This window comes from Salvia splendens, chromosome 9, assembly GCF_004379255.2.
Source record: "Salvia splendens isolate huo1 chromosome 9, SspV2, whole genome shotgun sequence".
In the NCBI taxonomy this organism is placed as follows: domain Eukaryota; kingdom Viridiplantae; phylum Streptophyta; class Magnoliopsida; order Lamiales; family Lamiaceae; genus Salvia; species Salvia splendens.
The window spans coordinates 18,862,728-19,006,145 of record NC_056040.1 but is presented as its reverse complement, the minus strand read 5'-3'; the positions used below and the strand labels follow the sequence as shown (position 1 = coordinate 19,006,145).

The 143,418-nt window shown below is 38.6% G+C and overlaps 11 protein-coding genes and 4 pseudogenes across 15 annotated transcripts; 6 read left to right on the top strand and 9 right to left on the bottom strand.

Annotated features, from left to right (window-relative positions):
• The window catches only part of LOC121747874, a 4,118-nt pseudogene extending 1,448 nt beyond the window's left edge, over positions 1–2,670 (top strand).
• A 40-nt stretch (positions 2,671–2,710) lies between these two features.
• Positions 2,711–6,038, bottom strand: LOC121747875 (probable E3 ubiquitin-protein ligase HIP1). Of its 2 annotated transcripts, none has more exons than XM_042142016.1 (5): positions 5,238–6,038; positions 4,394–4,549; positions 3,600–3,698; positions 3,362–3,517; positions 2,711–3,187 (listed from the first exon to the last, which is right to left on the bottom strand). In XM_042142016.1, the coding sequence occupies exons 1-5, from the start codon at positions 5,763–5,765 to the stop codon at positions 3,038–3,040; spliced, it is 1,089 nt and encodes a 362-aa protein (XP_041997950.1). In that variant the 5' UTR covers positions 5,766–6,038; the 3' UTR covers positions 2,711–3,037. The 2 variants fall into 2 exon arrangements, with proteins under 2 accessions (XP_041997950.1, XP_041997949.1); XM_042142015.1 differs by having other exon boundaries at positions 3,600–3,725; positions 5,238–6,033.
• A 3,738-nt stretch (positions 6,039–9,776) lies between these two features.
• On the top strand, positions 9,777–12,538 carry LOC121747369 (lipid phosphate phosphatase 2-like). Of its 2 annotated transcripts, none has more exons than XM_042141403.1 (9): positions 9,777–9,827; positions 10,439–10,498; positions 10,584–10,835; positions 10,921–11,008; positions 11,109–11,218; positions 11,549–11,642; positions 11,725–11,913; positions 11,995–12,054; positions 12,257–12,538. In XM_042141403.1, the coding sequence occupies exons 3-9, from the start codon at positions 10,611–10,613 to the stop codon at positions 12,454–12,456; spliced, it is 966 nt and encodes a 321-aa protein (XP_041997337.1). In that variant the 5' UTR covers positions 9,777–9,827; positions 10,439–10,498; positions 10,584–10,610; the 3' UTR covers positions 12,457–12,538. The 2 variants fall into 2 exon arrangements, with proteins under 2 accessions (XP_041997337.1, XP_041997338.1); XM_042141404.1 differs by having other exon boundaries at positions 9,800–9,827; positions 10,603–10,835.
• Positions 12,539–14,732: 2,194 nt separating this feature from the next.
• LOC121746672 lies at positions 14,733–23,778 on the bottom strand (annotated as a pseudogene).
• A 6,171-nt stretch (positions 23,779–29,949) lies between these two features.
• Positions 29,950–34,356, top strand: LOC121748936 (probable protein phosphatase 2C 8). Its single transcript, XM_042143521.1, has 10 exons — positions 29,950–30,245; positions 30,401–30,509; positions 30,647–30,683; positions 30,773–30,817; positions 31,230–31,282; positions 31,982–32,143; positions 33,040–33,123; positions 33,595–33,684; positions 33,795–33,842; positions 34,086–34,356. Exons 1-10 carry the CDS (start codon positions 29,974–29,976, stop codon positions 34,194–34,196), a joined length of 1,011 nt encoding a protein of 336 aa, XP_041999455.1. The 5' UTR covers positions 29,950–29,973; the 3' UTR covers positions 34,197–34,356.
• Positions 34,357–46,593: 12,237 nt separating this feature from the next.
• Positions 46,594–51,381, top strand: LOC121749579 (annotated as a pseudogene).
• A 145-nt stretch (positions 51,382–51,526) lies between these two features.
• LOC121749577 (T-complex protein 1 subunit delta-like) lies at positions 51,527–53,413 on the bottom strand. Its single transcript, XM_042144148.1, has one exon. It carries the CDS (start codon positions 53,295–53,297, stop codon positions 51,693–51,695), a length of 1,605 nt encoding a protein of 534 aa, XP_042000082.1. The 5' UTR covers positions 53,298–53,413; the 3' UTR covers positions 51,527–51,692.
• A 2,112-nt stretch (positions 53,414–55,525) lies between these two features.
• On the top strand, positions 55,526–65,404 carry LOC121749576 (DExH-box ATP-dependent RNA helicase DExH3-like). 3 transcript variants are annotated; one of them, XR_006039643.1, is made up of 20 exons: positions 55,526–55,956; positions 56,248–56,402; positions 56,831–56,918; positions 57,128–57,349; positions 58,505–58,600; positions 59,915–60,103; positions 60,269–60,377; positions 60,494–60,624; positions 60,895–61,062; positions 61,161–61,433; positions 61,733–61,927; positions 62,033–62,236; positions 62,368–62,437; positions 62,535–62,683; positions 63,261–63,566; positions 63,711–63,770; positions 63,859–64,011; positions 64,096–64,206; positions 64,311–64,919; positions 65,000–65,404. XR_006039643.1 is itself a non-coding variant. In XM_042144147.1 (19 exons), exons 1-19 carry the CDS (start codon positions 55,609–55,611, stop codon positions 64,776–64,778), a joined length of 3,546 nt encoding a protein of 1,181 aa, XP_042000081.1. In that variant the 5' UTR covers positions 55,526–55,608; the 3' UTR covers positions 64,779–65,404. The 3 variants fall into 3 exon arrangements, 1 of the variants encoding a protein (XP_042000081.1); XR_006039642.1 differs by having other exon boundaries at positions 60,269–60,428; XM_042144147.1 differs by having other exon boundaries at positions 60,269–60,428; positions 64,311–65,404.
• A 644-nt stretch (positions 65,405–66,048) lies between these two features.
• On the bottom strand, positions 66,049–68,487 carry LOC121749256 (annotated as a pseudogene).
• Positions 68,488–72,758: 4,271 nt separating this feature from the next.
• Positions 72,759–86,052, bottom strand: LOC121749255 (protein DETOXIFICATION 16-like). The gene is made up of 10 exons (XM_042143842.1): positions 86,043–86,052; positions 85,728–85,948; positions 84,730–85,274; positions 84,559–84,645; positions 84,458–84,485; positions 73,719–73,747; positions 73,328–73,566; positions 73,124–73,242; positions 72,943–73,029; positions 72,759–72,818 (listed from the first exon to the last, which is right to left on the bottom strand). Exons 1-10 carry the CDS (start codon positions 86,050–86,052, stop codon positions 72,759–72,761), a joined length of 1,425 nt encoding a protein of 474 aa, XP_041999776.1.
• A 5,462-nt stretch (positions 86,053–91,514) lies between these two features.
• On the bottom strand, positions 91,515–94,512 carry LOC121747145 (protein DETOXIFICATION 16-like). The gene is made up of 9 exons (XM_042141140.1): positions 94,149–94,512; positions 93,153–93,697; positions 92,979–93,065; positions 92,852–92,908; positions 92,499–92,737; positions 92,299–92,417; positions 92,118–92,204; positions 91,950–92,047; positions 91,515–91,830 (listed from the first exon to the last, which is right to left on the bottom strand). The coding sequence occupies exons 1-8, from the start codon at positions 94,401–94,403 to the stop codon at positions 91,988–91,990; spliced, it is 1,449 nt and encodes a 482-aa protein (XP_041997074.1). The 5' UTR covers positions 94,404–94,512; the 3' UTR covers positions 91,515–91,830; positions 91,950–91,987.
• Positions 94,513–97,544: 3,032 nt separating this feature from the next.
• LOC121749641 lies at positions 97,545–99,978 on the bottom strand. Its single transcript, XM_042144224.1, has 4 exons — positions 99,729–99,978; positions 98,537–98,719; positions 98,374–98,433; positions 97,545–97,950 (listed from the first exon to the last, which is right to left on the bottom strand). The coding sequence occupies exons 1-4, from the start codon at positions 99,948–99,950 to the stop codon at positions 97,666–97,668; spliced, it is 750 nt and encodes a 249-aa protein (XP_042000158.1). The 5' UTR covers positions 99,951–99,978; the 3' UTR covers positions 97,545–97,665.
• A 586-nt stretch (positions 99,979–100,564) lies between these two features.
• Positions 100,565–105,829, top strand: LOC121749640 (peroxisome biogenesis protein 3-1-like). Its single transcript, XM_042144223.1, has 7 exons — positions 100,565–100,905; positions 101,198–101,359; positions 101,453–101,652; positions 101,747–101,877; positions 103,090–103,217; positions 104,833–105,060; positions 105,411–105,829. Exons 1-7 carry the CDS (start codon positions 100,901–100,903, stop codon positions 105,661–105,663), a joined length of 1,107 nt encoding a protein of 368 aa, XP_042000157.1. The 5' UTR covers positions 100,565–100,900; the 3' UTR covers positions 105,664–105,829.
• An 11,257-nt stretch (positions 105,830–117,086) lies between these two features.
• LOC121746949 (guanine nucleotide-binding protein subunit beta-like protein) lies at positions 117,087–118,739 on the bottom strand. Its single transcript, XM_042140915.1, has 2 exons — positions 117,777–118,739; positions 117,087–117,416 (listed from the first exon to the last, which is right to left on the bottom strand). Exons 1-2 carry the CDS (start codon positions 118,659–118,661, stop codon positions 117,315–117,317), a joined length of 987 nt encoding a protein of 328 aa, XP_041996849.1. The 5' UTR covers positions 118,662–118,739; the 3' UTR covers positions 117,087–117,314.
• A 1,529-nt stretch (positions 118,740–120,268) lies between these two features.
• LOC121748532 lies at positions 120,269–127,753 on the bottom strand. Its single transcript, XM_042142950.1, has 11 exons — positions 127,024–127,753; positions 126,288–126,796; positions 125,779–125,978; positions 124,546–124,713; positions 123,621–123,935; positions 122,843–123,001; positions 122,576–122,725; positions 121,790–121,996; positions 121,672–121,716; positions 121,357–121,569; positions 120,269–121,280 (listed from the first exon to the last, which is right to left on the bottom strand). The coding sequence occupies exons 1-11, from the start codon at positions 127,394–127,396 to the stop codon at positions 120,476–120,478; spliced, it is 3,144 nt and encodes a 1,047-aa protein (XP_041998884.1). The 5' UTR covers positions 127,397–127,753; the 3' UTR covers positions 120,269–120,475.
• Between the last annotated feature and the right edge of the window lie 15,665 nt (positions 127,754–143,418).

Below are 143,418 nucleotides of genomic sequence, written 5' to 3'. Positions count from 1 at the left end.
ACCTTACTTTCTTGATATAGATACTGGGAATGACTTAACATGGGTTCAGTGTGATGCCCCATGCACTAGTTGTGCCAAGGTACTTCTGATTGCTTCATTAAATGTAGGAGAATGAGTGATTAAGGATGGTATCTATGGATAGAAGTAGTTGTCTTCCAACCCAATTCTGTAACATTGTATAATGGAACATACTCACATAGAGATAAATGCTTTGCAGGGAGCTCATCCTTTCTACAAGCCAGGGAAAGATAACATCATACTACCTAAGGATTCTACTACCATGAACTCAAAAAAAACCAAATGAGCAAACACTGTGACTCTTGCCTCCAGTGTGATTATGAAATAGAGTATGCAGATCACAGCTCCTCCATGGGAGTGCTTGCTAGGGATGAGGTTTCTCTGAACATTGCAAATGGTTCTTTAGTCAAGTCGAAAGTTGTTTTCGGGTAACATTTTCTAGTTCTATGTGAACACTGCTTACAATATTGCAACTCTTTATTTATGATCTGTGGTTGCATGTCAGTTGCGCATACGACCAGCAAGGTTTACTTTTGAACACACTGGGAAAGACAGAAGGAATTCTCTGTCTTAGGAGCTAAAATCAGTCTGCCTTCTCAGTTAGCAAGTGAAGGAATCACTAAAAATATCATTGGACACTGCCTTGCTACTGACACCCTCAGCGGTGGTTACTTGTTCTTTGGTGATGACTTTGTGCCCCACTCACAAATGGCATGGGTACCTATGCTTCAGAGCCTTGATTCGTGAGTGCAGATAAGTTTCAAGAGAATCTTCTACCAAATGTTTAAGATGTAACCATGTTTAGCGATAAAACATGAACAGAAAATGAGTGAGTGCAAGTTCTATGCACTAGTCACAGGCTCACATCTTATTATCGGCCTTGGGTTCAAAGTGGTAGTATCTTTCAGTGGAGCTGAGAATGCAATAATTTTCAATTATTCTCACTGATATTACTTTTAATCATGCATCCATGTGACTTTAATTGTGGATTTGTTCCCCTTTTTCTTGAGATTGCTTGTTGCTGTCTCTCTCGATGATGCATTCATTAATGAGGACTATTTTAATCTATGTCCAGGAACTCTTATCAGGCAGAAATTATGGAAGTGAACTACGGGAGCAGACAAATTGATTTGGGTGCTGTTAAACCTAGACAAAGAAATATAATTTTTGATACTGGCAGCTCCTATTCATACTTCCCAGAAGAAGCGTATAACAATCTTGTCACTTTAGTAAATTTTTAGAGTGTCTTGTTAAAGGTCTTTAGACGACATAATTATCTCATTCGTATGCATTTATCCATGAATTTTTTGGTTTCAGCTTAACGACATTTCCAATGAAAGCATTGTCCTTGATACATCAGATACGTCGTTACCTATTTGCTGGCGTTCCAAATCCCCTTTAAGGTACAATATTTTTGGGTTTTCTGGTAGAAAACAACGTGTATCTTAACTGTCAGCAACTGGAGACTCATTTTTCTCATACGGAATATTGGTCATTTACTGTTTTCATAGTTCTTCACATAAAGAGTCGCAACAGAATTCATATTGCTTAAGTGACATATTCTATCACCTAGTATATAAAAATCAAAGATGTCAGCAACTGCAAGTTCATTGAGACTTCCTTACCTGGACTAAAAAATAATTCTGTTGTGCGCGCACACAGCTCTCTATTCGAAGCTCGTGATGTTTATAAGTATCCAGGGAAGCATTTTCAAGCTGTTTGTCTCTATGCATTTCAGTTGTGTCACAGTTTGCTAAGTTTTTAGATGCATGAGTTACATCATACCGTTTCCCTAATAAGTTCGGAGTAAGACAAGCTTTACTAATTTATCTTTGTAGGTCCGTGAAGGATGTCAAAATGTTATTCAAACCATTAAACCTTCATTTTAGAAGCAAGTGGTGGATCCTTTCCAGAAAGCTCCAAATACCTCCAGAGGGGTACTTGGTGATCAATGTATGTATTATCTTTATAGTATGTTTCTTCTACTAGATTTACCACTGTAGAATCAATGTAAAACAGTGCTTGAACTGCTACAGAGAAAGGGCAACGTGTGCTTGGGCATCCTTAATGGAAATAAAGTACACGATGGATCCACTTTTATACTTGGAGGTATGGATAATCAACTAGAATGCTTCGATGAATTTGACAGCAACGTCGCATATATTGTTGAAATAACTAGTTTCTATCTGTCCATCCGTTATAACCTTCATTTTGTTTGTTTTTGGTATCTATCGGCATTCACTCAGATATATCGCTACAAGGTCTACTGTTCGTGTACGACAATGTAAACAAGAAAATTGGGTGGGTCTGAACTATCAGATTGTGCCAAGCCAAGAAGATTTGAGAGCAATTTCCCTAATCCAGGCATCGGATTATGACAAAACACCAGCATCAAGGGCATTTCTGTCCTCTGTAGGTAAGATTATTTTCCTGCTACTTCTACACAGTTTTCTTTGTGTAACATAATTTAAGAAAATGTTTGATTGTTGTAAGTTTTGTTTATGTGCTTTTGTTCCTTTGCAGGTGTAGCAGTAGGATATGTCTTGTAATAGTGAACAATTTATCGAAGTATGACTGTATGAATATAAATGAAAACCAGCACCAGAAATGATCATTCAAAAAAGGTAAAGTAAAAAATCATTATTACAACTACTGCATTTGCACACAAAACTAGTATAAAAAAATACATAAATAACGACAGAAAAAGGCTTTGTTTCCAATACAACTTTAATAGTAGCATAATTCATCAACCTTCTCACTCAGCGGCCAATACATAGACAGATTCGTACATAAACAAGTAAAGAATAGATTATGATGATTTGAATTTTACAGTTCAATCAAACACCAAATTTGCCAACGACCAAAATTGGAAAAAAAAAATTAGCATCCTAGACATGTAGAAACCAAATCTCCACATGAAAAAACGAAGAAAAAAGAATGCCCTCAGTTTTCAAAGATTTCAGAATCTATACAGAAAGATTCGAAAGCAGCAACAGCAGCAAGTTCTTAAAGGCCAAACCTATTTAGCTTCTTCTTCAGTTAGCGACGCCACCAGTGTTTTGCAAATCGGGCAGCTACTCTTCTGCCGGAGCCACTGCTTTATGCAGTAGATGTGATAGAAGTGTCCACAGTATAGCTTTCCCGTCTCGTCGTCTGCTTCGTATTCCTCCTGCAATATACCGAAACAAACCATCAAAAAAACACGAGGGAGTGTGTGCGAGTAGGCTTAGCCATAGAGTGGCTGCCTGAGGTGAGACTAGGTCAGAGGTCTTAGGTTTGAATCCACTGTGGGACACGAGAGCATAAAAAGACGTGCCTACTGCAGCAGGGGAGAGAAACTAACCTGGCAGATACTGCATTTCCTCTCCATCTCCGAGGCAAACTGCAACGATAAATCAGTCGAGGTTGCAAGCTTGGCTGTCCCCAAACAACGAGCTATCTCGTCGTCTTTCAATCCGGTGCTCACATACCCGATCCTATCACCGAGCTCCAGCAATTCCTGTTTGCAAGATGATAACAGACTTCAAGAACACAAATATCAATAGCAAGCCTAGCTAGACACTGTCGTGTTACAAACAAACCTCGTACGACATGCTGTCCGTGTCGAGTCTGAGGTCCCTGTACCGGTCGAGCCCGTCTGGTCTCCCAGCCATCAAGAGACTGTTTTGGAGCATTACAGTCTGCAGCCGTAAGCACGTCGTAAGCGACTGGAAAGATTGCCACCAAAAAACAGACTATCAAAATTCAAAATAACACAATCTGATCATGAAATGATAATTTAGCTTTTCTGAGCAATTGAGGTAAAGATAACCCTTATTGTCTAGTATACTTCTTATTCTAAGGTTATGGTCCAAAACTCCTCAGCACTATTTCAACATACAAATTCGGATGGGATGGTCTGCCCAGCTCTATGTCCTATCATCCATGTCCCACTATCAATTTTACTCGTATAATAAATAAAAAAATTCGTTAGACAAGACTAGTCTTACATATCGTTGTCCAGAAACAAAGTAGTTATGGGCCAGTTCAATCCAACCGAATGACATATCATAAGACTAGATGTTGTCTAATCCACCAAATCGAACATACACTGATCTCTCTGTAGAATGATATCCATAGTAACTAAAATAGCTTTCACAATAACTCATTATAGGAAGAAAAAAAAAATAGTAGTACTAGTATTTTGGAAACTAACGACCAAATAAGATTTTGCTAGGGTACAGTTCAGGGCAAACTCATCTTACAGAGTAAAATACTATCTGAAAAACTCTGAATTACATTTTGTCATGAGCATTGGAAAGTAATAGGAGCCGAAACATCATTATCATCAGAGAAAGAGAACACTACACCCTACAATAAGGAAGACGAAACTAACCTCACCAAGTCCTTCGCGGAAGCCATGCCTGACATGACGATGAAGAGGCCTAGATCCAGTAACATCAGAACGAATACGAGCTAGTCCAACGGAAGAATCAGATTCAAGGAAAGGGTTGTCTTCAGGGGTAACCATTCTCCTCACGTTGTACGAACGCTGGCAATCAACATCAGAAAGTTGAGCCCATTGTATAACATAACCGATGAGCAACATGATCAAATACAGCACAGGAATGACAAAAGCATTAGAACTAGAACAATTAACACAAACAAACTTGGTCATATGGCTAGAAATTGCAAACAATACCAAAACAGTATAAACAGGAAACTAAATGCATAGACAACTCATCAAGTTAGTGACGATAAAAACACAAAAAGGGATAACTACGTATACATACATAAACTTTCACCAAATCATAGTTTTGAACATGAATGAAAAATAAAATTGGTTAGAAATACACCAACTTTCAATTGTTCTGATTTTCACACGTTTGTCAAATGCCTTCAAACTAACGTTGAAGTGGACACCTGAAATGTATTTAAAAAAATAGTTGGATGTCTCCGCCAATTCAACAAGTCATGATGGCATAAATTTGTCAATTCAAGTTAGTCATGATGACATTAATTAGCTTGAAAGTGAAAATATTGAAAAAACTGGAAGCTACGTTTATTTGATTGCAAGATTTTTAGATCACCTTCACACCCAGAAACTGATTGAACAAGTACCAGAACATCACAGAATTTTGACACAAAAATAGAATAAAGTTTCAATCTTTAGCATCAATTAACAACACAATGTTCAAATTAAGCTCTAAATTTATAGGTAAAGGAAGGAAACAAGTTACCTCTCTGGGAGCAATAGCGTTGATTCTGTCATTACCATCAACTTTCCCTCTCGAGGGCCTCCTCGAAACGACGCAATCGACGGAGGCAGCGTCGGTGCTGAGGCCGATTCCGGCGCCGCACCAGACATCAGGTGCGCCCACACAGCTAGAAGACAGCGCCAGCGAGAGCGAAGACGATGAGGATTGCAGCGGCGTATTAATGGCAGTGGGGTTTCCGGGAATGGGAAGCTGATCATTGGCGGTCTTCTTAGTCTTGAGCCTCTTCTTCTTGAGCTTCTTGGCTTCCCAATTGGCGGAGGTCCTTATGACCTCGGGGACTGAGACCTGCGGCGAGGCGGCGCAGCCGAGGCCGCGGAATGTGGCGGAGGAGAAGTTCTTTTTCTTGGAGGCGGCGTCGGAATTGGGACTGGAGGAGAGGAGGATTGAGGATATGGTGGTTTTGGGGCGGCTGGAATTGGGATCTGTGTCGGGATTTCTGGGCTTCCTGTGGCGAATTTGCTCCGCCGTTTCCGCCGCCGCTGTAGGCATGGCTTCTCTGAGAGAGAGAGAGATGGAAATTTGGAATTGCGTGTGATGGAAGGAGTGGAGGAAGAATGGGGAGAGGTGGGCAAGTGGGGAATTATTATGGAATTTGAAGAAACTAATTTTTTTTTCTCAAGAGTACTAGAAAAGAAGCTCTATGCCTGTGTCTGATAGAGAGAGAAACAAGAATTTGGCGTGTGAGAGTGAGGACTGAAGGTGAGGTTGTTTATGTAAATTCCACTATGGAATTCTGTGTAGAAGAATAAATTAGAAAAAAAAGTGGAAATTATTATGGAAATATGATAAATGAGTGATTACAAATTCCACGAAATTAGCTATTTATTGGTTTTGAGATGTATCAGAAAAGCTAGTTAGTTATACACTAGAGTCTTTGACCACTAGGAAGACAAAAAAGAAAAAAAAAAGTGAGGAATGCTCCAATATTTTATACACTTGATACACATAATATAAAGACCACTAAAAGGGGGTGTGGCTAAGAAAGAACAAAACTTTTGCTTAATTGGTGGGGAGTGGAGTAGATAATATTAGAGGCTCCCTATCTTTAATTGAGTGACTTTGTGTCATGGTCATTGCTTACTTTTCTAGGATGGTTAGGTGGGCCACTCTATTGTTCCCCCCTCTCCCTCTTCTTATAACTGCCGAATTACAATATATCTTCCATAAAAAACAAATAGATCATTTGCTATTGACATGATTTTTAATGTATAATTAGTAGGGTAGAAGAGAAGAGAAAAAGTACTCCCTCCGTCCCATTCAAGATGACCATATTTTTATGTGACACGGAATTTTAGAAAGTGTTGTTAGGTGGAATAAAGTTAAGAGGAAAAATATAATAGTGGAATATTTTAATGAGGAGAAAGGAGAGAGAATGTTATTTCTAAAATTGGAAAGTGACCATCTTGATTGGGATAAAAAAAAAAGGAAATACGACCATCTTGAATTGGACGGAGGGAGTAGTTGTAATTGTGTAGTTATGGTGAAGCCCATAAATGATAGAGTAAAAGAGAAGGAGAAAAATAATATCATAAATAGATATAGACTATTTGTATGAGACGACGAAAAAGGTTACAGAGTCTATTTCTGTGGGTCGGAGGGAGTATTATTTATTATTCTTTCACTTAAAATGAATTATTTCTCTTTTTAATAAAAATTAATAATATATTATTTTCTTCTCTTACTTATATTATTATTCTCTTTCATTCTTTTAATTTTTTTATCTTTATGCTTTATTTTATCTTCACTCAACTTTTTACATACTCCTATTAATTTTTAAAATTATGTGTTAAAAAAAGTGTCTTGCTCGTGACAGAATGGAGGCAGTATTTTATTTATTGGCATTTTTGTTCCTCTTGAAATAAGAGTATTCAATATTCTAGTTTGGCCATTAAAAAATAGCACCTTCCAACAATTATTACTTTTTTGTTATTATTGATGGGACAAATTTAGAGTGACCAATGATCTTTACATTTCCAACTACTTTTGTTATTATTGTTTTTTAGTGTTTTATAATTAATTACTTCCTCCGTCACACAAAGTTTGTTCCATTTGACTCGGCGCGGGTTTTAAGAAATTGTTTAACTTTATGGATAGATGTGTGTAGTGGAATAAAGGTCTCACTTTGGGGAAATTGAGGGGTATATTTAATGTCTATTTTTAAAAAAACTCCAATTGAGATAAACTTTGTGGGACCAACAAAAATGGTAAAATGAAACCACTTTTGTGGGACGGATGAAGTATATTATTATATTGAAAATAACCTACTCTTCAAAAATAAATATGAAACCTAACTTGACACTAAATTCCCGAATAGTTGGTCGTCCGCAATATATCCCTTGCATTATTTGGTTCGTCTTGTCTATGAATTCGTAATTACGGGTTCAATTTAACTCTCAATTAATTTCAGTTGGTTCTCAAAGTTTTTCGTAATATAAAATTCACGCACGTGCATTTTTGGGTATACAATGAAAGATTGGGGTTAATGGTCCATAAAAAAACAAATTTTAGCTGAACTTTGATATTTTTCATAAACATAAACTTATCACAAAAATCATAAACTTGTACCTTATGGTGAATTTTCCAAGATTCAAAATTTCTGAAAAAATTGGGAGACATTTTTAATGTTAAACGACATGCAAATGGATTCCAATCACGCCCATCAATAAAGAGGTAATTCCGTGTATTAACACCGGTCTGTCCACATACATAATTCGACATGTGATATGAAACCAAATTAAGGGGAAATCAAACTTGTGGAAATTTTGGTACTAAGTTGTAAGTTCATTATACTAAGTTGTTTAAGTTCGTAGAAAATACCAAATTTCACCAAAAGTTTAGGACCATTACCCCTATTCTCATAATTCTAACGATGAGTCAATTAAAGTTGGGTCATATGATAAAATTAATCCTATTTAAAAGTGTATTTTAATTAAAATAAATAGTTTTAATTGATCAATATTCTACATGCATTTTTAAGCTTGGAAGCTCAATTATACTGATTAATTCGTCTTGCATATTGCAATACTCTGACTAGATTAATTGTACCCCAAATGCTCATAATTCCATCATCAACATTAATACTCTCACCAACATTAATATATCTACAAAAATGATTATGTGTACTAAACGATTAGTACAAAATGTAGCATTGTAACGCTATCAATGTTCACATTAATATGACCATTAATAGAGTTATATATAGGTCAAGATTACTCATTAATTGTTTGAGCATATTTGGGCATATTTATAATAAATGTGATGCCCTATTGGGCTTAGCCCAATAAAATCTGCTAACAGAGGCCTGTTCACTGCCACCTGGCAGCAACATAAGTACAGTAATTAATAACCTTGTGAAATACAATTGCATTTGTAATTGAAAAATTAATTCGTTGTAGATATTTGCTTATTGTAAGTTGTGATAGATGACAGATATTGATATTCGAGTTTTATCAGTATTTAATTATTATAACTATGGTTTCCTGTAAACTATACAAAGTATTAAAAATGTTATGTCGAATAGCTTTTATATCCTCCAAGTCTATGGCAAATTTTAACAATTTATTAACCACACGGAAATTAAATATAATAATCATGAACTCTACCACAACTTGTGTAAAAAAGACAGAAATTGAACAAAAAAGGAAAAGAAAATTGATATCACGCCTCTTGCTTTACCGAGACTATGATAATTTGTAAAATGAACAGAAAAGGAAAAGTCATAATTACTTCCTAACTCAAAGAGTTTTTTGAATATTTACTTTTTGTTTCCAACTCAAAAAATAACTTACATTTTACTATAACTATATTTTCCAACAATAATTTTGTACGACTAAATTTTATTTCAATTAAATATTTTATAGTATAAACTAGTGTTACTACTATTTTTCATTGACATACTTAAAGTTTAACTAAATTCTCGGTAATTACAAAAAATATCTAACTGGTAAATAATAATAAAAAATGGCAAGTAGAAAATAAGGGTTAAGATAGAACCAATAGAAAGAAATAGAAAGACCAACCGAAGTGAAAAGAAGAAAAAGAAAAGAAAAAATTAAAGAAACCCTTATTGATTAATAAAACACAAATTTCAATAAAAATAAAAAATAAAGCGAGTGTAAAAATGATTTTTGTACTCTTTTAAGACTTAGAGGTAAAAAAGATTTTAAAAAATGACTTCAAATAATGAGTTCAATAAGGTTGTAAATGTGGTCCGATATGAAGTAGACTTAGATTCATTGAATTTATGTTTAAAAAGTCTATTTAGTACGATCTTGTTGTGGATAAAAATAGAGCTAGATCAATGGATACATTGCAATGTTTTACTCAAATTCGATTCTCATACCTAAATCATTTCATTAAAAAGTGTTAAAAATACATCCAATGAGAATGGTGGATAAAGATCGGTGAGTTATGCATCAATATTTTCTTATCACTCATTTTCATATGATATAAATTTATAGAAAATGTTTTTTCTTATAAATTGGCGAGGCCTTATACACGAGACATCCGAGTGATTTTCCTGTTTATTTTTAGTTTTTTCCTTTGTCGACGGTACGTCCTTAATTTCAACAACATATTTTAAATGCAAATTCCATTTGATCACGAACTTCCATTTCTGGAAATTTGAATTCGATTATGATATGGTTTTGTTCTCATGCATGCATCCCTGGAGAATTGTGCTTCGTTGTATTTGCTATTCCAAAAAGTCAAATAATTCCAAACATTTTGAATCCATTAGGAAAACTTTTTTGAGACGAAATGTTTATAATAGTTGTTATGATAGCCATTACAGAATAGTACTGTATTTTTTTGTGTGGGTAGAAATGGGTCATTCACCCCCTTAAAAACCTTAAAAGGGAAAAGGGTTATCCAAGAATATATAGATAATGAAACATGCAAGAATGACACGCCCCAGCACACGCAACGAATCATTATTGTCCCACATCGACTGAATGATGAAAATGTCTTACCTATGTATTCTTGGATAACCCTCGTCTTTTAAGGAGGTGACCGGTCTATTTCTAATGTATATATGTGATTGAATACGTAAGTGATTAAGAGTTATTTATGGTGTGATTTTTTTGGTATATTTAATGGAAATATTTGAACAATGTTTTGGGGTTGAAATGTCGTTTAATCATTGACTACTTGGAACGGAACAGAACACGCAAATGCATGTGTTCGTTGCAATCAAGATCACACATCAAATTTCAAAGTTTAAGGTAGAATGTGTTCCATTCAAATACAACTAATTGCTTATTCTATTAATTAGTATTGCTATATATGTTTGGTTTAAAATTAGTATAGTTTTGTTTTGTTAAATGAGATTGTGCGATGAGTCCGGGGGAGGGCAATATTGTGAGGCACACGGTGCAGTCGCATGGAGCAAGGCTGGTAAGGCTGCATATGCAGGATTGGGTTATTCTGCTCCTCCTTGCCGGAATTGATGGCTGCCTCAACATCATCGAGCCCTTCCATCGCTACATAAGCTCCGACCTCATGACTGACCTCAAATACCCTCTCAAAATACCAGACACCGTCCCTATGTGGGCTGTCCCTGTATGTCTATATATATATACATAATAATTTGAGGTGTTTATGATTAATTAAGTGATTGAATTGGTTGTGGGAATATATATAATAGGTGTATGCTGTGATCTTGCCATGCTTGGTGTTTTTGATTTATTACCACCGCAGAAAGGATGTTTATGATCTGCACCATGCTATTCTTGGTATGTTTTTGCATGTATGTGTAATGGAACAAGAAAAAGGAGTACTTATTAATTTGTGTTGTTGTATATATATAGTAACTCATTAATTGTGATATGTTAGGGCTTGCTTATTCTGTTCTGATCACGGCAGTCATAACCGATTCCATAAAAGATGCTGTGGGACGACCTCGCCCCAACTTCTACTTTCGCTGCTTCCCCGATGGAATCGCGGTATGTATATGGAGTAATTGTTAGACCATTTTACGTGTGAATATTTGTAAGACTGGCATAACAAATCAAATTGGTCATGAGACGTTTTACGAATATAGAACTTGGAAAGAGGAAAATTTAAATAGTGGTCATGCGAATTGAGCGATTTCGCATGATAGTGAAAATCATTCAATTTGCGTGACCACACATACCTCTGATTTTTGCATGAATTTGCACAACCACGCAAAACCGCTCAATTCGCGGGATCATGTGAACATTCAATTTTCGCATAATATGGATTTTAGTTTTATGCACAAATGGACATGCTTAACAAGATGGTTGTGTGACTAGATATTTAACCCTAACAACGGGGACGTTATGTGCACCGGAGATCGGAAGCTTATAAAAGAGGGATACAAAAGCTTTCCGAGTGGCCATTCTGCATGTTGGTAGCAACAACATTACTCAAGAATTATAGAAAAATTATGTATAATGGAAATTGAATTAGATAAATGAAAATGGTGCAGGGTCATTCGCGGGGTTAGGGTTTCTGGCATGGTATCTATCTGGGAAAATAAAAGTGTTTGATAAAAGAGGGCATGCGGCCAAGATTTGCATTGTGCTTATTCCTTATTTGTTTGCTGCACTTGTTGCTATTTCTCGTGTCGACGACTATTGGCATCACTGGACCGATGTGTTTACTGGATCCATGTTAGGTCAGTCACCTTGCTTCTAATTACACCAACTTTTAATTATTCTATTTTACTACTAATCCATCGCCATTGCACTTAATGTAGGAATTGTTGTTTCTTCGATTTGCTATCTCCAGTTTTTCCCATTCCCGAATTGCAATAATGGTGAGTATATATGACTAGCATCAAACTATAATTAATATGCTATAGAATTTAATTGACAACAAGATATAAATGATTATATGTGAAAATGTCTTTGTTAGTTGTGTTATACTTTTAATTACTAAACATAACAATTAAATTTCAATTTTGAGGTCTGATCATAATAAAATCAGCCTAAATATGAGTGAATTAATCTGGGGCGTAGGTTGGGCAACACATGCATTTATTAGAATGATGGAAGAAAACAGTTTCGAATGTGATATTGAAGAAATAGAAACCACTCAGTTTCGGCATGAGGATCGCAGAGATCGACCGACGCCTGTAGAGGAGATCAATGGGAGGGATCGTGATCGTGATCGTGATCGTGATCGTGATCGTGAGCCGTGCAGGATAATTGCATTTTAATTTTACCCAAATCGATATACTACATGCCAATTATTCAAGATCATCCATATTGGGGTGTATATTTATATTGTAAGTAAGAGCTGGTTTTATGCTTTTATACACGTATCTAAGTTTTAATACTACTTATTAGTATGTTATAGTATATGTGAATGGTTTACTTCCTTCCACTTGTACTATATGATATATTAGATCGTGAGATATTTATGATTTACTTAAATATCATAAATATCTTCCTTCCACTAATAACAAAATTGAAAACGAATAAATTATGATTTAAAAAAATTAAAATGAAGATATTTATTAGATAAAAGTTGCAAAGGTGAAAAGCGCATTATTTGAATAAATTTGCCAGTTCAAGTTTAGGATTTTTTTTCTTTCTTTAAAATAGGATTAATAATAAATTTACATTTATCACTTAAACTTCCAATCTATTAAATGAAATAGTGTCTTATCAACTAAGTTGCACTTTATCGTTTAATTTTTTTCTTTCTAATTGCATGGTATCCATTAACTTAGGTTTTTTCTTTCTGATTGCATGGTATCCATTAACTTAGGTTTCTCTACATAACTCTGCAAAATTTATGTTCCACTGCACATAATAAGGTGACGGAATGATGAGTCAACTTAGCTTGTTGAATTATAAGATGGATTAAAAAATCACATCAAGTTGTAAATTGCAATTTACTGATAATTCAATGAGATGACTCGTCGTATGTCAACCTGAACATAATTCACAAAACCTTTCAAATAGTTGTATTTTTTAAAATAAAAAACATGATCACTGCTAACTATCTATTTTTATAGTATAATTTTGTCCCTATATCTTAGTATAAATTAATTTGCCTTATTTTGGTACTGTATTTGCAGTTCGGTTGGAAAAATTAAAGAATGTGATATTGAATTAGTATCATATTTTGGTATATATATGAGTTAGCAATGGATCACACACCTCTATGAGTATATATATATATGATGAAAAATAGCATAAATTAGATTTATACTGAATCGAAAATACGAAGAGGCAACAGAAATGGTCTGTTAACATAAACTATTAATGATCGAATAAGCTAAACTGGATATTAGTCAATATACAGAATCATTGAATTAGTTCGTATAATCATGACTAGCTATATTGTCAATTTAAATTTAGAGTGGATCATTTTAGGCATGGATGAGACAATTGAGAAAAATTGAAACTTCATGGTTTAATATTCTAATTTCAAAGTTCATGAGACATATCAAAATTTGACTATATTTTGTGATTTAAATGGTTATTATCCCTTCTGCTTATTTATTTTGTCCTGCACATGCATCTATTATACAAAGGCGTGAAAGAAGAACAATTGTGCAGTCTAGTGGAACATCTCTTCTACTTTCTTTTTGTCTTTTTTTTAATGTTTTAATATGTTTCCTTGTATTCGAGATCAAAAATATAAATTTTTAGAAAAAAAAACATACATGTATGTACTATCTAGTTGGCTGTTGAGTATGCATGTCTGAAGATGTGAAGTGATATTCATTTCATCTCAAATTAATTCATCAATTTACACCTAAGCGCAAAATTTGTAAATAATGGGATTCTTTCGTGCTCATTTTCATCTATTTACACAATATACTTATTTAATTATTTTCATTTCTGACATTGGTGAATATGGGTTTAACCCATGTAATTCATTGTTATCTTGAAGGAAGAAGCGGTATTTTTTTCTATCAACAGCGTTTTCATTTGTTGGATTTTGTGTTTATTTAATATTCCTTATAACGTTTTGTCTCATTGTAGTATTACAGCTTTAACTATAATGTCACAATCTAAACACAATTACATATAGATACTCAACATATTGATTATCGTAGGGTTAATAAAATAAATAAATATCAACCACCAAATTTTGACGTGTCCCCCACCAGACTGTGACAAAATCTAAATTCTAAACTGATGGGAATTGAAATAGACCACTTCAATTAAAAAATATTTAGCATATAAGTTTAAATATTTTATCGAATAGACAATCGAAATCAACATCAAGTCTGGGCAAAAAAGTAAGACTATGTGCCATTTCAAAATTGATGCAAAGTTTATGTTTTAATTAATTATTAAATCTATTCCCGATTTTTTTTTATCAATTTATTCTTAGAATTCAATGTGAATATTCTTATTTAATTATTTTATAAATTAGTAAGTAGTAGTACTTGATAATAAAGTACTAGGCTAGGAGTACTATACTATTAATCCCAAATTTTGTCAAATACAAAATCATGGTTGTCAATCTATGAACTGTGAAACTGCCATTTCTTATTCAAGATCTTTAAACTTGACTAATCTAACATGAAATACATAACAACTCTATGTCATCAACCCTTTCTCACCATTGAAAACCACATTAACCAAATCTTGCAAACTCTCTCACCAAATCAAAGAGATGAAACAACACAACACAACACAACCGAAATCAAGCAGGCTGAACAGCAGCAGACTCCAAGTCCTCACCACCATTCACAGATTGACTATACAAATCCCTCGTAAAATTGGTTGCCGTGTCAAGAAAATAGAGTATACACGACATCACGCAGCAGCACACAAACATGGGAATGTGGCCGAAAACCCAGACGAAGAGAGGGAAGGAGAGGTAGAATGCCCTTAGGCCAAGCGACCAGAAGAGGCCGCCCCGGTTGAGGTTGGTCGCAACGTACTCAATGGTGTCCTTGCGGTCCCTGTAGGTGGGGACAGTCACGAGGAAGCTGGTGTGCGCGTAGTACCTTATGGAGAGCACGTTGCAGAGGAAGGCCGCGAGGAAGCAGACGAGGACCGCGAAGAATTTGACAGAGGAGACAGGTAGTGATGTTCAAGCCTTCGCAGGAGCTCGATTGGTTGCTGACATAGACGCTTATTAGGGAGCTGAGAGTGATGGCGATTGTGGCTAAGAGTGTTGATGCCATTATGTTGTTGCGTATGGTTTGGATCGCTAATACACCGTTTTTTATTGGATCCTGTTGTTTTTTTTACATCAACATCACATTCAATGATTTAAACAACACTCTTGTAATAAGATGAAGACCAAATAGTATAACAGAGAATAAGGTTCCCTACTGCTGTTTGCAAGGCTAATTATGTCTATATATATGAACTTTCACTTAACTCTGATTTTGTCACATGTACTAAATATTAGATATGTCATGTATCTAACGCTTGACAACAAAACAAAAAGCACCAAAGAATGTTTTCACGAGGAAAATGAGGATACTGTATGAAATGTTGCTAATAGTATGTAAGAAAAACATGTGGGAAATTAGAAGGGTCTCAAAACCTTTCCTTTTCCTAAGTCTTTTGGCTTTTCAACCTCCAAGTGTTTATGAGGTGCCTTAATGCCGAGACCTCTCATGTGGCCACTCCTATCCTATAAATAGGCGTGGATTTGAGAGATAGATATACAAACACCAACAATCATTCTCCCTTTCTCTAGTCTCAAGCATTCTAGTGTGCATCTCAGGAGCATTGTCTAGCTCGATTCTCGGAACTCCATCAAGTTCGCCGGTGCCTAGCGGGTTTGAGGTGTTTCTTCACGCTAGGAGGAAGTCGTTTTATCTTTGGGGGCAATACGTCATTCCGTGAGCACTAGCGGGGCGTAATTTGTCTTGCAGAAAGAGGGCTTTCCTCGACTCGACTTATAAATTTGGTTTGCTTTATTTCCGTTGTAATTTTCATTCCTCTTTTTGTTGCAAGTTTCCTTTTGATTGTAATAGTTAGAGTACCGCTTGTACACGGCTTGAGAATTTCTTCCCACTATTTCTAACAATCGCAAGACAAAATTAGTGTACTCTTCTAAGACAGTGTTATATCAATCGAAGTTGGAGAAAATATGAGCTTCAAAGCTGGAATGAAGAAACGAACAATACCAATGTTCATGGGCTACGAAATGGTTAATTCCTTGAGATCTACTCTCTTGAGAATTGTGTTTATCGTTTGTCATTTGACAAGCAAGACCAATTTAGACTTGGTAGTAGTAATTGGGATGCATGGGTTGTTGAATATACCAATGCACATATGGTTCAATATAATTGTGTACTTATTGGTGGAGACAATATTGTGCAAATTATTTGAACGTGTTGTTATAAACTACAATGATCACGAGGTGGTCACAATGGTCTCTGATGTGAACCATGGTAACAATCCAAATGAATGGTTTGTTGATACAGGTGCCACATGTCATGTGTGCTCTGAAAGAAGCATTTTTTTACCTACAAATCTGTTGGAGGTAGAAAAGTACGTATGGGAAACCAAGCCTCTTCTAAGGTGGTTGGTGTAGGTAATGTGTTCCTAAAATTAGGATCTGGAAAAATTCTTACCCTTAGGGATGTACTGCATGTCCCAGACATCCGAAATAATTTGGTGTCAGGCTCACTTCTAGTAAATCATGGATTTTCACTAGAATTTGAGTGTGAAAAGGTTATATTGACCAAGTATGAAAAGTTCATAGGTGAAGGTCACCTAGTGAATGGACTTTTTGAGCTGAATGTTACGGTCATTCACCGTGGAAAAGGAATAAGCAATAAGGATATGACACGTCCTCTTATTTGCTTGAAAGCTCTGATTTATGGCATAATAGATTGGGACATGTTTATCTAAATGCTATAAAAAGATTAGTAAATCTTAATTTACTAAAAGTAGATAAGTTTAACTCACAAGAAAGATGTGAAGTGTGTGTTGAAGCCAAAATGGCTAAACTGCAGTTCCATTCGGTAGAGCGAAGCACAAAACCTCTTGAATTGATCCATACAGACGTATGTGATTTGAAATTTGTGCAAACAAGAGGTGGTAAAAAGTATTTAATCACGTTTATAGATGATTGCACAATGTATTGTTTCCTTTACTTATTAAAAAGTAAAGATGAGGCAATTGAAGCGTTCAAAGACTTCAAAAATGAAGCTGAAAATCAACTTAATTGTCGAATTAAGTGTGTTCGAAGTGATAGAGGTGGTGAGTATGTAGCGCCGTTTGCAGAATTATGTCATGCAAGTGGAATAATTCACCAAACCACAGCTCCATACTCTCCTCAATCAAATGGTATTGCTGAACGCAAAAATCGAACACTAAAAGAGATGATGAATGCTTTGTTGATTAATTCAGGATTACCCCAGAACATGTGGGGGAGGCTTTGTTAACAACGAATCATATCCTGAACAAAATTCCACAAAAAAATAGGGATGTGACTCCTTATGAGTTGTGGAAAGGCAAGAAACCTTCGTATTCATACCTCAAAGTGTGGGGGTGCTTAGCAAGGTAGAAGTGCCTCCTCCGAAACAAGTTGCAATAGGCCCTAAAACAGTCGATTGCATCTTTATTGGACATGCACTTAATAGTAGTGCATATCGTTTCCTAGTCCATAGGTCAGATGTGCCTGGCGTGTGCAGGAACAACAATTGAGTCAAGAAATGCTATATTCTTTGAGAATGTGTACCCTTGCAAGAAGCAGGAGGATCGTTCTAGTGAAAGAATGATGGATGAATCCACTAGTTCTAATCCTCCAAAAAGGACGAGTTCAAGTCCTGAGGATTTAGAACCAAGATGTGGTAAAAGAGTTAAAATTGCTAAGACTTTTGGTCCATACTTCATAACTTTCATGTTGGATGGTGAACCAAAGTCATTGGCGGAAGCTTTGTCTGGCCCAGACACAACGTGGTGGCAAGAAGCTATCAACAGTGAAATTGAATCCATCATGAGAAATAACACTTGGGTGTTAGTAGACTTCCCTAAAGGCTGTAAGGCTTTAGGGTCCAAGTGGATTCTGAAAAGGAAATATAAGCCTGATGGTACTATAGAAAAGTACAAAGCTCGCCTAGTTGTCCAAGGCTTTAAGCAGAAAGAAGGGTATGACTTTTTTATACCTATTCACCTGTTACGTGAATCACTTCCATTCGGGTGCTTCTTGCGATTGCTGCTTTGCACAATCTTGAGATTCACCAAATGGATGTGAAAACTGTGTTTCTGAATGGTGATCTGGAAGAAGAAATATATATGGAACAACCCGAAGGGTTTGTTGTGCCTGGGCAAGAGCGTAAAGTATGCAAACTGATAAAGTCATTATATGGGTTGAAGCAAGCACCATTACAATGGCATTTAAAATTTGACAACGTGATGTTGGCAAATGGATTCACTATCAATGAGTGCGATAAGTGTGTTTACATTAAGAACATAGATAACGGTTTTGTTATTGTGTGTCTTTATGTAGATGATATGTTGATTATGGGCAGAAACAGTGCCATTATCAACGAAACCAAAAATATGTTGAAGAGAAATTTTGACATGAAAGATATGGGTTTAGCTGATGTGATTCTCGGAATCAAAATTAAAAGAAATCATGAGGGAATTGCTCTGACACAATCTCATTATATTGAGAAAGTGCTAAAGAAATTTCACTCGTTCGATTGTGAGCCAGCTAAGACTACATTGGAACCCAACGTGCATTTGAGTAAGCACACGGGTGAGCCTGTAGCTCAAGAAGAATATGCAAGGATCATAGGTAGTTTGATGTTTATCACAAACTGCACCCGACCAGATCTTGCGTGTATGGTGAATAAACTGAGCCGATTTACGAGCAACCCAAGCAAGGAATATTGGAAAGCTCTGCGTAGGGTTTTGAGATATTTGAAGTATACTCTTAACTTTGAGCTGCAGTACACAAGATATCCCCAAGTACTTGAAGGGTACTGTGATGCAAATTGGATCTCTGATTCAAAAGACTCGTTCTCGACGAGTGGTTATGTGTTAACTGTGGGGGGTGGTGTTGTCTCGTGGAAATCAACGAAACAGACGTGTATTGCTCGTTCCACCATGGAATCTGAGTTTATCGCATTGGATAAAGTAGGGGAAGAAGCCAAGTGGCTCAGAAATTTCCTAGAATGTATTCCATGTTGGAAGAAGCCAGTGCCGACAATAGTGATATACTGTGATAGCCAAGCAGCTATAGGGTGGGCACATAGTTGCTTATACAACGGTAAGTCTCGACATATTCGTCGGCGACATAATACCGTCAGACAATTGATCACAAGTGGTGGTCAGTTGATAACTTAGCGGATCCGTTAACAAAAGGCTTAAACCGTGATCAAATGCATAAATTGCTAAAAGGAATGGGACTGAAAACCACATCTTAAAAGATGAGTATAGTGGTAACCCAACCATACGATTGGAGATCCCATGGGATTGGTTCAATGGGAAAACGAAGCTATACAAATCTAGCTGTAACACTCAGAAGATTTTAATCTTCGCCCATTCTTTAGAAAGCATTGAGTGTTGTAACATGCATGTGATAAGAGGCTAAGTTTTGACTTTTAATGATTCTTAGAAACCTCGAGGAGGTGGGTATTGCACGATACCTGGAAAAGAATCACCTATGTAAGTGAAGAAGTGTGGGCCGCTTCAACATGTGAATCACTTATGAATCCAAAGTGGTGTTCCATGGCCAGTAATGGACACAAACGTGAGAACTGATGAGTTTATAAATAATATTGTGTCAATATTATTGTCTCGGTATACACCAAGGAGGAATGGTTCAAGGCATCACGTCCACCAGGTCGCCGGTATGCCCGATAGTGTTGACTATGGAAAGTTCAAAGCCCCAAGCTACTATTCCAAATGCAATATTATTTCTCGAGAATTGAGCAAAAGAGTCTGCATACATGCATTTGTGTCTGGTGTTGGTTTGAGTTTGCATCGCTCTAACCAATGTGGGGGATTGTAAGAAAACATGTGGGAAATTAGAAGGGTCTCAAAACCTTTCCTTTTCCTAAGTCTTTTGGCTTTTCAACCTCCAAGTGTTTATGAGGTGCCTTAATGCCGAGACCTCTCATGTGGCCACTCCTATCCTATAAATAGGTGTGGATTTGAGAGATAGATATACAAACACCAACAATCATTCTCCCTTTCTCTAGTCTCAAGCATTCTAGTGTGCATCTCAGGAGCATTGTCTAGCTCGATTCTCGGAACTCCATCAAGTTCGTCGGTGCCTAGCGGGTTTGAGGTGCTTCTACACGCTAGGAGGAAGTCGTTTTATCTTTGGGGGCAATACGTTATTCCGTGAGCACTAGCCGGGGCGTAATTTGTCTTGCGGAAAGAGGGCTTTCCTCGACTCGACTTATAAATTTGGTTTGCTTTATTTCCGTTGTAATTTTCATTCATCTTTTTGTTGCAAGTTTCCTTTTGATTGTAATAGTTAGAGTACCGCCTGTACACGGCTTGGGAATTTCTTCCCACTATTACACATTCCATAAGAGCATCAGCAATGGCGGATGTCCATGCGGAATTCCCACCGGCGTGCTGGAATTCCATGGCGGACGTCCGCCATTGTGCGCCCCTTCCACGGATACGGAATTCCGCGAAGGAATTCGCAGTTCCGCAGCGTTCCGCGGAATTCCCGTTTAATGCATTAAATGTTTTTTTGCAGTTTCTATATATACATCCCGTTGAACTTCATTTCATTCGCACCACTTGTATTAACAAGTTTCTCTCTCTCTAAATTTCTTTTATATATCCGTAATGGTCAGTAGTGGTAGTGGTAATTGTAGTGGTGGTGGTGGGCATTATGAACACATGATGCAGATGATACACGCACGTGTGAGGGAGGCCGTGGAGAGGGAGGAACAAGCGGCCTCAGTGCCGGCGGTGCCTCAATCCATCCATCGTCGCACTATAGTGCCCCGGGATCACCTCGCTGCCCACAAGCGGTTGTACGAGGATTACTTTGCGTCGGATCCACGGTTTGGGGAGAACCTATTCCAGCGACGATACGGGTATTTTAGGGCGCGGGATGATGCGTATGCGTATCGTGGGCGCTTTGGAGCGTCGATACGGGTATTTTAGGGCGCGGGATGATGCTGCTGGTAAACCCGGCCACACGCTGATTCAGAAGTGCACTGCCGCAATTAGGCAGTTGGCATACTGAGGTTCGGCCGACATGTTCGACGAGTACCTCCACATCGGCGAGACGACTGCGCGTGACTGCCTGAAGTATTTTTGTCAGGACGTTAGAGAGATATTCGGGGAAAGGTATCTTCGGAAGCCTACCCCTAAAGATTGTCAGGCTCTGCTGGATATGCACGAGAATCAGCACGGGTTTTCGGAGATGTTAGGCAGCATAGATTATATGCACTGGGAATGGAAGAACTGTCCCGCTGCCTGGAAATGGATGTACACTACTGGTTTCAAGGCCAAGAATCCCACGATGATCCTTGAAGCGGTAGCTGACTACTGGCTGTGGATTTGGCATGCCTATTTTGGAGTAGCCGGGTCGAACAACGACATCAACGTCCTCCAGTCGTCGCCCCTTTTCAACGACCAGTGCATGGGCGTTGGTCCAGCCGTCAACTTCGTCGCCAACGGCAACCAGCACAACATGGGCTATTATTTGGCAGATGGGATATTCCCTATGTGGCCCGTCTTTGTGAAGACGATCAGGTGCCCAACAGATGAAAAGAAGATATATTTTGCGGGTCGCAAGGAGGCAGCGCGCAAGGATGTGGAGCGGGCATTCGGGGTGCTACAGGCTCGATGGGCGGCAGTGAAAGGTCCCGCACAGCTGTCGTATGTTGACAGCATCGCCGACATCATGTAAGCATGTATTATCATGCACAACATGATTGTCGAAGATTAAGGTCCAGCACTGACTGATTGGACCAACGATGACGCGGATGTTGCGGGTCCAAGCCACGGCGTGGCCACTGGCAATGTCCGCATGGGGATACCCCACGACGATGTCGATCGAGTCCATGCATTCGCCGACATGCGCCAAAAACAAGTCCATGTTCAACTCCAGAACGATATTATTGAAGAAGTATGGCAAGGAGGGGTCGTCGTTGATGTGGGGGTGGGCTTTATTGAAATGGATTTTTTAATTTGGTGAAATGTACTTTTTTATTAATGGAATATTTTTCCCTATTTGTGTCGACGATTTAATTCCGTGAATTTCTTACTTCCGAAAATTATTTAATTTGTGAATTTGTGATTTTTTTTTATTATGGGAATTCCGCGGGGAATTCCGCCACTGTGCAGTGAGAATTCCGTATGACGTGGTGGGAGGTGTTTTTGGGAATTACGCGGGGAATTCCGCCGGGAATTCCGCACCACTGCTGATGCTCTAATAGATTCATCCAAGAAAATGATGACACCTTACACTAAACATTTAAGTTACTTTTGGAATTAGCTTTTTCTTTTGAGCTCATAATAAATCATACTACTAGACCCAATAACTATTTCTCATGTTGATTTGTACTCCCTCCGTCCCCTAATAGGAGTCGTTGTTTGACCGGGCACGAGTTTTAAGAAATGTAAAGAAAAATTGGTTGAAAAAGTTAGTGAAATGTGGGACCCACTTTTTATATTGGTTTTATAATAAAATATGAGTGGAGTGGGTTAGTGGAATGTGGGACCTACTACCATTTATGGTAAAAATGAAGAGCGACTTTTAATGGGGGACGGCCTAAAAAGGAAATTAGCGACTCTTATTCGGGGACGAATGGAGTAGTATATATCAATTGGCTCAAGAATTTTAAGATTGTTCCATACACCATGACTATTCTCTATGCTAAATTTTAGATATCTCGAAAGGTGGGACAAGTGATTTGAGATTGTTCCATACCCAAAGGCAGAAATTGAATTCTTGTGATGAACGAGTCTCGAGTCATTTGACCAAATTCCTTGAATTTGTAGTAGGCGCATTCTGTTTGTTGAAAAAGAGTGGGAACATATATTTTAACCATTATGCCTAAAATAAATTACCCAACAGTCCAACATATAATAAAAATAAAACTCATAATAATTTCCGTTTTCGAAAAGTGAAACTCTAAAAAGTCATACTAGTAACATTTTCCCACCATTTCTTATCCATCAAAATTTGTGTTCACGATTTAAAAGAATTCATAATCGACATGGAAGAAGGAGCTTGGAGCAAAGGTAAAAGGGAAATTGGTTGAGGAAGAAATGAAGACTTACAGACATCATACAGGAAACCCAGATGCGGCGGCTCTCGGCATTGAGACCAATCACAGTTCTTCTCGGGTTGCGTTTGATTGTAATCATCAGCCACAGATGGTAGGCCAGCAGCACTCCGATTCCAAGAGGCACCACCACTATTGCTATCTGTGTATCCTCACACAATCTTAATTTCTTCACCAATTTCCACACTTTCCCCAAATTTGCCACCTCGTCTTCTTCCCCAATCATTTTGATTTCATCAAACATCCTTGTATCCTTGTATCAGAGAGAGAGAGAGAGAAATTCGTGCGATTCTGGGGCAAAAGGGACATGGAAATGGGACAAAAATATATGAGTATGAACTTATTTGTCCTTATTCAATCATTTGTGGAAGTTTATTTATTTATTTATTAGTATGCTGATGAGGTCTATGGGCCATTTGGGGGATGTCACTTTGATACAGCACACAGCCATCAAAGGAATCTATAACTGTAAAAATATAGATTCTCAACATATTTTATTCACTACCACAAATTAAATCTATTTAATCTACGATTTGAGATTGTTCCACACCTGCATTGTCATTCACGCCTGAGCGTTATCAAAACTCCAACCACTATTATTTAAAAATAACTTCACAAAATTATGATATCTTAAATCATTGCAATAGTTGTGAAATGGGAAAAGTTCAGCAAGTTGAATTAGTGAAATATACTTCTTAATAAACATTGATTTATTTGAAAATGATGCTGCGGTAGTCAATTGTGTTTTTATGCTCCCAACTCGGCCCTTCATATGACCCAAGCATTTTCGTGTCCACTTTATTATTGTGCTTTGTTAATCCCACGGAGGAGGGAAAATGATCAATATAAAAATTGATCTTAATATAAAAGATTGATTATGAGATTTGGCAATCTAATGATCAATAATTAAATAAAAACATGAATATATTATGAAGTAATTTTAGGTCATATTATAAAATTCTGATTTGAGGATATGTTAAGCTCATTTTATGTCATCCTTATTATAATGACCTAAAAATAAGCTTACGATGACCTAAAAATGACCTTCATATGCTCGATTTTGCATTTTGTTTATATTAAAAATGAATTTTGCATAGATCAAAACCATAAGGTAGCTAACGTCACCATAAAGATACTTTTCTTATATGAATCTGAATTCGAATGTTTAAATATGATCTAGTTGATAAATTATAGGCAACAATACTAATTCAAAGATTTGGAGATGTACAAGAGGCGCACTTCTAAGAATCGGAATACATGGTGCTTTTATCTGAATTACTTTATAGTTATGACGATTAATCAAATCAAATTAAAGATTATTTACTACTCACTCAGTTCATTATGATATGCACCAAAAACATAAAGTCAAATAGTACAAAAATATCAACAACCACAATCAGCATTTTTATATACTCTCTCAATCAAGTTTATAAAATGATTTCAATATTCGAATTCTATCTCAACATGAAGAGTAAAGTAAACACTAACTTAACAATATTAAAGAGTATGTAATATGTATCATTACTTTGAGCACATCCTAAAAATAAACGAAAAAAATCCAATAATTACAACATTGTATCTCTTTGTCAAGCCTAATAAACAAGAAAAAGGGAGAGATCCTCATCATCGAGATTGTATCTAATGTGTACTTTCAATACCTTCTCAACCTCCGTACAAGCCTCCCCCAAGGTTTCTCATACATTTTCTAGGTCTGACATTGTGGACATCTCCAATGATAGCTGACTGAATTTGGCTTCTTGGATTCCTTCACCTTGTCGACTCTCTCAACTAAACTCTAACCATAATTACACATTTAACCAAATATGTGGTCAAGAAGTTGATGATCAGTTGAGATGAGGGAAGGTTCCAAAGAATGGAGGTGGTTGCAACGGGGGAAGGGTTTGAAGAATGGAGGTGTGGACGACGTATCAACCAACAAATGGGATATGTCCAGGTAAGCCACTGTTGCCATCAGTTATCGTGGTGGGGATGGTGTGCACCGCGTGGTTTGGACAATCCATGACTCAAGATCCTAGTACATCAGGACTCCAAATCATATGATTTTATTCAATCCGTCAACTTAGCATTTTCTCTAACATAAACTTTGAAAACAAGTGCCTCCTCCAAGTTTATAGGAGAAATGAAGGGGTTCAAAATTAGAGGTATGACATCTTCACTTAGGATATACAGAAAATAGAAAGTGAAACACCTTCTTGGAATAAAATTGTTGCTATATTAATTTCTAATGCTTGTAGACTACAGAATAAAAATTATTACTGAAATTCATATTTATATTTTGGGATTTGCCATACTCAAAGAAATTAGTATATGTGAATAATCATACATAAAAACAGTTATTGATGATGATGATGATGATGATAATGATAAATGTCACGCCTTAACCCCCTAACGTATATTCTTATAGTAAATAAATTCATAAATTTAAAATCTTTAACCCATATGTCAAAAAAACACTAATATCAAATACATTCAAAAAATAACATTTATCTATATCATTGATATCTTGCTCTTGAAAAATACTAGTGGTTTATATGAGCCACATCTCAGTGTATAAATTTCACCTTTAATTTCACATTAAAATTATTAAACGAATTCTATAACCAACACATATGACCATAAGCATTAAATATCATAAATAATTTCACATCACATCCATATGTATATGCCTCTCTGTCCAGTTTATTATCTTGTGACAATTCAAGTCTGGTATCTGATGCCCGGGATTTTCAATATGTCAATATGATTTGACCTGAATGTCCCACTGTGATTGACCCGTAGATCCCAATATGTATTGACCCGTAGGTCCCAATATGAATTGACCCGAAGGTCCCACTGTGATTTGACCCGTAGGTCCCAATATGAATTGACTCGAAGGTCCCACTGTGATTGACCCGAAGGTTTCAATATATCCATTGTGATTTCAGATCCAGAGCAAGACCGTCACAGATCCTCTTTACTCCAATGATTCAAATAATTCTAATGCAATATAAAAGCATATCAATTGCACCACTCACATATCTATTGCATCAATCACATATTCATATCATATTCTACGACATAATTCCAAATAACACATAATTATATTAAGTTCACATCATAAAATCCAAATATTCACTTCAATCTAACATATAACAATCAACTGCATAACATATGTAAAAAATTAAAAATATTATTAGTACACACCTTAATTAAGGGAGTGAATGTATCCCATAACTTAGATTGTGTTTTACGATCCATAACCTTTCACCATATTAAATGAAATAGTTGGACACTTGCTCTCTTGTACCCGTTGATTATTGGCAGTACCATATGCAGTATATTCGCCAATCTACCTCGCATATAATTATATATAGATTTTTTTTCTATTGTTGAACTAATTCATCGATTATATATATATTTAGTCTCTTTATAAGGTTGGAATTTGATTTAGAGGACACGTAGAACTTTTACATAATAGGTGGAGTTTTGGTACATAATTTTGGACACGTAGTTCAGCCGATTATTTAATTTGGGAACGCTGCTACTACTATTAACAAATGGGACATCAATTTAAATTAAATTCTTTTGTTAATATTGTACTTTTATTACTTCAGTCCCTCCATTTGTACACGTGACACCATTTTCCAATTATAAAAATAATACTGACAAAGTTTTGAACATATCACACACTAGTAAATATATAATAGTAACAATAATCATTGTATAAGCATATAATTCACTCTCTCTCGATTTCCATAATAGACTACATTTACTTATTTTCAAAATGAACATCTAAAATCAAACACATGTTAAGAATATTAGATTACCTATTCTTAATTATAAGATTCAATTTGTGATCATCATTAATAACTCTTAATTAATTATAAGTATTCTTAATAACTCTAAATAATGAACTTCAATATTTAATATGATATGCCCATAAACTTACAAGATTTAAATATATATCTATATTTTGCACGTACATATATATGTATAGGATTCTTCATGTTTAATTTTATTTTTATTTAAAAAAACACCCCTACATTTCCAGTTAATATATTTATAATTTGAAAGAGATAAAAATATATACAAAATATAATATAACGCTGGCTTTGGATCATGGATGTTATAATAATAATAATAATAATAATAATAATAATAATAATAATAATAAATTATTATTATTATTATTATTATTATTATTATTATTATAAATACTCCATCTGTTCAAGAATATGAGTCCTGTTTTTTCATTTTAGTCCATCCTCGAATAGGAGTCCCGGTTTACTTTTACCATAAATGATAATAGGGTCTCACCTTCCACTAACTCATCCTAATCACATTTCATTTAAAACTAATATATACAAGTGGGACCCCTATCAACGAATTTTTTTCCACCCACTTTTCTTAACATTTCTAAAAACTCGTGCCGCCCATAAATGGATCTCCTAAGAGCATCAGCAATGGCGCCCGTCCCGGCGGAATTCCGACCGGCGTGCCGGAATTCCGCGGCGGACGTCTGCCATTGTGCATGGTATGCACGGATACGAAATTCCGCCGAGGACACCGCAGTCCCGCGGCGTTACGCGGAATTCCGTCGCGACGGCCGTGCGGACGTCCGCCATTGCGTTGACTCCCAGATACGTCTGCGCGGTATTCCCGTTTATTGCATTAATTTTTTTAAGATTTCTATATATACGGCTCGTTGAACAGCATTTCATTCACACCACTTATTTTAACAAGTTTCTCTCTCTACATTTCTTTTATATATCCGGAATGGCTGTAGTGGTAGTGGTAGTGGTAGTGGTAGTGGTTGGCATTATGAACACATGATGCGTCTGATTCATGCACGTATGCGGGAATCAGTGGAGAGGGAGGAACAAGCGGCCTTGGCACCGGCGGTACCTCGACCCATCCATAGTCGAACTATAATACCCCGGGACCACCTCGCTGCCCACGCTCGGTTGTATGAGGATTACTTTGCGCCGGAGCCACGGTTTGGGGAGAACCTATTTCGGCGACGGTTTAGGATGCATCGTCCGCTCTTTCTGCGTATCGTGGGCGCTTTGGAGCGTTGATACGGGTATTTCAGAGTGCGGGAGGATGCGGCTGGTAAACCCGGCCACACGCCGATTCAGAAGTGCATTGTCGCAATCAGGCAGTTGGCATACGGAGGCGCGGCCGACATGTTGGACGAGTACCTCCACATCGGCGAGACGACTGCCCGCGATTGCCTGAAGTATTTTTGTCAGGGCGTTAGGGAGATATTCGGGGATAGATATCTTCGGAGGCCTACCCCCGAAGATTGTCAGGCTCTGCTGGATATGCACGGGAATCAGCACGGGTTTCTGGGGATGTTAGGCAGCATAGATTGTATGCACTTGTAATGGAAGAACTGCCCCGCTGCTTGGAAAGGGACGCACACTACTAGTTTCAAGGCCAAGCATCCCACGATGATCCTTGAAGCGGTAGCTGACTACCGACGCTGGATTTGGCATGCCTATTTTGGAGTAGCCGGGTCTAACAACGACATCAACGTCCTCCAGTCGTTGCCCCTTTTCAACGAGCAGTGCATGGGCGTTGGTCCGGCCGTCAACTTCGTCGCCAACGGCAACCAGCACAATATGGGCTATTATTTGGCGGATGAGATATACCCTATGTGGCCCGTCTTTGTGAGGACGATCAGATGCCCAGCAGATGAAAATAAGATATATTTTGCGGGTCGCCAAGAGGCAGCACGCAAAGATGTGGAGCGAGCATTTGGTGTGCTCCAGGCTCGATGGGCGGCAGTGAAGGGTCCAACACGGCTGTGGTATGTTGACAGCATCGCCGATATCATGTACGCGTGTATTATCATGCACAACATGATATTCGAAGATGAAGGTCCAGCACTGACTGATTGGACCAATGATGATGCTGGTGCTGCGGGTCCAAGCCACGGCGTGGCCACTAGCAATGTACGCATGGGGATACCCAATGACGATGTCGATCGAGTCCGTGCATTTGCCGACATGCGCCAAAGACAAGCCCATGTTCGGCTCTAGAACGATATTATTGAAGAAGTATGGCAGCGGAGGGGTCGTCGTTGATGTAGTTTTTAATTATTGAAATGTTTTTTTTTTAATTTGGTGAAATGTACTTTTCTTTTTTTTATTTAATGGAATTTTTTTTTCCAATTTGTGTCGAAATTTTAATTTCGTAAATTGTTTAATTTATGAATTTGTGGTTTTTTTAATTGTGGAAAGTCTTTCGAGAAGTCCTTGGGGATATCCGCCACTGTGCAGTGGGAAGTCCTTATGACGTGGCAGTGCAGTGGGAAGTCCGTATGACGTGGCAGGAGGTGTTTTTGGGAATTCCCCGGGAAATTTCGCCGGGAATTCCGCGCCACTGTTGACGGCTGACGGAGGGAGTAATAATAATAATAATAATAATAATAATAATAATAATAATAATAATAATAATAATAATAATAATAATATAGAGCCAGAGAGAATATCAGTGGCCCCTTTTCCATTCGATTCCATCACGGAAATGGCTACACCAGAATCCAATTCCGTCGCCGCAATGGCAGCGCTCAAACGCCCCAACGTGCTTAGCGACTCCAACTCCTCACCAGACAACAAAAGGTTGAAACCGGAGGAACAATCCGAGACTCAGAGTACTACCATCGCTGCTTCCAGTACAACCAAGGCTTTATTCGCGTTAGAGGCCGGTGCAGCTGAAGACAAAGGGTTACGCCACTCCATGGAAGATGCCTGGGTGGTACTTGAAGACGCCTCCTCCGATTCCCCGGGAAATTTGAGGTTCCTTGATCATTAATTTTCCATTTCCCCCAATTGCAACTGTTCGTATCTGTTCATGTTACTAATATTCTCTTCTATTGTTTAATGCAATTGCTCTTTTGTTTGCTTTGTTCATTTTTGTTTTTCTTTCTTCTGAATCTCTTATGCTATCGCAGATGTGCGCATTTTGCAATTTATGATGGACATGGAGGCCGGCTAGCTGCAGAGTATGCGCAGAAGCATTTGCACAAGAGTGTGCTTTCAGCAGGCTTACCACGTGAGTTGGTCTGTCTATCTATGCATTCAGTTGATTGTTCCAATTTTGAGTTTTCTACTGATAATATTGGATTTCTGTTCAACCTATTTGGGTATTTTCTTACTCCATTAATAATGTTACTCTCTTGTTCTTGTGAAAACTTCAGATGGATGTTAAGACTGCGAAGAAGGCTATACTAAATGGTATGCCCCTTTGAACTTCTCTTGCTCATCTACCTTTTGTAAGTGTGATTCAAGATGTTGATTGGATAACATGTTTCTTCTTTGGGTAGGATTTAGGAAGATGGATGAGGCTCTACTTCAGGAAAGTGTTGCAGGTTCCTATATTTATTGTTTGTTCTTCGTTTCCCTTGCTGCTCCTAAAATGAAAAATGAGTGGCAGAGGAATGCTTATGTTGATGTAAAGCATGTCACTATTTCTAGCAGGCTTTTTACTATTTGATAAATTCAAAATTTGAAGGTATGGTGCTTGATGCATTTCTATAGGTTGAATCCTCTGGTAAAATGCGAGTTTATCCCTATATTTTTCTTCACTTACAAAATTTTGACCATGTATCCAAGGGGTTACCCTTATATTTTTCTTCTCTGACAAAATTTCACCATGGATCCAAATGATTTCTCTCATCCATGTGAACCTGACATGTGTGAAATTGTGGATGTAGATATAGTTTTTTGTGTTTTGTTTTAGTCAAGTATCTTTATATGCGTTTCACTTTGGCTTGTTGATAGGGGGATGGCAAGATGGTGCCACAGCTGTATGTGTTTGGGTATTGGGACAAACAGTAAGCTTTCCTTCACTAAATATGTTGTGCAATATATGCTAAAACAGTATCAATAGGATAAGATGTAGCTTGAATATGAAGTATTTGGCATTCTTGGCATTGGTCGATATAGTTAGGAGCTGGTTGTTTGTTTGTGATCCCTTGTTTGCAACTGGATTGAGCAAACGAACAAAATTGGAATCAATTATAAACAGAATATTCAACTGGAGAGAATTTATTTGAATGTTGTAAGAATCACAGTTCAGCTTGGTAGTTCATTTTGTGCCTCATATTCTTGTTCCTTTGCAGTAACTGCTTTTCAATGAAATCAATGAAGTTTTTTTCTAATGACTTCCCATTATGGTGCATATAAGAACTATGCATCCAAGTTTGGCATTAGATGAAAAGCAGGAGGAACAAAATAAATATATGCATCCAACTTCCAAGATTTTCATTGAATGAAAAGAGGAATAACAGAATAAATCTTGCCACCAACCATAAGACATTTTTAATAATTCTTTAAAAACTATGTCCATGTATAGGACAGTTTCATGATAGTTTTAGATACAGATTAGTTGTGTTTTGATAGTTCAAGTGATGAATGTATACTTTTTCCATTAGAGATAATAGTTTGAACCATTATTTGGCTGGGAATGCACCATTTGTCTAACTAATTCCCTTTATTTTTCTGCTCTGGATCTGTAATGATTTTGTTTTTAGGTGTTTGTTGCAAATATTGGTGATGCCAAGGCAGTAGTAGCAAGATCATCTGTTGTAGATGGCTCACAGAGTTGTTTGGACGGATCAAATCCACTAAAGGCTATTGTTTTGACTCGAGAACACAAAGCCATCTATCCACAAGAGAGAGCACGGATTCATAAGGTTTGCTTTGGGTGCTAGGATAAGATTTACTCACCATGATTGTATCATTTTATGTTCTACTCATCATGATTGGGTGCTAGTAAATGGTACATGCCTCCAGATAAAGAGGAGTCCTTTCTTTTTAGAGCATTATTGTGTGTTTACTTCTTGAAACTAAAGCTGGTAGTCTCATAGTTCCATGTTATCAAGTCTGGGTCTGACATAAATTCATCATGGTTTGCTAAACTTTTCTTCATAAGTGATGGTATGGTAACCTTTAGGTTGGGTTTTCGCACTTGGCCCTTTATTGGTGGACTATTTTCTTGTGAATGTTACACAACTACACACACACACATAATGCAAATTACAAGATTTGAAGACCTTTATATTGAGGCAGGCGAACTTGTATGGTTCACTATTTTATTGGAACTGAACAACTTCTCTGATAGCTGGGATTCTGAAATTATTTGTCCATTTTAAATTTCTCCCTATTAGTACTACTCCCTCCGTCCCTCTGTAGTAGAGGCGTTTCTTTTCGGCACGGAATTTAAGAAAAAGTTGCGTTAAGTGAGTTAAGTAAATGAATAATAAAATAGAAAAGGAAAAAGGTAGAGAGATGAAGAGAGAATAAAGTAAGTGAGAGTAAAGTAAGAGAGATGAAAAGTTGTTGCTTTTTGCCAAAAAAGGAAACGACTCAGCTACAGTGGGACAACCCAAAAAGGAATATGACTCAGCTTCAGAGGGACGGAGGGTGTACTTTTTAGTCCCATTATGCCTCATTGTTGTTCTCAAGTTGTATATACATATGTTATATAAATTTTAATTTGCTGGAATGTTGTGTAGCTGCCTAACTTGTCCTTCCTTGCGCTTTCTACTTGGATGATTAAGTACACTGCTGAATATATTTACATGAATAGGCTGGTGGATCTATCGATTCAAATGGACGATTGCAGGGGCGTCTAGTAGTTTCTAGAGCCTTTGGAGATAGGCAATTCAAGAAGGTTCTGTTTTTTTATCTCCTTGCTCTTTCCAACATCCTTGACAGTCATGTCATGTTGTCTATAACATGCAACTTAGCATGTCTTTCACTTTTATGTTTTAATTTCACTTTTCATCTTTATAACTCTCAATGGGGGTAGGAAACTCCATCTGGTAGTCAAGTTACTTAACCTCATAGGGCTGCCAGGAAAGACATGTATGCCCGCATGTTTTGGATGAAAATTGCACACGTGCCAATTTATATATCGATTAAGACCAAATAAGTAGATGTCCAACATCCTCAGAACATATACACATTATTCTCATTTCCTTGTCATTTACTTTGTGTGTTGTGTGTTGGAAACGTTGGAGGAATAAAATTTACCAGGTCACATTTCTGACTTTGTTAATATACTTGATAGCATTGCATACATCTTGAAGTTCTAGCATACTTTCTGTTCTTGTCTAAACTGACAAAATTAAATGGTTTTCAGGTAGGCGTCACCGCAATTCCTGATGTTCATTCATTTGACCTTACAGAGAGAGACTACTTTATGATTCTTGGCTGTGATGGCTTGTGGGGGGTATATCTCCATCTCTGTGAACTATTTCATGATTTGTATTATTTCACAGAGATCTCAATTATGTTTTACTGAATATTGACCACATGAATGATTTTTTATCCAAATTCTAGGTCTTTGGAGCTGGTGATGCTGTTGAATTTGTTCATAAGCTGTTAAAGGTTCGTTTTGCTTTATGCTTACTGAGAATGTATGAGGATTGGTAGATAAGAATAGCTTACAAAAGCTTTGAGGGGGCGATTTATTATGACCGAGTATTTGAAGGATTAGATGACCAACAAAGCTTAAAATGTTCAAAATTCATTTTAGTGTGTGCTGGATTAGCTTATATTATGTTTATTTATCTAAACTGTCATCCAAAGTAAACACCCCCTAATAAATAGTATACGTATCATCTATGACAGGAAGGTTTATCAGTAACAGCCGTGAGCCGCCGGCTTGTCAGAGAAGCTGTCCGGGAACGCTTGTGTAAGGATAACTGCACTGCAATTGTCATTGTATTCAGACATCCATAGCGAACCAACTCTATTTTGGGCTTCAGTGGCCAGGATCAATGGAACTCTCTTTCTGTTGTTTTTCCAATTTCTGTGTTACTGAGCTGAGAGTGAGGGCTCTAAGTTTGATGTGCTCAAGATATCTTTTGGTTAACTATATTCAATTTTGAGATTATGATTATGAGAATAGTAGTACTCCCTCCGTCCCGCACTACTCGCACGTTTCATTTTTGGCACGGAGATTAAGGAATGAGTGTATAGCAAAGTCAAATATTATGGCTGTAGGTGAAAATTTTTACTAAAAATGGAAATAGTGCAAATAACTTGGAATGCTCAGAAAGGAAATAAGTGCAAGTAGTCCGGGACGGAGGGAGTACCATATACGGCACTCCTCTCAGATTTTATTATATAAGATTCCCAAATGATAAGAGGCATGTGCTTCCACTTCAACAAATAATCTCCTTATTCACTTAATTATACATTTATATTAAAACCACACAAAGCAGTAGCTAAATCGTAATATTGTCTTTATTATGTTTGTTGATTTCCCATTGCTTTTTCTTTAATCTACTTTACCAATGAACCACATAAATAGATCTAGCTGTCCATGGATGCAAAATAAAGATCAAACATTACAATTGAAATCCTTGCTTAGGTTGAAATTCTTGCTTTCATAGTGTCAAACTGTATCAACGGAGACATCCACGGAAGGAAAAGATTGCAAGAATAATTGATAGGAAAGATTTATGGAATTAATGTAAAACATATTATGTCCTAGAATAGATTGGTATATTTTCCATAGATAGTGGTGGCAAATCCTCCCTATATAATGAGAGCTGTAATTCATCATAAAACATAACGAAATATACAATCACCTTCTCTACTCCTAAATCCTTTGTGTTCCAAATGCCTAGCAAGAGGAGTTCCGCCTCTCTCGATTACCATTGTTAAGATGGTATCAGAGCAGGAAATCAACAAAAAGCCTTAAATGGAGGTCAATCAAATACACACTCTCGAGCTATTGATCGAGTCTATCTCAAATCTAATTGATTTGTACAAAGCCAACACAAATCAAAACCAAAAATCCTACAACCCGAAGAACTTCGGCGTAAAGTCCATTCCTACTGCAGGAACACCCGCGAGCCCCTGGCTTCCCAAGAAATCCCAAAATCTAAATCGAGTCCCTACTCCGAAGAAAACCAGCGGCGAATCTGCCACTACTCCGAAGAAGACCAGCAGTGGCGCTGCCTCCTGCTCGCGTAACCACCGCAACGGTTAGCAGCCGGCGGCGCCGACGCTAGAGCTCTTAGAGGGTGAAGGAGCGTCGGCGGCTTTGCGGTGGGAAACGGGGAAGAAGCAGAGGAGGTGCGGGGCCAACGCACCGACGGACAACGCCTATCCACCGTCCTCGGCGGAGCCGCCGGACTCCCGCCGCCTCTGCTGCCGGCCAGCTAGTCCTCCACCGTCCTCAGCCTCGGAAGCATGTCGGCCATACCTCCAGCCTCGGAAGCATGTCGTCCTCAGCATCCATATCGCTTAGTGACGACGTCTTCTCCGACAAGCGCCTATCCATCGAAGAGCATCGACGGCGGCGGCAGCTTTGCGATGAGAAACGAGGAAGAAGTGAAGAAGAATGAAGGGGAGGCGGCTGGGGTTTCTGAGAATGGGGGGGATCTTCAATCAAATACCCAGACTCTTACAAAACCCAAATTCAACCCCTCTAATTTCCCTATACTACAAAATCCACCCACGAAAAATAAAAACCCCAAAACCGACCCCATTCATCCCAAATATACCAAAAACCACCCCAAACCTTTCCTAAACCTCACAATGCCCCACGAATTTTACCCAAAACTCACAATGACCCCAAAACTGCCAAAACATTGCAGATTGCTCCTCAAATTCAGCCATTTATTCTGTGTAAAAATTCTTTTGAATCCCTGGCATGTTCTTCAACCTCACAATCACATACCAAAGACACCCAATGGATATTTGATTGCGGGGCTACCGACACAATGTCATTTGATGCCTCATATTTTTTATCCATTTCAAAATCAGAAAAAACCTATGTCCAAACTGCCAGTGGAGACCTAGCGCAAGTCTGGGGGGCTGGAACAATTAATATTTCTCCTACTATACGCCTGTCTAACTGCCTTTATGTTCTGTCATTATCACATAAGCTCTTATCCATTAGCCATGTGACTAAGGAACTGAACTGCAAATTACTGATGCAACCGGAATTTTGTATGCTGCAGGATATCAAGACGGGGACGATAGTTGGGCGTGGCACTGAACGGTGCGGACTGTACTATGTGGATGAGATAGCCCAACAGAGTACTGCGATGCTGACTCACGGACTGACAGACAGGCAGGCTTGGCTTTGGCATCGTCGGTTAGGACACCCATCTATAGGATATCTTCGTCTACTTTATCCTAAATTAACTACTTCTATGCAGTCTTTTCATTGTGAAACTTGTCTGTTGGCCAAAAGCCATAGACACTCGTTTAAGTTGAATAATACTAGAATGAACAAACCTTTTGCGTTGATTCACTCTGATGTGTGGGGCCCTGCACCTGTTACCGGGGGTCAATGATTTCGTTATTTTGTGTTGTTTGTGGATGATTATTCTCGTATGACCTGGGTTTATTTTCTGAAAAATAAGTCTGAAGTTTTTGAAAAATTCACAGATTTCTATACACTTATCCAAACCCAATACAATCCGAACATCCAAATCATTAGGTCAGATAATGGGGGAGAGTTTGTGAATGGGAGAATGCAAGACTTTTTTCAAGAAAGGGGTTTAGTCTAGGGCTGGGTAAAAATACCGAAATACCGAAATACCGCCCTTATCGTACCGAAAAATTACCGAAAATACCGGATTTTCGGTATACCGCAATTTTCGGTAAGGTATGATACCTTATCGATTTATTTCGGTACGGTAAAGGTATGAATTTTCATATACCGGGGTATACCGAAAATACGGTATATACCGTAATTTTAGGTATATACCGAAAATATGGTATATACCGATATCAATATATATGCCAAATTATATCAAGTAAATATATATTTTTACCAAACAAATAAATATTTACATGTAGAAATCAAATCTTGTGTCATTAGAGTTGACGGCTAATTATGTAAATATAAAATCAAATAAACTCAATTAGGAAAACTTGATATGTTTGAATCAATTAGTTTTAAACAAATATATGATTTTAGTTAAATATAAGTAGTACGCATATTATATTCACAACCATTAAACCCTAATCTACCATCTTCCTCCTACAATCACATATTCACATTCAAGCTACAAGAGAGCTTTGCTCCTTTCGTTCTTCGGAGTTCGGACCTTCCATCATGGATCCATCTTCACAACTCGCTATTGCCGACCCTTCCCGCTCTTGTCAGTCAAGGTCTCATATCTTTTCTTTTAAAGATTGTAGCTTATTTATTTAAATTTTTATGTATTTGCATAAACTGCCCATAATTGAGACTATTTTCTCTTCGTAGCAGTTGCCTAATCTGCATTCTTCAATACATGGATTATATGAATATGAATCATAGCTGCGAATAAAAAGAGAAATATAAATTGTATTCAAAATTTAATATTAATAGTTGGCGCTACAATAGAAACATGGAGTAATTATTATACTTTTTTCTTATTCCAACTTTTAGTGGTGACATTGGATTTATATTATATGTTCTGTGGATAATAAAATACGTTTCTTTTTTGTATTTATTTCTATCAACACAAACATCTCATTATCATTCTTTCTCTTCTGCTAATATGAAGAATAGAATAAATAGTAGAAATTTTTTTATTAATGAATGATACATGTATTTCATGTATCAAAAATTGCATCAGTGGGTCATATTGTTCATATTTCTCATCATTTAATTTTGGAAATTATTTCTCGTAGTTAAGTTTAGTTACCGATCATAGTTTAATTAAAACTTTATTGTGTTGCTGTTATTTTATCAGGATGGAATTCGAATCTTCCCATCCGCTTTCAAATTCACCTGCTTCTGAACCACCAAAGACACTCGATAATCCAAAAAATGATGATGGTACAAGTCGAAAGCGAGCAATAGAAGATTCGATAGAAAAACCTCCTCTGCCTCCTAAAAGAAAAGGCGGAAGCCCATATTGGGATCACTGCGTAAAAGTAACAAGGAAATTGAGTAATGGCACGACACAACAAATAGGGATATGCATCTATTGCAAAACCGAAATACCAGCTGTTAGTGGGAGTACTAGTGGATTGAAAAATCATTTAGTGAAGAGGTGTAAGAAGTGTCCACTATATGATGGCTCTTGTGAGAAAGGTCAAACTATGTTGACGAATGAGACTATGGGGCAACGGAGTCAAATAGTTGCTCACACTTTTAATCAGAAAAAGTGTGAACTGAAGCTCACTGAATATGTTATTATAGATGAAGTATCATTTCGAGCTGTTGAGGGGAAGGGATTTGTTGCTCTGCTGCATGAAGCACAACCGAGATTTCGAATTCCTGACCGAAAGAAAGTTGCAGGTATGGTTTATACCCTCTGCTGCATGAAGCACAACCGAGATTTCGAATTCCTGACCGAAAGAAAGTTGCAGGTATGGTTTATACCTTATTTTTAGAGGAGAAGAAGAAGATTCAAAATGTGCTTAATGGATTAAGGGTGAGTATTACCACTGATACTTGGACTTCGATTCAAAACATAAATTATATGGTTATTACAGCTCACTATTTAGATAGTGATTGGATGTTGCACAAGAGAATAATTAACTTTACAAAAATCACAAGTCATGTAGGGGAAGAAATTGGCAAGATGATTGAGATTTGTTTGAGAGAATGGGGATAGAAAAAGTATTTTCGATTGTAGTTGATAATGCATCTTCCAATGACAGTGCGATTGATTACTTGAAAAGAAGAATGAGAATTGAAAAAACTTTGATGTTTGATGGGAAATATTTGCACTTGAGATGTACTTGTCATATACTGAACTTGATTGTTAAGGATGGCTTGAAAGAGCTCAATCATTCAATCAAGTCTATTAGGAATGCAGTTGTGTTTCTTCATTCTTCTCCTTCTAGATTGAGCAAATTTAGGGAGTTTTCAATATTAGCCAAGTTTTCTAGTGTGTCAACGGTACCCATGGATGTGAAAACTAGGTGGAATTCAACCTATAAAATGCTTGACAGTGCATTGAAGTACAGAAGGGTATTTGAAAGGATGGCCGAAGAATGGGTTCCATTTATGAAATACTTTCGCGAGAAAGATGAAAAGGGTAAAGAAAGGATGGGGCCTCCAATTGCAGAGGATTGGGAGAATGCAAAAGCATTTGTACACTTCCTCAAAAATTTCTATGATGCTACTTTAGAGTTAAGTGCATAAAAAACTCCCACATCTCATTTGATTTCAATTTCAATGTTTGCTCTACAAATTGAGATCGAGAAAAAGTGTCATGATGATTCGGATCCGACTCTTTCAAAGGTTGCAAAAGCAATGAAGGTCAAATTTGACAAATACTGGGGGGATTGGAATAAAATGAATCCATTGATTTTTATTGCCAATGTCCTAGATCCGAGGAACAAGCTTAGAACGCTAAAAGTTAGCGTTAAGAAATTAAGAGTCAAGAGCAGAGTGGATGAACAAGAGCTTCAAGAGTTATGTGGCCAATTCAAAAATGATTTGATAACTTTGTGGGTAGAGTATAAAGGAGTGAATGATACGTTGTCCACCCAGAGGCCGCTCCATGAAAATGCGGACGATAATGACACCATTGGCCAATGTGGTTTGCATCTTTTTGATGACATTTATAATGGAGTGCAAGAAGAAGTTTCTCAAGATAAACTTAAACAAATATCCAACGAAGTAGATAAGTACCTTGCCGATGAGATGGAGCAGCGGTCTAATCTTTCTTTTAATCTTTTGGACTGGTGGAAAGTAAATGGAACTAAGTATCCAATCCTTTCACTCATCGCAAAGGATATCTTTGCAATTCCAAGCTCAACAGTTGCTAGTGAATCTGCTTTTAGCTTGGGTAAAAGGGTTGTGGATCCTTTTAGAACCAGTTTGAGTCCAAAAATGGTGGAGGCATTGGTGTGTACCAATGATTGGCTCAAGGCAGATGATTTCAGCTTATATAAGGATCCAACTGACGATGATCTTGATTTGTACAGAGAAATTGAAGATATTGAAAAGAGTAAGTGTTTCTTTAATATACTATATTAATTTTTTTGTCATATATATATATATATATATATATATATATATATATATAACACATTGATGTTTTTTTGTAGATGCAAACTTGAGCCAAGAAGATGAACAGTTGCTAGGGGATCCACTTTTATCTTCTAATTGATGAACTTGAGCCAAGAAGATGAACGGAGGTCAGAGTTTTATATTTACTAAATACGTATACATGTTAAAGCTCTTTAACTTGTCATTTCTTAAATTGGATCTATGTAATTTTATTCGCTATAGTTAAAAATTGTGAATCATGATTTTAATGTTCATTTTAAAAAAAGAGTTGTGCCTATGTGGTTTGTTTATTATTTACGCATCCAAGTCTATTTAGATTGTGGCAAGTAGTATATATATGCATTATTTCATATGGTTTATTGAGTTAATAATTTAGTTTCCTGAAAATTGTTTAAAACTTCACAAATGCAGGTTTATGATGATAAATTGAAGGACAGTGGAGGCTGCAAGAACTGAAGATGATATTAAGATATTATTACTTAATGTTCGTGATATGATATTGAACATTGTTTAATTGCATGGAGTTTAATTATTGCAGTTTTTTTAACATTATTTGAATGTTTGAGTTTTATGAAATTGGATTTTTTTTAAGTATTTTGAAATATTATTTTCATTGTTTTTGTATTTAGAATTATATGCAAAATAATGAGATTTTGGTATGTCATATCGTAGTCCGATATACCGTAAAACTCAGGTATACCGAAAAAGTACGGTATACCGAATTTAGGTATGATATACCGAAAATGAAGTATGGTATCGGTATTGAACTTTGTCATACCGAAAATAAGGTATACCGAAATTCGGTATACCGAAAATTTTGGTAAGGTAAAGGTATGATTTTTTCTCATACCGAATTTTCGGTAAGGTATACGGTATGATGGTTTCGGTAAGGTATACCGTACCTACCCACCCCTAGTTTAGTCCACCAAACTTCTTGTGCGTATACTCCAAAACAAAATGGGGTAGCAGAACGGAAAAATAGATACATCCTTGAAGTCACCAGAGCCCTCCTAATCGAGTCCAAAATACCTAAAACTTTCTGGCCTGAAGCCGTAGCCACCGCTGTCTATCTCATGAACCGCCTACCTACTGGAATCCTACAATTCAAAACTCCCCTTGATACTTTCTCCAAACATTTTGAATTACCATCTTCACTGTCGCTTGAACCTAGAGTTTTCGGCTGCTCAGTCTTCGTCCATATTCCTAAACATGAGCGTACTAAGTTTTCACCTTGTGCCCTCAAATGTGTTTTCTTAGGGTATGGAAAAAATCAAAAAGGTTATAGATGCTATGATCCGGCTACAAGCCGTATGCACACGATAATGAATTGTGACTTTGTGGAAGGAGAATACTTCTATAGCCAATCTAGTAGTCAGGGGGAGATTCAACCGGAAAATAATCCTACTAGTGACCTAATAAATTGGCTCCCTACACCTATGCCTTACCAGGGGAGAAACCAGTCAGGGGGGGAAGACGAGCCTAAGCCAAGTCCTGTCACAGACGTTGGTCCAACAGAGGAAAGTAGTGGTACCGCCGGGCAGTCAAATCCCATTGAACAGGACGAGGAGTTAGGTGCCATTGCTCAACCGCCAACCCCTTCTTTGAATCCAGAGGTAAACAATTCTGATCCGGATAATATATGGTTAGAAAGTACTAATGATGACAAGGACGGTGGAAATGACACGCAAACCAGTAGTGGAGACCAAGATATAGGGCAACCATATGAATTACCACCCAGAAGTACACGAGGGGTACCACCACGGAGATACTCTCTAGACTGGAAAGGAAGAAAGACCAGATATGCAGTGGCGAACATAGCTCAAGGACAACTTTCTGAAATGGCCCGTGCGTTTGAAGCTGCCCTATATGAAGAAGAGGAGATACCACAGTCATTTGAGGAGGCCTCAAGACACAAACATTGGAGAGAGACCATGAAGAAAGAAATAGATTCACTAATAAAGAATGAGACATGGGAGAAGTGTACACTACCGACAGGGAAGAAGCCAGTCGGATGCCGATGGATATTCATTATAAAACGGCGTGCAGATGGTTCAATCGAGAGATATAAGGCGAGACTCGTGGCCAAGGGATACACACAGGTGTATGGAGTAGATTATGAGGAGACCTTCTCACCAGTTGCAAAATTGGACACTGTTCGAGCCTTACTTTCCGTGGCAACATGCAAAGATTGGCCTCTACACCAATTTGATGTGACAAATGCATTTCTACATGGAGAATTGGTGAAAGACAAAGAAGTATATATGGAAGTACCCTCCGGATGTTCAGCAGAATTTGGAGCCGGACAAGTATGTCGCCTCAGGAAGACATTGTATGGATTAAAACAGTCTCCAAGAATCTGGTTTGGTAGGTTCTGTCAAGCGATGTTTAAACACGAGTTTAAGCAAAGCCATTCGGATCACACACTCTTCACAAAGAGAAGGGACGACAAGATGACGTGTCTGATCATCTATGTAGATGACATGATCATTACCGGAGACGACACTGAGGAAATCCAGAATTTGAGGGAGAATTTGTTCAAAGAGTTTGAGATGAAAGATCTAGGAGCACTAAAGTACTTTCTTGGAATTGAGGTGTTGAGATCCAGACACGGAATATTCCTAAGGCAGAAAAAGTATGTTTTGGATCTACTCACCGAAACAGGGTTGTTGGATTGTAAGCCTGCAGAAACTCCAATGATTCCCAGCCATGGATTGAAGATCGAAGAGGGAGCTGATCTGGCAGACAGAGAGAGATACCAACGGTTAGTAGGGAAACTCATATACCTCTCACATACTAGACCCGATATCACGTATGCAGTCGGCATTATCAGCCAATTCATGCACCGACCGCAAGTCAACCACATGGATGCTGCCTTGAGGATCGTGAGATACCTAAAAGGAACCATTGGCTATGGAGTGTTCCTAGCTAAGAGAAATGATCTGGAAATCGATGGATATACTGATGCTGACTGGGCAAGCAATCCTGTCGACAGAAAATCCACAGGGGGATACTTCACCTTTATAGGAGGAAACTTGGTCACTTGGAGAAGTAAGAAGCAGAAGGTGGTCGCTCTCTCCAGTGCAGAGGCAGAGTTTCGAGGAATTAAAAGTGGACTGATGGAAATCATGTGGCTAAGAAGGTTGTTGACAGATATTGGCTTTCCACCTACACGAAAGAGCAAATTATTCTGCGACAACAAAGCAGCGATCAGTATTGCAGAAAATCCAGTGCAGCACGACCGAACCAAACATGTTGAAGTTGATCGTCACTTCATCAAGGAGAAGCTCGAAGGCGGAATCATAGAGTTTCCATTTGTTCGGTCAGAAGAACAACTTGCAGACATTCTAACTAAAGCAGTTCATCCGAAAGTCTTCAAGGAAATTCTGGACAAGTTGAGTATCGGAGATACCGTCGCTTAACTTGAGGGGAAGTGTCAAACTGTATCAACGGAGACATCCACGGAAGGAAAAGATTGCAAGAATAATTGATAGGCAAGATTTAAGGAATTAATGTAAAACATATTATGTCCTAGAATAGATTGGTATATTTTCCATAGATAGTGGTGGCAAATCCTCCCTATATAATGAGGGTTCTAATTCATCATAAAACATAACGAAATATACAATCACCTTCTCTACTCCTAAATCCTTTGTGTTCCAAATGCCTAGCAAGAGGAGTTCTCTCGATTACCATTGGTGAACCTTGGAGGGGTTGGACTTTTTTTTCTAATCGATTGGACAATCGGCCCAATTTTTTTCGATCGGTTGGACCACTTGGCCCAAATTTTAGCCTAGTTATACTGCTGGTTCAGTCATTTTTTTCGGTTTCAGCCCAGATATATTGCTGGGTCAGTTAAATATGACCAACAGTCGGTGACCCGCTCTGATACCATGATAGAAATCCATGAGTTCCATCCTAAAACCAATTAGTGATAGGAGGAGGGGCCCATGAGACTTATATATTAGTTTCATTTTTCTCTTGACACTGATGTGGGACAATTATATGTTATATTTTTAGTTTCAATTGCCAACACATAGCTTCTTCATATGGCCCTTTTCCAAGTTAAGACTATATAGAAAGATGTAAAATATGATGATAAATCCAAAATTTTGAAGTTAAAACACGTGTTTGTATGATAAGGTTGGGGCTTCGCACAGGCGTCTGTCTTGGATGACTCTTTCACTGTAATTGAGACACTGTCTAGTCTCTCAAAATTTCTTACACATGGATTCTCTCTCACCTCAATCAGGGTTTCGTACCAAAACTTGTGACAATTGTACGAAACGTTTTTCATCTCTTTATCTCTTTGTTAAGTGATTTTTTTATAGACTAATAAAGTCTAAATTTGGTCATTTATATTTATTCTAAAAAACTTTGAGGTCCTTTTACATTAAGTTATAACCGTTTGGTCCCAACAAAATAAATTTTAATATTATTAAATTTTTAAATATTTGATAAATTTCAATTCAATTTTATTTTTATTATAAGTACAAAAAATATTTTATAAATTTTAATTGTTATATGTATTAAAATATTTTATGAATATTATTTTGATATAGGTAAAAAATATTTTATAAATTTTCATACTGAATTAGATAGGTTAATCTGTTAATTAGATTTATAACTACGTCACTAATTTGGTCAAATCAAGTTTGACAGTTAAATTTAACGGAAAAAATATTAACTTTGGACCAAAACATATTATTTGAGATCAAAAGGTAACAAATAATTGATAGAAAATTAAATAAAAGCATGCTTAAATATTTCAAAAGACAAAATATAATCAAATTTATCATATATTCCATATTAATATATGTGTGATCAGTTCAAATAAGAACTCTTAACTACTTGATTCCAAAACGAATGTTATCATGACTATAAATGTTCTCTTTAGGAGTCCTTTTTTTTTACCACAGGTGTACAGAACACGCTTTTTGGCAAAATACGACTAATCATGCTCGACCAAATTTATGAATTAAGACAGAAAGTCTCAATCCCTTTTGTATTTTAGTTCTCGTGATATTTGTAATTTTGATAGAAGTTGATAATTGTGGTAATAAAATATGATATTGAAATGAGGAAAAAACGAGATCCAAAACGATAATGCGATATCTTCTTGAAAAAAATACTCTGAAAAGAGTGAAAATATCAGTATATACTTGCACTGATTATCACAGACAATGAAAATCAAGATATAGATTTGCTTCTATTAAATCCCCGTTGGAACTTGAAACATGTGAAGAAGTAAACCATATGCTTATCAACTCCTCCATGATTTTCACTCTTTCTTTCGGGAGTAATTGTACGTTTTTTTGTTTTTCATCAAAAACACCAGTGTGAGCGGAGGTTAGGCTGATCTCCAACCCGTAAATAAGATAAAAAAAGGGTTAATAGTATGTTCATATTGTATCATATGTACCAACTATGAACATATTTCCTAAAATATCGCTATACTAAAATCTCTATCTCAATACATAAAACGATTTTGTTAACCAAAAATAAGAAAGAGTTTTAACATTTTGGGTCCCCAATTTTTATTTTTCTTAAAATTAGGGATACTTTTCAAAAAATTGGAGATACTTTTAAAAATTGAAAAAATAGTTGAATACACAACACAACACATTTAACATGTCTTTTTTTGAACAACTATGTTCAGCGGTAAAAGAAATTCACCTCAGACTACAACGAGATGAATCTGATATCTATCACATATATAACGAGATGTTTTATTGAGATCGTCCAAGTTTTGAGACATGATGAATTACGCTGAAAGTTTGCAACATAAAACACTATTAAGCCTCAAATAAAATACAAAATCCCGACTGCAATTGCTGGACAAATTGAGCTCCCGACAAAGTTGAAATATTTGCAAAATGATTGATCAAATACTAGTATCAATAATTTGCAGACAAAATATTCAAACCAAATTCTAGTATCAATGATTTGCAAAAACCCAATATTGATCTTTTTCCCTTCACTACCTGCCCAACATGGGCAACAGACTCTTTGTCTCCCTAACAAATTTCAATTTCAAGTCAACATATCAAATTAGATTTAGATAAACTCATTATCATTGCACTAATAATTCACATACATTTGCTCATAATCATCTTCAATCATTATTCTCCAATTTGCTAACCACCATCTTCTCTATCAAATAATACATGCCACACTAAAAAAATTCATGCCCCTGCATATTTGTCTATGTATATATACATAGGCACAGCATATAGACAAAGACAACACACGAGCACAAACGACGATATGGCACAGGGAATCATCATCTCTGAACGAGCTAAGCTCGTGGCATCGTTGATAGTTCTGCAGCTATGCTTTGCCGGGTTTCACATAGTCTCAAGGGTTGCTCTCAACATTGGTGTTAGCAAGATTGTGTACCCTATTTACAGAAACATTATTGCATTGATATTGATAGGGCATTTTGCCTACTTCATGGAAAAGTGAGTTTCTTAAATATTCTAAATGTATGATTATTATCTACACAAAACGTTCCCTAAATATCTTACACTATCTTCATCTACAGGAAGGAGAGAACACCTCTCACATTCTCATTGTTGGCTGAGTTCTTCCTACTTGCATTAGTGGGGTGAGTTCGACTAACCATCGACACAAACAACCTCGTTGTTCAACTACTTCTCTCTCTCATCTTCCTATTAACAAAAAAATTGGTGTTTTCTCATTTCCAGAATCACACCAAACCAGGTGTTCTACATACTAGGTTTGTACTATGCATCACCAACCTTTGTATCAGCACTGCAGAACACAGTACCGGCACTGACCTTTATCATGGCGTCTGTTTTGAGGTAACGACAGAACTCAAATTCTAGTAAAATTCAAATCTAGAGAGAGAGAGAGATCAGATAGGATGAGACTGAGAGCTTAACATTGTGTGATGGTTTCAGGATTGAGCAAGTGAATGTTGCGAGGATGGATGGTTTAGTGAAAGTTATAGAGACTTTGGTGAGCATCGGAGGCGCTATGGTTATCACCTTGTACAAAGGGCCACTAATTTTGAATGGAACTAATCCATCAACAGAGGAGAGTTCAAACAAAATGCAAAGCTGGGCATTGGGTTGTATATTTACCTTTGCCACTGCTTATCCTGGGCTGGATGGATGGTCCTTCAGGTAGGATAGTCTAACAATACAACAAATTCAAATTCCATATCATATAGTACTTGTAAATTAATTATTATGTTACTAATATGTACCACAAGAGAACCTAAATAGCAACGAAGACCTAACTGACATTCAAAAAACACAAAAAAGAATGATGTTTTAATATGACATCGTTATTGGCAGGCAGGCAGGCACAGTGATGATTCAAAATTCTTAACAAATCAACTGTGGAAAACTTATAATGCATCAATTTGAATGTAACATCTAACTAAGCTTCTTCATGTGTAGGCTCCTATAGTGAAGAAGTACCCTGCCAAACTCTCACTTGCATCATTCACACTCTTCTTCAGATTGATTCAATTCCTATGCATAGCTGCATTCACAGAAAGGGATCCAACGCACTGGAAAATAGTGTCAGGGGGAAAAAAATTTACCATCTTATATGCTGTAAGACTTCACACCACTTTATTTTATTGTCTACATGCTATGATAATCATCTCATATATCTCAACTGTCACGCCCGCATTTCCTAAGGATAGGAAGTACGGTGGACCGCGACTAGGGGAGGAATAAAGAAGCGGGGAAGAAAGGGGAGAACAAGAATACTTGACCCGAAACGTTTAATTAGAGGAAGTTCACTTCAAAACAAAGTACTGTAGCGACATTTCTAAAGTTAAAGTAAACAGAGTTTAAATGAAAACATTGTATCGGATTACAAAGCAGCGGAACAGACCAAGAGATAGATAATGCCGGGTATGACGACACGACACCATCCAAAAGGCAAAGTAAAAACACAATTTTGACTTTAATTGCTCAACATCCGTCATCCCCATCGTCGCTCAACCTGCACATTAAGAAAACAACATGCAGGGCTGAGTACTTATTGCACTCAGTGGACACACGCCAAAGTCATAGTTTGTCATGCCATAACAGTGTAACCTTGGGGTTTTAAGTGTAAAGAAAATAACCCAAGTACACTAAAACATATTTCATAAATTCGACTGCGCAGTCATTTTCAGATATTGCCACTCTTATTCCCACCATCATACACTATCTGATCCAACGGGTGACAAGGGGCGTGGCCACACCCCAGGTCAACTAGACCGGCCAACTTGCTCTCAGATGGCTCCCGATCTCGTGTACACTAGCCTGAGGGTTCGCAGCCCAACAGACCCGAATTCGATTAAACATATGTGGTAAACCACTTCAGATAGGTTTCAAAACAAAACAGTTGGCAAGACAAACAGTTCATCTCCATAAACATTTCCGGAACAGCGTCCGTATTAAAGATAACCCACAAAATAGTAGGGTAGAAAAGCCCACCTCAATTGCTTAGCTTTTAAATAGTTCCCTTCTTCAACCACAATTTCCTCGTAAAAGATCACCCTTTTGAAAGATAAATAGATATCATAATTAGAGTCAGGAAAGACGAGGTTTAAACGACAATGCATGATTCCTACGTGGATGACTTCAACATCTAGCACATTACACGTACACACACTTAACAACATCTTATAAGTCAATCACACAAAAACACACGTCCGAAACACACCACGCACGCACCCGACACGCATACCACGCACCCACGACGCGCACACGACACACACCCGAAACACCCATACTCCCGGTATACCCTCCTTGTGCAAACGGCTCACTTGGCTCGGAAAAGGTTCGGAAAAGGCTCGGTGTCTCGGCCTGGCTCGGCACCTCGGCCGACCGTCTCGGCCGCCTGGCTCGGCACATGTCTCGGCGTCTGGCTCGGCCCTGGCTCGGCACCCGTCTCGGCACCTCTCTCGGCACTGGCTCGGCACCCGTCTCGGCATCTGGCTCGGCATCTGGCTCGGCGCCCGTCTCGGCACCTCTCTCGGCACTGGCTCGGCACCTGTCTCGGCATCTAGCTCGGCATCTGGCTCGGCGCCCGTCTCGGCACCTCTCTCGGCACTGGCTCGGCATCTGGCTCGGCGTCTCGGCCGCTGGCCCGATCAAGTGCACACCAGTTTTCCCCCAACCAACGATTCTCAAACCTTATACGACATTCACAACACACATTCTACATCCCAAAACACACCCGAAAACAAGAGATCAACCCTCCAAAACTCTCCACAACACCCCCCTAGGCCAAACCCTAAAACTCTCGGCCAACACACACAAAACACTCGAACCAAACACTGATTCCTCCGAGCCATCCCTTGGCCAAACACACCCACATACATCATAATATCAAAACACCCAGATTCACACCCATTGCACAAAAACACATCACCCAGAAACGTACATCTCGCAGAACTGCGCAGTTTACTTACAAAAATCATTATAAAATCATCCGACGTCCAATGAAGCTGAAATTTACACACCACACAGAAGACACACCCAAGTTTACACAGTTAAAATTTCGTACCAAAAGGAGATCGTTTGCTCAGTCAAAAAGGGGTCGGAACCCACTGTCAGTCACCACCGAAGACATACCCCACACAAACACATAATCACAAAGCCTATTCAGCATCTAAAACATTCAAAACGTCCTAAATGCATGTGTTTTCGAAATTATCAAGAGTTAGGGTCTTGGGTTACCTTTCTCGGATAGTTCAAACGCTTTACTTCCTCTTCCGACTCCGATTCACAACGAGAGAGAGTAACACCTTGATGAACCAAGAAATCGATGAGAGGGAGTGAAAGGAAAAAGGTGAGAACCGAGGGGGAGAAAGAGGGAGACCTTACCGTGATGATGAGAACGATTGCGAGAGAGAAAAGAGAGAAGCCGATGTGGGGGAGAGATTGGAAGGGAGAAAGTGTATCGGTTATGTGGGAGTGGGGAGAGGTTGAGAAAGTAGTGGGGAGAGGGAGAGAAACCGAGAGAGAGAGGGAGAGAGAGAGATTTAATTTATTAATTAGGATTTTATTTTGTTTTTCAATTAACCATAAAAATCTAAATATTCACATACATAAATAATATAAATCAATTAAGACCACCAAACCATATCTTAAACAAGATATTCACAAAATTCAAACCTTAATTAAAAGAGTAAAAATTCTTATTTATTTATTTTATTTTCGGATATTACATCAACTAACTACCAATCATATAGATCTTGCAGGGAATAATATCATCAGGACTTGTAATAGTTCTACAGACCTGGTGCATTCAAAAGGGTGGTCCAGTGTTCGTGTCCAGCTTCCAGCCAGTTCAAACGGTATTAGTTGCCGGAATGGCATCCATAGTTCTTGGTGATCAATTATACTCTGGAGGGTATGTCCTCAATTTTAATGTCAAAATATTTCAAGTAAGGGAAAAAGGTGAATCAAATAAACAATCTGACACTTTCCCCACTCTTGCAGAGTCATTAGAGCTACACTAATCATGATTGGCCTCTATCTAGTTTTATGGGGTAAAACAGCAGAAGCAAGATATCAAAGTCAAGACAAGGAAGAGACTCTCACAAAACATCTATTAGATGGCGACAACACTAGTCAAGAGTGCTGCCCTACTAGGGTTGACATTCTGTAAAAAAATCTGCCAGCATAAATAGAGCCTTCACATGCTGAAAGGCTCACAAGTTATAGGTCATTTCCTGTAAGTCCAAAACAGACTCAGCATATAAAATATTAACATGTAGATCTTCACTCGACTTGTACAATTTTCCTTGATCATCAACACATCAAATATAGAAAAATAAGCACCAAGTGGAAGCAGACAAAACAATACCATAAACTGAAAAAAGGCACAATATGTTCAAAGTTTAAAACATCTTTGAGATCTATTATAAACGGTTACAAGTATGGGCCTGAAAAGGAAGTGCTTTTGTTTTCAACAAACAAGAAAAGTAAAGGAGGCCTAGAAAGATATTGCTCAAAAAACAGAATAGAGAGCATCCAGCAATCTCATAGCAGCATAAGGGAATGCATTAACATGATATCTGCCCATTTTACGAAACCCGAATTGAAAGGCAGTGAAATAGTGCATAACAAATCGTAACATCATTCACTAGAAAAACCAATGAGTCAACTTGGAAACAGCCAAACAGTCACAAAACTGAGTAAAACTAACACAAAATACAGCAAAAGATAATAAGTGAAAACAAACCCTCCAGCAGCCAATAACTTTAACATATGACCACAGCTCTACCTCACGGTAACTATGTCATCAATCTTCAAGATCATCCGGACACACTCTGAAGCCAAGGAAATTGCACTTGTGCTCACTAGCAGGGGCTGCACTACATTCTCCTCCAAAATGTTGGTGATTTGTCCTTTCCTCACATTGATCCCTGCATTGATTTCACCTTGTGCGTGCCTGTTCCTCAGCTCGGTGACAATGGCAATTGGATTCAACCCTGCGTTCTCAGCCAACGTGTAAGGAATCACCTCAAGAGCTTCAGCAAAAGCTTTGATACAATACCCTTCCATTCCCTGGAGTACCTTCGCCCAAGCACCCAGCTGCCTCGAAAGCTCTATCTCAGGTGCTCCACCACCAGCAATCAGAAATTTCTTGTTAACCAAACACCTTATCACACACAAAGCATCGTGCAAACTCCTTTCAGCCTCATCAAGCACCAGATGATTTGAACCACGGACCAGCACACTCGTTGTCCTCCCCATGTCCTTAATTCCCATAATCTTTACAATCTTCCCACCATCTCCCAGTGGCACCTCCTCCACAATATCAGCAAATCCCATCTTCTCAGCACGGAAGTGCTCGATGTTAGAGATTGGCAGGCAGTTCAATGTCTTGGTGATGAACTCAATCTCATCTCTCTCAATGTCTTTAATGACTAGAATCTTAGCCTTAGCCAAGTAATGCAACGACAAGTCCGTGACAGCATCCCTCAAGATACTCTTCTGAATCAACAACACATTGCACCCTGTAGCTTTTATCTTCTTAATCATCCCCAAAATATAATTTCTCTCCTCTTTCAAAATCCTATCCATCTGTGAATAGTCTGACACCACAATGCTCTGCTCTATATCAGTTTTAGGTGGGGAAATCTGAAACTGTATCACACCTATCTTAGCATTTTCCACTCTAGTCGGGCCACCTGCAGCATGACTCACCTTCTTATCAAAAACAAGCCCATTCACCAATTCAGTATCATCAACAGTCCCCCCTAATTTCTTCACTATCTTAATATCTTTCAAATCAACTAAATCAGGCTTCTCAGGATCCACAACAGAAAGCACAGCATCAACAGCTAAAGGCGCCAAAAGAGTAGAGTACTGAGAGACAACCTTAGAGTTCAGCGACGTAGATGCAGATTTCACGAGCGAATCACGATCCGAGAGCTCCACGGGAACGGCTACAGCGGACAAAATCTCGACAGCCTTAATCGAAGCCTTGTGAAGCGAATCGGATACAACGGAGGGGTGAATACCGGAGCTCAATAGAGTAAGCGAGGCTTTGAGCAGCGCGCCGGAAATGACCACGACCGTGGTGGTTCCGTCTCCGGCGACGACGTCCTGAGATTTGGAGAGCTCGACGAGGAATTTGGCGGCGGGCTGGAGGACCTCCATTTTGTTGAGGATCGTGGCGCCGTCGTTGGTGATAATGACCTCGCCAGAAGCGGTGGAGATCATCTTGTCCATTCCCTTGGGACCGAGGCTAGTCCGCACGGCGTTGGCCACCGCCTCCGCCGCCGTGATGTTGGCCATCCGGATGTCATCTTTACGCTTGTTGTCAACGAAGGTCTCTGTGGGCTTCGCCTTCGCCACAGCCACAGCCGCAGACGCCATTGTAAGGGTGTTGAGAGAGAGCGAGATTTGATGCGTAAAACCCTAGAGAGACAGAGCGAGATTGAGGGTGAGACTGAGAGTGAAAGAGGGTTTTCTAGTGCAATTCAAAATGGAGTGAAAAGGATCTTTGCTCTTTTTCGAATTTTGTCTACTAGTACTATTATTTTTTAATGTAGATTTTGTCGGGGAAATTACACAATACATACAAAAAGTTTTCTCAATATTTCAATTCAGTATAAAAAGTTTTAAGTTAACATAAATAATACAAGATGTTTGACGAAGGTACAAATTAATACATTTTGTTACATTCTCATTATCACCATTACTTTTTCTAATATTTTTTCAAATCTATCATCCTACTTTATACTCCATTTTATATCACACAGGCTTGCTATTCATATAATAGCAAATGATATTCAAAATATTCAAAAGGCAAGGCATTTTCTTTTCACATGTGGAACAGAAATGAGGATGCCGACGATTCCTCCAAGAGGATGCAGGAAATGATGGAGGCGGATGTGAGAAGCTACGGCGTCGTGGTGAAAGCTTCTGCGAGCTCGAGCTCGACTAGGCTGATCATTACAGGAGGGAAAATGGCTTGGAACATAGGCCCTCTTTTGCTCTGCATTACAGTGTTGATGGGGAGAGAGAGGAAAGAATGAATGACGAAGTTTTGTGGCGTATGTGTGTTTTGGGAGCAGGGCCAAGTTCAGTACGACTCAGCTGGAGAAGATTGCATTTGGCCTCGACGCTGCGGGACTTGATTTCGTCTGGGTCGTGAGGGATTGCGGGGAGGAGGAATACTGGAAGTTGTGATCTTGATGGTGGGGGCTCTTGACGCATTGTGGATGAAATTTGATTCTTGAAGGGGTGCGCAGCAGGGGAATCAGCGGCGGAGATGAGGTGGAGAGAGACTGAGTATAGAGAAATTGCCATAGAAAATTGTTGTATGCTAACTTTTTCCTTAAATAATACCCCATGTTTTATGGAAATTGTAGGTGGAGGGGGAGAGCGGCTGAGCATATAGAATGCAGTAGGATGATAGATTTGAGAGAAAATTAATGGGGTTAATGAGAATGTAACATAATGTATTAAATTGAAACATTTGCCAAACATTTTGTATGATTTTTGTTAACTTAAAATTTTCTGTACTAAATTGAAATATTGAGGAAACATTTTATATGTATGGTGCAATTTCCCCTAATTTTGCTACTTATAAACAATAATTATACAACATCTTTCTAAACTATAATCAAATGGAGTATAATTTATTAATTTATGTTGAACTCATTTTTATTAATAATAATTAATTATATTTTATCTCATCTCTATTTATTTTGTGAACAAATCACATCATTAGAGTATATTTTATGAACTCATTTTGTGAACAAATTCACACCATGAATTTGCCTCTTTGAATATGCTCCAGCCACTAATTCTACTACTCCGTATGCAGCATCATTGAGGATGTTAAGGAGTGTACAAAATTAGATTTAGGGTTTGTTAGATTGTTTGATTTTATTGTTTATTCTTAAATTGAGTTATTTGTGCACGAGGCTCGAGGATCATATTCTTCACTAACTTCCAATTCAATGTCATTCGAAATAATTATGGTTCTCAGTCATAATCCTATGGAAAATTATTGTTTCGATATCAACTACACTTGTTATTGTTACAAAGACATGAAGCAGATGCAGAAGGGGAAGAAGGTCGTAGAATTTGCTTTGATATGGATTGAGAAGATCATCATGAACCACCGACGTATATGTGTATTACTCTACTACTCAATCGAACCCCAAATTGCATTAAATATTGGATACAAACAATACCATTTTCTCTTATGTTGTATAATAGTTTCACGTTTGTCCAATTCTTACCGAATAGTATCGTAATCCATTCAACATCATTCTCTAGAGTCTAAATCATATTATAACATTTTCTTCTTTAGCAGTGTCAAGTAATCACAAATGCGATATCATTTTTTTATAGCATATTGAGCTTTACTTTTATTATTTTTTAAATTTTAATTGTTAATAATTATTTTTAATGTATTAGAATTAAATTAAATATATTAAATAAAATAAACAAAATTAAACAATATTTCAATCTTACTTTTTATATCTATTTTTTTATTAATTATGTACTATTAAAAAATATGCCAAAATTTTATTTTATGTTTTCTATTAATTCAAGTGATCGACAAGAAATCACCTCTTTAAACCCTAACCACAACTGCAACACACCATCAACGCCATGTCTTCTCACACACATCACACACTGCTCATCACTTATTAGCAAGCCCTTCTCCTCAATGTTCGCCCAAAATCTCTTCAAGCCCAAGCTCAGAGCCATGTCTCTGGCTCATCTTACATGTCCCACAAAATCCTGGTCCTCCGCCGTCACGGCGTACCGCAGGCTTCACAATTTGTACCCGAGAACTCAAACTAGGAATCTTCTGGCAGGCTTCTCCTTTTGCTGCTATGCTTCATCATCATCTTCATCCAAGTCTTCTGTTGTGGTGAGGCGCAGCAGAAACGCTGCTTCTACGTTTTCTTCTCCGCACTTTTATCAGCTCAATTTGAGCTACGGGAGATTTGCTTACGACGAGTATGCGTCGGAGGAGTCCGACTGCGAAGTCCAGTCTTCGCCCACGCAATTGGTAATTTTGTCTCTGATTCGGATTATGAATTTCTTTTGTTCATCAATGTGGAAATGCTATAATTTCACTCTTATTGTGTGTTTTCCCCTTTTACTTTTCTTTATCGGAAATTTGTAATTTAATTGGAGTAGTTCAAATGAAATTTTCTGCATGACAAATTTGATAATTAATTTTTGGAGAAGTCGAGTCAGACTTGATAATGGAGCTCCAATTTGGTAGTGGAATTTTAATAAATTGGCTGATGCATTCTGTATCTATAAGTTTGTGATTCTTTTTGTGTATCATTGCCAGGGTGCTTCCACTCTTGATAATGTCGAAGATTGGCAATGGAAGTTGACTACGATTTTGCGCCGTAAAGATGAGCAAGAGATTGTTTCGCGAGAGAAAAAAGACCGGCGTGATTTTGAGCAGCTCTCAGCTCTTGCAACCAGAATGGGGTTGCATTGGTACTTGAAGGATATCTTAGTCTATATATGTGCAAGCTCGCACTTATTATATATGCATTGATGTTTGTTTGAGATAGTGTCTAATATGAATATGCACAAAATAGGTCCTTGAGCTTTCATAGTCTTTGTCATAGGGGTCCTTAATTCTCACATGGCTCAGTTATGTTTATTGAACTTTGGGTCCTCACACTCTTAGGCTTTAGCGTTCTCAAATGACTGCCATAGTTAGACCCAATTATGCAAAATAACAAAATTAAAAAACCTTTATGAACTAAATAAAAGTATGAAGACCTAATCACATGAAAGATGAAAGTTTCAGAATCTAGTTATGCTTGATTCTTTTCTAATGGTCTAATCACAGAAACGATGAAAGTTTAAGAATCTAGTTATGCATGATTCTTTCTAAAGGTCTCCTTTTATATTTGCAGTCGTCAGTATGACAGAGTAGTTGTATTCAGTAAAGTCCCGCTGCCAAATTATAGATCTGATTTGGATACAAAGCGTCCTCAAAGGGAGGTATACCTTATTATATTAAAAAAACTTTCTATTGATCATTTCTTTTGTTTCTTATTTCTATTCTAAAAACACTGATGGTCTCCAAGCACCTCTTCTGAGAATAGTTTGGTTATGAGCGGCTTCTGCAACATCTCAACCTAATTTTTGACTGAAGCTGGAAACTACATGATTTGTAGTTAACAACTTTACATATGTGTTTCTTTTGTCAGGTGCTGTTACCATTTGGGTTGCAAAAGGAAGTAAATTCTCATCTCAGGGCACACCTTGCTAAAAAGGCTGTAAACAAAGAAAGCCTTCACAATGCTTGTCAGGGTCAGTTAATTGATGAAGGACTGGAGGAGCAGGAGGTGTCCTCGACCAAAAGTGTTATAGCCGAGAGGGTTCTTCAGCGAAGGAGCTTGCAGATATTCAATAAACAACAAGATTGGCAAGTTAGTGTGATCTAGATTTCTGTTATTTTCTTGTTATATCTGCGTTACCATACCTATTGCCAACTTGCTAAATCTATCTTCTGTTCACTTTTTGATAGTTGCTCTCTAATAGTTGAATTCCTATTCCAATATTCCATAGGTCTGATTGCTTCGCACTGAATTTGTTGCTGGCACTTTGTTTTAAGATAGTCAAGCGAAATGTTTGTAAGCCTTCCAGGTTCTTGTGAACAAAAAGAAACCACTCTCAAAAGATAAACCTTTTTATAATTGAATATGTCTAAGTGCCGAGTCAGTTGCTTTTTTGCTAAGCACAATAAGAGATTGATAGAATGGTCAAGTTACCCCTAAATTGAGGTTCTGCATTGAAACATTGAATAAGCTGTACAAATATGTAGGTAAATGATAAAATTGATTCATAGTAGCGATGTCTTACTGCTCTCTCATTTTATGCTTGTTCACTATGAATGTAAGAGTTTTGTAGCTGGATCTTTCAAATGGGCCAGTAGGCCCTGAATTATATGAAAATCTGTACACAAGTATTGTGTGTAAGCTATGTAGTTAATGGAAAATAAATAACTTATTGCAAATCTATATTATTATTTGTTGGTTATAACTTACGAATATGAAAAATATCACACTATTCCTTAATATATCCATGACTATTACCAGCGTACTAATTTTTTTTCAGTAGCCAGGACCTAAATATATTATTAAAATCAAAATTACTATTTATCTGGTAAAAAGAATTAAAAAATACATAAATACACAATTATAATTTTTTGATTTTCCATAATACTCCTTTCGTCCCATAAAAATTTTCTTTTTTCCCATTTTGGTCCGTCCCACAAAATTAGCCCACTTCATTTTTAAGTAAGTTTTTCTCTTTTATGAGGTGGGCTCCATTCTCCATTAATAATACTTCAACCATTATTTCCTTCTATCTATCTCCTTATTTGCCAATTACACATTAAAACCCGTTCCATCCCCCAAAGCCTCCAATTTTATGGGACAGAGAGAGTATATTAATACAAGACGACGTATATAATTATAAACATATATGGCTCTGGTCGTATTCTGACATTTATGATTCTGGTCGGTTGCTGACAAAAGTATGTGTATTTGATGGACTTGATTTACTCTGGTTGCATGGTACAGGAATCTTCAGATGGTCAAAAGATGCTGGAGTTCCGGAAAAGTCTTCCATCTCATGAAGCCAGAGAAACATTATTGCGCACTATTTCTCAAAATCAGGTACTGGATTGAATTGATTAGTCTTGTTATGTGGCAATTCATATTTGGTTCGTGTAGTTGTGCTCTTCGATGGGTTTCAACCCTGTGCATTTTGAGTTTCTCTTACTGACTCACCTCCTCCAACACCTCTCAAGCTACCAAATGAGCATATATATAACCCTTAGGTAATCATAAAATAGATCTTAGTATATTATTTAACATTGATTTGTGAATTGATATTGATCTTTGGTAAAGTAACAACAGTTAGACTATTGTTCCGAGGCCAATCTACCATGTTCATATTATATTTTTCAGAAAAGTAATTTCATCAGGTAGTTTGGTAATTTCTCTGTTGCAGTGTACTTAGTAAAATAAGTGGTAAGTTCTGCTTAATACTAGTTTTAGGCTCCACAGTGGGAAAAAGGGTGGTATGTTGGTAGAGGACTAAAAAGAAATAAGGTAATATGAGCTTGATCTGGGGCATGGGGTAGGGCACTGTTTAGGATGGTGAAAATTTTCAGTTTATGGTGCCATTGCTAGGACTTTGGTGCTTCACTCTGTGCTGTTCCTGGTCTCTCCGTTGCTTGAATCAATTCTGTAGGAATTTAGTGGATTTATAGTAGAAGCGCTCAGTTATATAGCTGTTGGCCAGTTAAAAAATGCCCTATTACCGTTTTGGCTTGTACAAAGACCTTACTAGTTACTACCCCTACTGATACAAACTGCTGATCCCGCCTAATTTATAGGGTTACTTGAGCCCAGTGATACTCAATTCTCACTGGAATAGTTGTTTGAGTCATTGTGACTTGAGGTTACTGGACAATACCTTGAGCTTCAACTGTTCGAGGGACAGTGACAGAGTAACTTGAGAAGTTGAGCTTCAGGTAGCGCTAGCAACTTAAGCCAACCTTGACCTGAGTGACTTAAATCATGGTACCAGAGTCCGGATTTACTATTAAACGTTGCTGTATTATCTAAATACATATTTCCATTAAACCTTTTGCTTTCATCCAGTATGCATTGTTTGATTTTTTTTTGTTTTATTTTTATTATATTAATTTAATAAATATGCAGATAAATTGCAAGTATTATCTAACAATAGTAATCTGCCTTCATAACGACTAACATGTTTTGCCCAATAAAAAATATATGACTACCACTTCTTTCTATATATATAAACCTTCATATATGCCCTCGATAGATCCTCGACACGTGTCCTTGCCAAGTCTTCTCACGGGAAACTGTGTCTATGTTCTGTTTCTTCTTGAGCGCAGAACAGCAGAAGAGATCTACATGAATTTGCTTACTGAACTTGGTTGCAATTTGCTTTTGTAGGTTGTTGTTGTCTCTGGTGAAACTGGCTGTGGGAAAACTACCCAATTACCACAATACGTCTTGGAGTCAGAAATTGATGCCTCTCGAGGAGCTGCATGTAGTATTATCTGCACCCAACCTAGACGAATTTCCGCTATAGCTGTTGCTGAGAGAGTTGCTGCTGAGCGTGGTGAAGAAATAGGAGAATCTGTAAGCCTCTTGCATATTTCTGATTGAAAATGTTCTCTTATGGTTGTAGCATATATATATTTACTTTAAAGGTTTAATGCAAGAGTTCTCAGTATGAATATTTATTTGAATCGCACGCTATAAAAAATGTACAAATGATTTTCTATTGCATGATTGCATCTGAAGGTTGGTTATAAAGTTCGCCTTGAGGGAATGAAAGGAAGAGATACTCGTCTCCTTTTCTGTACTACTGGCATCCTTTTAAGGAGATTATTGGTGGACAGAAACTTGAAAGGTGTAACTCATGTTTTCATTGATGAAATTCATGAGCGTGGGATGAATGAAGGTATTTCTTGATTGCAATTTCTCTGTATTAACGAATTTCCTTAAATGTTGTCCATTTCATTGCAGATTTTCTTCTAATTGTACTGAAGGATCTTCTTCCCCGCCGACCAGAACTAAAATTGATTTTGATGAGTGCTACCCTAAATGCTGAACTTTTTGCTTCTTATTTTGGTGGAGCTCCAGCAATACATGTTCCGGTGAGTGGGAATTGTTTGACTTACTTCAAATTCCTAATTTTCATGCTGCTTAAATGTACTCTAATGCCCAAAGTGGTACGCTAAAATTTCTTAATTTCACGAAAGGGACTTTCTGCTCTATTCTAGGTATAAAGTTGCTGTGCTCTCTTGTTACTTCTACTCATTGTTGCTTCCCTATATAATTGCATCCTATTTGATAAATACTACCCACACGCCTGCCCCACCCCCTTCTGATCCAATGGCTGATTCAGTATTTTGGTCTATTATCAGGGATTTACATACCCTGTTCGGAATTACTTTTTGGAAAACATTCTAGAAACGACTGGGTACAGATTGACACCGTATAATCAAATTGATAACTATGGTCAAGACAAATTGTGGAAAATGCAGAAGCAGGGTCTCAGGAAAAGGAAGACGCAGATAGCTTCATCTGTTGAGGTATATTATTTTCGTAAAATTAAAATCAAATTATGATTGTATGTCGCCTAATCTTTTTACTGATTCTGTTATGAGTTGTCTTTGAATTTTTGAAACAGGAAGCTCTTATGGCTGCTGATTTTAGGGAGTACAGCCCCAGAGTTCGGGAGTCACTCTCTTGTTGGAATCCTGATTCAATTGGATTTAATCTAATTGAGAATGTGCTTTGTCACATTTGCCGCAAAGAAAGGCCTGGTGCTGTATTAGTATTTATGACTGGTTGGGATGACATAAATTCTTTGAAACAGCAGCTTGAAGCTCATCCACTATTGGGAGATCCAAGCAAAGTTTTGTTGCTTGCATGCCATGGTTCCATGTCTAGTGCAGAACAGGTTACTTCATGGATCCTTACTGTGTAATAGTTGTTAAATTATGTGTGCAGATCATCACTCACACGTTGCATATTTTTATGACTAATAATTTATGCTTAGTGTGGGCACTTTACTGAAGGGTAGATCTAGGTCAAAGAATTATGGCTCTCTCTCTCTCTCTCTCTCACACAGTGAGGTGGCTTGCCAGGGGATTGACGGAGGATGTTATGCAGCTGTTATGAATAGCTTAGTTATCTTAAACAGTGGCAGTTCATTTTTATTCTTTATATAACATTAATTTTGCTCTTTTTGGAGAACAGAAATTAATTTTTAATACACCTGAAGATGGAGTCAGGAAGATTGTTCTGGCAACCAATATGGCTGAAACAAGTATCACAATTAATGATGTCGTTTTTGTGGTTGATTGTGGGAAAGCAAAAGAGACATCTTATGATGCTCTGAATAACACTCCTTGTTTGCTTCCATCCTGGATCTCGAAGGCTTCTGCTCGCCAGGTATATGCATTACTCAAGATTTTGAATTAGCTCTTTAATATAAGCTGTTTAAAGAAATATATGCATTTAGATAGCAACATGGATGATTTTAATTTCATGTATCAGAGGAAAGGTAGAGCAGGCCGTGTACAACCAGGAGAGTGTTACCATCTATATCCTAGATGTGTGCATGATGCCTTTGCAGACTATCAATTGCCAGAACTTTTGAGGACACCTTTACAGTCTTTATGTTTGCAAATCAAGAGCTTGCAACTTGGAAGCATATCAGAGTTCTTAGCCAAGGCCTTACAAGCACCTGAACCGCTCTCAGTAAGCTTAATTGTCCACCCTCCTTTATTTGCATCTCATCCTTTAATCCTTGGCTGTGCATTTTCACCCAAGGTTTGTTACTGCCTTATGAGGTTATGTCTTTTATACTTGTATATTTATTTGTTTCTCAGGTTCAAAATGCTGTTGAGTACTTAAAGATGATTGGGGCTTTAGATGAAAAAGAAAATCTGACAGTTCTTGGTATATATCAATTATTACTAATTATGTACATTGTGTTTCTGATAAGAGCTTGCAAATATCCATTGCTTTGTGATGATGATATATTTTCTTATTCCAGGACGCCACTTGTCGATGCTTCCAGTCGAGCCAAAGCTCGGTAAAATGCTCATATATGGTGCTATTTTCAATTGCTTGGATCCAATCATGACAATTGTAGCTGGCCTAAGCGTGAGAGATCCATTCTTGATGCCATTCGACAAAAAAGATGTAAGTAGCATAATAGTTTAAGACGTATGCTTTAGTCGCTTTGTTAGTAGGGTTAAGCATTGTGCACTGTTAGAGCAAAATAGTACAAGTCCACTCAGTGCAACTGGTTTTGCGATTTCTATTGAAAAATGTTTGATGCTCTTCCAATTTTATAAGAATCCTTCTTCACTTTAGGGACCAGTTACTCGATATTTCTTACTCTTATTCAATATAGATCTCCTAGTTTTGAGTTACTTGATGGCTGTTAACTGTGAAGTGTGAACAATGTCTACTAAGATGTTCTCCATATGCAGGTTCGTAGTAGTATTTCTCTAACTTCTTCCAGAAGAATATCTCTAAAAATTGACTGTCGATATGTATAGGCTACTTAAGTACACACTACACAGTTTTATGCTCTGTTTGGTGTGTGCTATGTCTCGTCTCTCAATAAATGTTGGACCTTTAGCTTCAAGATTGTAGAAAATCAAGTTAGGATTGATTGATTTTTCAATTCTGAAGGGATATGTTCAGGATGCATTGAGTTAACCTCTGTTCCAAGCACAATGAATAACTTGGTAATCTCTTTTGACTCTTGCAGCTTGCTGAGTCTGCAAAGGCCCAGTTTTCTGCTCGTGGCTTCAGTGACCATCTTGCACTGGTCCGGGCCTTTGACGGTTGGAAACATGCTGAAAGGGAGCAGTTTGGCTATGAATATTGTTGGAGAAATTTTCTATCTATGCAAACTCTGAGAGCCATTGATTCTCTAAAGAAGCAGTTCTCGTATCTGCTCAAAGATATTGGACTAGTTGAAAATTTTGAGAGTTGTAACATGTGCAGTCACGATGAACATCTTGCTCGTTCTGTTATATGTGCGGGTCTGTTTCCTGGTATATGCTCCGTTGTGGTGAGTGAATCATCATTTTTTGAGTTTACATTTCTCATAACCATTTTGTATACTTAAGTGAGGACACTGAGAATGTGAGTTCACTTGGGTTTTATCTGGTACTAATGTTGTGTGTTAGAACTAATTTAAAGTATATTGATCCAGAACAAGGAGAGGTCAATATCATTAAAAACAATGGAGGATGGTTCAGCACTGTTGCATTCGGTGAGATAATTCATCACATGTCATTTAAGTAACGCTGTATTTTCACATTTGTCGTGTATTAATGATTCCATCATATGTTCTTGTTCAGAATTCCGTGAATGCCCAGGAAGCCAAAATTCCATTCCCATGGCTTGTTTTCAATGAAAAAATCAAAGTCAATTCAGTATTCCTTCGAGATTCAACTGGTGTATCTGATTCAGTGGTTCTCTTATTTGGAGGGAATGTTTCTAGCGGCGGACTAGTAAATCTATGCTTTCCCTATTTCTCATGATTGTGTTTTTCTCATGATTGCCACTTTCTCATGCTATTTGCATTATCTTTGTAGGATGGTCACATGAAAATGCTGGGTGGATACATGGAGTTCTTCATGAAGCCAGAGTTGGCTACTATGTATCTTAGCATAAAGAAAGAGCTTGGCGAACTTGTTCAAAAGAAGGTATATATCCGTCTGTTATGTGTCTTGCTTATTCTTGGCATGTCTAATTATCTTTTCCTTGTTGTTTTCCTTCTTCGTTTAATCTCATGCTTATACGACTGCAGCTCTCGAACCCAAAGTTGGACATAAAGAGTCATAACGAGCTTCTAACAGCAGTGAGATTGCTGGTGTCAGAGGACCGATGTGAAGGCAGATTTGTTTTTGGGCGGCAGCTTCCAACAGCCTCGAAAAAATTCGAAAAGGAGATTCAATTAGGTTCAGCCAACGTTGGGGGTAGTAATGCAAAATCTCACCTCCAAACCTTGCTCGCTAGGGCAGGACATCAGCCGCCTTCCTATAAGACGAAAGAATTAAAAAACAACAAGTTCAGATCTACTGTTATGTTCAATGGTCTAGATTTTGTTGGCCAGCCTCGTGGTAGTAAAAAAGAGGCAGAGAAAGACGCAGCTGCAGAGGCTCTGACGTGGTTGACTGGTGATAGCCAATCGTCTCAAAAAACTGTAGAGTACATGTCCGCCATTCTGAAGAAAAGCAAGAAAAACCAAGATTATTCCTCTACAAGGTGGCGGTAGTTAGTTCCTTGTAGGAAGCATATATTGATCGAATTGGCTCGGCACACCACCATGAACAGATGGTCCCCATAGTTTTATTGGTTCAAAGCAATATTGTGCCTTGGTTTCATGCAATTACAGGAAGTAGTCGACGTTTTGCTGGTACAGAAGCTTTTGATTCTTTCTGGGTGGCTGCTCTATAACACAGCCAGACAGCTGATTCTCTAACATTTTTGATGCAGCAATCTTCCCCCATTATCTGTATATATTACTTGAAGTGGATACAACGACACCACAAGTGAATTCTTCCATTCCCAGGAAAAGTCCTCTCTCTCGCCTGCTTGAACGCTCACGAGGTTGGTGATTAAATTTACATTTCCTTAGGATTTGAACACTTAGATTATTCGATCAAGGAAGGTGAAGTTACGGCTATCCCAGTGGTCAGCTGTATTATGTAGGATTTCTGTAGTATGAAAAGATTAAGAGGTGAATAAGGCAGCATATTTATTATCATTTAGTTGATTCATTCCTTTCAGTAAATGAGCAGTATAGTATGTAATGATTTTGACATTCGGTATTGCCAACGTTAGCGTCATTATCAGAGTTATGCCCTAAACACCGGTGGCCATGACCGGTTTTCCTGTTTATATTCTCTGCAATATTAATGTTGAAGAGTTATACTAATAGTGATGATTCGTATTCATTTTTAGAAGTCTTTGACGGCCTCTTAGAGTTTTGATGAAGCACTTTTTTGTAGATCTGCATTCTTTGGTCTTTTAGAATGATTTTAATTTGTCTAGTTAAATGGTTTTAAATTTTCAGGTGTAGATTTGGGGTGATTATCTAGTGACAAATAAGAGCTTCTAGGAATATAAAATTTCAATATATTTATTAGGCTGCGTTTGCTTTTAGGCACTGAGAAAATGAGGAATAAGAAAAGTGTAATTTAATTATTGGAACATCATACTCCTTCCGTCCCCGAATAAGAGTCGCTAATTTCTATTTTGGGCCGTCCCCCATTAAGAGTCACTCTTCATTTTTACAATAAATGATAGTAGGCCCCACATTCCACTTCACTCACTTCACTTACATTTTATTATAAAACTAATATAAAAATGTGGGTCCCACATTCCACTAACTTTTTCAACAAACTTTTCTCTACATTTCCTAAAACTCGTGCCCGGTCAAAGAGCGACTCCTATTAGGGGACGGAGGGAGTACATTTCAATTTAATTTACACATTCCTATCCACCAAGAAAAACCCTAACTAACTATTACAAATAGAGTTGAATTAAACCTAAACAAATCAACACTAACATCTTGTTCATCCAAATAAACCGAACGATATATAAACTTTGAAGATCAAACACCTCACTCCCAACCCCATATTTCTCAACCAACGAGCTCTCCCTCACTTCCACCTTATACCCCAAATATCTCAATTCATATCTCTCGACGAGTTTTCGAAGCAATCCTTCGCATTAAACTTCACTCCAAACGGCACAATCTGCACCACAGTCGCATTTTCGGAAAGAAATACCATGTTGGTCATCCCGGCACCATGCACCGCCACCATAACGTCAAAGTCGTTCACAAATCTCGCCACCGACTAAACATCCCCTCCCATTTCCCTCACGCTCGCGTCGAATCCAACGCTCCGTGCCAGCTCAGCCACATCGTATTCGTTCCTTCGGCGCCCTCTGCCTCGAGAGGATGAGCAGGCGAGGGCGCCGGCTCTTGTTCTTGCAACCACCGACAAACCTTCTCTCCAATGACCAATGAGTATGTGGCTTTGAGAAATTTGGTGAAGTGAGTGACTGAATAGTTCGGCGAAATCGATTTATCTATGCTTAACACTTTGTGAGATTTGAGCCCTGCGATAATTCTTGGGAAACATAAGACCTCATTTTGGCTGGCCTTGTCAATAATTTCGTATTTTGACAACATGTTTAGGATTGGTTTGTATTTGGAAATCCACCATGGATTCATGTCAACTACGAGGAAGATTACCGTCGTGTTGAATTGCCGAGAGGTCAAGTAGAGTGGGGTGAGCACGTCGGTGAAGTCGTGGAAGGGGTTTCCGAGGTAGCCTCCGGTGGAGAAGACGACGGCCGGGGCCGTGAATCGCCGGGTGCAAGGTGGTTGTGTTGAGTTGTTGATATTTTTGATCCTTTTGCATTATGCTTTGCTCGAAATTTCGGGCGTAGGGTTTGAGGTTCCAAAAGGAGGTTGTGTTGAGTTGTGGGTATGAATATGGTGGATGAGTTGCCATGGACCCTAATCTCACCATTTATTTCGTACACTTGTGATCTTGAATTGGTTAGGTTTTGAGTGATTGGTGGTGTTACACTCTTCACATGACTATCTGAAATAAGAAAAGATATTATATGTTACCTAGAAGCAGTCCAGAACCATATAGATTCATTATTTCAATAATACTCGTTTCAAAATTATAATTTATTACTATGATATGAGATAATAACTAGTAACATTTATAATCAATATATAAAATTTACTAAAAGAAATAAAAATAAAAATTTGACCTAGCTAGCCTTTTGTGATAAAAGAAGAATCTGGCATATATGCCTTTTGTGTAGTAGACAATACGACAACTTAGATAGGGACATTTGGAGTGCATTAAATGGCCTAATCTAGTGTGTAATTTGTTGGTTAAATTTTCTGTGTGGCCCGTTCAATGGGAAATGGCCTGTTGAATTAAGGCTGCAAATGGCTGTTTTATCTATGCTATCTATGCAACACACTATTTCAATCTTAAATTGTCTAGAATTACTAATATAACCCTCAGTCTTGGAAATGTAGAACAAGTCAGAGGATAGTTTTTGTTTTTCCTACATAATATGGCTTTAAATAATAAACCAAACATGTGTTATTAAGGACTATAGAAAACATATCATCAATTTAAACACCACATATAAAAATAGGAAACCAAGAAAAGTATTATTGCAAATTGGTTGTATTCTTATCCGAATGAAAGATAAACTTCAATTCAAATACATCCTAATTAGCAAAAGTTGCCATGATCGATGCTCAGTCCACAAAAGAAAATTATCCATTTTCACTTTTATAATAATAAGGTTCGCACGACTCATAATATATATAGTCACATATTTGAAGTGACACCACTAAAATCACAATATCCACTACACAATTAATTATTTTATTAAAATTTGTGTTGTCTATAATATGATAAAATTTTCGTTGACCAGATGGAGTACATATATACTCCATAATCTAAATCCGATTCGAGTTATTCTCACAATTGACATTTGTATAATTGTTAGCTCTCTGGTCAAAGGTTTTTTTTTTTGTGAAAAGAGACAAAATTGTTTTAATGATGTGGTTTGAGTCGTTTGACTATAAAGATGTGAGGTGCCGGCTACCATTCTTTTGAATTAAGTGGAGAAGATGATTAATACTTGTCAAACAAAATCCTCTTATTTAGAGTATTTTCAATAATTGGACACATTAAATTGGTTGAGATCGACAATGAGGCCAATTTATTAGGTAAATCACACTCACACATACAAACAAAATGGTTAGTTTATATCAACAGAAAAAAATCACTTACAAGCAATTAATCACAACTTCAAATATAAACAATTTACGAAATAATCATCTTAAACAATGAACTAATTATTGAAGTCTTACATGGTTGTGGTGGTTCGCTTATTTCTTGTGTGCTCATCAATATCTTGAGACCAGATGCCATTGATATCTCAAAATCCTCTGCAGAAAAACTTATAGAAATGTTATTCTAGCTCTTCATAATCATGCAAATTTAATTATGAAGATAGCCGAGTAAAAGTAGCAAAATTTAGACCCAACTATGAATTTATTAGAGTTCAATAAGTTAAGTGCAAGATTCGTACTTTCAAGAAAAAATGAGATTTTAATTTGATCATAATTCTTAAAATGGAAAAGGGTTCTATGTATATAGAAAAGAATCAGTTGAAGTGGATGCTTATGCATAAAGAAACATGTAGTAAGTACATTTTTGCGAAAGAACAATCCATCAATTGAGAAGGAAATAATGAAAAATTTGACATTGAAGTGAAAAATGTACTTACTAATTAGGGGTAAGTTGGCAATAAAAGGTTTGAAAAGAGTGAATGCCATAAAAAAGCAACAAATGAGAGCTCACAATCCCATCCTTTTCCCTTCATACTGACTGAAACTTCTTCCTAATATTGCCTTTTGCATCCATTCTATTTATTCACACTTAAACTTCTCTTTTTTCAAAATTCATACGATTTACAACTAGTGGTGTCTCTCTATTGGAATCATTTGCTTGCAAATGTTTTGTTTTTGTATATTAATTCATGAATAATGACAATGACAATGTCAATGGCCCCAACGATTGTTTATTAGTACTTGTTTGTATTACTACATTTGCATTATGTTTTACATACATTGTTGTTTAATTTATTTCTCTCTCTCTCTTGCGGGTAGATAAGAAAAGGGCATTGGAGTTGACAAATGGGAAAGTTATTAGAGCATCCGCAGCGGTGACGGAGACACGTCCGTCCGTGCCAGCGGCGCGACACCGCCTGCTCGCTTCTGCGCTCTTGCCGCTGGCGCGGCGCTGCTCGATGCATCGAGCACGTCCATACCAGCGAGCAACTAACGTGACATGTTCCGATTGGCCATTTTTAAATAAAAAATAATACCAAAAATTAAAAAAATATATATTTTCATATTCTCAAAAATATGGTCGTTTTTTTACCGTTTTTCTGAATTTTTTTTTAAATTTTTTTATCCCCAAAATCATCTATAAATACACACATTCATCATCCATTTTTTACATCAAATCATCTTCCATTCATCTCTCATTCATATTTTTTCATACAACTTATCTATATCTTCCTCTCTCACTCAAACCCTCTCAAATGGATTTCACCAAGCTCATTGCGGAAGCGGAGCGCGAAGAACAAGAATACTATGAACAATATCGTGCCGCCTATGAAGCCTATGTCACCGCGAATACCCCCGCCCCTCCTCCTCGACTAACTAGATCAACTCGCTGCTACATCCATCGTGACCGGGAGGGAGCCAACAAAAGGCTCGTTGCCGACTATTTTTCCGACCAGCCGCGATCTCCGGAAGATTACTTTCGACTCCGTTTTCGCATGTCAAAACGCTTGTTTATGCATATTGTCAACACATTATCCGCTCATGTTGAATACTTTCAAACAAGTACAGACGCAACCGGTCGGCAAAGTCTCTCGGTGTTGCATAAGTGTACGTGTGCCATCCGACAACTTGCTATCGGGCAAACGGCTGACCTCTTCGACGAGTATTTGCATGTTAGTGAGTCAACTGGAATCCTTTGCCTTAAAAATTTTTGTGACGACGTTCGTTCAGCTTTTGGTGAGGAATTCCTTCGGGCACCCACCACCGATGATTGCCAACGGTTGCTTCGTATTCACGAAACAGTCCATGGTTTTCCTGGTATGCTTGGCAGCATTGACTGCATGCATTGAAGGTGGAAGAATTGCCCGACTGCTTGGAGGGGACAACACTTAAGCGGCCACAAAGGCGGCGGCCCAACACTTATCCTTGAAGAGGCCGCCGACTACTGTCTATGGATTTGGCATGCATATTTTGGTATTGCCGGATCCAACAACGACTTGAACGTGCTCTATTTTTCACCACTCTTCAATGATGTTTTGAATGGTGTAGCACCGGCGATCGACTTCACCGTCAACGGAAAGGCATACCACATGGGTTACTATCTCGCCGATGGTATCTACCCAAGGTGGTCGACTTTCGTGAAGACGCTCAACAACCCGCAAGACCCGAGACGGGTTCTTTTTGCGCAGCATCTAGAGTCCGCTCGGAAAGACGTCGAAATAGCTTTTGGGGTCCTTCAAGCCCGATTCAACATTGTGAAGGCCCCGTCTCGGCTGTGGTACGTGAAAAATATCGTTGACATCATGTACACGTGTATTATCTTGCACAACATGATTATAGCTGACGAAGGACCGATGGCGGCTAGCTTTTACGACGAGGATGAAGCCGGAAGCTCAACCGCGAGGTCTCCCCCACGCCGAGGATGAAGCCGGAAGCTCAACCGCGAGGTCTCCCCCACGCCGAGGTGTGCATACGACGGTGGGCGAGAGGATCGAAACCAGGAACACAATGCGCGATACCCGAGCCCACATTGAGCTACAAGAAGACCTAATCAAACACATTTGGGCGAAATTCGGCCACGAGTAATGGATTTTTTTAATTTTATGAATTTAATTATGTAATTTTTAATTTTTAGGATTTTAATTATGTACTTTTTAATTTTTAGGATTTTAATTATGTAATTTTTATTTTTTTTAATATGTAATAGTATTCCGGACATTTTTAATGCATTTTAATTTTGTGCAAATGTTTTTATTTAAATTGAATAATAGAATGGTGGGACCCTTGAGCTTGTCCTTGCGGAAGAGTACGGATGTGGGTGTTGTGCTCTTGCCTAAGAGCAGGGAGTAAAAGTGGGTCCGGGCCCACATCCATGCTCGTTGGCAAGGGCACGGATAGGGATGCTTTTAGTAATTACTTAAATAATTAATTATTGAACTCAATTGGATTCGTCCATAATTAATTATTTAATTATGAATTAGTTTACTTTGAGTTTTAGGTGTAGTATGACTTTCAATGCAGTTGGGCTGCCCCCTTCAAAATATGTAAGGAAGGGGAATTAGTTCAAAAAAGATTTAAAAATAAATAAAATTGGAATCTTAAAGGTTTTTGTATAATGGTTTCATGGGATGTAATCAAATGTAAACTCTAAATATTGTATAAACTTTAAACTAGAATCTATATCATTAAAAATATTAATAGATGACAAAATAGTAGCAACATAAAAATATCAACACTGTGTCAACGGTTGATGTTGTGTTGACAGTGTGTTGACATTTTTTGTTGCTACTATTTTGTCATATGTTGACATTTTCTAAAGGTCTAGATCATAGTTTGGAGATTGTACAATATATAGAGTTTGCATTTTATCACTACCTATAGTTTCATTCTACCAATTAAATAACACATTCTTTGATATTAATAAATACTCCCTCCGTTCCATAGTAGTGAAGAAATTTTTTTTCGACATGAAGATTAAGAAAAATTGTGTAATGTGAGTTAAGTAAAGAAATAATAAAGTAGAAAATGAAAAAAAGGTAGAGAGATGAAAAGAGAATAAAGTAAGAGAGAGTAAAGTAAGTGAGAAGAAATGTGTTAACTTTTACTAAAAAGGGAAATAACTTTACTACTATGGAACGTACCAAAATAGCAAAATGACTCCACTACTATGGGACAGAGGGAGTATGAAAAATAACATGTCCACCGTTGCTTATTAAGTAGTGCTTCGTCCGTCCGCTATTAAATGTTTCATTTTCTTTTTGATCTTTCTACCAATAAATGTTCCATTTCTTTTTTTTTGTCCGTCCACCAATAAATGTCCTAATTTCTCTTTTTTTATTGTTCGCCAATAAATGTCCCATTTCATTTTTACTATTTTTAGGAAGTGGACCTTATGCTTTGTTATAAAAAAAAGTTGCCACAAACTTTTTCTATCACTTTTTTTTTCATAAAGTCACTTCTTAAAACCCAATCCTGTAAAAAAATGGGACATCTATTGACAGACGGAGGGACTTCGTTCTATGTGAGCATGAAGATTTGTCATTTCTTAGTGCGGCTTGCTCTTTCGAAGGTAGGGCACAAGGGACTGCCGAGACTTGGTCTAGTATAAGGAGATGATTACGACAATTGACGGATATTATTACTGTCGTCCAAGAACGCGACCTTAACGACGAAAAATCTAATATGTATTTTTTACTTGCCAGACTAATATTGGAGGAGGCGAATGGGTATATTTTAACTTGATAGGAGACACGCAAGCTAAAAAAAAGATGGGTGATGAAACGCAAGTTGGGGTGCCCGGTGTAGCCCGCTGCGTTGCGAGAGTAGCCGAGTAGCGGTCCGGCATCATCGTCACCGTAATGCCTCCACTGGAATGGTGGAGCTATAGACTCTTTCTCTGGCCTTGTTTGTCTACACAAACAAACAACACAAATTAAAGAATAAACAAAACATCACTCTTAGCGCATGTTTGGTAGGGTAGATAACCTATCTAGGGATGAAATTCTATAAACAAAAATATCTAAATTCATCTTACTTGAAGTTCCCAGTTAGTCCGAAACATGATGATCGAAAAACAAACGACTTGCACCAACAGCGCGCATATAATCCCCTTCCACAGACCCTAAAATGCACCAAACAAACAATCCAATATTTCATGAGTCACAATACTCAACCTTATATGATAGTATATCCATACCCATCTTTCAAATCCACACCTTTCCTCCTACATGCGCAACGAACGCTAGCAAGATGGATACAGGGATGCCCACAAGATAATACGATCTGAGGTTGATGCACGCCCTAATTTTCTGCCATCCGCATCCTCTAACGGCCCCTGCACACACCAACAACACCAGCACCCTCAATTTTGGCACCACCATTTTCATATTTCATTACTTCCGTGGTAGAGTGGTTGATACCTGATAGAACTGACTGGAGGCTATCTATCAAGTCGGAGGTAGCAAGAATAGGCATCATTGTAGCTACATATGTCACAACTTCTGCCTCATTGCTGTAAGCATATCCCCACACATTGCGTATTAAAACAAGAACCAGCCATAGTACAACGCCCTCCGTGAGTGCCATTACTAGCACCACGTGCAGAGCTAGACGAGCTGCTTGTGGCTTCTCGGCACCAAGCTCGTTTGATATCCGTGTGCTGCCATTCATCAGAAAAGATCGAAAGACTTGAACTATGGTCGAGAGTGAACATTAAAAAGAGATGAACATATGTTGGAATGTGATAGCCAACATATTCTTGAAATTTCATTCTTAACATACAATCTTCAACAATGGATCATATTTGATTACCTTACAACACAACTGAGCCCAAAAGGTATTGATGGTTTGGCGAATTTTTGATAGTGATGAATGCAGGAAAATACAGATCACGACACAGAGATTTACGTGGTTCGATTTACTGAGGTAAATCTACGTCCACGGGAAGAAAAGAGGGCAGAGTTGTATTGCTTGATCTGTTTTCTACAGCTTACAATACAAACTTGCTATATGATCTTTTATGTCTAGAGAGCTTAACTTTTCCTTCTGATCTAAGTTCAATTTATACATTGAACTAAGATCGTGGCTTGCATCACCACTAACTAGGTCGTGGCTTACATCACCACTAACTAGGTCGTGGCTTACATCACCACTAAGTATGTCGTGGATGTCGTGGATGTCGTGGAGGTCCTGCATGGGTCCACTATCTCCCAGTTCGGTCGAACTATCCTGCATGTGATCCTGCATGAGTTGACTATCTTCCAGTTCGGTCGAATACTGAGACCGAACTGCTGAACTATTGCCGAGCAGCTTTAGCCGATCTGAGAGTAGAGCTTGACTGGTCGGCTTTTACCGAGCTGTAGGCTAGGGCCGAAATCTTTGGTAATGCCGAACTGATACTCTTCCTTGGGCTTTGGGCTGATGGGCCGTCACTGCTGTTGGGCTTGTTTAGTCCGTACCCCATCACTACCCCCCCCGAAAAGCGAAGTGAATCACTTCGGCGAAGCGAGTCACTTCGGCATTCTGGATAAAGGTACGGGGAAGGCTGACGTTAGGGGACGTGCCTTGCGCGTGACTGCATTAAATGCGACAGTAAAATCCGGCCGTTGAATCCTGAAAAGGTGGGATTCGAAACGGTGCGATGATTTTGAAATCTTCTCCGAATCTGATAAATACGTCCTTTCTTCATCAGTTGAACACTTTTGCTATAGCTTCTTCTGCACTCTATCTTCTTCGCGTAAAAATCTTCTTCTGCTTTCAAGAATTTTTTGAGAATTTCTTCAGACTTTCGAAGAGTAAGAACTATGTCTTCTTCTTCTTCTTCTGAGTTAGGTAGCGGTAGGAAAGGGGGCAAGGGGTCTTCTAGCCGGAAAGAGTCCGGGGAGAAGACTGTAGAATACTTTCACAGCGTCTTGAGTAAGGACACCGTGATATCTCTACACGAAAAATATCTTCTTCCCGGGGGGAAGGCGGTGGTTCCCGACGATGATCATAGGGCTAACGACCCGCCGGAGGGTTATGCCACCGTTTACGAAGCCTGCTTAGAATGCGGGCTTCGTTTCCCTCTTCCCCCACCTTTTGTAGAGCTTCTTGATTTTTTTCAACTCCCTTTAGGTCAGGTGACTCCGAATTCTTGGAGGCACTTGTCGGCTTTTGCTGCCGAACTCCGTAGGCTAGATAAGGATCTGTCTCTGCGGGCAATCCTTAATTTTTTCCAGTTTAAGAGGAAGGGATCTTGGTTTTACCTGATCCCTTTACAGCCTTTTAGGGCCTTCTGCAAAACCAAGTGGCCGAAATGGCAAAACCGTTTCTTTTTTTATAATAGGACTTCGGCTCCGGGCTTTCCTTGGAGAGGGCCGAAGTCCGTGATTCCCCATCCTCGGTTAGAACCGTTGGCCGAGCTCGAGGGCGAGCTCAATAAGATTCCTATGATTAGGAAACAATACTCGGAAACTGAGCTCGTCAAGGGCGACCTTGTGTTCAATATCTCGTCTTCGGACGAAGAGACTGAGGGTGAGGATTTATTTTTTATGCCTTACTGCTTTAGCGGCGAAAACTAACCTTGTTTCCTTGTTTTTCGGTAGTGAACATATTGAATAAGCTGAGCCGCAAATCTTCGGAGTCCAAGGAGCCGGAGAGGCCGAAAACCACTAGCTCGGCGTCTGATGCCGAGAGGACTCCGAAGAGGCAAAAAACCTCTTCGGATCCGAAGAAGCCGGAGTCGACTTCGGCAAAGGGGAAGGGGAAGGCCCAGAAGCCGCCAAGAGCGCCAGAGAAAGACGTGGTCTTGGCGCCTCCTTCGGAGCATATCTGTGAGCCATTTTTATGGCCCACGGACTTCGCCGAGGTGAACTTTCTTCTTGATTTTCTGGCCTTGCTTTTTTTCTCTGTATTTTTTGTAGCCCTTCTGTTGACTTTTTTCTTTTTTCCATTTTCAGAGGAACGATATGCTCTCCAAGCTCGTCGCCGTCGAACTCTCCAAAGCGTCCAACGACTATGCTGAGATGCAGAGGAAGTTGGCGGCTGCTTGTCACCGGGCCGAGCAGGCTGAGGCAAACTTTGAGAAAGCTAGAGCTGCTAGGATTTCGGCCCAGGATGAAGCTCAGTTTGCCAAAAACCAGCTCGTCATTCAGCGAGAGCAGACAAAACGGAGGGATGCTGCCGCCGTGGTTGCCCAAGGGGAGGTTCTCCGTGCTTTCGCGGAGAAACTCTTTCTGAGCAACCAATTTTCAGCCTTTGTCGGTGATCTGCTGAAACTGATGACCGATAAAGCCGAGCAGGGTCCCGAAGTCATCCTGCCGCTGTACGGCCGAGAGATAGCAGCTCGGCTTCAGAGTCTGCCGGTGCTTGAGGAGCTTGCTTCGTCCTCGGTCCTGCTTTCTGCAGACCAAGTTCGTAGTTGCCGAGCTGACCGCGATGAGAACATGGAGGCTATCTTTGCCTCCATAGGGTCAGTTTCACCCGCTCCAATTTTCCATGGAGAGGGTGAGACCGAGCAGCATGAGCGGCAGACCGGCAATGAGCAGGCCGAGCAGGAGGCGCAGCAGATCGGCTACGGTGGCGCCGAACAGGCTGGGGAGAGCAGGGAGGCCGAGGCTGAAGCTGAAGCAGATAAGGAGAAGGAAGCTGAACCTCACCGAGAAGGCGGAGACGAAGCTGGCGGAGTATGATTTCGTCTCCCTTCTCTTAGTTTAGTTTCTTCCTTCTTGTAAAACGGCCTTGAAGCCCTTGTGTAGAAAAAATTTTTTCTTATGAATGAAAAAATTCTTCTTTCTGCTCTTGTGTCTTCGTATAGCCTTTCGTACTCTCTTTTACTCCTGTTGTGGTTTACTACCTGCTCAGTAATCTGAAATGCCGAACTGACATAGCTGCTCTATATTCTGAACTCTTAAGGAGCTGGAGGTACTTCACTGGAAGCGGCTGTACTCTTCGGCTTTAGACGAAGCTGAGAAAAGAGCCATAGCTGACCAGGTGAAGAATGACGAACTCTTGGCTCGTTCAGTGAAGCTGGAGGCCGACAATAAGGACTTAGAGTCCGAAAAGAAAGATCTGGAGGCCGAGCTGAATACCGCCGTCGCTGAGAGGACTGCGTATGAGGATTTCATCTGCAGGCGCGGGGGAATGACCATCTCTGAAGTTCAGGAACGAGTTGACGAACTGTGGGAGGAATATAATGTACTCCGGAGGAACAATGCGCTGGAGAGCTCGGCTTGCCAACAAGTCGTGAAATCATTGCGGCGCTGGGCTTCTCGGTACGACATAGTTCTTTCCCGGCGTCCCTCAATTGAGAGATTCCTCAGGCATTTCCCGCCAACAGATGCTAGTACTCCAACTCAAGCCTCTGATTCACTTGCTCAAAACCCTACTCCAAGTCAGCAACGAACTCAGGGACAACCAGAGACGTCAAGTCGAGGACGGACTGAAGTTCGCAGAGGAGCTGTGGTTATGAGTGAGCAAGATCAACAAATGCTTCGTGAAGAGACTCTTCGCCGCCGAGGTGCTAGAGCTTCCTGGGCTCAGGGAAGAGGCGGTAGGTCGATTAGAGCATCTCGTCGACCTGCTTATTCTTCAGCTGCCGAGAACGCCCGAACTCGGCTTCACGAGGATTTTGTGAATAGGTGGCTCAACTTTAGCAACCCTGGACAGTAGAATAGTCCTTTGTAATAGCGTAACGCCATCTCGTAGGGTAGCGGAGTTGTGTGCCGAACAAGATTTGAAAAATGAAATTTTGTTTTCGCTTCTAACACTGTGTATTTACAGCTTAGCGAAAAAATTTCATCGTACTTGTCCTCGGTCTTATGAAGTAAACTTCTTTGACCGGACTCGTCTTTGGTCTGATGAAATAAACATCTTTGACCGGACTCGTCTTTGGTCTGATGAAATAAACATCTTTGACCGGACTAAGCTTGTGTCCTAATTTGGCGAGTTTTATCGCTTGGATCGGACTTTCCCTTGTCCTAATTCGGCGAGTTTTATCGCGTGGATCGGACTATCCATTTGTTGCAGTTCGTTTCAGACGAATTGCTTGTTTTTTTTAAGCCGAATTGTGGTCTTGTATCTTCTTCAGAAGCTTGGACTCACAATCGTTGGCTTATTGTTGCAGTTCGTTTCAGACGAACTGCTTGTTTCTTAAGCCGAATTGTGGTCTTGTATCCTCTTTAGAAGCTTGGACTCACAATCGTAGGCTTATATATGTTCTAAAAAGGGGATCAGCCTTCGAAGAACAAGATACCTCAGCAACATTTGTAAGAGACGACACGCACATAGACAGACAAAACACACCTAGACAAATAAAAAGCACATAGAGACAAAAACGCACATAGCCTTAGGACTGAACTAGACACAAGACGGACTGACCGGACTGTCTCTTACAAATGAAACTTCTTGAGGTTGGAAATGTGCCATGTTCGGGGTACTTGTTCTCCTGACATGTGAGTCAATTTGTAAGACCCTTTGCCGAGGACTTCTGACACCCGATATGGACCTTCCCATGTGGGTTCGAGCTTGCCCAGCTTTTCTGCTCGGCTTACTTCGTTGTTTCTCAAGACGAGATCTCCCACTTGAAATTGCAGCTTTTTCACCCTTTGGTTATAATACCGGGCTACTTGCTCCTTGTACTTGGCTGCTTTTATGCAGGCCAATTCTCTTCTTTCTTCGGCCAGATCTAGTTCGGCTCTCAGTCCGTCATCATTCATTTCTGAGGAGAAATTTAGAGTTCGGGGACTGGGTACGCCGATCTCAACCGGAATCACGGCTTCAGCGCCGTACACCAGACTGTACGGAGTTTCACCGTTGGAAGCTTTGGGTGTAGTTCGGTAAGACCATAGGACTTGAGGGAGATTTTCTACCCATTGTCCTTTGGCTTGTTCTAACCGAGTTTTCAACCCTTTCACCAAGATACGGTTTGTTACCTCCGTTTGTCCGTTTGCTTGTGGGTGGGAGACCGAAGTGAACCGCTGTTGAATATTCAGCTCTTGGCACCAATTCTTGAATGTCTTGTCGGTGAACTGAGTCCCGTTATCCGAAATGAGGATGTGGGGTAAACCAAATCGGCACACTATGTTCTTCCAGACGAAATCCAGTGCCTTCGAGCTCGTTATCGTAGCTAATGGTTCAGCTTCTACCCACTTTGTAAAGTAATCCACGGCAACGATAAGGAATTTCATTTGCCGAGGAGCTTGTGGTAGTGGTCCCACTATGTCTATGCCCCATTGCATAAAAGGCCAAGGGCTTTGCATAGCATATAGATCGGTCTGCGGCATCTTTGGGATATTTGCATGGATTTGGCACTTCATGCATGTTTTGACGAGCTGCACTGCGTCTTGTACCAAAGTTGGCCAATAATATCCCCATCTCAGAACTTTTTTAGCTAAAGCTCTAGCTCCGATGTGGCTACCGCAAGATCCTTCATGAACTTCTCTAAGGATGTAGTCCGTCTCTTCTGGCCCTACACATCGCAATAACGGCTGAAGGTATGACTTTCTGTATAGGACTCCTCCATGAAGTTCGTACCGAAGGGCTCGGCATGTGATTTTCCGAGCTTCTCTCTTATCCTCGGGCAGTTGTCCTTGATCTAGATACTGTAAGATCGGCGTCATCCAGTTCGGCGAGCTGGCTACTGAAAGTACCTCGGCTTCATCAATGCTTCTGTGCATCAATTCCTCCACCTTTGAACTTGGATATGAGGCTAACTTACTTAAAATATCTGCTCGGCTGTTTTCCGCTCTGGGAATGCGGATTATCCGAAAATAAGAGAAACTTCGGCTAATGCTTTGCGCTTTGTCCCAATATTTCCTCATCCTCTCATCACGGGCTTCACTTGTACCCAACATGTGATTCACTACGACTTGTGAATCACAATGGATTTTGAGAGACTTGATAAATAGACTTTGCGCTAGCTTGAGTCCGGCAAGGAGAGCTTCGTATTCGGCTTCATTATTAGTAGTTGGGAATAAGAACCGAAGTGAGTAAGTTACCTCGTGTCCGTCGGGAGCGATAAGTAAAATACCAGCTCCACTTCCCGTTTTATTCGAAGCTCCATCTACGAATCCGCTCCAGCAGTCCGGTGGCTCTACTTCGGATTCCAGGGGCTGTGCTAGTTCGGCATTGGTAGAATTTTTCTGTTCGGCAATGACAGGGATTGCTTGATCGAACTTTGCTTCTGCAAGAAAAATCTGCCAAGGCTTGTCCCTTGATGGCTTTCCGAGGTAGGTATTCGATTGAGTGTTCTCCCAACTCTATGGCCCATTTGGCGATTCTGCCTGATGCTTCTGGCTTGGTTAAAACTTGCCGAAGTGGCAGATCGGTTAAGACGCATACCTTGTGAGCATAGAAGTATGGCCGCAGTCTCCTTGCTGCATTTACTAACGCCAGAGCAATTTTTTCCAGAGGTTGATACCTTGTTTCTGGACCTCTTAATGCTCGGCTTGTAAAGTAGATGGGAAGCTGCTTTAGGCCTTCTTCTCGTACGAGCACCGCGCTAATGGTTTGATCCGATGCCGCTAAGTATAAGAATATCACTTCAGCATCTGTTGGAGCAGAGAGAATAGGAAGCTCGGCTAAATAACTTTTGAGCTCGTCAAAAGCCTTTTTCTGCTCGACTCCCCACTCAAACTTTGGTGCCTTCTTTAATACTTTGAAGAATGGCATTTGCTTTTCGGCTGCTTGGGAAAGGAATCTATTCAGTGCGGCTAGACATCCAGTTAGCCTTTGCACATCATGTATGGACTTCGGCATTGCCATGTTCTGAATAACTTGAACTTTAAGCGGATTTGCCTTGAGTCCTTCCTTTGAAACCCAACAACCTAGAAATTTTCCCGAATCTACCAAAAAGGTACATTTTTGGGGATTGAGTTTGAGGTTGGCTTTTCGGAGCACGTCGAGAGTGGACTTGAGATTGTCTTCGTACTCCGAAGTGCTTCTGCTTTTAACGACTATGTCGTCAACATACACTTCAACCTCCTTTCCGATCAAATGCCGAAAAAGCTTATCTACCATCCTTTGATATGTGGCTCCGGCATTCTTTAAACCGAACGGCATCTTTTTATAAGCAAAGATGCCGAAGTCAGTAATGAAAGCCGTTTTTGGAGCATCATTCTCATCCATTAAGACTTGGTGGTAGCCTTTGTATAAATCAAGAAAACAGAAAATTTCGAAGCCGATCAAAGCTTCTACTTTTTTGTTTATGTTCGGAAGGGGATAGCAATCTTTAGGACAGTGCTTGTTTAGATCGGTAAAATCTATGCACATCCGCCATCCTCCTTCTTTTTTCTTGATCATCACAGGATTGGCCACCCAAGAGGGATATTTCACCTCGAATAATACATCCGCTTTCAGTAATTGGCGGACTTCGTCATGGATGACTTGATTTCTTTCTGCCGCAAAGAGTCTTTGCTTCTGTTTTATAGGCCGGACTGATGGATCAATATTTAACCGATGAGTGATTACCTCAGAGGGCACTCCGGTCATGTCCAACGGAGACCATGCAAAGACATCTTTGTACTCCTTGAGGAGCTGGATGGTCTTTTCTCGGAGTAGAGGCGTTCCCGCGAAACCGATCTTGACCGTTCTGGATGGATCATCTTCGTATAACTGAACGGTCATTGAGTTCGGCTCTGGTGTGACTTCGGTCATTTCGCTTGCCTCTGACTCCGGCAACAGAACGGTCATTGAGTTCGGCTCTGGTGTGACTTCGGTCATTTCGCTTGCCTCTGACTCCGGCTGCTGTGATTGCTATGCTTGATGATGCCGATCTGATTGCTCGGCACTTTTAAGCGCAATCTGCAGACACTCTTTTGCTCTCTTTTGATCACCTCGGATGACCGCTATCCCCCCTTTAGTGGGGAGCTTGATGGTGAGATGATAAGTAGAGCAAACGGCCCGAACTGCGTTGAGCCAGTCTCTTCCCAGGATGATGTTGTACGGAGACCGAGCTTTTACCACAAAGAACTCGATCATCGTACTGGAGCTTGTAGGCGCTTTTCCCACCGTGATCGGAAGGCTGATAATACCTTCAGGGCGGGTGTCCTCCTGGGCGAAACTTTTCAGAGGAAGTGGTGCCGGACTAAGCCGAGCTGGATCCACTTCTAGTTTATCGAAACATTCTTTAAAAAGAATGCTGACTGACGCTCCTGTATCCACAAACACTCTGTGGATCAGTTTGTTTGCCACTCCGGCTTGGATGACAATAGCGTCTTGATGAGGAGAGATGGCCGGGACGGAATCTGCATCTGAAAATGTAATCACTTCGTCCTGCTTCAGCCTTTTATGCGTTGGCTCCTCTCGATTGGAGCCTCTGCGCTCTGACTTCAGGGACGATTTAGTCTTCCCGGCAGGGAGAGCATCAATAGTCAGGATTACTCCATCATATTGCTGCTCGTCATCGTCTTCGGGATCCTGTTGCCTTTTCGGATCCTGAGGAGCGCAGTTCGCACCTCTCTGCTTTTTGTTCTTTTTCGGCTGCTTGCTTTGGTATTTTTTTAATGTCCCTGCTTTCACAAGAGTATCAATACCTGCAGCCAAATGTCGGCACTCCTCGGTATCGTGACCGTGGTCTTGATGGAAGGAGCAATATTGATCCTGAGGTCGACGCGCGGCCGATTTCGTCATCCGCTTTGGTTTTTCGAACATATCGGAATGCAGTTCGAAAATTTCCGCTCTTGACTTGTTCAATGGTACGAACTGAGCGGGCGGCTTCTCAGGATTGAGACGTGGCCCCAATCGGTCTTGCACCGGAGTCCTTTGAATCCTTTCAAAAGGAGTTCGGCGAGGATGTCCCTGATCGCCAAAAGGAGTTCGGCGAGTTTGTCCCTGATCGCTATGATCGGGCTTCCTCCTGTCTCCTCGGGATGAGCTGTCTAAAGACCGTTTGCGACGGTCTGCCTCATCGGCACGGGAGAATTGGTCCGCAATGTCCCACATCTCTTGAGCTGTTTGCGGACTGCATTCCACGAGCTTTCTGTAGAGAGCTCCGGGCAGGATTCCATTTTGGAATGCCGAAATGACAAGTAGATCGTTGAGATCATCTACTTGTAGGCATTCCTTGTGGAATCTCGTCATGAAGTCGCTGATCTTTTCGTCGCGATCTTGACGTATAGAAAGCAGCTGAGCCGAAGTGATTCGGGCTTCCGCTTTCTGAAAGAACCTCCTGTGGAAAGCATCCATTAGATCTCGGTAAGATCTAATGCTGCCTTGGGGGAGGCTATCGAACCACCTTCTTGCGTTCCCGATAAGCAGCTCGGGAAACAGCTTGCACATATGGACCTCATTGAGACCCTGGTTCGCCATGTTATACTGATAGCGTCCCAAGAAATCATGAGGATCCACTAACCCGTCATAAGTCATCGACGGAGTTCGGTAGTTCTGTGGCAAGGGAGTTCGGGTGATATCGTCCGAGAACGGAGTCTTCAATGCTCCGTACATGGCGAACCCGACATCTCTTCGGTATGGAGGAGATGGAGATCTCCTGTGATTCCGGTACCGAGGAGGAACAGGAACATGTCGGGGTTGAGGATTCTTCTTCCTGGAAGACACGGCACTACTGCGGTAGTGACTTTCATGTCTGGATGAGGAAGGAGAATCCACCGTTTTCGTCTTTGGCTCTTGGCTTTTTTGCAGGAAGGCTAAGAACTCATCCTGCTTCTCAGCCAAGAACAGCTTGACAGCCTCATTCAAATCAGGCTGCTGGGAAGACTCGGTGTGTGGACCTTTTGAGCGGCTTGTTCCTTCATCGTGAAAACTGGAAGTAGATGTCTCCCGAGGCTGTTTTCCGGACCTGCGGGCTGGACTAGCTTCCTCATGGTTTTCACGAACGGTATTACGGGTAGTATGTGATCTGGTATGCATTTTTTTGGGGTGGAAAAAGGGGTCAGAAATTCGCTTTATCACAAATTTGGTTCTCTGTTTCCCACAGACGGCGCCAGTGATGGTTTGGCGAATTTTTGATAGTGATGAATGCAGGAAAATACAGATCACGACACAGAGATTTACGTGGTTCGATTTACTGAGGTAAATCTACGTCCACGGGAAGAAAAGAGGGCAGAGTTGTATTGCTTGATCTGTTTTCTACAGCTTACAATACAAACTTGCTATATGATCTTTTATGTCTAGAGAGCTTAACTTTTCCTTCTGATCTAAGTTCAATTTATACATTGAACTAAGATCGTGGCTTGCATCACCACTAACTAGGTCGTGGCTTACATCACCACTAACTAGGTCGTGGCTTACATCACCACTAAGTATGTCGTGGATGTCGTGGATGTCGTGGAGGTCCTGCATGGGTCCACTATCTCCCAGTTCGGTCGAACTATCCTGCATGTGATCCTGCATGAGTTGACTATCTTCCAGTTCGGTCGAATACTGAGACCGAACTGCTGAACTATTGCCGAGCAGCTTTAGCCGATCTGAGAGTAGAGCTTGACTGGTCGGCTTTTACCGAGCTGTAGGCTAGGGCCGAAATCTTTGGTAATGCCGAACTGATACTCTTCCTTGGGCTTTGGGCTGATGGGCCGTCACTGCTGTTGGGCTTGTTTAGTCCGTACCCCATCAGGTATCATCCAAACCGTCGAAGACGTATTAAGGCTGTTGAAAACAAGAAAACATCAGTCACACACAAAGTGATATTATTCTCTCATAACTTGAACAAAAAATCTACCAGATTGAAAGAACAGATGTTTCCAGTGCCGGATTCGGAAGCAGACCAGACAGCAGTACCATCATCTGAAAAGACCAAGTCTCCAAGCTGTTCAAAACACCAAACATTCCATGAAAAAAACACTTTGGATATTCGGTTGGCGGGTATTTTGCTCTACGACTGATCACTCACCAAACCATCAGTGCAGAAGGGAGGCCGAGTCTGATGAAATTTAGGACATCTTGAAGAGCTTCTCTTGAGTATCCGGGCCATGTCTTGGAGCAAGACGGAGAGAACTTGATATAAAGAGAGAGAAGCATAACATTGAGCCAGTAGGATACACAGCTAGCCAAAGCAGCTCCCTTGCTACCAAGTCCGGACTTGAACACAAGAATCCAACAGACAACGAGGTGCAGCACAGTTGTGATTCCGGAGCTTATCATCATTGGGAACACGATGCTCTGAGTCTGCAAGAACCTGACTTGGCATTGCAGTATTCCGTATCCAAAGACACAGGGGATCATGTAGAGAGCATAGGTCCTGGCCTCCATGGAGATGGAGGGATCTTGGCCTAATGCTTCGGGGATGGGACCGGTGTTGGCCCAGACTAGGGCGAGAGGTATGCAGACAAGGAGAAGAACAAACATGGCTCTTTGAGAGTGGATTCCGAGCATGTGGTATTGCTTGGCTCCATAGGACTGACCACACAGTGTGTCTAAAGCGCTCGCCATTCCCATCTAGTTGAGTAGGACATACATCAAACTAGAGGGGTATAGGTACAACACAGAGGAGGATTACTTTTGTAATCTAAGCGCATGTTTGGTAGGATAGATAACTCATTTAGGCGCATGTTTGGAAACCAAGATTTATGCAATCACTGTCTTATTTAAGGAAACAAATCCGATCACTATCTTGTGTAAAAGCATAAGTACTTCACTGAGTTGACATGTCATAAATCCTTTGAAAAAAACATTTGTATGCATCTGGATGCAACTATCTATGTTAGGGCTCACTAATAGTAATATCCAATTAGAATTTAGTAATCCCTAATTAGAGTGCATTTGGATGAAAACATAGAGTAGTTCATATCCAGTTGCAACATGATGTCAAAAGAAATAAGGGAAAGGTATAAGCAATAATAAAGAGAGAGAGAGAGAGAGGTTAGTAGTAGTAGTAGTAGTAGTTATTACGAGCAAGCTAAAACCGGTGACAGAAGCGAAGGAGGTGGCGATGGAGGCACTAGAAAGAGCAACTTCACCCAAATGGCCCACAAACATAACTGAAATTAGCTGCAAACAAAACTGCAACAAAGAAACTGAAATCAGAGGTCCAGCCAGCCATAATTGCTTTCTAACTTCCTCCAAGAATGCTTCTTTGCTTTCAACGATGGGAGTGGGACCATATATCTTTTCTGAGCTTTGAGTCAGTGGACTCCTCAGTGAAAAGAAGTACTACTACTCTCCATCTCTCTCTCACTCTCTATTGAAAATGGCTGCAAATCAGACTTGCATACATTATTGAAATTTACTTATATAAGTGGTGCTATATGGAGTATATTGTTGTTCCCTCTTTCCACCATATATGTTCCACTTAGAATGAGTTATTTTCTTTTTCCGACAAATTTGTTTTCTTATTTTATTTTGTTTCCACTTAATTCTCTAAGTATTTTCTTAAATTTCATGTTTAAAAGAAATGCTTCAATTATGGCCGGATGATAGGGAGTAGCATTTCACAAATTTTCTCTGTAGAAGGAAAGTATTAGTAGAGCGCTAGCGATGACTCTTGACTAAAATATTTGAATAAAATATTAGTAGTATTCGATATGTAAATGATGGCAGGTTAAATAAAATTAAACTAATCACATCAATCCTTGTCTTTTTTCAAAACGATATGTAAACGACAAATCTAACCTTTTTATTATGTACTCCTCCACTATACACATAGCGACAAAGAGCCATATGGAGTAATTTATTTGATGCGCTTTGAAATAAAAAATTCAAAACAAAATCAAATTTTTTACTAGTACTAGTAACTTTTTTCACTAACATTATTTACTATCTGCGGGTTATCATTTCGTATGAGTCTAATCTTACAGTCGGCAACTAGTAGCTGTTTTGGGACATAACAACGGCCCATTCTTTTATTTCACTACTCCTTTTACTTCATATCTTCTTGTTGGCAATTGAAACTAAAAATATAACATATAACTGTCCCACATCAGTATCAAGAGAAAACTGAAACTAGTATATAAGTCTCATGGGTCCCTCCTCCTATCACCAATTGGTTTTAGAATGGAACCCATGGATTTCTATCATGGTATCAGAGCGGGTCACCGACTGTGGGTCAAATTTAACTGACCCAGCAGTATATCTGGGCCGAAACCGAAAAAATGACTGACCCAGCAGTATATCTGGACTTAAAAATTTGGGCCAAGTGGTCCAACCGATCGAAAAAAATTGGGCCGATTGTCCAATCGATTAGAAAAAAGTCCAACCCAGTTCACCTTGAAGGGTTTGAGGGAGGGTGTTGGCAATTGAAACTAAAAATATAACATATAACTGTCTCACATCGGTGTCAAGAGAAAACTGAAACTAGTATATAAGTTTCATGGGCCCCTCCTCCTATCACCAATTAGTTTTAGGATGAACACTTTTATTATTTCAACTACTTTTCTCATCAACCATAAACTATGGACTAATCAACTCTGCAAGTTGACTTATCAAAAAGATGATAATGAAAATATAAATATCATATCAAAAGCATTAAATACTCCATTAAATTTAAATCTAAGTGTCATGTCAATTTTCGAGAGACAGAGGAAATGAGTAAGGAACAATTTATTACAAGGATAGTGATATATAGACGTAATGTCTCTATGTCATAATGTTTTATGTCACTTTGCCATCAGTATAATTTATATTTTGATTTATATACCCTAATGTTATTTTAGAAAGATAGCATATGAAAATTAAATTAGCTAGTATTTAATGTATCCATAGTTTTAGTTAGAGTATTTAACATCTTAATTATAATTTATGAAATGGTGCGACAATTTGATTTATTTTATTCTTTAATAACTGTATAAAATTTATCAATTAAATAATAATTTTCAAAATACACATATGTTATACGAGAAAGAGCTCATATAATTTTTAATATGTAAAATTAAAAATGATTGCTCTTGAAAATATAATTTACTACTTTATTTATAAAAGTTACTCTATTACTTTTATACATTAAAATTACTCCATATGACAAAAATTATAATTCTTTTGAGTAAAAGTTTGTGTTTTTTACTAAAAAACTTATTCTTCTTACTAATAAAATTATTTTAATATATAATATCATTATTTTGAATAAAAATTATTCTATATTATTTTTGTGAATAAAAATTATTGTTATGATCAATGGAAAGTATTGCTTTTAAAAGATCAATAGTTGTTTTGCATCTAACATGTGATGACTCAAACCCTTCGACCTATTGAATGAAAGCGTGTTACCAATTAAGTTGCACTTCAACATCGTATAAAAATTAATCCAAAAATTAATATTTTTGTCCTTGGATTAATAGATACATCCAATTGCAATGTTCTAAAAATAAGAATTAAAAGAAATTAGAATTTTAAAAAGTAAATACTCCATTCGTCCCCATAATTTGTCACAATTTAACCTAACACGGATTTTAAGAAATGTAATAAAAAGTGGGTTGAAAAAGTTAGTGGCAAGTAGGTCCTACTTTTATATATTAGTATTATAACAAAATGTGAATGAGAATGAGTTAGGGACGGACGAAGATGTCCACTACAAAAAATGGTAAAAGTAAAAGGTGGCAAATTTTTCAGAGGTGATGGGAGTAGTTAAAATAAAAATTTTGAAATTCTTAAAAACAAATACATAAACACAGTCAGTACTAATATATCATTTATCAAAGTTTAATTTGTTTCATTATATTAAGAACTGACCGAACTCTAACATTTTTATAGCATGAAAGACAAAATATTAACTACATAGCTTTAAAATATTAAATAAATGAGTTAAAAATATGTGATTATTTTTTTTTATCAAAGTTGAACTGTACCGCTCTAAAGACTTTATAGAAATTTAACTTTTAGAATGTAAAGAATTCAAATCAAAATCCTAAACTCAATTAATATAACTAAAGTCAATAATCAAATTTTAATTTGTCTCATAATGCAGTAATTGAGCTAAGAACTCTAATACTCCTCTATAAATACTACTCTATAAGCAAAAAGAGATAATAAAATACTTAGAAAATTTTGATATGATAGTTATTTTGAAAGATATATCCTGAACTAATTAATTATTTTGAATAAAAAAATTTCATATATGACTTTATTAATTTAGTTCATTTTGCATGGTATATTTTTTTTTAAATTAACTCCTATATAAGGGAGAAAATTACAAATAAACTCTTATACTATAGATAGAAGGAAATTACAACTGATGTGGCTCGAACTCGGCACCTCATGCAATAATGTCTAAGCTCCTTGCCGCAAGGACAAAGGCTTTGGACATTTTTTTTGCATGGTATATCTTCAGTTAACTTGTTATTTAATGTTTTATTGTTTTGTATTTTGTATTTTTTAATATTAGTATTGGTTTTATTAATTATACTAAACCAAAAATTAATCAATTTAGAGCATCCACACAATAGGGGCGGACATCCTGGCGGACAAGCTCAAGAACATCCCACATCTCCAATGGTTTTAGGCTAGCCACAACTCCTCCTGCCACATCATCAGCACTAAAAACTTCTCCTGCCACATCATCAGGACAAGCAATAGGCTAGCCACAATAAACAAAATTATAAAAAATAAATAATTAACAATCACACAAAATACAGAATTAAATTTACGACACAAATACGGGAAAATTCAATAATAATATTAAAATTAAAAAAGTACATTAATTAAAAAAAATGTACATTAATATAAAAAAATTACATTAATTTTAAAAAAAACCCTCTTCCACACACGAGCCCCCGCCTTTGCCTCACTCCTCGTGGCCGTCGTCGCCGCTATCCGGGACCCCCACCTCTGCGGCATCTGAGCCCGCGTCTGAGCCCCCCAACAGTGCCGCGGCGGCATCCAAATCAACCCGCATACTCTCGAGCATTGAGTGAAGAAACCTCTTCTCCACGGGTCAGTTGCCGCCCTCCATTCAGCTAAGATCTTGTGCATCTGAGCCCGCGTTTGTTGAAGCGCGAAGAAGGCGAGCTCGGTTGGCGACGAGCCAACAGGGGGGAGATGCCGACTGGACCTCCTGGGACCCCTGGGCGACCCCCTCGCTACCCGTTGCGCCCGCCTTTGCCCAACCGAGCGAGAGCGGCGAGTAAACGATGGAGGGGACGGGAACTCCTGAACATCCTCGGGGAGGTCGTTGGGAACCGCCGCTTCTGCCGCAGTAATCACCGGCATAGTTCAGTCGCTGCTTCTTCGGCCAGCCTGCATCGACACCTGCCCGAAACTTCTCGGAGTCCATCAGGACCTCATAGCAGTTCCAGTAGGTGAACTCCTTATAAAGCCCGGGCACGGGGAAGGCTTTTTCCGCTATCCTCCTGCAGTCCTCGTCAGTTTGGCCACTGGTCTGCATGCGGAGAGCGTTAATGTACAAGCCCGAAAATCGGGAGACCGCAGCCCTGATTCGGTCTCACCCCTTCCGGCACTCCTCCCCGCTGTGTGGCCTCCCCTCCGGGTAAAATGCCTTGTAGGCTGCTGATATTTTAGCACACAAGTTAACGATCCTCTGATTGTTCGAATGGAGGGGTTCATCGCAAACACTCACCCAAGCCTTGGACAGCGCGACGTTCTCCGCATCCGTCCACTTCCTCAGTGTCGGGCTGTCTTTTATCAGCCGACTGCGACGACTCGCCGACCACCCTTTTGCCCTTCCCCTTGTCCTTCTTCTTCTTTGGTGGGCCCCAACCCCGCCCTACTCCCCCCGTTTGAACGGGAGTGTCCGCATCCTCGAGATCTATCCCCAACTCCTCTAAGGAGAAAGTCTCACACCCAATGAACTGCGTCTCCGATGGGGTAGATGTGTACGAAGAAGCAGTCAAAAAATCAAAACTGGGGCGATAGACATTGTCCCCTCCCGGCGTCCCCTGCATCCCGGGCTGCATCCCCGGCTGCCACCCCGGCATCATCTGCATCCCGGCTGCCCACCCCGGCATCATCTGCATCCCCGGTACCCCCTGCCCGCCCTGCATCCCCTGCCATCCCGGCATACTACCTTCGGCTGCCATCCCGGGCATCATCTGCTGCCAAGGGTACATGTTGTAGTACCCGGCCATCGGACCTCATCCACCTCCCATGGGTACCGTGGGAGTTTGAGACCCGCTCGTCACTGGAAACCCATCGTTGTTGTTCTCCATTTTGCTTTATTGCTCTTGTACAGAAATTAAGTGAGAGAGAAAACTCGTTAAAACAAGCGGTGCAAATCGAGTATATATAGTGTTTCGAAAAAAAAAGTGCTGGCCGATCGCTCGCCGATCGCCCGCCTACAATGGCGGCCAGCCGATCGGCGAGCGCATCGGCCAGCGCCCGAGAATCAACATCCTCTCGATGATTTTTTCACCGATTTGGCGCTAGCCGACTCCAATGGTTCGGTGAGCGAACCGGCTAGCGCCGGGAATCGGCTAGCCGGTCCGCTAGCCACCATTGGAGATGCTCTAAACACCTCCTGCCACGTCATAAGGACATCCCACTGCACTGCCACGTCACTAGGACATTCCACTGCATAATAGCGGACAAGCACTAGGACATCCCGGCCGACAAGCACAATAATAAAAATTCACAAATTCACAAATACGGAATTAAAAATTCGACACGAATAAAGAGAAAATGCAACTATTTTATTTTAAAATAAACATACATATTTAAATTTAAAAAATACATAGTTCAACACAAAAAAAAAAACCATCACAAATACGAAATTAAAAATTTGACACGAATACGGATGGAGAAAGTGCAATAATAATTTCATTAAATAAAAAAAATTAACATAGTACAATTAAAAAAAACGATTCAAACAAAGTACATTAGTATGCCTTGTATAGTTCGATGATCATGTTGCGCATGATAATACATGCGTTAGCCGGTCTCTCGTCCCTGGTGCAAATGAAACGAAGTGCAACGAGCCATATATATAGAGTTTTGAAGAAAAAAAAAAAATTTGCTCTCGTCCGCCGGGACATCCGTCGACTCACCACAAAAGAGAGAAACATTATGGCATTGGCATTATGTCTCTAAATCATTTCCCTTATTACAAAATCTGTTTATGATTAAAGACAAAATTATTACTCCACAAAATACCATGTTACAAAATTGATATTTGCCGGAAAGCAAATTAATAAACAACTAAATTCCACGCTAACTTCTTTTAATACTTACTCAAAAAAAAAACATTGGCCACCAAATCCAATTCCATATCAGCGTAATAGCTCCACTGGAATGGTGGAGTTATAGACTCTATCTTTGGCCTTGTTTGTCTACACAAATAAACAGCACAAAATTCAACTATAATGAATCAAACAAAACAATAGTCTTAATTCATCTTACTTGATGTTCCCAGTTAGTCCGTAACATGATGATCGAAAGGCAGACGACTTGCACCACCAACGCGCATATAATCCCCATCCACAGACCCTACAATTAATGCACCAAACAAACAATCCAATATTTCATCACTCACCCTTCTATCTATCTATCTATACCCATCTTTGATCTTTCAAACTCATACCTTTCCTCCTAAATGTGCAACGAAAGCTAGCAGGATGGAAAGCGGGATGCCCACTAGATAATACGATCCTAGGTTGATGAACGCCCCCATCTTCTGCCATCCGCATCCTCTAACCGCACCTGCACACACCACCACCAATGTTCTAAATCTTGGCACTACCTTTTCGTATTTCATTACTTCTGCACTAGGCTGGTTGATACCTGATAATACACACTGCAGGCCATCTATCAAGTTGGATGTAGCGAGAATAGGCATCATTGTTGCTACATATGTCACAACTTCTGCCTCGTTGCTGTAAGCATATCCCCACACATTGCGTATTAAAACAAGAACCAGCCAGACTACAACGCCCTCCGTGAGAGCTATTACTAGCACCACGTGCAGAGCTAGGCGCGCTGCTTGTGGCTGCTCGGCTCCAAGCTCGTTTGATATTCGCGTGCTGCATTGATCACATAAGAATGGGAGGCTTGAAGTATGCTCGAGAGAGAAAACATACTCTTGATTTTTCATTACTTAACAAACAATCTTCAACAATGCATCATGTTTGATTTACCTGACAGCAGAACTGAGCCCAAAAGGAATCATCCAAACCGTCGCAGCTGTATTCAGGCTGTGACAAACATGAAAACATCAGTCTCAAAACAAAGTATATTCTCTCATAACTTCAACTGAAAATCTACCAGATGGAAAGAACAGATGTTTCCAGTGCGGGATTTGGAAGAAGACCAGACAGCAGAACCATCATCTCAAAAGACCAATTCTCCAAGCTGTTCAAAACACCAAATATTCCATGAAAAAAAAACACTTTGGATATTCGGTTTTGTGGATATTTTGCTCTACGACTGATCACTCACCAAACCATCATTGCAGAAGGGAGGCCGAGTCTGATGAAACTTAGGACATCTTGAAGGGCTTCTCTTGAGAATCCGGTCCAAGTCCTGGAGCAAGACGGAGAGAACTTGATATAAAGAGAGAGAAGCAGAACATTGAGCCAGTAGGATACACAGCTAGCCACAGCAGCTCCCTTGCTACCAAGTCCAGATTTGAACACAAGAATCCAACAGACGGCAAGGTGCAGCACAGTTGTGATTCCGGAGCTTATCATCATTGGGAACACAATGCTCTGAGTCTGCAAGAACCTGACTTGGCATTGCAGTATGCCGTAGCCAAAGACACTGGGGATCATGTAGCGAGCATAGGTCCCGGCCTCCATGGAGATGGCGGGATCTTGGCCTAATGCTTCGAGGATGGGACCAGTGTTGGCCCAGACTAGGGCGAGGGGTACGCAGACAAGGAGAAGAACAAACATGGCTCTCTGAGCGTGGATTCCGAGCATGTGGTATTGCTTGGCTCCATAGGACTGTCCACACAGTGTGTCTAAGGCGCTTGACATTCCCATCTAGTTCAGTAGGATATACATTAAACTCAGTGTTGGAAATAACAAAACATCGTAGGATTGTTTTTTGTAAAAACAATGAAATATAAGATGGTTACTTGAATCTTTTTTTTATGAATCCATCCTATGAGCTATCACACAAATAAAGTTGAGAGGAAGGAGCAATGTGAGTGCAGGGTGATGGTTTGCATCATTTTGCAGCTATGCAAATGAATGCTCAGATAAATCAATCCAATTGACAAATGTTTGTACATTCTGGAGACCAAGATTTGTGCAATCACTATCTTATTTAAGGAAATGAATCGCTAATTAGAGTGAAGTTTTTTAAAAATAGACATAGTAGTTCAAGTACAGTTGCAACATAACCTACAAAAATTGCAATAAAGGGAAAGGGAAAGGGAAAGGGAAAGGGAAAAGCAGTAAGAGATAGGGGTTAGCAGTTAGTATTATGTACCAGCAAGCTAAAACCGGTGACGGAGGCGAAGGAGGTGGCGATGGAAGCACCAGAGAGAGCGAGTTCACCCAAATGGCCGACAAACATAACTGAAATTAGCTGCAAACAAAACTGCAAGAGAGAAACAGAGATGAGAGGTCCAGCCAGCCATAGTTGCTTTCTAAGTTCTTCCAAAAATGCTGCTTTGCTTTCAAAGATGGGCTTTTGTGAGGTTTGAGTAAATGGAGTCGTAAGAGAGGATGTATTGCTCTCCATCTCTTCACCAAATTCAGAATGGTTGATTATTGAAATGATTCAACTGCAAATGCTATTGTTGCTGTATATATAGATGCATTTCACACATTTTGTTAGATGTATGTACGGAAAATCATTTCGAAACTTCGGGGCACATTCTTCTTGACTATATTTATCACACAGTATCCATATACCGACAAAGCTCATGATGAATCTCTTCACTAATTTTTTTTATAATAACTAGGTTGAATGAATATAAATCCTGAGGCCAACCGCAATGGCGCCTAGCGCACTGCCTAGCCGAGCGTCGGCGCTAGGTGGTGCGCTAGGCAGTCCATTGCAACCGCCCAGCCATTTTCGAAATTAAAACCGCCTAGAGCTCGGCGATTTCGTGGCGCTGGGCGATCCGCTCGGCGCTATTGCAACGTCCGGATCGCCTAGCGCATCGCCTAGACGATTTTTTTTCGAAACACTATATATACGCGCTTTGCACGTCATTTTCATTCGCACCACTTGTTTTAACGAGTACTCTCTCTATCTTAATTTCTGTACAAGATCAACACCGAGAAATGGAGAACACCAACGAAGGTACTCCAGTGACGAGCGAGTCTCAAACTCCTCCGGTACCCCCATAGGAGGTGGATGGGGACCGATGCCAGGGTACTATAACATGTACCCGTGGCAGGGGATGATGCTCGGGATGGCACCTGGGGGGAGTACGCCGGCGTGGCAGGGGGTACCGGGGATGCAACCCGTTGTCCAGATGATGCCGGGGTGGGCACCCGGGATGCAGATGATGCCTAGGGGGGACGCCGATGCAGCCTGACAGGAGGGGGTACCGGCGACGCAGGGGACGCCGGGGGAGGAAAACGTCTATCCCCCCAGTTTTGATTTTTCGACTGCTTCTTCACACACATCGACCCCAGCCGATTCGCAGTTCACGCAATTTGAGTCTTTCTCCTTAGAGGAGTTGGGGTTCGATATGCTCGGGGTTCCGGAAGCTCCCGATCAAATGGGGGGAGCAGTGCGGGGTAGGGGCGACCCAAAGAAGAAGGGCAAGGCGAAGAAGAAGGGCGAGTCGTCGCAGCCGGGTGTGGATAGCTAGGCCCGGAGGAGGTGGACGGACGCGGAGAACGTCGCGCTGTCCAAGGCGTGGGTGAGTGTTTGCGACGATCCTCTCGTTTCGAACAACCAGAGGATCATCAACTTATGGGGCAAGATAGCAGCAGCCTACCAGACATTTTACCCGGAGGGGAGGCCACGCAACGGGGAGGATTGCCGGAAGGGGTGGGACCGAATCAGGGCTGTCGTCTCCCAATTTTCGAGTTTGTACGCCAACGCACTCCGCATGCAGAGCAGTGGCCAAACGGAGGAAGACTGCAGGAGGATAGCGGAGAAAGCCTTCCCCCAGCCCGAGTTGTATAAGGAGTTCACCTACTGGAACTGCTATCTTGTGCTGAACGACTCCGAGAAGTTCCGAGTAGGCGTCGACGCTGGTTGGCCGAAGAAGCAACGACTAAACTATACCGGTGATTTCAGCGGCAACAGCGGTGGTTCCTACGACCTCCCCGAGACGGCCCAGGAGGTCCCGACCCCTCGTTCGTTCGCTCGTCGAACGCGCCCGGTTGGGCACAAGCGGGCTCAACGGGAGGCGAGGGGGGTCGCCGGGGGTTCCCAGGAGGTCCAGTCGGCATCCCCCCTTGGCCAATCCACAGAGGATCTCAAATTCTTCGTCAACAAACGCGGCTCAGATGGTCAAGACGCTGGCCGAATGGCGGGCGGCGGTGGACCCCGTGGAGAAGAGTTTGCTTCAAACATTGCTCATGAGCATGCAGGACGAGTTGGAGGCGGCACGGAGGGAGACCGGCAGGAGTAGAGGCGGCGGCGATGGTGGCGACGGAGGCGGAGGCGAGGGTGGCGACAGCGACGGAGGAGACGACGACGGAGATGAGGAGTGAATTATTATACTTTTTTAAATTATTGTAATTTTTTTAAATTATTGTACTTTTTAAAATTTTAATAGTATTATTAATGTTTCTCGTATATGTCTCGTAAATTAAATTCTGTATATTGTGTGATTGTTATTTATTTCATTTTTATATAATTGTTATTAGTGATGTGGTTAGGCTATGGCTGGACTATTTGCTTGTTTTGATGATGTGGCAAGATGATTTTTAGTGCTGATGATGTGGCAGAAGGAGTTTGTGATTAGGCTATGACGAGGCTATTGTTGGGCTATTTCTATTGTGGATGGCCTGATGATTTGTTAATTGTGTGGGATGGGAACAATATTTGGGGAAAATGATGACGGGAAAAGGAAGATATGTATGTCGTTTAGGCCACATGTTGTGGCACTATTCAATGCACTCACTAGTCAATCACTTCTATCCCACAAAGTTTATCCAAAACTTTGACGAGATTAGTGAGTATATTTAATATTTATTTTATGTAAGATTTCAAGTGGTACAAAATTTGTACATACTACATTTGTTTGTCTGATTTTACTTACTGTCCAAGTTGTTTGACCGAAATGGACCACCACTTTGGCTAGTCGTTTTTTTCATATAGTAGTAGTATCTTGAATTATTACTTCCGACTTCAATTAAAATTCAAATTCACTATAAAAAAATTTCATGAACCCAAAATTATACTGACATGGCAACCAGCAAGTTCACTTATTAAAAGATTTCGTTTTGATAACGAAGACAGAGAATACAAATCAAAAGTATATTTTGCCAATCCACCTCAATAATGCTTCTTCTTCTCATGCAAACCACACTAACCAAAATTTGAATTTTATTCTTTGATTTGGTCAATTACACTATTAATAATCTAATCATATCGGTCAAACTTTATCTCTTATTATCAACCATTAAATAAGTAGTGTTGAAAATGAAGCAAAATGCAACACAAGTATACTCGTTTATGAAGAAAACATAAGAGGAAGATCATAAACATAAATACTTGTCATTAAATCTATTTTTGGGAGATGAATAAGGTATATTACACAAACCTGCAGTGGAATCTTAAATATGACATAAATATGCGTTTTGTTAAAGCCAAGTTATATATCACAGGTGATTATGATGGGAGATTCCATATTAGATTTCAAAATCAAATTCAGCAAATCAAAAGAACATAAACAAGGTAGGCAGCATCACAGAAACAAACTTCTACTTGCATTTCTCTTCTTCTAATGCAAATAAATTTAGCAAGAGAGGAATGTATATGTTTCTATACAGCAAGAAACCAAGACATATAACTCACAAGGCGTAACGCATCACTAGCCAACACGTTTACAGCGGACCCAGAATGCAGTTCCCCCACTTCTGCCACGGGCAACAGCGATTTCCTCATCAATATAGAACCAAATGAAAAACGGATCCGAATTGGTTGGCTCCCTTTCATCATCTCCTTTGAAACTAAACTCAAACGGATCAAGCGGCCCTACTTTTATCCGGATTTTTTCAAATATGAATGCAAGTATTCTTTTCTTCCATGATAACCTGCCCTCAAAGCTCAGTGATCCAATAGGTCCAAGATAAACTCCATTCTCTATCCTCTTTCCCTAAAATATTCATGTCGAAAAAATATTCACACATGTAAATTAAAGAGCAGTCATTCTCCCTGTTTACAAAAATATGCTTAATTTCCTTAAACAATTTATGCTACACTAGTATCTTTAAAGGCCACCCGAAATAATTGACAAAAAAAAGTCAAGGATTTAACATCCATTTAAAGAGTAAATTCATTGACAGAATTTTTTTGGGCTTTGGGGTCTAGACTTCAATCATAAGTGTGGAAAACATATCTAAGACTTTGTTTTATAGAAAGAAAATGCCCATATGAGTAAAAATGCCATCTAATGTCAAGAAACGGTGTTATCAAAGGAACGGTGTGAAGTTAATCCAAAACAGAGCCAGCAAATATAAACCATTGATCATTTAAATGACAGCAAACATAGTTAAACTTAAAGGGTCCAGAAACTCACAGCTGCATCAAATCTCTGGATGGCTGTGATCGGGAAATATCTACCGCGAGTTAGCTTCTTCTGCCAGTTATCATATCAGCACCAAAGAGAAAAGATTTGTGAGCCTACACACACATAAAGTACTGACAGAACAAGTGCATAAAAGTAACATTGTAACAATAACCTCAGCAGTAAAAACAAGCATCCAAGTTCTTCCTGGTGACTCCGTTCCTCCTAGTGTTTGAAGAAACCTAGAGGGATCGATCTTTGCCTTCTCAATCACAGAACAAGCATTGAGAATCTCTTCCTGTGGAACTTTTCTCGTTTTAGCTGCATTCTTAAGCACTCTAACACACTCCTCTACTTCCTGTACAGAATAGATACCCGCAGATTAAACGGTAGGAAGATCAAGTATCTCTTGACTACCAGTGATTTGTGCTATCATCGGGTTAACACTTGTGTGTGCATGAATATAATGTGAACTGAGCATTGAATCATAGAGAAATAAATACAAAAACAATTTTCTAACCAAGATTTTGAAGAAGTTCAAGAAAATGTTCCATCTCACATGAAGTCCTAGCTGCTGAATTTGAAATTTTTTGGCAAACTACATCTCAAGTATACATTCTGGAATATTCAATGTATTCTTGAGCCTAAATTTAATGAAATTATGCTTCAACTTTTGGGTTATTATTATGCATAAGACAGAATAGGAAAAATGGAAAAGGTCGAGAGATTGTGAAGAAAGGAGGTACTCTAGCAACCAGTGGATGATAAAATGAGAGGCAAAGGGCGTTTCCCTCGCGATAAAAATACTTTCGGCATTATAAGGCTACATGGTGTGCTCCCTTGCAAGGTCTTTCATTACACAATGTGTAAAATCAAATCTAAAAGGACTCAGTGTTGTTTTGAACCTTTTGCATTTCCTTTACTTTCATTAAATCTGCTGATCTTATATGCAAAGTGAAGACATTCTAACCTTGGGCTCACTTCTTCATAAATCAATTTAAATTGGATTCTTGCAAAAAAAAAACTCATTAAAGCTGACACAAGAGACTACAGACTAAATGATCAAGATCACCAAAACTGAGAGTTTTCAATTTTGGGTCCTAATCCCAATTCTCTATGATTCTTTTCCAATAATTCCTTTCAACAAGATTACTACTTTACTCTAAAAGCTTCCAAATAGTTCAATTGAGAAACTCAATCAACATTGTCACTGAAAAGTGATGGTGCCAAGACTGAACTGAGGCTACAACAAAAATATTAGTACAAAAAATAAATAAAAAATGGTGCCAAGAGTGAAATGAGGGATAGCAGCACAAACCCATAGTTTCTGCAAATCAAGAGAAAGTAAAAGCAATTAATATAAGCACCTTATCGAGCTGTGGTTGTTCCTCAGCGAGAAGTGATTGTGTGGTGGAGATTTGGGGCTCGCCATCAACAGTAGCTCTGAGACGATGTAGAGAGGAGAATGTGGGAGTAGTTGTTTTGTGCACATTTTTAAGGTTGAAGGGTGTGTGAAGAGAGCAGATGGAAGGCGTGAGGGAGTGACAAGGAGAAGAAGCAATGAAGCTATTGAGAAGAGAATAAGCCATAGCCACATACTGCTGATATCTCAATTTTTTCATTTAAATTCAAATTACCTTTTGGTATTTTATGATAATTGCCTCAAAAATCAAAATACATGCATTTTAGTTAGTAGACGAAATAAATAATGCTTAGAAATCAAACTCAAAATTATGCTCTCAAGCTCTATATACAATTAACATATCACATGCCAATTTTTATGAACATTATTAAATGAAAACTTAACAATAAAAAATTCACATTTTATTGGTGAAAGTGGTTGAGACTAGTACAAATCAATTTAATTTGATTAATTAAATGAGTTAAACAAAATAATTTATATAAAGAGTATTTAATGGAGTATACTGTGATCGTAAAATTATGTAAAACTGATTATTAATTACAGTATTAAATGGTTTTTTTTTGTCGAATTTGCACGGATTCTATAAATTTCTTAATTTAAAGTGCCCTTGTAGTACATGCTTTATAGTAGTATTATTACTTTTAGTTACTAATTAATCACTTTTACTAAAACTTTCATATAGTTTTGGTCTAGGGTGAGATTATGAAAAGATTTTAATTAGTAGGCTGTTATAGTTTATTGGTTTATTATGTTTAGTACTCTCAACTTCATAATACTATCATATTAGGAGTTTATATTAAAAATCATCAATTAAATATCGATTAAAAAATAAAAAAAATGTTATTCCAAAACTGTGTATGGAGTATTGATTCCGATTAAATTTTTAACTTTAGATAAAATTTTGATATTGATGTACATAAAAAAGTGAGATTTTTGCAGCAAGTTAAATCTACTCTCTTTTCTTCGTCTCAGATTCCAAAGTAAACCGTTAGAACTGCCAAGATTCTATTTTGAGTTGCTTGTAGCTCAGTTCGTTTGATTTCTCGAAAAGGGAAGGAAGCACCGGCCAAGTCTGGGCTTATACCAACTAATTTAGGGATTAAAAAAACAGTTCGAATGCGGTTCGTCAATTTCTTTTCCTTTTTTTGTGTTTTTCTATAGCGTTTTCCCAATTTTGTGTGTAGAATGCGTGATTAAATGCTTCAACTATGTATGCTAGTTTCTAAATTTGGTTTACTATTGTGGGATTTCCATCAAATTTAGTTAGTGGCTCAGATTCTTATTTCCATTGGTGAGCTCCAACTGTTTGATTAATTTCCACACTGGGCTTCCTTTTTTTTTTTTTTTTTTTTTCTTGTGAGGAGTTATTATTCAATGTCCTTAGCTATTGTCATGTTGAATGCGTGATGATAGGGATTTTTGGAGGAGGCATAAGAGAAAAGTGTATGTTGCACTTGGAGCTTTTGGGGGCGGGTATGTACTGTACAAGCTCTACGATGCTCGGAGGCGTAGCCTTAGTGCTCTGCAGCGGCAGCTTGCTGATGAGAGAGAAAATGAGGAACTCATCAAAGCCCAGTTAAGATCAGCTAACGGCTAACCCTTGTGCATTCGTTTGTTATTGCTACTAACAAAGCTTAATACTCATTTATTTTTTTGTTGCTTGGGTAGAATACAAGCGCATTTTCAGAGTGTCCAGAGAATAGCCGATACAGCAACGATGCCTCATGTGATGCATTACTTAGATATTCATTTGGCTGAGAGCTTGGACCTCACACCTTTGACAGAGAGATTAATTCAAGGAAAGGACCAAGCAAGTGCTCTAACCAAAACAGAGAAGCTTGAACTATGGGACAGACTTAAAATATTGAGTATGTATAAAATACTTTCGCTCGTGTACCCTGTATGTCTTTATCTAGACCATTTCATTAATTTTTTTTATCCATTGGCTGTGATGTTTTACAGGTTTTACAAAAATGGTATCATCTATTTGGGCATTGACTATGCTGTGCCTCTATATCAGGGTCCAAGTCAATATCTTAGGGAGACATCTATATATTGACACGGCACGAGGTCTTGGAAGTTCTCATCTGCTTGTAAGAATGATGCTATCTTTAGTAAAATTGGGAATGCTTTTATATTTACCAATAGATCTATGTTGAGCATTACCAACCTGCCCTATTTGCAGAGGATAACGTTTTATGTGATGTGTGACATGTGTCTCCAAAAATGTTGTATTATTATCAAGCTAATGTTTTTATGCTGGTTCTTATATTTACTTTATGTTTTACATTGTCTGATGTTTGAAAGTAACTTAAATCATTATTCCAATGGTGTCCCTGTAGTAGGACAGACATATAACATCTCTCAAGCATTTTATTATTCAAAAGCTTTAAGGTAGACTTAGCCAACTTGTTAGGTGTACAGTTTTTTAGAACAAGTAATCTAGTTTGTATGAGTATATGAGTAGATATCAGATGTGCCAAATACAAGTTGATATTGGATGAATCTTTAAAATGACCAATTGACCGTGCTTTAGGAATAGTATATGGTTGTTGTTATAATAAAATCAGAGAGTCCTCGCTTGTCATCAAAACATGCTCTGGCCAGCCATGTGGCAGTCACATTAACAGCAGTCGATATTGCTGATGCTCATTATTTGACGTGGGTCATATGACTCATATTTGCCACACTCTCTCAAAGATAATTCAGTGTTTTAAGTAAATATTATTCCTCTTTCCCCCAAAAGTGTGGCCCCGGTTTTCATAAAATGTTTGGTAGATATTTTGTTAGTGTAGAAGTGTCTCACCAATGTAAAATAGTGGGTTAAGATGGTGGGTCATGGGTCATTGTTTGTAAATAAGGAGCATTGTGAGAGTAAATCATAAGCAGTGCAGGTTTTTTTTTTCAAAAAAGGAAAGTGTTCTCACTCTTTGTGGACGATGGATGTGGGATGCCTGATAAGGCAATTGTTGCACACTCTTGGTGGACGGAGCAATTACTTTTTTGGGCTAAATTTTTTTTGGAGTGGTAGAAGTTACAAGATACACAACCCCCACATTTAAGCTATGAATTTAACATTTGTGTGCAGATCACTTTTCTTACTGTAATAACCACTAACCACCGAAACTGTACTTACTTACATCTGCATTGGAGATGTCCAATGTTATATGTTCCTTGTTCCTCTGTGCATCTATTGTGTTTCAAGATATGTTTCATCTACCTCTTACTCTCTTTATGTAATCTTATTAATGCTGTAGCCTGATCTATTTATGTATATATAAGAATGGCTCATCTATGTGATCCAGGATGAAGCTGAAATGATTGACAAGAATGATGAACAACAGTTTTTGGCCTGTGCCGATTATCTTTCTAATCGTGGTCTGCTTTCTTTGATATCTGATACAGAGGCTGTGACATCGGAAGTACTCAAGGGGTATGTATGCCTTTCTATGCATATATATGAGATTAGTAAAGATTTCATTCCCCCCCCCCCTCCCCCCCCAAAAAAATAAATAAATAAATAAACTTCCCTAAATTCTAGGTTTTTGCTGTTTCAGTGCATGCACTATTCGTCTATATGCCTTCTTTGCTCTTCATATTTGTAAATTTTTCATATATTTTCTAGCATTTCTTGCAAAAAAGGCATCACAACTTGACAGATGGTTAAACTATTGCTATCTTGTGACTATTTAAAATATTTTGAAATCCATCTAATTGAACTGTTTATTTCCTGGAATTTCACACCTTTGCTGGAATTATGCCAAGGCAGCAGAACCACAGAACAGCTGATTCAGGTGGAAACTTGGAATTATGAAGAGTTATTAGTTAGTTTTTTAATTTATTAAATTCTTAGCTGAATTAATCTTTAAGAGGTGCCACCAATGGGCCAATTGTGTGTAGTACCCTTTTATGATAATTGCACAAAGTTTAAGAACTCGAGAAGTCATTAGGTAGGACAGGAGTTTTCTGGTTTTAATCTCCGAGTGACATAATTATAAATTCTCAGTATGCATATTCTTCATTCTGTTATTGTATGAATAGATTATAATAATGCAATTGTTTGGGATTTTGTCCTCATTTCTAATGAATCTATTTGATATCTATCATGTCAAGAATTTGACACTTCCATCTATAAGTGAAGATACGAGTTATATGCAATATTGATTAAGTTTGTAATTTTGTATCTCTTTCAAATAAATCTGTTTTAAATTTCAAATTTAACTTTAGCATGGTTGGGATTAGCTGTTGATGAAGAAAGAAAGTTAGACAAATAAAGTCCTCTGACATGCAATGGGTAGCTGTACCCACCTGGGGAACCTGGTTAGCATATGACCTTAAACACCAGTTCATAGCATTGCCAGGAAAACTTGTAACTCATTGAGTTAGTGCGGAAGAGTATTATTTTCCAATATTTTTTTGTCGGCCAATGGAGTTGCAGGCGATATAATATCCCATATGAATTTTTGGGGTTAAAGATCAGTGCTGCGAGAACTTGCTCACTTGGTGGTGATAGTTTTACTATGCCTTGATTTTCAATATTCTTTATATAATCTAGAGAGTGAGTTATAACTTATACTCCTATAATCATAATGTGCTACTCAACTAGTTGAAAGTTATTTTTTTATCTGCAGTCTGTATTCTGGCCTTTCAGTCTTATGTATATATATATATATATATATATATATATATATATATATATATATATATATATATATATATATTGTGTGTGTGTGTGTTCTTTTATGTGTGCTTACCTTGCTGCTTTTTGATGAAGTTTCTTTAATTCGCTGTTCTTTGTTGCACCTTTAAGGCATTTGGTTTAGTCTTGACTATGTTATGTGTATACCCTTAAGCTCCAGTGTATATGTCGAAATCTTGATCTGACACTACGGATAGGTAGCATCTGGACACTATTTAACATTCTTTAGTCTTCATCTCTCAGAACCATGCCCGATTCCTATTACATTGTTTCTTGAATCCTAGTCATGTCAGGCAATAAGTGTTTTGATATCAAAAGTGATTATACGTTATTACTTTTTCATTTGCAGAAAACACCTGAAAGATATCTTCAGCACTATGTTAGTTCACGATGCTATTATACACATATTGGAGACGTTAATGATTAGGCATAGCCCTAGTCAGTGGGTGGGTTATCTGATGCCTGATGATGGCGATGTTTACAAATTTGTTGCACCATCCAACAGCGGTGGATCAGATATCTCACATGTTACAAAATTTGAGTTGCTCATTGGGGAAACACGCGCAGTGTTGTCAAGGTACAGATTTCGAATTCGGCACCTTATTGAACTTGGTTGCGCACTCAAGTAGTATTTGTTTTTGCATCTGAGTTTTACAAATCCATCATTTTGAAAAGATGTTTAAGAAAAACTGTGTGAGGGACCTTCAAATTATACAGTGCTTCCTTTTGAATATGTTCAATACATTGCTGTTGTTGGATTACCAATAAAACATGTCCAATTTTCTAAAATTCATTACCTACCATTTTGAGTTTGGTCTTACTTTGTGCTGTAAATTTGTATTCTCTTCCTTCTGTTGTCTCTCTAACAGATACTGAATTTACATTATGATGATGTCCTTATTTTGTTTGTTCTCTTTGTTCGGGCAGTGCTGAGTTTGCCAATGTTGTCGACATATCTCTAAGAGCAGTGGTGAATTCTGTCTTGGAGGATCTAAACACCCATTGCGGCAAAAACAATTTGATGTCTGGGATGCCACTTGCCAGACTCGTGCCGAGGATAGCTCTTATGGCTCAACAGCTTCTTACAGAATCGAACAGAGGTAGGTACATCCAAATGATTCGGAACATACCTGAAGTTGAACAATTCTTCACCCTTTTATACTCGAGCACGCCCGCATAGAGCAGAATCAGTGTCTCAGTTTATGTGAAACTTGACAAAGTTAATTCAAGTATGTGGTGATGATGTACAAGCTATTAAAGAGAAGACATTTTTTGTTGTAATATCTTCTTGCAAATGTAACCCATGGCTATTTGTTTGATTAATTTTAGTTTCATTGGTGATTTTATAGTTTTTTTTTTTTTTTTTTGCAACAGCTTCTTGTTTAAGGACGAGTAGTACTGATTATTTTTATGCATCCCAGTTTAAATTTCTCATGAAATAATATGATAATAGCCATCTACACATATATGCAAAAGCAAAAAACACATTGTGGGTTATACAAATGGTTTATGTTCCATTTGACATAATTTGGGAAGACTGATGAGTCTTGGCTGATTATTTAGGTGGGCTTTTTTTTGGTTAATCGTATTTTATGTCCTCATCATTTAACCTTGGAAACAGAATATAGTTAACCCACTAAGTATAGCTCAAATCAAACTACAATGTGCACTTAGCCCACCAAGTAGATATCAAATCAAACTTTTTGAATATTGAGATTTACTTCTACCAGTGATATCAACCCAACCTAATTTCGTATTACATGAATATGCATTATTTTTTTTAGTTCATCCAATAAAAATATGCCCTTTTTAATTTTAAAAATTCTTTTCTCTCTAATGAGGTCGGACTCATTCTCCACTAACAATACTTTATTTACGTTTTCTCTCTACCTCTCTATTACTTTACCAATTTTGCATTAAAAGTTTACAACCCATGTCAAAACCAAAGTGCATTTTCTTTTGAGACGGAGGGAGTATTTTACTTTTCACATCTTTTAAATATAATTAATTTGAACATTTAAAATATGTTCAAAGAATTTAACATATTTTATACTTTAAACTCGTTATATAAAATTACTACATATTCATATAATAAAAATACAACATAATATATTACACAAAATAAAAGTTACTCCATAAGCCATAGACCTATTAAGTTACCAATTAAGAGTTATAAGAAAAATATAAGTCATTAGTGCTACATCTTCCTTTGCATTTGAATTTACATTTTCAAACTCTTCTGAATTCTGATATTTGTTCGGATATTAAATATCTCCAAATAAATTACGTGAGACACTTTCAGATGTGGAATTGCTTTAAACATAGAACTAGGTTAGATTTGAAGAAAGTTTTGTGTTATGAGAATATCTCAAATTTGCGATAAATTTAAGATTCTTATGAGGTGCAAATTTCAAAAAATATGTTGGTTAATATATTCTGATGACTATTGATATTTTGGGAAATTTGATAATTTTAGAATCTAAAGTCATAATTTGAATAGTTTAGATCTACTATTAGTTATTAAAATTAAATTTATGAAAACAATAATAGAGACTATTTAGTTTATGTATAAAAAAGTTGTCTCTTCCCATAAAAATATACTCTTTTCATTTTGTTCCGTTCCATAAAAATAATTTATTTTTATTTTTGCTAACTTCTTTATCTCTTATAAGGTGAACCCAATTTTCCATTAACGATACTCCAATTATTTTTTTTCTTTTACTTTACCAACTGTGCATTAAAACATGTGTGCCCAAAAGTTTCTATTTTATAGGACGAGAGAGTATGCTATTTCAAAGGATACGTGTAGAAAAAAAAATTACTCTCTGTCCACAAAAACAATACTACTATTGAAGTTATATTTAAAGCTGCTTCATACCCAAAGGTAAGGATCAATCCCCTTACCCCCCCCCCCCCCCTTACCGTCTCGTTAAGGATGGACAATGTCATGTCACTTGACTACACCCCTTGAATTTACAATGTATTTCTCTTTTTCTTTTTTTTTGTTTCAACAATGTATTCTTTTGATATACTATCACCTCTAAATTTTGTAACAACTAAATGTGACACAAGTCAATAACAAACGCTTCGATTCAAACTAAACTTTACCCGCCTCAAAAAAATTGTCCTTCATTATTGCAACACTAGTGTCACACCCGTGCGATGCACGGATCGATTTAATTTAATCACGATAAAATTATATTTTGAATTAGTTACTTAAAATCCGATACAACTATATTATGTGAAAAATTATAAACGTATGTTACAATTTAAGTGTACGATCCCAAAATATAAAATTATGGATTTAACTAAGAGAATGATTTCAGGAGTATGTACACAGCCACAAATTTAAATCTACAATTGAGAGCATGATTTTAGGGGCATTTACACATCCATCTGCAATTGTATTAAGAATTGTAACTGCCATATTACTAAGTATTGCATTAGTAAGAGTGTTGATTTGCGTTATTACGTGATGAATGATTTTTTTTAATCCTCATCAGTCATTGACCGTCGCATAATAATGCAAAATGAGATTACGGCTTCTTTAATACCATAAAAATAATATCGCCATAAATTAATAAAAAAAATCCATTTTTAAAAAAATCAAAATACACCGATCTTAAAGAATATTATTGTAATTTGAATAAGATGACTCATTTCAATGCATGAAAACTGGAACATAAAATCAATAAAATAGAAGAAAATTATTTCTTTATATAATTAGACATTATTTAGTGCATGAATTAGTTATTCACGCTAACTGTAGAAGCCGAAGAAATGGTACATGAAGTAATGAAAAATGAAATCATGGATTCTAGAAGCTGAACAAATACTACATGAACATTCAAAAAACAAATGTATGTTTATGACTAACAACCATAATGTAGTCCAAGAATTTACACTAATTCTAGGATTATTTGTAAATCACAAAAGAGACGGCTCACTCTCTAGTCTTCATTCTTCTCAAATCCTCAGCCACTCACCCTGCTACTACACTCAATTGAAGGCATCTCTCTCTCCACACCGTCACCCTCTACCACAAATCTGAAATTTTGATTGAATAAATTTGATGGGTGAAAGAATATTTATGGAGAGAAAATAAGTTGGCTATGATAGGCATTTGTGTATGATTTATACTAAAGAAATTCATTTATTTTCATTGTATATAAATATATATGTTACTAATAAGAGTGAATACAACTTTGTATTTAATGAAAGATTTTGGATCATATTATTGTGGCGCTTAATTTGTCTACATTAATGAAGGCAAAACGTGCATAATGTGAGAAAAGTTGCAATCCTTTGTTAAATCAATTGAAATAATACATCAAATTTTTAGCAAATAATAAATGGCATCAATATTTGGATGAGAAAAGCCCGTAACGGCCTCATCAAATTCTCCACACTCCTTTTAATTTCTTCTTGATGTCAAACAAATTAATGTACAAAATAAAATAAAATGAAACTAACGCATCCAACAAACTTTTTATATGACTTTTGTGTATTTAATTTATAATGATTGAAATTCTTTAATGTATATATACGTTACTCTGTAAAACCCCTGAATTAGTTTGGTGACCAATATTTTGATTTATTACAAATTTTACCTAAAATTTATAAATATTTAAATTCAAGCTCACAATTTTAAAATATTCAAAATAAGGCCAAAACTCGTCTTTTATATATGTATAGATAGATTACAACATGTATGCGGACAAAAATATGAAGTAGTAGTAGTAAAGATAAATGTATACCTTGGGATATACACGAATATATTGATTCCACATGTGACATGTATATCCCAACATTTAATATAGAATTAATGGCATTCCTCATTCCATTATGTTAACACGGCAACTAATATTTAATGCAGTTTTCAATTCCATTATGTTAGATACGGTATTTAAAATTTATATAGGATGAACTTTTGAAATGCTGACAAGCGATTTTAAAATTATAGATTTAAGAAATTTGGCTTCGTATATTTTCAACCATTTACATTAAATTTGAATTTATTTTTATATAAATATGTCATATTGGTTAAAACTAACTAAAGTATTATAATATCAAGTTCGCAGTTAGTTTATGAAACATTTTTTTTATCTATGATATTTGTTATTGGTGGGCTTGTTGACACTTCATGAGCTGTTTCACCATCTCTTGAATCATCGGAAGATGATTTTCTATCTTTATTCTTTGCTCATCATGCTAGAATTGGTGATGCATTTCATGTTGCATCACCAATTGGGGTGTGTTGAGCAATCGCTCATGTAGTCTGTATTGAACTGCTACCCACGAGGATATGTGGCAAACTTTCAATCCTGAGCATCCTTTTTCTTCTTTTTTGATCTAAAAATCTCATCAATAAAGATACAACTCATATTGACATTCTTGCATTATCTTGCAGCAATCTCTTCCACCTTCATCTATTTAATAAGAAAAAATTTGTATTAACAAATAAATATATTTCTATATACAGTATTTTTTTAACACTACCCTATATTGGTGGTTTTTTAAATTATTCATACAAAGAATGAAGTGGAGTAATTTAATAGTAGTATATTCTATTGTTAACAACCATAGGCTAACGTAATTACCATTTTATAATTGAATTACTATATACTATTACTATATGGAGTAAAATACTGGGCCTTCGTGAATATCCGAGGGGCAATAATATAAATAAAGAATACATAGAAATTAGCACATACTATTTGGTTGGGATCTGTGGGCGCGATTTGGATTTGATCAAGTTATATAGAAGATAACCGATCGGATGGATCAGTTAGCAATTGTCGTTGCCACTTGATCAAGGCGTTCTCGCCCTCGCTCACCACCAATGTAATTTGTAACTCCCAAACTCGCACAACTTTAACAGTAAAACGGCAAGAACGGGGTTGATCCCACAGAGAAACCGGTGTATCGAGTGTGCGAGTATTGAACAGGGTTCGGCTGCTGCCACGCTTTAGTTTGGGAGTTTCTAAGCTACTGGATTTACGCTAGGCAAAATGTAAACTATCTACTTGATCAAGTTACTCATCATGCTGACACAATTTAATGGATCAAGTAAGCAACAGGCGGAAATAAAATCTTAACTACCTAGGCATGCTACGAAAAAAAACACAAACACTTTGCCATTCATCATAATAAAGATTCGGACAATTAATCGAAGACTAAAAAGTGAAACTGAACTGGAATAGTAAACAAGATGACGAAAAAAAACAACTTCGACTTTTATAGCTCAGAACAGTGCGGTGAACATGCGGAATACAAAAAAGATCGATTCTTTAACTACGGATTTAAACTAAGCTATCAACTTCGGAAATTAAGAAAGCGAGTAAAGCCGAGGAGTTCTCGGTTGGAAACTTGGAACGGCGCCGAACAGATATTGAGTATTCTGTCGCGCTCCCTTCGGTCGCTCTCTCTCTAACTATTTCTTCTACTACACTACCTTCTGGAAACTAAACTAAAAAAAACTAAAAGGAAGATGCTAAAAAGAAGATTCTTAATTGTGGTGGCTCATCCTCTATTTATAAGCTCGTCGCGCTGACCTCCAGCTGGATAACGATCTCGGAAGATGATATTCGCTCACACTGTGATCGAGCGTTTCATCGATTGATACGTGCCTTCCTTCTAGAATGACGTCGCTCCTCAATAACAGAATGGTGACTCAGCTCCGTCCTAGCGTCTTGCGTTTCAGCACGTGTCCCCTTCTAGAACGTCGTCCTTGATAACAGAATGATGATCACCATCCAGCTCATTAGCCTCACGTGTCCTTCTAGAAACCAGTGGTCCCCGCCTAACTACTTGATCACCCCCTTGATCATTTCCCCCGATTTTTGGCCTTTTTCGCCTTTTGTACCAACTTGATCAGCTTGGCCTTGTTGTCTTGGTCAAGCGGCATTCCTGCACAATTAACACTTGTTTTGCGCAATAAACTGATCAAGTAGCATACATTTTACCCCTAAACCGATGCATGAAATAGGCCTTATCAACTATATTATTAAAAAACTTCATAACTTGGTTAGTATTGAAAGTTTTGAATGAAGTTGGGGTTACAACAATTACACACAAATTCATGACAATATTGGATTTGAGATATTGAAAATTTAGAATGTTTAATTTAATGAAATGAGTGCATTGAAAGTTTTGAATGAAGTTGGGGTTTACAACAATTACATACAAATTCATGACAATATTGGATTTGAGATATTGAAAATTTAGAATGTTTAATTTAATGAAATGAGTGTAGTAATATTAAATGGTATTACACCAAAACCTACAACTCTTTGCACGTAGTCAAAGAAAGCTAACGTTAGAAATGAAGGCAACGTTAAATTCAGAGATGGTGATGTGCTTCGAAAACAAGCGTTTATCAGTTTGAATTTAATTTGAATGGAATCTAATTCATGTGTTGTAATACTATCAAACGCAATGTATAATTACTCTCTTCTTATCTCCATTGCCTCCTCCCTCTATATATACTCCTCACACCCATCTCACTCACTCACTCACAAGCATGTTTTAAAAAATATATATATTGGTTTTCATCTTCTTTCTTCAAAGCGGAAAGCCCTAATTTTTATTTTCTTGCTCATTTCAAATATTCTATTCTAGCTTATGGATCTGGATATCTGCTTCAAGCGTTGATATCACCATGTTTTTCACAAAAAAGAGCTTTTTTATTCATTTAAAAATGTTTATAACTATTATAGTAGTAGAGCTTTTTTATTCATTTAAAAATATTTATAACTATTATAGTAGTAATTTATAGAAATAATTCTTAAGAATTTGAGGTTTGGAAGTAGAGCTACTTGAAGTCCAATAGAGGATCTTGCATGGAAAAACAAGCTGGTGCTGATTTATGGATTCCTCAGCTCCATCCAAAAAATAGTACAAATTGGATTGGTTTGTGGATTGCATATGTCTGGAGCTTTTTTTGCCCATGTTTGAGCCTTCTTTGGATTGAAGAGAGCTCTACATTTTTTTACCACTAATTAATTTATATTTACACTCTTAATGCTTTTGTTTTTTGTATGTTTGTTGCTTTGTTGTTTGTTTCTCAATTGACATTTGTGTTTATATTCAACTTTAGTTTAATGACATTTCATTACTATGTATGGAAACTGAATTTCTTGAAAATCATGAAAATGTCACCTTTTTAAAAAGGGCTTTTTGCTATTTGGTTGTGGGTGAAAGTCAAATTCTTGAATTGAGATATTTTTTGTTCAATAGTTTAGGTTAGGGTTGGTTCGATACGGTATATTGTACCGAATATTTTGCATCGTTATCGTATCGAAAATATCAATATGAAAGAATTTCATATTGTTACCGAATCGAAAGTTTTGGTATACCGGATTTCGGTATACAAAAATTTCGGTATGGATAATATCTATATCATTACTGTATCGAAATTTCGGTATATCGTACCGAACTTCGGTATACCATTCTGAATGGAATATCGAACTTAAATGGATATTCAATATATAAAAATAGTAAATATCAATAGCAACTTTTCCATGAAAAATACATAAAGCTTTCTATGTAGACGCCTTTATAATATTCCAACTGCTTTCGCCGTGATTAATACTATATCTTATAGGACTTGGTCGATACGGTATATTGTACCGAAAATTTTGTATCGTTACCGTATCGAAAATATCGATATGAAAGAATTTCATATTGTCATCGTATCGAATGTTTCGGTATGGACAATATCTATACCATTACCGTATCGAAATTTCGGTATATTGTACCGAACTTCGGTATACCGTTCTGAACGGAATACCAAAATTAAATGGATATCTATTTATGATTTTAGGGTTTCCAATAAATATTTTTTGAATATATAAATAAATTAAATAGATATCTATTTTTTATTTTAAACTTTTAATCTTAGAAAAATATATTATACTCCCTCCGTCCCAAAGAGTATGAACTATTTCATTTTTCGTCCGTCTCTGAAAAGTATGAACTTTCAAATTTTGAAAAAGTCAAATAACCTATTACCCCTACACATCATTTTATTTATAACTTATATCATTACTATTAACAACTTATACTACTACAATAATGTAGAGCTCACTCTCCATTAACATTATTTCCACTACCCTTTCTCTCTCTTCCTATTACGTGTCCCCTTATTTATTAAAACCCGTGCCGAATCCATTGTTAATACTCTTTGGGGACGGAGGGAGTATTATTATTATAATCAGTATAAACGGTATATATCGATAATTCAATACGTATTGATTTTTGATATATTTCGTTATACCGATAATATCGATATATATCGCATATTCGATATAAAACAAACGGTATACCGCGGTATAAGAAAATTTATATCGTTATCGTATCGAAAACTTACGATACGGTATTGTATCGTATCGAACATTTAGATATACTGAAAATTCGATATTTTTTATATTTTTCAGTACGATACGATCAATATACCGTTTTTTCGGTATATTTACCCAACCCTAGTTTAGGTAGATTTGTTTTGTTGCTGCCTATGAAGTGCAGGTGGATCCAGCTAGCATTGTCTGCGTAGAAGGGTTGGAAGATTTCTGTTAGAGATCGATGGATTTTTGCTTATGTGTTTGTGTTTGTTTTCAATGTGTAGTGAATTTGCTTTAGATTAGTTGTTGGATCTGGCCTTCTTTAGCCTCTTCTATAGTTCTATACTAGATCTGAGATTTTTTTTGTTTTGTAATAATGTTGTGAATATATTTGTTCCAAGTAATTATTTATATTTATTAAATAGCGAGCTCTATTGTTGATCAATTGGATATTTTTTTTAAAAATTATGTACTACTACAATTTAATCGAGGTCAAATATGCCATAAATATTCTTGATAATAGTTTGTAGATTATTGAATTTTGATTAAGCACTCTTTAACTAAAATTTGGATAACAGTTCCTATTTTTAGTTATATACTGTAATGATTTACTAATTAGTTGGATTTCTACTTATTCTAATACTAATGGGGCTAGCTACTCGAAAATTCTGATACCATTTTACTGTAAATATCAAATCAAATAGTATGATTTTATTCCAAAAGAATATTTTCTCTACATTATGGAGTATCCCTTTTACTTATAAAATTTGAAAAGTTTTTTATTTTGTTTTAGTGTAAACCTAAAAATAGTTTTTTACTCAAAAATAAAAAATGAGATTGATTTTGGTGTACCATTTGAGCTAATTGCCTACCCCATTTTAAGTTTTAGTACCATTAGGTCTTAAATTGGCTAATTTAATTTATTAAGCTAAAATTAATCTGAATATGAAAATTTTATCAGAATTTCATCTTATAACCAAAATCAGAATTAATTAAAATAGAATTTTAATAAATATGATTATTTTAATGTTTATAGTATTCCTCAGTTATAAGTGAATTTTCGTTTAGTATGAAAAATATACTTTAATTTAGATTTAATGATAATTTACTCGGTACATGTTATAAAATCTAAAGTATTGGGCTAGAGTGGTTTATGGGGAGTATTCAGTAAAAAATAAGTAGCGTCATTAAATGATTGTCCTTTGATTTTCAATGCATCCTTTTTAATTTGTAGTACCAAATAATTCAACATGTTGTTGGGGTTTGATCGTCTATTATTTTAATATTCTATTATTTTAATATTCGATTCCTACCTAAAATTGAATTTGATTTCATAGCTCAGTACTATTCCTCAATTATACTTCCATTCAATCTCCAATAAACGTTTAATTTCAATAAAAAGTCAACTACTACAATTCAGCTTAATACTTAAAATGGAAAATAGTAATCCATCTATCCCATTAAAAATGAAAAGTTTTTCTTTTTAAGTTATCTCATTAGAAATGAAACGTTTAAACTCGGGCCGGACTCAGTCCAAAATGGACGGAACCGTAAAAAACAAATGGTGAGCGGTGTTAAGCTGGTTTTTATTCTAAAATGAAAATAAAATACATAAAAATAAGATAAATTAAAACATAAGATTCAACAAAACAATCACATCCATTTCATCTCGAATGCAAGGCGTAAAACAGAACCAGCATGTGACACCCTTCTCTCACAATCTCCCTCTCACCTCGTCTCGAATCGACAATGGCTCCATTGCAAACAACAACCCTAACACGTCGCTCAAGAACCAAACCGCCATGAACCCTGCGCTCTCCCACTCATGCCCGATCACCCACGACGCTACATTGGCAAATGGTGTTGAAATATTAAAATATAAACTTGATTTTGTAAATATCTAGATATTTTGGTAGAATTAACTAGAGATAGAATTCTCTAGAATATAGATATTTAGAATATAAAAGAATTAAGTAGGAGAATATGCAGATATTTTAGTAGAAATATCTAGATATTTTTAGTAGAATTCCTAGTAAAATATCTAGATTTTTATGGAGAAAAATTTAAATATAAAATATTTAAAAATCTAGTAGAGAATTTTAGAATAAGAAATGAATGCCTATAAATATGACATAATTGTACCACTTTCTATAAGACAAGTTGAGAACTTGAGAAAGTTTGAGAAATAAAGGGTTCTTAGTCTTCCCACATAACTTCTCCTAAACCATTTCCCATATATTCCACCCATTCTCCTCTCAAATATTTCCTCCAAACTAAATTACTACAACATATATCTAATATTTTCCAACAAATGACATAAACTTCATTCTCAAAAACACTTTAAAGAAAATATATTGATCTTCAATCACCCCAAAGAATAATATCCCCATTAGCAGAGCTAGAGCATCCTTGACCCTCAGCCCATTTCATAAGCAGCCGACAAAACACCCGCTAAGAAGAAAAGCGACGACACGCGATTCCCCAATTCAAAACCCTTGATCAAGAAATCCGAATTCAACACCGCCTTACCATCATCCATCCACTCTTGACGAATTTGGAATCATCAGAGTGATATTCTTCCTAAATTCAGGCCTTACCATCATCCATCCACTCTTGACGAATTTGGAATCATCAGAGTGATATTCTTCCTAAATTCAGGCTTGAAGCTAAAAACCCTAGGTTTAACCAAATTGGGGAAAGAAATATTGTTTTCCATTATCGAATCGGATAATCCGTAATCCGAATTGAGAACGACAAAGGTGGAATTTGCTGTCAGTGATGGAGGAGGGGAAGACAAAGGTGAGGAGAAGAGAGGAAGAAGATATGAGGAGCGGGTGATCTAATAAAAATAATTAAAAAATCTAATAATAAGACTTTATTTTTTGACATAATTAAAAATTATAATAAAAATGTTTAATTTAATCAAAATCAGCCAAATAGCCGTTGACCGTTACTTTTCAGACGAAGCCGTCCAAAATGGAAGAATTCCAACCCGAGTTCAAATGTGTGGGATACAATAATCATGGCAAAATGTAATATCTAGGACCAAAATCGTAAAATTACCATATATTTAGGACAACGTTTGGCCCTTACTCTTCTTACAAATTGATCTAGCAAACGATCAAATTTTAATAAGTCAATCAACTTCAAATTCAGCCCAATAAAAGATTAATTACAATAAAAAAGTCGACTACAAATTCAGCCCAATACTGAAAATGGAAAAGTCGACTACAAATTCAGCCCAATACTGAAAATGGAAAAATAGTAGTAGTGCTATGTTTTTGCTTTTATTCTCCAATCCTTAAAGATTCCAAATCCATGCCAAAAATATTTCAAATATTTGGCACTTGATAACAAGACAACAAGAGAATACAGCGAGATATGCGGAATTCGAAAGGGATTTCAAATTAAGCAAAAACAATTCATTCTCGTTTAACAAATTAAACAACAAAGTGCTCAAAGCCTACATGTGTGCGTGCGTGCGTGCTACTTAGTATCGTCCGACACCCCAAACCCGCACAACTCCATCTGTATATCCACTGAAAAGGGTGCTTCCGTCTGCGCTCCAGTTGAGACTGGTGCAGTAAATCACCTACACAAATACAATCACACACATCAACTAATTGTTAATCAAACCCCCAAAAATAATGCCATGCAAAATAAAAATAGCATTCATCCTTCTATAGCAATAAAATCAAATAGCAGACTAAGAAACATTCTATGCTAAAACTATGAAACATTAATAAGTTCAAAAGACTATAAATTTATTTGTTCTAATATGAATCAGCGCAAAATTAATTATACAATTCAACAACCATATTCATAGGCGTATATACAAGATTCAATTTTTCACAATCAGCTGAACAAATAGCGCATGAATTATCAACAATTACTTGAATAGACAAGTTCAATGCAAACGGAAACTATAATAAATATGTAAATGTGAATATACCTTAGTTTTTCCAGCGGCGGTTTGAGATCCTTCGGCAACCATCTCGCTCTCCTGCTTCAAATCGACCTTCAGATCGACAACAACACTCTTGCTCTCCAAGTCCCAAATCTTAATGCTGGACTCCGTGGCAGCGCAGAGCCAGTACTTGTTAGGGCTAAAGCAGAGGGAGTGGATAATCGATCCAGCGTCCAACGAGTAAAGCCTCTTCCCCTCCGCCAAATCCCACAGCAAAATCACTCCGTCCTTTCCGCCGCTAGCGCAGAGAGAACCATCAGGCGAGACAGCCGTTGTGTTGACGTATCCAGAGTGGCCGGCGAGAGTGGAGCGGAGCTTGCAATTGGTCAAATTCCAAATCTTAACGGTCCGATCCCAGGAGCCGGAGACAATAGTCGGCTGCAAGGTGTTGGGGGAGAATCGGACGCAGGAGACCCAATCGGTGTGAGCGTCCTGATCCTGAATGGTGTACTTGCACTCGCCGAGGGTGTTCCAGAGCTTAATCGACTTGTCGCGGGAGGCGGAGACGATCTGGCGGTTATCGACGGAGAAGGCGACGGAGAGGACGTCCTTGGTGTGGCCGACGAAGCGGCGGGCGGTGGTGCCGGCGGCTAGGTCCCAGAGGCGGAGTTCTCCGTCCCAGGAGCCGGAGAGGGCGAACTGGCCGTCGGAGGAGAGGACGACGTCCTGGACGAAGTGAGAGTGGCCGGTGAGGCGGCGGCGGGCGACGCCGTAGGTGCGGTCCTCCTTGGTGAGGGCCCAGACGATGATGGATTTGTCGCGGGAGGCGGTGACGATCATGTCGGAGTTGTCGATCGGGGTGGCGATGGCGGTGACCCAGTCGGTGTGGGCACGCATGGTGCCGCGGAGAATCAGCTGCTCCTGCGCCATTGATGGAATCGAGGATTGCGGCGGCGGATTCGGGCTTCTGGAGAATGAGGCGGAAATAGGAAACCCTAAATGGTGATGAGATGAATTTATATAGAGATTTGGGATTTAGGGTTTTGGACTGCACTGGCCCAATTTACCTTTCTTTATATGCTTGTCTTAAATTTGTTATATTTTCTTTTTGATATGTTTATTTTTATTATAGAACATTTTTTTCATTTAAACACTAAAAAAACAATGTAAATCTAGATTAGAAAGTGGAAATACTTACAAACTTTAATTTTTTGGATCTCTAATGGGGTGGGTTCATTATCCATTAACAACGTTATTCCAAATGTTTCTATTTTTAAGGGACAAGCAGAATATCTTTTATGCTTTTGTTTAATAATATTATTCGGTTAATTTTTTATATGATCGGTTTAATCGAATTAATTGATTAAAAGTGAATTTAAAACTAATTAATTACTGTAATAATTACTGATACACTAGTAAAACAGACTTAGAGCATCTCCAGTGGTTCTGGACATGCAATAGCTCTCCCATAACCTTGTCACTGCCACATCACATCATCTGGACATGCAACTGGACAAGCAACTGGACATGCAATAGCCCTCCCATAGCCTATCCACATCACTAATAACAATTATATAATTTAATTTACAATCGTAGCAACATACAGAATTTAATTTACGAGACAAATACAGGAAAATTGAATAATACTATTAAAATTTTAAAAATACAATAATTTAAAAAAAGTACATTAATTTTAAAAAAAGTACAAAAATTAAAAAGTACAATAAAAAAATTACATAAAAAATTAAAAATCTGACGCCGATCCGTGGCCTACAATGACGCCGTGAGGATCAGCGTCAGCCCAAGAATCGGCGTGGGCACGCCGATTTCGCCGACGCCGCTCGCAATGGTTCGGCGTCCGCGAAAAATCGGCGTGCCGGTGACGACGCCGTCATTGGAGATGCTCTTAATAACTAGATGGGCTGATGGTCCGGCTACCCAAATACGAGACTTTAAGTGAGGGAAAAAACCCAAGAAAATCACAATTTATTACATGCATAGGGATAACTATAATGAAAGATTCTCTTTTCATTCTATCAAAAATCAATGTGGGATAAATATTTTCTGATAATTATCTTGTTTCACTATAGTATTCTTGCCTCGCCTACCCTTCTCGTCTCTCTTTATCTGTTATGCTTTTCACTGAAACAAATATATCAAGAAGCTATGTAACTGACTCGATATATCTTTTTACTTGTTAAACTCACACAAACATTAATATATAAAAAGGAACATTGTCTGACATCATTAGTAGCTCAAGGCATTTATATATTTACATAAACTTAGCTTTAACCCATTTTGTTTAGTGCCAATATGTATCGAATGTGTTTTAAACACATCTTATAGTGTTATCTAAAACAGAAGATGATCACATCTCCTCAAATGGAATATAGTTTCTCTGTAGTAATTTGTGCAGTTTCTAAATTTATTTTTAGTGATATAGTAGTTATTTTTCAGCACTAAAAAGTTAGCTTTTAATTATTCTATTCGATAAAACCTTGTAGTTACTTCGCCGAAACCAAATGCTACCTTACCAATAAGCATTAAAATCCCATTTCATAAAGTAATAGAGACAATTAATAGAAAGAATGTTTATCCTTAACAAAAGTTTCAGGAGTTGACAATCACGAAATCACTGGTTATGAGTCTTGACTATATACCTGTTTCTAAGACTAAATTCCTATAAAAGAATTTCCAAACATACCCTTCTTCAGAAGTGGTTGCATACTAGTATCAAAGGGTATTCACTTCCTCTTTTCCTTAATTTGCTGCAAAATTTGAGCAATAGTCATATCATCTCCTGCCTCAGCTTGATTCTTGCATGTTTGATCATCTCTTCTTAATCCCTCTTCCTTCAAACGATCCCCACCTCCAGTTTTTCTCCTTTTACACTGGTAAAAGATGTGTATCTGGGCCCTTTTTTTCCTCTTCCTCAGTGGGTCATCAACATTTACTGGTGACGGACTTGTTGCATCATCTCCTGGTTGCTGAAGGGATGAAGGGAGATTCATGCCGTCCCCTTTTATTTCCACCAAAGCTAGCTGCATGTCTTCAATGTTCTTCCCTTCTGTGGAACCAGCTTCTGTTGCTCTCGTATCATCAATCAAAATGTCTGGATCAGGGAAAGACGATGGATGATCATCTGTTGCATTGGTCAGTTTTTTATCCATTATCATTCGTCTTTTCGTCACAGCTTGCCTTGGAACTTTGGACTTCGTCTGTTGAACTTCCTTGAGCACTTGACTCTTTCGCTTTCTTGGATGCAGCTTAGAAGCCTTTGCAGGTTGTGTGATGATGGCATCCTTGCCTCCAAGTTCGACTTCTAGAGCTGGTTCTTCTACTGGGTCAAGATGTTGAGCTTCCTTGAGCACTTGACTTTTCCGCTTTCTTGGATGCAGCTTAGAAACCTTCACAGGTTGTGTGATGATGGCATCCTTGCCTCCAAGTTCTACCTCTGGAGTTGGTTCTTCTACCGGATCAAGATGGTTGTACTCTTCAAAGCATGCTTCATCACTTATAACTGCAGCAGATGTAGTAGCAGCATCCTTTCTGCAACGGAAAAACACAATCATCAATCATTTTGGAAAAGAAAATCATATTATTATTGCAATGGACAAGTGAATACCCTGATCTCTTCTTCTGTGTCCTAGATTTTCTTGTATTGTTACCATCACTAACACGAGGCTCTGTAATCTCTTCCCCCTCGGATACATCAAGTAACCGTGCACTTCTCTTCCGCAAACGTGTACTTCTACGCGTTCCTTCTCTGTGAACGGAGCTTCCTTGCATTTCAAGCTCGTTCCCATCAGTCAACATCAGAACTTCTTCTGAATTTTCACTGCATTAAGGAAGGACATGAAAAAAGTTCAATACAAGTTAAAAGTATATGGGATCATGGTGGCGTCACAGGAAACAGGGGAAACTTAGAATTATCCTTTACCTGGAAAGGTCGTCTTCTTCATTATGTTTACGTGCCCCCCTCCGCCTAGGAATTATCAATAAATAGGTATCAGGTTCAAACTGTATTAAAATGACTAAGAATAATCCGCGAGCCATACCTTCTTGATATTTTCTTTTTTTTCGTAGAAGGATCAACATTTTCATTTCCAGTAATACGCAATGGCTCTGGCAATAGAAAGTCTTTAGGTCCAAGGGCAGGTCGTTCAGACTCCCTATCGACAAAATTTGATATCAGAGCAAACTTTTGTATCTTTCTAGCAGTTTGCAGCAGAGGAACTTCAGCTGGACATAACACCTTCCATCTCCTAAATTCATGCAAACATTTGAGAATTGGAGCAGAAAAATTACACCCACAGTTACAAACTTACAATCCCACATCGGTTTCACATTAGAGAGTGGAATAATATATAAAGGGAGTCAACCATTTACCTTTGACCATGGTTTTGGGTTAAGTTGGGGCTTTCTCTCTTTTATGCTTACCAACTTGGTGCGGTGAGCATGTCCATACGTGTGACCAAAGGGGTGCCACAGAAAAATTGGGCCCGAAGGAAAAGGGCAGCAAAAGGAACGTGGGCCAGTGCCTTCCCCTTTTGCTGCCCTTTTCCATCCTTCGGGCCCACATTTTTTGGTGGACCTTTTGGTCACACCCACGGGTAGACCCTTTCCGTAAGACATTCGGATCCAAGTTCACCGCACCAAATTGATAAGCATACAAGATTGGAAGCCCTAACTTAACCCAAAACCATGGTCAAAGGTAAAGAGTTAGACTCCCTCTCATATATTATTCCACACTTAAATGTGAAACCGATGTGAGATAGTATCCATTACAAAGTTAAACAAAGAAAAAAAATACTCTAAACAGACTCTGGCAGTAAGAGACATACCTCAAACAAAGGTTATCAGTGCGATGAGGAATACAGGCAGCAACCTTGGACCAACAGTATCCATGATTTGCAATAGCCTCTAGCAATAATAAATCTTCTTCTCTGGTCCATTCGCCGTGAATGATGGACGGATCCAAGCAATTGACCCATCTGTAGCACTCAAGGCCCACGATTATACGCACATAAAATTAAGATATAAATCTCTCACCTACATTTATCTATTATGCACACATACACACCCATAGATGTATATTGAAGGAATAATACCTTTCTCTGCATTGTACATGTGTACGACCCGGCACACACTTGGCTACTTTTCTCCATGTTTTTGCCCCAAAAAGCGTTACAGCAACTTTCAAGCGTTTGTCTTCCTCTAGAGTCCATGTTCCAGATCTTTTCCTGGCTGGATGAAGGGTCTTCAACCATCTGCTTTCACATGATGAAGTTGAAGAGCTTAACAAACCATTTTATCAAAATAATACATCAAGTCTTCTATGCATGATTATAGCCCACCACGCCCCAATCCCCAACATAACAAACAAATAAAGAGCAACAGTTAAGATTACATACTCAAGATACCCGGGTGTTTGGCTAAGCTTATTTTATAGAGCCTATAAGTTGTCAAAGTGGATAATTGAGATTATAAGCTAGAGTGATAATTGAATGACTGTTGCAGATAACAGTCATACAACCCATAGTATGACTGTTTTTGTGAATTAATTGTTGCTTATAGGATAATGAAAATATAAGTTGGGTTAAAGAACTTATTTTGTGGGGAGCTTATTTTCACATTCATGAGCTGTTTAGAAGCTTATTTTGCCAAGCACTTTTCATAAGTTCATAAGCTGTTTTGGAGCTTATTTTTCCAAACAAATGCTTATAAACTCATAAACAACTTATAAGCTGTTTTAATGGGCTTATAAGCTCAAACAACCTTTAAAGTTTAAACATATGAAATTTGGTTATTTGATCACAATGTACATAAACTCACGACTTAATCAGGAGAAGCTTAAAATTAAAATTAGAGTTAAGCATATTAACTGACCTATTAGAGCACTGGGTACCTGTTCTTCCTTTTAATGCATTAGCAACGACCTGCCAATTGCTCTCACCATACGTCTCTACGGCAGCTCGAAGTTGATTGTCCTCCTCCGTGGTCCACTCTCTTTTGAGAATTGAAGCATTCAGACTTCTTTGATAGCGTGATAAGCATTGAAACGGGGTTCTGTTTGTCCCAAGTGTTACAGAAAAATCAATCCAGTTAATAAAACCCTTCTCTTGTATAATGTGCAAGATATTCTTGTCCTCCATCGCAGTCCAAGGGCCATGATTAATTAAGGGGTCTTCATGGTTTAAATACCTGCAAAATATGAGTATTTGGCTTATCATTTAAAAGGTACATACATCGTGTTCATCCATATGCTTCAATGATCTGGCAGTCACCTTTCTAGACAACTAGAACAGATATAACAAGTTTAAAATATATATTATTCCTAATTACGTAGTGAAAAGAGAAATGAAAAGTAGCCACCTCTAGGAAAAATGATCTAGCAATTTGGATTTCAAAAGTTTGAAACGCCCTAAAGTGGGCTGTCTACTATACTCTGTCTTGACGCTCATGACACTTCCATAAAGACACTTGTAAACTAGTCAAGATATCCACCTAAAGCCAAAAAAATAAAATTAATATAAAGAGATCAGATGAAGAGTATAGCTAGAATCCAATCTCCATACTCAATCTGTGCCTGATACAAACAAACACCTGAAAGCTACCATTTTTATGATCTTCTACCAACATTCAACGACATAATCAATGTTAACAAGAGTTCTTGTGGAGGATTTATATTAATAAATGCAAACTTATCACACAACATTTATTTCCCTACTACTCCAAACAATTCCAGCTTTAAACAGAGAGTATAAGTCTTTTCATGAAACCATCTTAAATCAAAGAAACTACACCAACTTACATCACTTGGCATTCTGCACCAGTCCGTCGAGGAACATACATAGCAGTTAGCTGCTCCCAGTTAACCTTAGGCAAGAATTGTCTTATTCTCTCAGGTGTTAGATCAGTTTCTTTAATTGATTCCATGATGCTGTCAACATTACTTGACTCATAATATCCATCTGCCTCACTGCAAAAAAAACAGCATACTGAATAAGACTGAAACTAACATGTTTAAAGATCAATTACGACTACCCATCCCCTCTCCCAAAAAAATGACACAGAAGGAAACAATTAAGAATTAGAGCTAATCAGAACCATACACACAGAGACTTTCAGAAGGCCAACTAGCAAGCACCAAAAGTAGGAACACATTTCACTATCTAATTCTCTCGTAACACCTTTTAAAATATTTCATTCTTTCTTTTGCTTGCGAAGTTTAACTTGTCTTTATTTCCATGCACCCCCTTCCCTCTTGTTATTATATTAATGTAATTAAATTTCAAATTTAAAAAAAAATCAACAGAGTATACCAATATGCCTATTGCATCTATTTATCAGATCCTGATTGCCAAAAAATCCTCAACTGAATGCATTAAAATCATCCATCTCAAACCCATTGTCATCATCCACAAATCAAAAAAATTAGGCCTGTATGCAGCCACGATTAAATAACCAAAGACAAGCCATTCATTGAAGTGTTAAAACTAAACAACAAGAGGACGACAATATTCAAGAATTAGTTGTTCTCTAACAACATAATGACAGCTAAGTAGTTCACAGCCCAAAAAGAACATGAAAAAAAAAACTCAAGCATGTGAGTATCTCATGCAGTCATTATCTTCGAAGCCATTACCAGGGAGACACATGTGTTTTCTCTTCCTTTAGTTCACTGTTGTGAATGGAAACCACCAAACACAAAAGAATTTTGTGGTTTTACACTTTGAGGCAAATGCACTGACCAGATCTTTTCAAGAAAAAAAAAACCATGAAATCAAATCAGCATAATGGTACAAAAATACCGTGTCAGATAATCATTACAAGCACACATGACATTCTAAGATCTTATAACTCATTTTTCAAAAGCAGTATCTTGCTAATTTAGAAGGAACAGTTGTATACATCTAAAAAGCATGTGCTTCATGTACCATGGAATAAGACCATGCAATAACTCCTGCATGAATGCATGCCAGGTAAACATACAATCCAGTCATTTGTATAGTAGTAAATATTTACACTACAAGTGAAATCATACTTGAGTCGATCAACACATTGCTGGAGCAACATTTCCTGAAATTGTTGTTTCACACCCTTCAAAAGATTCTCCCTCTCTTCCTTAGACCACTTCTCCTTATTACAAGGGATAGAAAATGCTGCCATTGTCTCCTTATAGTTGGGAACATGTACATTCTCTGGAGGTCCCTTGCACGAAGCAGGAACATTATTTTCGCTGGTCTGCATATGTCAGTAAAGTGTTTGAGCATCTACAGGCAAATAATAAAAGAATATTCTAATCCATCGAGAAGAAGCAATTGAATAACTAATCCATGATATATATCATCAGCTGTTAACTCTTATCAACTTCATACAGCCATGAACTGATAATAAGAGGCAGTGAGCGATAGATAAGCAAAAACTGCTACTGTTCTTTCAAGTACGTAAAATAGAAAATGGTAAGAGCTCCAGCAATACAGAACAACATATTCAACATAATAGTAATAGTTCTAAAGTAGATCACCAAAGTAGAATAAGAGGATAAAAGACCTTCATGTTTGCCTTCAGCTTTGGCACTGAAATTAACCGAACACGAGGATCTTTTTTCTGTGAAAAAGATCTCCCAATCCTCTTCTTGCTATCAACCTGAAAGTTTTTAAGGATTCTGACACCCTCTATTAGCTTATCAAGTTCCTCCATCCTGGCTTCAACTTGCATCATCTTACTCCTTATAAGTTTTTGACACAATCTGTTCTTCTTGATAGCATCAACAAATGCTAGGGCTGAGTTAGGAAATTGAGAAGTTTTGAGTGGCAATTCAGCCTCATCATTAACACCTGTTTCATTCCATTCAGCTATATCAGAACTCCCACCAGCATTATCACATGCTTCTACATTCTTTCCAGTAGGCTCGCTCGTATCTACACAATTGAGAAACCCTTCTCGAGCATTAGTTCTCTCAACAAAGCTATTCGAAGTTTCCTTTTCCGAGTCTATAATAGTAGCACCCACCTGCTCATGTGTATGTGAAAATTCCTCAAAGTAGTCCTTCAAGCTGCCTGCATCAAATAACCCAAACAATGATGCTATAAGAAACAAATACCAACAGGAAAGAGAAAAACAATCGAATTTCAAATCAACCGGCAATATGTAAGTAGACTTCTGTAAACTAAAGAGGATTAAAAGAAAAATAATGCGCCAATTCACTCAATTGAACACGAATTTAACAGAATTAAACAACTAAACCGCATCGATTCAATTAGTGGAAGCAACGGACAGCATATACCATCATTATAGGCAGAAAACCGCCGCTGAATAGCTCGGAGGGTTTCGTAATCATCCTCAATATCCTCGCTGTCGGACCAATCAGGCAACACGGTACACGACGGTTTCGTCTTGAGAGGTTCTTCCCCCAAATCCGTAGGAAAGGCGAACCGTTTCTGAATGCTCTGAACTAATTGAAGGTCATCGTCTCCCTCACTGTCAGAGTCCCCCTCGGAAGAGGAACCTAGACTAGCAATGCCGGAGGCGGCCGCGGCGGCGGTTGTAGAGGTAGGTGTTTCGCCAATTAGCTGACAAGCCCTTCTTAGCGCCTCCATGTCTTCGCTGAATCCATCGTCGGAGTCTGAATCGGAGATTTCTTCCTTAGACGACGGCATCTCGAGTAATTTTGAACTGGGGGAGCGTTCGAATCTATTGCGATTTGGCTATTTTCCCGCCAGGGCAAAATACTGAGATTTTCCAGCCAATAGATTCTCCGGCTGTATCTGTATGTGAGCTCCACTCAATAGTTTAGTGGCAAATTTATAGTTTTAGTTAAGAGCGGAGAGCTAAGGATAGACTCAGAGGCGGCGGCGGCCTGTCGGCGATGCGATGGATGGATGCGATTCGCAGCGGGAGGAGAGGAATTGAGGAGAAGAAAGAGAAGGTGGGGAGACTTTCGCCGGAAATGGAAGAAGAAAAAGATGAGGGAATTTTGATTACCGGAGGGAGGGGGAGGGAGAGAGAGAGAGGCGGGCGGGGCGGGCTTTGTTGAGAAGATGAGACCTAACTAAATTCAAGAATTGGGCATCTAATATTTAAACTTCTTTACGGATTTTTATACTTTGAAAAACCATAGTCATTATAGTATCCACGATAGGAGAACCCCGGCAGCTAGGGCTGACAATTTTTAGTACGACACGAACCCACATGAAATTAATGGGTATGTGTCAAAACTTATTGGGTTCGTGTCCTTGTCGTGTCGACACGATAACGACACGAAAATTTCGTGCCGTGTTCGTGTTACACGTTAAGAAATAATATTATTATTATTTTATTTATTTTAAAATTTAAATTAGGTTTAGCCTAATGGAGCACTTAGTATTATTACAGTGTCGTGTTCGTGTTACACGTTAAGAAATAATATTAATATAGTGTCGTTATTGTGTCGTGTCATATATGTGTTGTTATCGTGTCGTGTTCGTGTCTGAGGGTAGCGGGTTGTATTCGTGTTCGTGTTTAGAGTTTTCTAAACGGCTCGTATTCGTGTTTGTTGTTATCATGTCCTATCATTATCGTGTCGACACGATAACGACACAACACGCACGATTTGCCACCCCTACCGGCGGCCGCCGACTCCGCATGGCGCCTCGGCTCCCTATAGTGGAGGACAGAGGCACAAGGGCGGGGAGGGACTGACAGCCCTCCGCCGAGTAGACGGCGTGGAGGGGGCGGGGGGTATTAGCCGCGGCGGGTTATAGCGGGGCCTGTCGCCGTTGCACCGGCCGATTTTTTTTTGTTTTTTTTTTATTTTTTACCTATAAATAAAACTCATTCCACTAATTATTTTCACACCATTCCAAATCTCTCTCTAAATTTTTCTCTAGTCCACTTCCAAAAAATGGATGATTTGTGGAATGGAGCGTGAGATTCTTTAGTTCAAGAGGTGCAGTGGGAAGCCGACGAGGACGCGGCGCGGGAGAAGGTGGCGACGGTCCCTCGTCTGATTCATCATCGGCGGACAATCCCACGAGACCATGCCGGAGCGCACCAGCGGCTGATGGCGGACTACTTTGGCGATAACCCCCGTTATCCGCCAGAGATTTTTCGCCGGCGTTTCAGAATGTCGCAATGGCTCTTCACCCATATAGCAACGTCATTGGCGGGCGGTACATGTGCTTCACCCTCCGATGTGATTGCACCGACCGGATCGGTCTGTCTACTTTTCAAAAATACACCGCTGCAATTAGGCAGCTTGCCTATGCCGGGCTGGCAAATATATTCGACGAATACCTATTGATGGGTGAGACGACTAGCTGTTTTGTAAGGGCATTCAGGAAATCTTCGGTCTGGAGTTTCTACGAAAGCCAACCTTTGAGGACTGCCAGAGACTGCTAGATATGCACGGTTCGGTGCATGGTTTCCCATGGATGATGGGCAACATCAATTGCATGCACTGGGAGTGGAGAAACTGCCCGGTGGCGTGGAAAGGCCAGATCACTACTGGATTCAAAAGCAAACATCCCTCGATGATCCTGGAAGCCGTTGCCGACTACCGTTTGCAGATCTGGCATGCCTATTTCGGTGTCGCAGGTTCGAACAACGACATCAACGTTCTTAGTCATCGCCTCTCTTCAATGATGAGTGCCGGGGGGAGGGACCAGAAATCAGATTCGTGGCCAATGGCACGCAGTACCACAGGGGATACTATTTGGCAGATGGGATATACCCTCGTTGACCCATATTTGTCAAGACAGTTCGGCAACCGGTTAGACTGAAGAAAGCCTATTTTGCGCAAAAACAAGAGGGTGCTAGGAAGGATGTTGAGCGAGCCTTTGGTGTACTCCAAGGGCGATGGGCCATTATACGGTGCCCGGTACGAGTTTGCCACGAAGATGATGTCGTGAATATGATGTATGCATGTATCATGTTGCACAATATGATAATAGAAGATGAAGGATTTGCTGCAGAGTACTGGGCACCGGAAGATGGTGCTAGTTCAAGTCAAAGTGTTGCCTCCGCGCTGATACAGATGGGTGTACCACGTAGTAGTGAATATCTGCTCCAATGTTTCACTGATATGCGCAGGGACACAGCACATACCCAACTCCAGGTCGATTTGATTGAAGAGGTCCGGGCACGAGGGGAGGAGGCGCGGCGTGAAGAAATTGTGTGATTTTCCATAGTGAAAATTTTCGTTGTATAATTTTTCCCCTTCACTTAATACAACGACAATTTAGTTTTCAATTTTTATTTATTAAATTAGCAGTTTTTTCTAATTATTTTCAATCCGATAATTTTAATTCTAATTGAATTAAAATATATAAACAATTGATAAAATAATGTGATTTGTGGCCAAAAAAGTGTCCACTATTGTTGTATACATTTTTTTTGTGCCGTGGACAAAAAAAAAGGTTGTGGACAAAAAAAAAGTGATTTGTCCACCAAAGTGTCATCCTTATTGAGGACACTCTTAGAGCATCCTTAATGCGGAAAAAAAAAATTGGGGCCTGACCGCACCTAGGGTCCGGCCTAGGCCCGGCGGCATTGGAGCATGGTTTGTGGCGGCCTGGGCCGTCCCCGGTGAGGAATTAAAATTAAGTAACCAATGACAATGTATTCTGGAATTTGTACAAATAAAAAAATATGCTAGTTGATACATTTTATTAGCAGTTTAGCACCTTGTACCAAATTCTCAAAATTCCGAGTATTGCCTGCAGCCCTGCCTCATTATTTCTGTATGATCACAAATTAGTTGCCAATATACTTCAACTAATTAGGTTGCCATTCTCAACCAAGATCAAGGTAGGATTCCCATAATTGCTTTTACACATTTTTTTTTGTATGACTAAAATAGTCCATCAAGGTATTTCATTTTGGCATGTGAATTAAAAAATGAGTTTTTAATAAATTAATTAATAATAAAATAAAATAAAAGATAGAAGAGATGGTAAAGTAGAAGACTGAACAATTAAGAGAAATTAGATATTGTATTTAGTCAAAAAAAGAAAATAACACAAGTAATATAGAACAATTCAAAATAGAATAAGACTTCGAGCAAAGTGAGATGAGGGAGTGCTAAATATCATGATAGGTATTCCAGGATCAAAATAAATCACATGGAATATATATATATATATATATATAGGGAAGTGATCAATGTCGAACCAATTTTAAAGACCGAACTAGAGACCAAATCTCATCCACTCATTAATCACATCTAATGGTTATTAATAATTACACATTATCTAATTTTTTTATTAAATTAAATTGGTAAAAGGGTATTTCCGGAATATGCAACTCTTCCTCCCTTCCCAAATCTAACCCACTTCTCTCTCTCTCTACAATTCTCTCTCACCGTCCCCGACCCCAATTCCCCTTTCACCTTCAGCATGTCTATCTGCAAGGACAGCCCCTCCGTCGCCATCGCCGGAGTCACCGATGCTGTCAGTCAGGAGTTCCTCTCGTTATTTCAGACAGAGACTTCCCTACGGATCCCTCAAGTTGCTCGCCTCCAAGCACTCCGCCGGAAAATCGATCAATTACGCAATCGAGATTACATCATAGAGGAATTGACAGAGAACAACTCCGACGACGTCGACATTATCGGTTTAGCACATGGAAGATTGCGAATAAGGAGATGCAAAAGGAGATAATTGATAAGGTCATGGGGCCATAGGGAATGGGTTGGAGAGGATGTCGGACGAGCTGCCATTGATGGCTAAGAAGAAGAAGCTGCAAGAGCAGCGTGGAGAAGGCTGATTGAAGGTATTCCAATGGGGAAGAAGCGTGGAAATCGTCATTATTTAGATTTCTATATTACTTCATTTGATTAGGTCATTACTTCATTTTATTAGGTTATTACTTCATTTGACTAGGTCATTCACCTATGTCACAGATTTAGGGCAAACAACAACTATGATGTAGTTTTACATCTACAGTTCTCGATTGTTTGCAGATTATGAAATTTGTTTGCTTAGACTCATAATGAACTAATCTTTGATTATAATGAAGTAGTAATACAACTGAATGAACTTATATTTTTGTTGAATGAATATGTTTTGTTTTGTTTTGATTTTCCACTAACAGTAGTTTGTATGCGACAATAGTTTGTATGCGATCAATACGACTCATAATGAACTACTATGTGATTATAATGAAGTATTAATAGAGCCGAATGAACTTATATGCTTGTTGAATGAATATGTTTTGTTTTGTTTTGTTTTGTTTTGATTTTTGTTTTGATTTTCCACTAACAGTAATTTGTATGCGATCAGTACGATTCATAATGAACTACTATGTGAGAAAAGAAGTACTTGGTGAGGGAAATGTATTGTCCATAAGTGAGACAGATGATTGAGAATTTTTATGGCTCACAAGTCCCTAGTGAAATAGAAGTTCATCCACCTGATGTTGTCAGCACCAAGGGTTCTGGTCGACGTCTTTCACACCTTGAGAAACAATTAAGAGAGTTGTCCAAGCTTGGTCGAAAATGTGCCAAATGCGGCGAGGTTGGTCGGCATGATTCAAGGAATTATGACAAGATACAGGAGGAGAAGAAAAAGAAGAAAAAGAAGAAAAAGAGGAAACAACAATGTTGAGGCTTGTTGTTCTGTTCTGTTCCAGTAGTTCTGTTCAATTGTTTATTACTTCAGTGGGATATGTTCTGCACTTCATTCTTTAAGTTCTGTACTTCAGTCCCGTAGTTTCTTATTTCATTTACACTTTGAATTTGAATTTGTTTAAACTTTTTGCAATCTTAAAGAGTATAGACTAAAGTGTTTTTATAATGGCTTATGTTGTTCTTTATTATGATGTTTTTTTATTGTTGAGGCTGAAAATATTTTATAAGTTCTATAGTTTAGTTTATTAATTGACATAAAGTAAAATGTCATTATTTCATTTAGTACACAAATAATTTCATTATAGCAATTCAGTACTTCACTACATCTAGGTTATAGTTAATATGAAAACAGATCATTTGCATTACCTCATCACATGAGGTTATATATAGTTCATAATTAGAGTATGTTACTTCATTATTAGAGTCCGATACTTCAAATTTGTAGTTTGTTACTTCATTCTACCAATTTACTACCCAATGAACTATATCCATTACCCAATGCAGTATTTAAAGCTAATAATGAATAACATTAAAAAGCGTGGTACTTTATTTTCAATTGCTCAAAACAGATGTATGAGTATTACAAAACTTAATCTGCTAAAATCATCATTTCTTCTTTAAACATGCTGCAATCATTTTCTCAACATCTATTACATGGTGTTTGTTTTCCTCCTCGTAGTATGTTGTTGTAACGTGTTTTCTGTTGAAGCTTTCATGGCTGTTATTTGCTAACATCAACGCTGAGCAATATTTGGCCCTCAAGCTCTGGAGCACACTTAAACTTGATTTTTTAAGCCACGGTTCCAGCAACCTCCACGCCCACCCTTGTATATTTCCATGTGGCGCATTAGAAATACTCCACAGTCTTCAACATTATCAGAAGTTCTCCATGGCATTTTGAATCTTTGTATTTTAGCATTGGATATTGTCTTGCACTGTGTATGAAAACCAGTTTGGGTGAGGAAGTGACAAAAATATGATCTATGCATGTATAAAACAAATATATGTTATTTTTAGTTGTGTATCAATTTCATATGGAAGTCTAATAAAATTCAATCATATGAGAAGAATACAAACCAGCGTCTCTGGAATGTCACCATAATTGATGGTGAGATCATTGTTGTTGCTATTTCCAGAGTTATCTAGTACAACAATTCCACTTCTTTTTGAAGCAAAAGCAAATACCATAATAATGCTGATTCGCACATATGGGGAAGAAGACCTATGTAAAGAAGTAACAGACCACACGAATGAAGTAATAAACTGTGAGAATGAAGTACAATAAAAAAATTTAGGAAATAGAATATTTCAATTTATAATAATAATATTACTCCATCAAAATATATCATTGCTATAGTACTATGTGCATATACTTCATATAATTTCATATAATAAGTACAACACTTCATTATCTTAATTTATTATTTCATTTTAGTAATAAACCCTACTGTATAAACATGTCATTTATATTACTTCATTATCATAATTTATTACTTCATCTTACCAATTTACTAATTCATTAAAAAGAATATGTAGTTCATTTTAATGTGGAAACAACACAACAGTTAAGTTTAATCCTAAAACCCTAAACCCATGCAACACAGTAAATAGATAGTTCATTTTTAGACTCTGTTACTTCATTATCATGTTTTATTACTTCATTTTACGAATTTACTACTTCTTAGCTTTATATAGTAGAAGTAGGGCTTTAACTTCATTACTATCTATTTACATGTGCAATAGATTATTACTTCTAAACCTTTTACTTACATCCAGTCAGTGTATATTACTTCATTTAATACATAGATAACTTCATTATATCAATTCAATACTTCACAACAACTAGGTTATAGATAATAGTAAAACAGATTACTTGCATTACTTCATCACATCAGGTTATTATATCATAAATTAGAATATTACGTTCATTTTTATGTGGAAACAACACAACAGTTAAGTTTAATCCTAAAAATCATATTAAGACTAAAATCATATTCCAAGTTAGGAATTAGATGACGTAAATTAAGACTAAGAACTTTGCAAAGCTTCAAAGGTGTATTACCTTCACCAGAAGATCGGCCAAAACGCAAGTGGAGGCCAGAATTTTCGGTCGAACTTTTTCGAGTATCAACCATTTTGAATCTGTGGATTCGATGTAGATGCTAAATCTACCGATTTAAATGCTGAACAGATAGATCGAAGTGCTGAATCGTCGATGAATGTCGTCGATTTCAGCCGTTTTTGCCGGAGATGACCGATGAAAATGAAGATTCTTCGTCGGATTTTAGCTAGGTTAGTGAGAGAAGTTTTGAGGGAGAAGAAGCTTACAACTGAAGACTCGTAAGCGGGACGAGTAAATTTTTGGTGATTTTGATTTTTTACCCTAATTATGAAATTACATAAATACCCCCGCATTGAAGTAAATTGAGTATGCAATGAAGTGCGAAAAATAACCCTTGATTATCTAATCTAATCCATCAAATTTAAGATCTAAGGGCCCAAATTTGGTCTCTAGTTCGATCTTTAAGAGTGGATTTGCTATAGTGGGACTCTATATATATATATATATATATATATATATATATATATAAATGTATTCATATCCTTTTTTGCATATTTTGTTCTATTTCCTTTTTAATCTCGGCCATTTAATTTCAAGATCTGATGGCCCAAAATAATGCCACATGAATTTAATTTAATTGATTAAAAAATCGAAAAGGTCAAAATTGGGATACACAAATTAGTTTGTTATGATAAGTAGCTTGATTTTCTCCACCAAAAGATTCGCAGTGGTTTTTCTTCTGCAAATACATGATTCTGTCTTCTCTCTCCAAATTTCATTCTCTCTGCTCCGTTGAAGACAATCGCTGATGAGTCGGCGAATTTTTGATGGCGATGAATGCTGGTAGAGAATAAAGATCACGACACAATGAATTTACGTGGTTCGATTTACTGAGGTAAATCTACGTCCACGGGAAGAAAAGAGGGCAGAGTTGTATTGCTTGATCTGTTTTCTACAGCTTACAATACAGACTTGCTATTTGGTATTTGATCTCTAGAAAGCGAGAGAGTCTTTAGAAGCTAACCCTATCTATCTGATCTAGGTTCTATTTATACATTGAACCAGATCGTGGCATGCAGCACCATTTACTAGGTAGTGGATGTCGTGGAGATCGTGGCGATCTTGCATGGGTCCACTATCCTGCATGAGTTAATGACTGCTTGACACCACTAAATAGATCGTGGGTGTAGTGGAGGTGGAAATCCTGCATGAGTCCACTATCTCCTAGTTCGGTCGAATACTGAGACCGAACTGCTGAATTATTGCCGAGCAGCTTTTGCCGATCTGAGAGTAGAGCTTGATGCCGACCGGAGAGCAGAGTTTGATTGGTTGGCTTTTACCGAGCTGTAGGCTGGGGCCGAACTCTTTGGTTGTGCCGAACTGAACTCTTTAGTCATGCCGGACTGATACTCTTTGGTTGTGCCGAACTGAACTCTTTCTTGGGCCTTAGGCTGATGGGCTTTACTGCTGTTGGGCTTGTTTAGTACGTACTCCATCACTACCCCCCCCGGAAAGCGAAGTGAATTACTTCGGCATTCTGGATAAAGGTACGGGGTAAGTTGATGTTTGTCCTCGGTCTTATGAAGTGAACTCTTCTTTGACCGGACTCGTCTTTGGTCTGATGAAATAAACATCTTTGACCGGACTCGTCTTTGGTCTGATGAAATAAACATCTTTGACCGGACTCGTCTTTGGTCTGATGAAATAAACATCTTTGACCGGACTCGTCTTTGGTCTAATGAAATAAACATCTTTGACCGGACTCGTCTTTGGGTTGATGAAATAAACATCTTTGACCGGACTCGTCTTGTGTCCTAATTTGGCGAGTTTTACCGCTCGGATCGGACTTTCCGTTGTCCTAATTTGGGGATCGGACTTTCCCTTGTCCTAATTCGGCGAGTTTTATCGCGTGGATCGGACTTTCCCTTGTCCTAATTCAGGCAAGTTTTATCGCGAGAATCGGACTTTCGTTGCAGTTCGTTTCAGACGAAGTGCTTGATTTTTAAGCCGAATTGTGGTCTTGTATCCTCTTTAGAAGCTTTGACTCACAATCGTTGGCTTGTTGCAGCTCGTTTCAGACGAACTGCTTGTTTAAGCTGAATTGTGGTCTTGTATCCTCTTTAGAAGCTTTGACTCACAATCGTTTAGCTTGTATATGTTCTAAGAAGGGGATCAGCCTTCGAAGAACAAGATACCTCAGTAACATTTGTAAGAGACGACACGCACATAGACAGACAAAACGCACAGACAAAACGCACAGAGACAAATAAAGACCAAGTAAACCAAATAAAGCACATTGACCGAACAGGACTCAAGACTGACTGACCGGACTGTCTCTTACAAATGGAACTTTTTGAGGTTGGAAATGTGCCATGCTCGGGGTACCTGTTCTCCTGACATGTGAGCCAATTTGTAAGACCCTTTGCCGAGGACTTCTGACACCCGATACGGACCTTCCCAAGTGGGTTCGAGCTTGCCCAACTTTTCTGCTCGGCTTACTTCGTTGTTTCTCAAGACGAGATCTCCCACTTGAAATTGCAGCTTCTTCACCCTTTGGTTGTAATACCGGGCTACTTGCTCCTTGTACTTGGCTGCTTTTATGCATGCCAATTCTCTTCTTTCTTCGGCAAGATCTAGCTCGGCTCTCAGTCCGTCATCATTCATTTCTGCTGAGAAATTTAGAGTTCGGGGACTGGGTATGCCGATCTCCACCGGAATCACGGCTTCAGTGCCGTACACAAGACTGTACGGAGTTTCACCGTTGGAGGTTGTGGGTGTAGTTCGGTAGGACCATAGGACTTGAGGGAGATTTTCTACCCATTGTCCTTTGGCTTGTTCTAACCGAGCTTTTAACCCTTTCACCAGGATACGATTTGTTACCTCCGTTTGTCCGTTTGCTTGTGGATGAGAGACCGAAGTGAACCGCTGTTGAATATTCAGCTCTTGGCACCAATTCTTGAACGTCTTGTCGGTGAACTGAGTCCCGTTATCCGAGATGAGGATGTGGGGTATGCCAAATCGGCACACTATGTTCTTCCAGACGAAATCCAATGCCTTCGAGCTCGTTATCGTAGCTAATGGTTCAGCTTCCACCCGCTTCGTGAAGTAGTCCACGGCAACGATAAGGAATTTCATTTGCCGAGGAGCTTGTGGTAGTGGTCCTACTATGTCTATACCCCATTGCATAAAAGGCCAAGGGCTTTGCATAGTGGATAGATCGGTCTGCGGCATCCTTGGGATATTTGCATGGATTTGGCACTTCGGGCATGTCTTGACGAGCTGCACTGCTTCTTGTACCAAGGTTGGCCAATAATATCCCCATCTTAGAACTTTTTTAGCTAAAGCTCTAGCTCTGATGTGGCTGCCGCACGATCCTTCATGAACTTCTCTGAGGATGTAGTCCGTCTCTTCTGGTCCTACGCACCGCAATAACGGCTGGAGGTAAGACTTTCTAAAGAGGACTCCTTCATGAAGTTCGTACCGAAGTGCTCGGCACGTGATCTTCCGAGCTTCTCTCTTATCCTCGGGCAATTGTCCTTGATCCAGATACTGTAAGATCGGCGTCATCCAGTTCGGCGAGCTGGATACTGAATGTACCTCGGCTTCATCAATGCTTCGATGCATTAATTCTTCCGCCTTTGAGCTCGGATCTGAGGCCAACTTACTTAAGGTATCTGCTCGGCTATTTTCCGCTCTGGGAATGCGGATTATCCGAAAATAGGAGAAAATTCGGCTGATGCTTTGCGCTTTGTCCAAATACTTCTTCATTCTCTCGTCACGAGCTTCACTTGTACCCAACATGTGATTTACTATGACTTGTGAATCACAATGGACTTTGAGAGATTTGACGAGCAGACTTTGCGCTAACTGGAGTCCGGCAAGGAGGGCTTCGTACTCGGCTTCATTATTAGTAGTGGGGAATAGGAACCGAAGTGAGTAGGTTACCTCGTGTCCGTCGGGAGCGACGAGTAAAATACCAGCTCCACTTCCCATCTTGTTTGAAGCTCCATCTACGAATCCGCTCCAGCAGTCTGGCGGCTCTACTTCGGATTCCAAGGGCTGTGCTAGTTCGGCATTGGCAGAATTTTTCTGTTCGGCAATGACAGGGATTGCTTGATCGAACTTGGCCTCTGTAAGAAAATCTGCCAAGGCTTGTCCCTTGATGGCTTTCCGAGGTAGGTACTCGATTGAGTGTTCTCCCAGCTCTATGGCCCATTTGGCGATTCTGCCTGATGCTTCTGGCTTGGTCAAAACTTGCCGAAGAGGCAGATCGGTTAAGACGCATACCTTGTGAGCATAGAAGTATGGCCGCAGTCTCCTTGCTGCAGTTACTAACGCCAGAGCAATTTTCTCCAGAGGTTGATACCTTGTTTCTGGACCTCTTAATGCTCGGCTTGTAAAGTAGATGGGAAACTGCTTTAGGCCTTCTTCTCGTACAAGCACCGCGCTAATGGTTTGATCGGATGCCGCTAAGTATAAGAAAATCACTTCGGCATCTGTTGGAGCAGAGAGAATTGGAAGTTCGGTTAAATAACTTTTGAGCTCGTCAAAAGCCTTTTCTGCTCTATGACTTCAGAGACGTTTTAGTCTTCTCGGCAGGGAGAGCGTCAATAGTTAGGATTACTCCATCATATTGCGGCTCGTTGTCGTCTTCGGGATCCTGTTGCCTTTTCAGATCCTGAGGAGCGCAGTTCGTACCTCCCTGCTTTTTGTTCCTTTTCGGCTGCTTGCTTTGGTATTTTTTTAACGTCCCTGCTTTCACAAGGGCATCAATACCTGCAGCCAAATGTCGGCACTCCTCGGTATCGTGACCGTAGTCTTGATGGAAGGAGCAATATTGATCCTGAGGTCGGCGCGTGGCCGATTTCGTCATCCGCCTTGGCTTTTCGAACATATCGGAATGCAGTTCGAAAATTTCCGCTCTTGACTTGTTCAATGGTACGAACTGAGCGGGCGGCTTCTCAGGATTGAGACGTGGTCCCAATCTGCCTTGTACCGGTGCCCTTTGAATTCTTTCAAAAGGAGTTCGGCGAGGAAACCTCTGATCGCTATGATCGGGCTTCTTTTCGTCTCCTCTAGATGAGCTGTCTAAAGACCGTTTTCGACGGTCTGCCTCATCGGCACGGGAGAACTGGTCCGCAATGTCCCACATCTCTTGAGCTGTTTGCGGACTGCATTCCACGAGCTTTCTGTAGAGAGCTCCGGGCTGGATTCCATTTTGGAATGCCGAAATGATAAGTAGATCGTTGAGATCATCTACTTGTAGGCATTCCTTGTGGAATCTCGTCATGAAGTCGCTGATCTTTTCGTCGCAACCTTGACGTATAGAAAGCAGCTGAGCCGAAGTGCTTCGGGCTTCCGCTTTCTGAAAGAACCTCCTGTGGAAAGCATCCATTAGATCTCGGTAGGATCTAATGCTGCCTTGAGGAAGGCTGTCGAACCACCTTCTGGCGTTCCCGATGAGCAGCTCGGGGAACAGCTTGCACATGTGGACCTCATTGAGACCCTGGTTCGCCATATTATACTGATAGCGTCCCAAGAAGTCATGAGGATCCACTAGCCCGTCATAAGTCATTGACGGTGTCCGGTAGTTCCGCGGCAAAGGAGTTCGGGTGATATCGTCCGAGAACGGAGTCTTTAATGCTCCGTACATGGCGAACCCGACATCTCTTCGGTACGGAGGAGATGGAGTTCTCCTGTGGTTCCGGTACCGAGGAGGAACAGGAACATGTCGGGGTTGAGGATTCTTTCTCCTGGAAGACACGTCACTACTGCGGTAGTGACTTTCATGTCTGGATGAGGAAGGAGAATCCGCCGTTGTCTTCTCCGGCTGTTGGCTCTTCTGCAGGAAGGTTAAGAACTCCTCCTGCTTCTCGGCCAAGAACAGCTTGACAGCTTCATTTAAATCGGGCTGCTGGGAAGACTCGGTGCGATGACTCCTGGAGTGGCTTGTTCCTTCTTCGTGAGAACCGGAGGTAGATGTCTCCCGAGGCCGTTTTTCAGACCTGCGAGCTGGACTAGCTTTCTCACGGTTATCACGAACGGTATTACGGGTAGTGTGTGATCTGGTATGCATTTTTCTGGGGTGGAAAAAGGGTCAAAAATTCGCTTTATCACAAATTTGGTTCTCTGTTTCCCACAGACGGCGCCAGTGATGAGTCGGCGAATTTTTGATGGCGATGAATGCTGGTAGAGAATAAAGATCACGACACAATGAATTTACGTGGTTCGATTTACTGAGGTAAATCTACGTCCACGGGAAGAAAAGAGGGCAGAGTTGTATTGCTTGATCTGTTTTCTACAGCTTACAATACAGACTTGCTATTTGGTATTTGATCTCTAGAAAGCGAGAGAGTCTTTAGAAGCTAACACTATCTATCTGATCTAGGTTCTATTTATACATTGAACCAGATCGTGGCATGCAGCACCATTTACTAGGTAGTGGATGTCGTGGAGATCGTGGCGATCTTGCATGGGTCCACTATCCTGCATGAGTTAATGACTGCTTGACACCACTAAATAGATCGTGGGTGTAGTGGAGGTGGAAATCCTGCATGAGTCCACTATCTCCTAGTTCGGTCGAATACTGAGACCGAACTGCTGAATTATTGCCGAGCAGCTTTTGCCGATCTGAGAGTAGAGCTTGATGCCGACCGGAGAGCAGAGTTTGATTGGTTGGCTTTTACCGAGCTGTAGGCTGGGGCCGAACTCTTTGGTTGTGCCGAACTGAACTCTTTAGTCATGCCGGACTGATACTCTTTGGTTGTGCCGAACTGAACTCTTTCTTGGGCCTTAGGCTGATGGGCTTTACTGCTGTTGGGCTTGTTTAGTACGTACTCCATCAATCGCCGTTGAAGGCAAACGTCGTTGAAGTCATAAACACTACAAAATTTTGGCAGCGTCGCCTCCGCCAAGAGTACCGCAATATCGAACGCCAAATCCGAGGTCATTACTTATATTTTTATTGTTTGATTTGATTTGATTTATCTTGATTGTTTTTGCAAATAGTTGATTTATCTAGATTTGATTTGATTTAATTTATTAATCTGATCGTTTCTGTGCTTGTATGTTGATGTAATTGATGATAATGAAAGTATGATCGGCTCTGAATTGGTTTCCTCGAGATAATTTATAGTCTTATACTGAATTTGTTTATTTTTTTGTATTTTATATTGATTAGTGGTAATGCTTGGATTTTGTTCTTAGTTCTGCGATTTGTGAAAGTGATATCCTTGTTTGGAAGATACCAACTTTGGATCAGCAAGCTTGTTGTTAAATCAATGGCCTGATTAGGGAGAGATTGACTATTAAGAGGGCATGGGTATGTTACTTGAGCATGATGATAATGGTCATGTCTCATGTAAACCAACCTAAAATTACAGAAATGTCGTGTATAGTGTATGTATTATATCCTTCTAAAAAGTGAATAAGTTATCTAGGACCCTGATTCTACAGATAATGGCCTCAAAAACATATTAGTGTGTGGATTATGTACTGAAATAAAAATCAACTACACTTAGTGGGCATCTTAACTTGGTCATTTAAATGTTGTGTCGTCAAGGATCTTTGGGACATAGTTTATCAAAGAGTACTAAAATTTTGTATATTCGTCGTTGAAGGCAAACGTAGTTTTTACTGATACACATAATGTACATATATTACTCTGTAATGGATTTTTTTATTTTCAGTAATGAACGATTTACGATATGTAATGTAAATGTTTGTTGAGCAGTTTAGTTTAAGGTTGGTCGTGTTTGATGGTTCGGCTCACGTTTCATGTTTTCCCCAAGGGTTTAGCAATCCTTGGGGCTAGGGTGTAGTATGTATTCAGTAACAAAACCGTCGCCACAGTCCACGAGTTTCAGGCATTCACCTAGGGTTTAGATATCATCTCGGCTAGGGAGTAGTTTTTACTGATACACATAATGTACATATATTACTCTGTAATGGTTTTTTTATTTTCAGTAATGGACGATTTATGATCTGTAATGTAAATGTTTGCTGAGCAGTTTAGTTTAAGGTTGGCCGTGTTTGACTGTTCGGCGCACGTTTCATGTTTTCCCCAAGGATTTTACAATCCTTGGGGCTAGGGTGTAGTATGTATTCAGTAACAAAACCGTCGCCACAGTCCACGAGTTTCAAGCATTCACCTAGGGTTTAGATATCATCTCGACTAGGGAGTAGTTTTTACTGATACACATAATGTACATATATTACTCTGTAATGGTTTTTTTATTTTCAGTGATGGACGATTTATGATCTGTAATGTAAATGTTTGCTGAGCAGTTTAGTTTAAGGTTGGCCTGGCCGTGTTTGATTGTTTGGCGCACGTTTCATGTTTTCCCCAAGGGTTTAGCAATCCTTGGGGCTAGGGTGTAGTATGTATTCAGTAACAAAACTGTTGCCAAAGTCCACGAGCTTCAGACATTCACCTAGGGTTTAGATATCATCTCGGCTAGGGAGTAGTTTTTACTGATACACATAATGTACATATATTACTCTTTAATGGTTTTTTTATGTTCAGTAATGGACGATTTATGATCTGTAATGTAAATGTTTGTTGAGCTGTTTTGTTTAAGGTTGGCCGTGTTTGATTGTTCAACGCACGTTTCATGTTTTCCCCAAGGGTTTAGCAATCCTTGGGGCTAGGGTGTAGTATGTATTCAGTAACAAAACGTCGCCAAAGTCCACGAGTGTCAGTCATTCACCTAGGGTTTAGATATCATCTCGGCTAGGGAGTAGTTTTTACTGATACACATAACGTACATATATTACTCTATAATGGTTTTTTATGTTCAGTAATGGACGATTTATGATGTGTAATGTAAATGTTTACTGAGCCATTTTTTTTTTGCGATTTTATACAGTGGTGGTTGGTTGTACCTGAATGTTCTCCAGAATTGAAGTCTGTTGTCGGTCAGATTGTTCAATGCTTAAAGAGACGGCGATGGAGAAAGAGCTGCTGAAGGGCAAAAATTTGATGTATTTTGAACCACACAACATTTTTGGTTTCT

Coding starts and splice junctions, on each gene's coding strand:
- LOC121748532 (XM_042142950.1), bottom strand. CDS start 127,396: ATGCCGTCGTCTAAGGAAGAAATCTCCGATTCAGACTCCGACGATGGA. Junction 122,726..122,842: donor CATGTACAATGCAGAGAAAG/GTATTATTCCTT, acceptor TGAGTGCTACAG/ATGGGTCAATTGCTTGGATC. Junction 121,717..121,789: donor AAAAAGAAAATATCAAGAAG/GTATGGCTCGCG, acceptor GATAATTCCTAG/GCGGAGGGGGGCACGTAAAC.
- LOC121749641 (XM_042144224.1), bottom strand. CDS start 99,950: ATGGCTTATTCTCTTCTCAATAGCTTCATTGCTTCTTCTCCTTGTCAC. Junction 98,720..99,728: donor AACAACCACAGCTCGATAAG/GTGCTTATATTA, acceptor TATTCTGTACAG/GAAGTAGAGGAGTGTGTTAG. Junction 97,951..98,373: donor TCCAGAGATTTGATGCAGCT/GTGAGTTTCTGG, acceptor TGAATATTTTAG/GGAAAGAGGATAGAGAATGG.
- LOC121749577 (XM_042144148.1), bottom strand. CDS start 53,297: ATGGCGTCTGCGGCTGTGGCTGTGGCGAAGGCGAAGCCCACAGAGACC.
- LOC121749576 (XM_042144147.1), top strand. CDS start 55,609: ATGTTCGCCCAAAATCTCTTCAAGCCCAAGCTCAGAGCCATGTCTCTG. Junction 55,957..56,247: donor AGTCTTCGCCCACGCAATTG/GTAATTTTGTCT, acceptor TATCATTGCCAG/GGTGCTTCCACTCTTGATAA. Junction 60,104..60,268: donor GTGAAGAAATAGGAGAATCT/GTAAGCCTCTTG, acceptor TTGCATCTGAAG/GTTGGTTATAAAGTTCGCCT.
- LOC121748936 (XM_042143521.1), top strand. CDS start 29,974: ATGGCTACACCAGAATCCAATTCCGTCGCCGCAATGGCAGCGCTCAAA. Junction 33,685..33,794: donor GCTGTGATGGCTTGTGGGGG/GTATATCTCCAT, acceptor TCCAAATTCTAG/GTCTTTGGAGCTGGTGATGC. Junction 33,843..34,085: donor TTGTTCATAAGCTGTTAAAG/GTTCGTTTTGCT, acceptor CATCTATGACAG/GAAGGTTTATCAGTAACAGC.
- LOC121747875 (XM_042142015.1), bottom strand. CDS start 5,765: ATGCCTACAGCGGCGGCGGAAACGGCGGAGCAAATTCGCCACAGGAAG. Junction 4,550..5,237: donor ACGCTATTGCTCCCAGAGAG/GTAACTTGTTTC, acceptor GTTGATTGCCAG/CGTTCGTACAACGTGAGGAG. Junction 3,518..3,599: donor CGGACAGCATGTCGTACGAG/GTTTGTTTGTAA, acceptor TCTTGCAAACAG/GAATTGCTGGAGCTCGGTGA.
- LOC121746949 (XM_042140915.1), bottom strand. CDS start 118,661: ATGGCGCAGGAGCAGCTGATTCTCCGCGGCACCATGCGTGCCCACACC. Junction 117,417..117,776: donor CCGCCGCTGGAAAAACTAAG/GTATATTCACAT, acceptor GTATTTGTGTAG/GTGATTTACTGCACCAGTCT.
- LOC121749640 (XM_042144223.1), top strand. Junction 101,360..101,452: donor GAGGAACTCATCAAAGCCCA/GTTAAGATCAGC, acceptor TTGCTTGGGTAG/AATACAAGCGCATTTTCAGA. Junction 103,218..104,832: donor ACATCGGAAGTACTCAAGGG/GTATGTATGCCT, acceptor TTTCATTTGCAG/AAAACACCTGAAAGATATCT.
- LOC121749255 (XM_042143842.1), bottom strand. Junction 85,275..85,727: donor TCACCGGTTTTAGCTTGCTC/GTAATAACTACT, acceptor CTACTCAACTAG/ATGGGAATGGCGAGCGCTTT. Junction 73,567..73,718: donor GGGCTCAGTTGTGTTGTAAG/GTAATCAAATAT, acceptor GATGAATGGCAG/CACACGGATATCAAACGAGC.
- LOC121747145 (XM_042141140.1), bottom strand. CDS start 94,403: ATGGAGAGCAATACATCCTCTCTTACGACTCCATTTACTCAAACCTCA. Junction 92,909..92,978: donor ACATCTGTTCTTTCCATCTG/GTAGATTTTCAG, acceptor TGTTTGTCACAG/CCTGAATACAGCTGCGACGG. Junction 92,205..92,298: donor TTGCACATTTAGGAGGAAAG/GTATGAGTTTGA, acceptor CATTAATTGTAG/GGTCTGTGGATGGGGATTAT.
- LOC121747369 (XM_042141403.1), top strand. CDS start 10,611: ATGAGTCCGGGGGAGGGCAATATTGTGAGGCACACGGTGCAGTCGCAT. Junction 10,836..10,920: donor TCCCTATGTGGGCTGTCCCT/GTATGTCTATAT, acceptor TATATATAATAG/GTGTATGCTGTGATCTTGCC. Junction 11,914..11,994: donor GTTTACTGGATCCATGTTAG/GTCAGTCACCTT, acceptor CACTTAATGTAG/GAATTGTTGTTTCTTCGATT.